Here is a 119,453-nt window from a genome sequence, read left to right as displayed (position 1 = left end):
TTGAGCTGAGCAGGGGTATAGTTCTCATCTGCTCGGATCATTTAACTGGCCTAAGACCAAAATATACATTTAATATTCAACAGCCACCTACACCCAGTAATGGCAGGGTCCTCCAGTGATGTGTTAACTATGTCAATAAAATATTAGCCAAATTATAGCTGGGTTTTTCTGGTCAAAAGAAAGCTAAACCTTCATTAAATTCTAAAACAAGGTTAACAAAGAAAAAGAATTACTTCTTTCGTTATGTAATCTGATTATCTGCCATGTTAACTTGGTGACTGGATCATTAGAACCTGCTAATTTATTGGCTTAACTGAAATTGCAGCCTTAAATCTTGTAAAAATTAGAGCATTGCTTTGTTTTTAATGTTTGGTGAAATTGTAAGTAAATTAGGTAAGCAATGTGCTTTGTGAGATTGTTCCTGCCTTCACCCTGTTTATGCAAGCTGTAGATGGGACACAAGGTGTGTTTACTTCATCAGCCCGCAACCTGGGTCACAAACTCTGAAGGCACACAGAAGCTCTAGGGGGAAATCACCAGCCCCTTGTGTCTGTCTCCAAAGCGACTACCTAGATCCTTTACACCACACAGGCTGTAACTGCCCCCCCCCCCCCAAATGACCATGACAGATATCTGTCTTACAATACTGAGAACGTAGCCGTCTGTAGATTACAAATATGCTTATGGGCTATGGATTTGTGAGTGTGCCCTCATTTACCTGCAGAAGTCAATACAAGACACAAAATTGCCAGATATGTTTACCTATAATGAACACCACCCTGGATACCCAGCTGGTTTGAAGCAGGACAAAGTAGGGAATCAGGCAGAGCATCTAAGCGACCGCTGCAGGGCAAAACAGCCCCAGCCATCGGGTTGCCTTTTCCAGCCTACAGGGGCTTTTACCGTTTCGCTTCGGTTTTACCGTATATCATGTTCACTGGAATATGGTATATAATAAAATCCACAGCGTGTTGTTTTGGCACTGGGGGAGAAGGCTGCCTCAGTCTTGTCTTGGATGCCGCAGCCATGGTTAGACCCATGGAAAGGGGCCGAGGTCCTTTTCTTTGGTGCAGTTAAGCACACTGAGTTGGGGGAACCGTCTTAAGAGCAGGATGGGACAGAAAGAAGCATTTGAAAAAAAGACCCTGCCTTACAAAGAGTTAATTCAGAAACTTTCTGTTTCTTTCCTGCCTTACTTTAATTATTTTTATTTTTTTTTAAGTATTTGTTTACATTTTAACAAACTCTGATTGCTGAAGTTAAGAGCTTTGTGTTTTGGGACATTAGTATCAAGGGAAAACTGGAGGTAGGTCCACCCCAAAGATCTGCTGACTCTACCAGAGTGCTAATATCATTATATATGTTTATTACCTCCAAAATGAGGAGGTGCTGCCTTTAGATGTCTTGCAGGATTATAATGTGAATTCCTTAGTTAATTACCAAAAACAGTGTTCCCCTGACCTGTGCTTACTGTATTGATTTGCATACTTGCAAGACAAGAGTAAACTGCAGAACACAGTGATTTGAATTTAAACCCATTGCTAAACTTTGGCCTGGAAGCATCAAGTTGCTCTCTTGATCATTTGCATTTACACAAGCCGAGGACAGGGGTAAAGAGCAATAAAAAGGCAAGGCAAAGGACAACAACTCATAAAGCACCTCAGCAGTGCTAACTTGTTGGGTTATATTAATCAGTCTGATTTTTGCCCTTTTCAAATGGTTGTGTCTTTGCACAGTTTGCCGCACCGGCCCTTTATAACAGATGCAGAGCTTGAACAAAGCGTTTGCTGCCCCTCTACTTGTTTATGTGTGGGTGTGTCCTTTTTGCCCTGTTTCACATACTGAAACAGCTGGTACCTGTGTGCTCCCTTATTCCTGCGATGGAAGCAGCGAGGGGGGAAAGGGCAAAAGAAGCCAGAATTTCTGCTAATGGGAAGAAAAAGTACAGATTCACAGAATGGTCAGGGCTGGAAGGGACGTCTGGAGGTCACCTAGCCCCACCCCCTGCTCAAGCAGGTTCCCCTGGAGCAGGGTGCGCAGAGTCACATCAGGTGGGTTCTGAATGTCTCCGGAGAAGGAGACTCCCCAGCCTCTCTGGGCAGCCTGTGCCAGGGCTCCGTCACCCTCACAGTAAAGAAGCTTTTCCTCATATTCAGATGGAACTTGTTGTGTTTCTCTTTGTGCCTGTGTCCCTTGTCCTGTCGCTGGGCATCACTGAAAAGAGCCTGGCCCCGTCCTCCTGACACTCACCCTTAAGATATTTGCAGACATTGATGAGATCCCCCCTCAGCCATCTCTCCTCCAGGCTGAACAGGCCCAGCTCCCTCAGCCTTCCCTCACCAGGGAGATGCTCCAGTCCCCCCATCATCTCTGTAGCCTCCGCTGGTGCCTCCCCAGTAGCTCCCAGTCTCTGTGGAGCTGGGGAGCCCAGCACTGGACCCAGCACTCCAGGTGCGGCCCCACCAGGGCAGAGCAGAGGGGGAGGACCCCCTCCCTCGACCTGCTGGCCACCACGCTCCTCCTGGTGCCCCCCAGGGTCCCACTGGCCCCTTGGCCACAGGGCACACCGCTGGCCCACGGGCACCTTGCTGCCCACCAGCACTCCTGGGCCCTTCCCCGCAGAGCTGCCCCCCAGCAGGTCACCCCCAGCCCCTGCTGGTGCCTGGGGCTGGTGCTCAATACATTTGATTTCTTGTAATTACTAACGATAAATGGAGGGTTAGGAAATAAAGGAAGCACTAAGGCCATCGTGCTCAGCACCCAGCCCGTAAAGCACTGAAAGCAGTGTGTGAACATTGTACAGCCACCCGCCGCAGCAGGGACCCCAAGTACAGTGGGCCAGCAGCTAGAGCAGCCTCTCCGATTTCAAAGCCAGCACAGATCAACACTTCTCTGATGTGCATTTTGCAGCTCCCTGTGGTATTTGGCTACACTGAAGACCTCAGAGGTGCGACCCGAGACAGAGGGACCGAGACCCTCCCCCGCTGTTAGCATTACAGGGTGCCGGGGGCTCTGCAGCGGGGGGCTCTGCCGTCCCCTCGCTCCCCTTACAGCTGCATCCAGCCCAGGTTTAAACTTACAGCCACATCCCCAGGAGAGTCTGTGACGGTGGCGAAGATATGAAGAGAAGGGTTTATGCCTGCTAACATGGCCAGTGTTCTCTTTGCCGCTCCGTAGGCAAAACACACGGGCTAGGAAACCACAGACCCCATCTAAGCGCTGACTGTATAAGCACGTGCATGCCTGAATTTTATTTAAATAAAAGCCATACCAAACATTTGTGTTTTGAAAATCAGGGCTCCTTTTATGATTTCAGCTGTTTTCTAAAGAAATAGTACAAAGCCACTTCATGTCTTGGACTTGGAAATGTGAACATACCCAACGATGCCACAAACCAGCTGTGGAAATGGAGGAGTCGTTAGAAGTCTTTCAAGGTTCAAGAAGTTACGTTGTGTCTAGATAGCTTCCAATATCCTCTTTATTAATGCCGGAGAGGTACTTGGCTACATTTATGAGTGCATTAAAATGGGGAGAACCCTGGGAAGGTATTTGATTCTCCTCTTTACCATGTTGTCAACTACTTTTCCAAGGGATAATGGGTTTTAGACAGAATGCTGTAGGCATAACATTGTAAGAAGGGCTGGGTTTGCTCAGCCTCCTGACGAGTTTTTGCACTACCATATTTTAGTGGTGACTGGTTGGTTCCCAGCAGTACCGTGGTTCTGCATCTTTACTGGGTATCTGTGCAAAACGGCACTTCTGCCTCTGAGGCATTTCAGGCAGTTGGCTGTAGAGATCTACTTAGCCTCAGGTGTCACCCGTTTAAGAAATGGAAGGGGCTACTTTAAAAAATGCAAAGGTTAAAAATATGAAACTCAGCACATGGACAGCACTTTTCATCTACCTTTTAAGTGTTATTAGATCTCTTTCCACCCACACAGAGATTCAATGGGAACCAGATTTCATCCCAGAGGTAAGAGATGCTGAAGTAGCAGCAGCCAGACAGTCACACAGATGTCCTCCAGTGCAAAACATGGTCCTGAGGTATAAATTATTCGCCCACTGAATGTACCAGGAAAGGATCCAGGTCCTCTGAAGTTTGAACTCAGCAACTCTTGTGGTTTATGACCCATTTTAACATTTGTTATTCAAATATTCCTGACTTACCTGATGTGGATACATGCAGCTGTAATACACAACATGAAAGGAATGCCTACTAAGAAATGCCATTTATATGCCTTTGCATAAAAATGGCCGTATTGGAGAAAATGGAGAAAATTAATTGATTGTAAGTTACATGGAATATGCAGGGATTCTTGGGGCTGAAACATCTATTAAAAAAAAATAATGGAAATGGGTCAAACTGTTCTTCCCATTAACACATTCTTTGAAGGACCCTTGGAAACAGTGTAGAGCCACCTTCACACTGTGGGCTCATCAGGGCCTCCTTACTTGGCAGATCTCAAAACTCTAATGCAAGATTACCACGATAGAGTCATGGAAGAAGACCTGATGACAGTGCCACTAAAGAGAAGACCAAGTCACATAAGGCTTTTTCAAATTTAGCAGACGTCACACATGCCTCTACAAAAGTATTTCTTGGACCTTGCCCACACTAATATCCCCTTTGTTACAAACTACCTAAAGACCTGAAAAAGTTCATCTGATGGCATGCCAAGATGCACCCCGGCCTGCTGTATCTAAAGACTGCTTGTGCTAAAGGGCTGTATCAGAGCAGGTGTTTTCCAAAAAAAATGGCAATGAGTTTCAGGGAAAGGGACATAGAAGCCACGGGGACAGAGTGACAAAGGTAGAAGACAGCAGCTCTTGAGATGGATGGCCCCTGGCCTCCTCCACCCTAGGGTGCTGCTGTCCCACCACCCAGGGCAGGGGATGGATGGAGGTCAGCATCCCATCAGACCCCTGCACCAGCTCTGGGGCTGCTCGGCACATCCCAACAGACAAGAAGGAAAGGAGGGCTCTTTCCTCCAAGCTTTCATTTGTCTTCTTTAGAACGATGGGATGCAATAGCCAGAATTTTGGAGCCACTGGAATCACCAGCTCCACACAGCTGAATAAACAGGGAATTATCCTAGGGCTACTCACACCTATCAGGGCATAACCTACAGACTGAACACGAGTGTGATGTGCTATGTTTGGGTGACAGAGAGATACTACAGAAAAGGGAAAAATCCAAAGTTTGGAAAACCTGTGTGTTGGCACAAAGCCTCCCTTAACACCTTTGTTTTAGCCAGAAACAAAATGGTGACGAAAAAATAAATGCCAGTTGAGGGTGGTGGACTTGAGCAAAATAATGCCTTGCACTCCCTGCTATGTCACGGGGTGCTGAGCAGTAAATTCAGGGATGACTGGGGTAGCCATCCCTTGGCATCCCACAGAGGTGACCACTGCCTGGAGGCTGTGCACATAGCACAGGGAAAGCCCAGGACGCACGTATCCTTTGGGAGAAATAAGACGGGTAAATCGGCCATACCCAAGAGGCAGATCCATCCCCACCAGACAGCATGACTGAATATTACAGGGAAGCAGGCGTCTTCCAAACCCAGGATCTTGGCAGTCGTGAGCATTTCTATCTAAATTCACCTTCAGGTAATGGAGAGCGGACTATAGCGAAAGGCTGGGATGCCTGAGATACCGTGAAACCCACGTGAATGAGGCTGCAATGCCACTCAGAGTGAATGGCAGCAACATTACCCATTCTGGAGAGCCACTGCACTTAAGCGTTGACAAACTTGTGAAAGAGCCCACACATACCTGCCTCCATGGCCAAGCATGTCACATGCCTCGGTACTCATGGCAAGGTTAATCCACGGCCAAATAACCTTCTCAAAGAGCAAAGTTTAAAAGACAGACATGATTAGGAACTTTAACAAAATGAGAGGATTCACACAAACCATATTTGTTGGGGACCAGGCTGCTGTGTTTGATCCGCTCTTAAGAGGGAACAGCTACTCCATGCCAGCAATCTGTTGGCAACAAACAGCTCCAGTATTTTTCCATGATTCCCTGGCTTATTAATTTATAATTGTTACTTCATAAATTATTAACATAGACAACATAGATGTATTTAAACATACATTTTATATAGGTATATGCCTTACTTCTGGTATTCACATTTACATGACAAAAATATAAATTATTGTTTAAATTAAATCTATTTAATAATTTAAAAGTAAGCAAATTTACTTATTCTCATTGGACCTACTAAAATAAACTCTCTTTCCTCACCTGTTTGCAGGAGGTAGCATCGGGACACCGGTTGCTCCAGTCACAACTGACCCTGGAGACGAGAGGAGCTTTCAGTGGGCAGGGATCTGCAGGAGGCTACACAGACCTCACAAGCACGACTGCCCTCCGTCCCTGGTGAGACATAGCACCCCCCTCCTGCCAATTCACGTGAGGATTCTATCTGCCTCTACTTCTCATTTGTTTTTTTCCAGAAAGATTAACAGCAGCAATAATCTAACTCTTAGGGGATGCAATTATTATTTTAGCCGACATCGGCTACAGCAGAGCAAGTACAGCCAAGCCACCGCATGTCACTCCGAAACACCTGCCACTACATCATCCTCATCAGAGGACAGCATTCACCGTTACCAGAACGAAGGCAGTAGATCATATTTGCGTGGCAGGAGTTCACAGTAGAGAAGCTAACTTGGCTAGTATCAGGAGCACTGCCAAAATGTTGACACGGAAAACTGGGATCAGGTTTTTATCTATCACGTGTGGAAGATTTTAGTACCTCAGTCTCGTTACTGTAGAACTGTTCTGCCATGAAATATAAAAGGGATATTTAGTTAAGTGTGCAGGGGTTACATGCAACTCCCTAAATGTAAGAAATTAGTTCCATCATAAGAAAACGTGTTTGTACTCCGTTAAGAGTCAACCCCCCGCCCACATTTAGGGGAAAACTGCTCCGCATCTTACTCCAGCTCTCCTCTCCCACTGGGATTTGTTTGGACTACACCTAGCAATCACAGCGCTGCTTACAGACATCAGGGTTTCTTGAGCTGCCACTGCCTGGTCAGAGGGCTACAGGCAGCAGAACATCTGGCTGGGTCATGAGCCCTAAAGCAGCAAAACATGATTAACAAGAGCATCCATGTGCACAAGCGACACTGCACTACTGCTGCTGTTCCTCCCCCACAAAATAAACTGAATCCTTATGCGCATGACTTAATGAGACAGAGGCTTCAGCACCAAGCCCGACCGCTGCTGTACACCTGGCCACTTCTTTTTAGTGCCATGTTGCAAATGCTCCAAACCAGCTCACTAACCCGATCCAGGTTTTAGAAAGCTGCAAACTACAAACCTCCTCTGCTTCTGCCCCGAGCCACAGAAAAGCATACAGAGGGCAGGGAGTGTGCATTAACACCCTGATCAAGACACTGATAGCTCACTATGCCACTCCAAAGAGTTGTGCTGGCACAAAAGGGAGTGGTGTAACATGGCACGGGAAAGAAAAGGTAGAAAGGTAACACCAAATACCTTAAACAAGCAATGCCACCACAGCCTCTGCATCATGCAGCTGTATTTTCTGAGAGCTCAAAGCAGGGAGCTCAGGTAATACACCTCCTGGGAACACATACCCAGAAAGGCTCTGCTGGATACAAACCAACTTGGACATGCATCAACTCAGAACCCAAGGACAAGACTCTGAGCACGGTAGCTTAGTCAGCTTCACACCTCAACGCTAGCTTTGGAAAACCTCTCCTGCAGTGCAGCATGTCAGACCTATTAAGACATGAGAAATAATCCTTCTCACCTAGGCCTCATGTATGCAGAAGGGCAAGGTTCAGAAGAGATTCTGGGTCATGCAGCTCAGTAGGTGAAGCAATCAGTCCTAGCATGTCCATTTTTAAATCTGCAACAGCAGAACACTATCTTTGTCATAAAGCTGTGCAAAAGGAAACCAAGGGCTGTAAGAGAGGCCACTGAATTTATTGTGAGGCAGCAGGCTTGTGTAAACCTGACCTATGCAGACTGGGGCCAAGACATAAAGGTTAGCTGCTTGCTGCTAGCCGTCCACTAAATTATATCCTTAGGACACTACATGTAAATAACTTGACAGAAGGGAGCAAGTGAAACCACGAGTGGAAACTTGGCCAGGAACCTGAGATACTTACTGTCATTCCCAGGTTTCCAGGAAGAGGTATTTGCAGAGAAACGGCAAAAAAAACCAAACAAAAAATAATCAGGTGATGGAAAAGAGCCGACCAGAGATAATGCGCAGAAAGGCTCAAAGTTTGGGTAAACAGCAGAGTCCAAGGCAAGGAAGAGAACAAGCCCAGGGAATTCTGGCACAGGAGACACTATGAAATGAAGCTCGCCCTAGAGTTGTGTGCTTTTCCACAGTGCAGCGTTACTTACCTAAAAGGAAATGGTTTGTCTACAGTAAGGAATGTTCTGACTGCACTACTGTTTAGGTACTCACACTGCCAAAGATTGTATTCTAAGCTGAAACATATAGGAAGCAACATAAAGCTTTGCACCACTGCATCCAAATAGCTGGAGACCCTGAGACCACTAGCATGCATGATCAGGGACTCCAGCATTACTGGTTTAGATAAAGGACCTTCTTAGAAAATAACGGTGTGTAATTTCACTCAAAATTCTGGTTGCTAGAATTAAATTTTTACTTCTGGTTACGGTTTTCACACTCTGTGTCCAGCACTTCTCCCCTACAAATCTCAGAAAAACACAGAGAAGGAACGGAATCGGAAAATTGTTGTAAATCACGCTACTTTTTGTCACAGCACTCATCATTTCCCAAAATGTATTCTTTCCACCAAGATTTTTAGTGGGCTTTTACTTGCAGTAGAGTTTATGTGACCCTTCAAAAAAAGTCCTTGCTGCCTCCCCCTTTTTTTTTTTTTTTTGTAAAGGAGTAAAGCCTAGTCCCCATGCTTGAGGAGGTCAGCTCATGGACTACTTGTCTGGCAGACACACACACTGGCTGAACGGTATCAGTTACTAACTCAGGTTTACCACTACACAACAAAAATAGACCTTTCCAGGATTTGTGGCAACCGAGGTCCACACCTAGTGTAACCTCAGCACGATGCCCCCGCCTGTCGTACGCACTACTACAGGGTTTTATCAAGTTTTGCGCTGAAGAGGGCAGTGCACACACAGAATACATCCCAACTGGCCCTGCCCGAGTGTTTTCCTGTTCCACGTGGAAGCTCCCAAGCGTGCTGCCTGTATATATTAAAGCTACAACACAGGCAGCCAAAGGATTTACACTCGGCCTGGAGCCCATCCGAGTCATGTCTGTGTGCCAGTCTCCAGCGACCCAAGGGCGGGGAAGGCTTATCTTCAGAGCAGTGCTGCACTCAGCCAGCTAACTCCTGCAGGAGTTCAGTGGAGCAAGCACAACTGTTTTTAAATCTGGTAATATTCTTTGACGAAAAATGGAACTGTTTAGGTGGTTCTGAACTGCACAGTTGTATCTATGCCCTCAAGGGAAATGTGGTCTGCCTACAAACCTATGGTCTTCTGTAGTCACCTTAGGCCATCCCACCTTAAGAGATACATCCCTATGTAACTAAAAAACAGCTGCAGAACATACTCAACTGGAGTCTCCTCTGCTCAAGCGGCATCCCCCCAGTGCTACAGTGCCTTCCCAAAGGGGAGCTTCCCCACAGCTGGTCTCTTGTATGGGAACTACCTGCAGGTTTTCCAAGGCCCACTACAGAGCCCTGACTAGCACTTTTAAGTCCCCTATTCTGATGATCTCCTGTACCTACAATAAAAGTAATTTCCTGTTTCAGTATTAGATGTTCTCATTTAAATTCAAGGGAGTTATAAGTTGTGGAAGAAGTTTTCCTCTCTACTAAACCCGGTTCCTTCCAATACTGGTTGTTATGAACCCAGGGACTTGCAGTAGCCTGCATGCCCCTTCCTGTTGTGTAACTGCTGCCTCGATTCAGTCGAACACATTCATGCCACCTGAAGAGGTTCCTGACTGCTCTTGGAAGATTCTTCTTGTGCTGAAAGATAAAAAAAATAAAGACTTCATAATTAGTCACTAGAATTATTTTCTGAGAAGCTTTACAAACTTTTTTGGCTCTGCAGGAGGATTAGGTTCTTCCAGAAATTGGTTTAACAGCTGCCACCTCAAATTTCCTTGAGAACACTTAAAAAGGCACAGAAGCCTTCCAACTCTTACCTGTTTTTCCAAACTCTCCTGTTGAAGAATGAAGTAGACAACACAACCTATTTTTCTGTATTAAGATACTATGAAACAACAACATGATATAGAAGTACTTGCCTGTTCCACCCAGCTGAACTCACCCTCTCACCTTTCACCTTGCAGCTCTGGCTAGTCCTTGGGAAATTGCTCCACAGGAGACGCAAACAAAATACCTTTGTAGCGGTTTCTTCGGCCTCCAAAATCCGAGCAGTAATTTTGAGTGTTTATACCCTTTCCCCATAGGTCTTGAAGAAAGCAGTTCCTCTGTGACACTTTCAACTCTCCTTCCTCCAAGGGGACTGTGGACAACTTGTGACAAAAAAGTTTTATAGCTGGGATAACTAAGAAAATGGGAGTTAAAACCAAATCTTATGTACCAAGGCTAGCACAGATAGCATCAATCACCCTCAGAAACCATATCCCACTCCCTGTTTGAGTGCACATGAAAATATTTTCATTTAGCTAATTTGCACACTAAGAATTATGTATGGCTTGGCAATTAATTTTCAAGAACTCAGACAACTCCAACATCCTGCCAGTTCATGCTGCACTGACATAGATGTTGACACTGTGACAGCAGAGTATCAGACACCTTAAAAATTATCTTGGCATGTAACATATTTGTACACTCTTAAAATTCAGGTAATTCTCATATAGACTGTAGAGCTGGTTTCGGTATACTATCCACTGAAGGCTCAATTTAGGGCACCCAAATCCTTTAAGTTTTCATTAAAACGTGTCAGAATGAAAGCTGAGATATGAGGCCAGGTTGCTACACATGAAATTACGTCAAACATGTATTAAGCAATTTCTTCTTGAACAAAGGCATCACACATGCCTACTTAATTTCCACATCCCTCCTGCAGGGTCTTCCTACCACATCTCCTGTTCTTCAAGACACTAGGTGGTTGCTTACCTGAGTCCACAGTGACCAAAATCACTTCAGCAACAAGAGAACAGAGTTTCTGTAGTGCAGCATGCCAACATAGTAGTCAAAGCATAGACAATGGATCAGCTTTCACAGGCTCGGGACCATATGGACACTGCAATTTTTATTAGCAGTATTAAACCAGAGTATACCCACGTATTTAAGAAATATCAAAGGCAGGTTTTCAATTCTGTGGTCACCTTATGTGTTTTCATATGAAATGCCGAGACACCACTTATTTCTGCAATAGGACTGTAAGCTTCTTGTGCATCTTGCATTTCAGACCCGTTGGGTCAGAAAAGACTTGGACATCAGCGCTTTCAGGTGAACAGAGTATCCAAGTTTGAGACATGTAACACGAGTTTCATTATTATGATCTCTGACTAGTCATCATCAATGAGTAAGATCCACACACCGGCAACTATCAGATACTCCCGAACTGGTGAAAGTGAGCTATAGATACATAGAAAACTATTTTACTTGTTTCTTGCGTCAGGCATTCATTTGGGTAGATTGCAAAGCCAGTTCCTTTTTTCTACATTTCAATATGCAACTATTAGTTGAGACATCAGTGGTGTCTACAGCTTCAGAAAGAGAAACATGGTATAAACAATGAAATAAAAAGATCTGTAAAGCAGGAGGCATCCTTGTCTTCTCCCAAGGGCAGCAGCACAGACACAAGGGGGAAGGGGAAGAAGAGAGGGAAATTAATGCAGGTGAAATGCGTTGTTTCTAAACCAGTTTAAATAACAAAGCATACCGTCATTAGATCAGCAGACTATCTTGGATGAAGGTTTCACATACATGTTTTCTGACAGTTACAGAAAAGACAACCAAGCTCCCCCCTGCGAGCTATCTCACTGCAATACTTACCATCATTACTTGGGTTCAGCTGCACAGACAGAAGCTTAGGCTTAAAGCCTACAGTGGGCAACTGTTGTGACATAAGTCATCACGCCACTGCCCCTTTTTTCCACCCACAGCACACCTGATCTAAAGGTATCTGTGTAGAGAAGTAGATAAGAAATAAAAGAGGCTGTACTTGCGATTCAGAATTCTTCAGATATATGCAACTATTACTGAAAGTTATAGCAACAGCAGAGGATTATGCTCCCTCCACTCCTTTTCTTCAGTGATGAATATGGCAAAACTGGCCACCCTGGAGGTGGGGAGAAGCATGTCCCCTCCCAGGACACTGGACATTTTACAGGAATGCAACTGGTTCAGATTCTTTAACTAGAGGGAGCTGGATTTAAAGAGATAGAAGAAAGGCACACAATGCTGTAGTATCAACAAACCCTGAAAGGCTGCAAGGTTCAAGTTAAGTAACTGTACCACAGAACATCTCATGACATCCTCCCTACACTGTTCCAAGTATATCCTGGGGCAAACAGACCACTGTATCTGTGTAGTTATTGCGAGATGATATCCTGAGCAAATGCACTGTACTTACCTCCAGGAGGAGCCAAAGTATTTAACAAAACTTGTAACTCCATTTTTCCTGAGCTATACTACTGCTGGACTTTTTTAACAAAGACTTCCAGTGAGCCTGTGAAACTCTTCACAACTCTTTTAAATGGAGTATCTTCTTGAAGTAATAAAGTACTTTATTTCACAGGAATCAGCTGTAACTAGAAACAGTGTTATTTCACAAACCATGCACAAGTTTTGAGCAACGATCTTTCACATGTTATTTCATGGAACTCAAGTTCTTTAAGACTAACAGGGATTTAATTAATCTTTCATATGGTGAACGGATCATTTCACATTCCTCAACACAGGGCCTAGCACATGCAGGGGTGATGTTCAGCACAGGAAAGTCTACAACCCATTGCTGAAAATCTGGCCTAACTGCTATACGCCAGGCAGAAGGTATGCTGAAATTCTGACAGCACCCAGTCAGCTGGCTAAGCTAAGACAGCAAGCTCAGGTAAGAAAACCGGGAAGCAAGTTAGCTTTGCTGCTCCCGTACCATGCTGAGAGGTCTTACACCACCTCATCCATTCTCTCAGCTTTTTCAAGGTTGATTTATGTCTCTATGGACACAGAATCATGGACTGGTTTGGGTTGGAAGTGACTTTAAAGATCATCTCGTTTCAACCACCCTGCCATGGGCAGGGACCTTCCACCAGCCCAGGTCGCTCCCAGCCCCGTCCAGCCTGGCCTTGAGCCCTGCCAGGGATGGGGCACCCACAGCTGCTCTGGGCAGCCTGGGCCAGCGCCTCACCACCCGCACAGTGAAGAATTGCTTCCCACTATCGATTCTAAATCTACCCTCTTTCAGACACGCAGGTAACAGCCCCCTGTGGGAAGGGGCAAAGCTGGACACACTAAGCCACGTACCTGTGACAGCAAAACACTGTCAGTACTGTTATCAGAAAGAAGCCACGACCCTTAAAAAAAATAACAAGAGCCTCCAGCCAGCACGCACAAGCTACCACCCTGTGTGTGACAAGGGACAAGGGCACGTCCCAGCCTGCTCCCTGCCGAGGCCTGCCCCACCAAGGCCAGGCCATGAGCCCAGCCCTGCTCTTTAACCCAGCCTGCATTCATCCCAGGCCGGGGCCCAACACCTCGGCAGCTACAGCCCCGCACCGGACCCCTCTCCCCACAGGGCGCCAGGGGCACAACCCCGGGAGCCACGGAGCCCCCTCCCCCCCTCCCAAACCAGCGCCCCCCGGCCCCGCCACGCCCCGCAGCCCCCACAACCCGGCCCGCGGCCCCGTCCGAGCGCCCCCCAGCTCCTTCCACAGACCCACCTCAGCGGCCGCCGCTCCCGCACCGCCGAGGCCCGCCCGCCTCAGGGCCCCGCCGCCAGGACCGCAGGGGCCCCGCTCCGGCCCACAAGGGGGGGGGCGAACCCCGGGAACGCACTCCCACCCCTCACCTCGCTCCCCCCACAGAGAGGCACTGCCCTTCCCAGAGCCGGCGGGCACCGAGGGACAGCGGGCCGCTGCGTAACGCCCTTCAGAGCCCTCCGCTACCCGCCGCATCCCCTCAACCGCCCCCCTCCTCTCTCGCTCTCTCGAACAAGCTCTTTCCACCCCCTAAACCAAAACCTGGCTCCCACCCTCCCCCTTTTCCGACATCTTAACCCGGTTCCCCGGCCGCTCCTCCTAAGTTACGAGCATCCCACGCCATCAACATGGCGGCTGCCACCACCTCCTTCCCCGGCCCCCGCTCGCGCCCCATCGCCACCGCGCGGCGCGGGGCCTGTCGGGAAATCGAGTCCTCGCCCTGCGCGCTTCCGCGCAGCGCGTCCTTCGTTAAACTACAATCCCCAGAAGCCACCGCTGCCGGTGGGCGCCAGCCAATGGGGAGGCGGCAGCGCGGCCGCTGGCCCCGCCCCGGCGGGCGAGAGGGGTGATGTCATTGCCCAGCGGGCGGCCGAGGGGGCGCGCCGCCGTTCATTGTGCTTCGCCGGTGCCGCCTCCCGCTGCCGCTGCCGGCCACGGCGGGGGGGGAGCCCGCTCCTGCTCCCGTTCCGCTCCGGCCCCCTAGCATTGGCCCGGGGCGGCCCTGCTCCTGCATCAGCTTGGGGGGCTGCCCTGCAGCCGGGGGCGGCCCTGCGCCTATTCCTGAAGAGCGCTACTGTGCACCGAACCCTGCTGCACCCGTCCCGGTGGGGGGGGGTCTGTCCTGGCCCGAGGGTGGCTCAGCACCCGTTCCGAGTGGGCTGCGCTGCACGGGGAGGAGCGGCGTGGCTCGGCACCTATCCCTGAGCGTGGCCGCTTTGCGTCCGACCGCGCTGCACCCATTCCGGGGAGCTGCCCCGCACCGGGTGGGCGGCCGGCACCCATCTCTGGAGGGAGGGGGCTGCCCTGCACCCATCCCTTGGGGTGCTGCACCGCGCCGGGGGCGGCCCAGCACCTCCCCCCGGGTGTGCGGGGGCTGCACCCTACCCAGCCCCGCTATCCCCGTCGTGGGGCGGCCGGGAGCTGCCGGCTTTCTACCATCGCCGGTGACCGGCTCCTGGTTCCCGCCTCGTTTCATGATCGTGGAGAGGGAGGAAAAATCCCAAACCAGGTGAGTTCTGCGCATCTCTTCTCGCTTCCTGTGGTTTTCCTCCCCCTTTTACCACCACCCCCCCCGCTCCCCGCCAATCCCCCCATCTCCCCGTGCGCTCCCCCGCGCCTGGCATTCCCCAGCGGGGAGAAGCGCTGCCGAGCAGGGCAGCGTCTCCTTTCCCTGGCATTGCTGAGCAAGGGGTGGGGGGGGGAACCCCCCAAAACCCCTACGTCGGAGAAATACCGCGGCCAGGGGTCCCCCCCCGCCCCTGGGGTCCGGCGGGCAGGTGCGGCCGCGCTGTGCGTCCCGCTGCCGTCGGGAAACTCCCGCAACTTCGGGATGCTTCGGGCAGAGCACCGTCCCGTTTGTCGTCCGTTTAACAGCGGAAAAAATAAAATGGATTGTTAATTGCTGTCGTTAAGTGCTGCTGAGCTCCTGTGAGACCTGGGGTTCCTGGGGAGGGGGAGGGCGGGGAACACGACCATCTTTTAGTAAGTCGAACAGGGAAAGTCTGTTTTGGGATGGTTTTGGGGATGCTGGTGAGCTGCGTCGTGCGGCTTCTGTGTTTTGATCCCCCCGTTCTTCCCCTCTTTCAGGGAAACGGGGGAGATTTGAATCGAACTGGCTTTCCATTCTGGCTATGTGCAGTGGGTCCAGGTTTCTTTTCCAAGTCATTTCATGAGTATGCATTGTCAGTTGTCAGCCGGACAGCCGGGTGGTTCATTTCAGCTTCCAAACTATCGTTCTGGTCTCTTTCCCTTTTATCGTAAATAAGAGAAGTGTGTATATTTTAAATTTTGTTAAAAGTTTGTGGTCTGGCAGCACTTTATTTTAGTGTGGCTTCCTTACTTGTTTCCCTTGCTGTTTCTGAGGTGCAGTTCAGATCTTTACTTCAATGGTGATGTGATATTAATGCAAGATATTAGATATTTTTTTTCCTTAGTGCCTAACAGCAGAAGGTTTCATCCCCTTCTATAACTCCATTATCGCTGCAATCGCTCATGGACCCCAGATGTATAATCTGGTGCTGGTGGTGGTGAAATGCGTGCACACAGAGAGATCCTGCTCACCTCAAATCTGTCAGCATCTTTCAGTGCCCTTTAAAGTTAATCCACTCCAAAGCCCGACTTGGAGGCTGCTCTGAGAGCAGGAAGAGAGTGTGCAGCTTGGCTGATATATATATTTTTTTTTCTTTCCTTTCCCTCTGCTGCGTATTTGCTTCTGCGCTTCTCTTGTGTAACTGGCACTGTGTGTCCTCTGGCAGGCTCTCCCTGGAATCGCAGCACTGGGGGACGGGTGACATGAGTGCAGTGGGGACAATGAAACTCCCTGTTTGGTTTGATCAAAGTGTTTGTAAACACCAAGGCGGTGGTTGGGGTGTCCGTATGCAATGTGTGGCATTTAACCACCCTCCCCTCTTCAAGCAGGATAAACAGGCTGCATCCACACCTTCTCCTTACATTTATTTTATCTGTGTGTTTTCCTTCCTTCCTCTGTTACTGACTCAAAGGGGAAGAAAAACAGTGCATGCAGGAGTTGCTTTTGTTTGTTTGGTATTTTTTTTTAACATTTTTATTTCCTGGAATGGCATTTTCCCCTTTCTTTTACAAGGGAGGGAATGGGTAATCTAATAGAGGGTTTCCCATCTTGGCTATAGAAGCAGAAGTTTTATAGCAGTGATTTTGTTATCTATGGAGAGAAGACACTGGAAATGAAGTGATAATTTGAAAACATAGCCTGGGAGCTGTTCTGAGAGGTATTGATACAGGAGTTGGGGAGAATAAGCAAGGAATCCATGGCCAGGGATTTTGTATTTATGCAGTTTTTGTGATGTCCCTTTTTTTGGTTCTGCTTTCATCTTTATATGGTATATATCTTTACAAACATGTATTGGTGTTTATGCTTGTTTTGTTATTTTTTCCGAATTTGTGACATTTCTTGAATTAGCCTTGTGACAGCACAAACATTTTCAAGCTATGCTATACCACCGCAAGAAGTGGATTAAAAATGTACCTCAAATCTACACTATTAATATAATAAGATTAAATTTTGCCTTGCAGCAACTGAAATATAGACACAGAAAAATGGACTGAAAGCTGAAAATCACTCAATAGCCAAGTGATTGCTGTGAAAAAGCACAGATGAGCTAAGGGGCCCTTCCTCTTGAGTCATTTGATTACTGATTCTGCGAAGACCTAAATGCAATGTATGCATTTGCTGTGATTCAAAGGGTCCTCAAGATGCCAATTGCTGGAAGCAAAGAGAATATCCCAGCAAAGCAGCACTAAATATGTCCTCTGGTCTTTTACTTTTCCCCCAATTTCTTACTGGTGTCTAGTTTCTGAAAGGGGATTTAGGGGTAGATGGTCTTGTGGTCATACTCTGTACAGTTTTCTTGTGTCTTAGTCCTGCTCTTAGTGGAGTTGTGTCTGATGCCGTTGATTGGCTTCTTAGTGAAGCCAGAAGTTGAGTCTTTGCAAATTGGCTTTATCAGCGTCACCCACATGCCCTGTGCTGTATTAAATTGCCCATCGCAGAACTGTCGCAGAAAGAAGTTCAAGCTGCCCTGAGGTGAACCTCATGTATAGGGAGACCCAAAGACCGGTGAGATGAGAGGAACTGGGAAGTGCCAGAGCTGGGATGGACTTGCTCCCTTTTAAGCTTCACTTTCTTCTCTGCTCCAGAGCTGAGCTATAAGAGGACAGTGGTTTTGTTGTAGCGTGGAGTTGGGGTATGGTGAGGCAACTGAAGTTTCTGAAGGGGAGAGGTGGGTGGATGAAGAAGGCTGTTCAGGGAGGAACTGAGCAGTCGCTTCCCAGACAGGCATGGGGAGGCAAGGTGAGAAGTGGGGAGCGGGCAAAAGGTGTCTGTGAGCAAACTGAACCTCTGCTTGTTGCTTTCTTATGAAAGAGCTTTTCTCTGTTAGTGGATCTATGCTGCGTGCTGCCCGTCTTCCCAGGCCCAGCTGCAGGTGGAAGGTGTTGCTTGCTGCCTGAGCTGAAGTTTTGTGGCTCTCCAATGCAAGCTGTAGAGCTCCTGGCTCTGGCGCTGCCCTCATTTGGTCCTCACTGTATAGCCAAGCCGGCATCCATCCATCAGCACGTTGAGGCGCTTGCTCTAAGTTTTGTGGCATCTCCCAGATAGATGTATCTGCAGGTGGTACTTTTTGTGGCTGAGGTATGGTGGTGTTGGCACTTTCTTATTTTTGCATAAAATGTAGCCAAACAAGAAGAGATAAGAGCTAGGAATTAGGTAAATTTCTGTTCTAATTTTAAAGCATATTGCGCTGCCTTTTTTTTTTTTTTTTTTTTTTAAAGGCAGGGACAACAGTTTGTGCAAGCCTTGCTTTTGGCAAGTATGGGAGGTAGAGTCCAGGGGGAAAGTGATGGGAGCTAGTTCATGTGTATTGCCAAATTACCACCCGGGCAATGCCAAAGTTCAAGAGATTCATTGCAACAGTGTGGCTGGCACGGCAGGAGTGCAGAAAGCAGCACAAGGTGGACATACCTCGCTGTGATGGGGCTCTTTAAACAAGGAGGCTTGTATGGATGCTTGCAAGACTTTGCAGCAGGAGATTTAAGAGCCAATAAAGTCATCTTCTGTATTATGGATGTGTTTTGAACACCAAAAACATCAACCTGGTGGGAGAGAGCTTGGGGCAGAGGTGCTCAGCAGCAGCCCTGCTGTGGCTGGAGGACAGATGAGATGACCTAGAGCAATGTTTTGATTGACTCTAGTTTCTGTAATTTCATTTTGCATCAAGTCATTTAGCTTCCTGCCCCCCCAGTGATTCTGTCAATAACTAACTAAATCCTCATTTTGTTTTTAATGGGTCTCTTACTGCGGCAAAGAACTGATCTGTCATGTTTGTCATGTAATCCTGCTTGGCCTGTGCTTAAATCATGAATTTAAACTGGGAGGGGACTGAGTCAAATATTCCTTAGGTGCTAATATGTTGAAATAATTAGGGCAGAACAAGGATGAATTTGTCCCTTAAAAATCCTTGTCAGTATTTAAACAGAGCCAAGACCATGTTAAAGTCTGTCTGCTGTTACAGTAGTTTCATAACTAATTTGTGCTATTAAACATTGGAACTGCATAAGGTATTAGTGAGACTTGTGTTGTAATGCCATTTGATTTCATCCTGTGTAGATAAAAATCATTAGAGAGCTTTGTTGTATTGAGCTGGGGATAGGTATGTAGGCTGCGAACAGCTGGAGACTGAATTGCTATTTGTCATCTCGCCTCGCCTGGAGTTACCGCTCTCACTACATCGCGCTTCTGTCTGTATGCAGAGGTGCGCTCTCCCTTAATATACTTAAGGCAAAATTTAAACCACCTGTTTAACCTAGCTATTAGTTTCCTGAGATAATTAGGGAATACTTGTACAAAGAGAGGAGAAACAGAGGACACCAAGTAAGGTCTTGCTTTGCTCGGTATAGATAGAGCTCATGGAAATCTGCTGCTGTCCTTTCAAAGATCACAGAATACCCTGTTTATTTTCTTTCCTTTTAGCAGAAACACTTTCTTGTAGCTACTGCTAAACAAAAAATAGCCTTTAACTATCTGAACAGTGTTTTCTTTTAGGCCTGGAAAAGAGTAATGGGAAAGGGAAGAGAAGAAGAAGGGGAGGAAAGGCTGTGGTGGCATGAAAAGAGATGAGCTTGCACATGGTTTCTCAAAAGGCTGTATCCTGCAGGGTGAATTTAAAAGGAGGGGAAAAAAAAAAGGTGTTAGAGATGCCAAAATGTACAGAAGTCAAGCAGTGCTAGGGTAACTCTGTCCTGCTAAAGATGCTGTCCATGGAGAGGGGAATTTACTGCAGCCTGACCCACTGCTGCACTGTGCCGCTCCTCCTCTGTAATGAAGTTACAGAAAACTAAACTCTGCTTTTTTTGTTTAAGCAAGAAGTCAAGTACTCGGAGGGCAGCATGTGTGTCTTTAAACTGGGAGTATTGCTTGGTATAAATCCAGCCAATTACTTGCAGAAAGGGATCACCATGGAACTACCATCCTGTAGGCTGGTGATAACCCTTGGTGCTGATTTGTTGGGAACAGCGAAGAAAATTAATCCAAACGTGTACAAGACTCTTGCACCCTGTGGTAGCAATCATTTGTGTGTGCTTTCCAGAGCGTTTTGGACCAAGTTCCTTACATAAAAAAAAAAAAAAAAAAGGAGCTTTTACTGCTTTGGCAGGATGGATTACTCCTTTACCTGGCTGTGGAAGTATGGGATCCCTCTGCAGGACAATCAAGTGGTTAGGATAGAATATTTTAAGTTGGAAGGGACCTACAAGGATCATCTGGTCCAGCTGATGACACTTCAGGGCTGACCCAAAGGTAAAGCACATTGTTAAGGGCATTGTCCAGATGCCTCTTAAACCTGACAGGCTTGGGGATCAACCACCTCTCTAGGAAGCCTGTTGCAGTGTTTGACCACCCTCTCGGTAAAGAAATGCTTCCAAATGTCCAGTCTAAACCTCCCCCAGTGCAGCTTTGAGCCATTCCCACACATCCTGTCACTGGATACCAGGGAGAAGAGCTCAGCACCTCCCTCTCTGCTTCCCCCCCTCAGGGAGCTGTAGGAGCAATGTCGCCCCTCAGCCCCCTTTTCTCCAAACTAGACAAGCCCGGAGTCCTCAGCCGCCCCTCATAGGACATTCCTCCCAGCCTGGCCACCAGCTTTGTTGCCCTCTGACAAAGCTGTATGGGGCGTTTTGCTTGGAGTGTCACTCCTGAGACAGTACCAGCTTGAGGGGAACCGCTGACAGGCTTGTTCCCATCCTCTTTCTCTGTGCTTGTTTTCTGTCTACACAGGTCTCTCCCTGCTCCAGCACATCCACCCCACCTCCCTGTTCCCCTTTGGTTTTCTTCTCTCTAGCGATGTTCAGCAATAACCTTTGGGAGCTTGGATACTCCCCACTACAAATGAACCTGAGGAATACTGTGAATGGGCATGAATGAAGACTCTCATCTGAAGAAGGTGATATCAATATGGAACGTGTTCCTAAAGATGTTGGCTGGAAAGAAGAATGTGCGTCTGTCTGTCTGAGATCAGTCCACCTAAGCTCTGCCCTGTGGCAAATGAAACTTAAGGCACAGGAACTTGTCAAGCCATCCTGTCTTCCCAGCGGTCACTCTTTCTCCAAATGCCCATTCATCTATAGATACAAAAGTGGTGGCTGTACCAGAAAACATGTGCTCCAGGAAAATCCCAGATCCATGTTCACGATGTAGCTCAACACCTTGAGTTGGGAGGTGAATGCCCATGTTCAGATTTACAGGTGATCAAAGAACAAGTGAGAGGGATTGCCAGGATTAGAAAAGAGATTTTTGGGTTTGCTGTGTTGCAAAGAATGCTTCCAGTAATGAAAAGCTGACTTGAAAAATAATCATTAACGCTTCTGTGTGATTTAAATTTCATTGTGTGATCTCAGAGTAATGGAAAATAGATCAGTCAAGGCTTTTTATCTAACAAGCTTTTAAAGGAAGCCAGCTTCATGTCTCATTAGTGAGAACTTCTCCATGGTGCCATCTCCTATGCTTCCAGGGTCTAATGCATGGTGTTTTCGTGATAGTTGTGACTGCAGCATGGGTATATTTACTTAGAATAACATCCTGTCTTAAAAACATAGTAAGACGAACTTGTACATGAATTTATTTCTTGCACAACCTGGATTCTTGTTAGTGACCTCAAAAAATCCCCTAAGGGGTCTCCATGGTGTGTGGTATTATTTTCCTGTTGCTTGCTGGTGGCAGAAGGGAGGTTTAAATTCCATCTTCTCCTACGCTGGAGATTCAAGCTTTATTATAACGGCTACTGAACTTCATTAACTGAGAGAGGTGACTGCCACTTGAAAAAATAATCCCTCTTTTTTTGGTTTTTCCTTCATAGCTATTAACTCAAATACCTGAAAAACAAATGTAGGGTTGAAAAAGCTTTCCTGACTCATTTGGCATCCCTGTTAGTCCTCTGGAGACGTCAGATTACTCCATTCTGAGACGAGTAATCTTTGGAGGTGAGAATCAGGTAGGCTGAAATTGCAGTGGGGGTATCAGTTCAGGTTTGTGTATCGGGAAATAGATTAAGAAAAATAACATTAGCCTTTTTATTCTTGCATCTCCCCTGAAGTTCATGGTGCAGCGTGTCCTGTGTAGAAAAGGTATTAACTCAGATAAACCTGTGGTAATGAGTTTAATTAAAACCCCAGCGAAGACTGGAGTAATCTGTAGCGTTCACAAGAGCGTGAGGGCAGGGTTGGGATTTCGGTGTGCCTCTGGGATGCGGAGGGCTCTGGAATGGCTGGTACATCAGGTTCCATGTCCTGGTTGACTGGAGATGTAGCAAGTTCAGCTGTGGTGGTGGGTTTGCGCTCTGCTTCTCTTCTCTGTAATCCCCATTTCTGTGGCATAGCTACAGAAAGGTGCTTTCACTCTAAAGGAGTAATTTTAACCATTTGCAGCTATTTCCATGCTTTCTATCAAAAATACCCTCAAGCAAAGTGAATATTTGCACCGTTGCAATTACTCCAGCCCCATGGCAATAGCTGTCTCCTCTCTGTAGCCAATAGAAGACTGTGGTACCCTCTAATTTCTCATGTATCTGATAATATAAAAATCCCCACTGTAAATATTTGCTCTTGAGAGCATTAGGTGGTTATAGGGCGATTCTTGAACAATGTTGGGTCTAGTGAAAAAAAAAAAAAAAAAATCTTGCAAAGACAGTATCCGAGCTGCATGTACCAAAGCTTGAAAAAGCAGAAGCAAAGTCATTGCCTTCTTTTTTCTAGTGCATTTGTCCTTGTTCTGAACAATTTGTTCCTTCTAAAAAGGGAACTGTGCCCATTTTCTTCAAGCCAGCAGCATTCACATTTCTAAAATACGGTAGTAGCATTTTGCTCAGAGAGATAGATGGGGGAGTGTGTGTGCGTGCGTGGAAAGCCCCCGGACAAACCCAGGTTTCTCTAACTCTTTAATTTCAGCAGGCAAGTGGGAAGTCCAAAGTCAGGCTCTGAACTCCAGGCTCAACCTGTTTAGGAGAGGGAGGTGTGAGTGTGTGCTTCGGCTGGGAACTGCTTTGTGGTGTCTGTAGGAATGAGGTCTGCTCTTGTGTTGTGGCCGGCTGTTGGCGTGCCCTGAGCATCTCCTGCAGGGATGTAGTGTGTTTGATGTGGGAACAAACTGTCTCTTTAGCAATCGCTAACCCCAAATTCTGAAGTTTCTTTTGCCTCCCCCACATACCCCAAAACTGGAAAACAAACAAATATATCTGTATCAGAAATATGGAGAAATACCTCAGGATCACATTATGTCTGTAAACCTTGGAAATTACTTCTTTTAATGTAGAGTGTTTCCCTCTACTAGAAAAACCTTTCTTTCCTTTTTTTTTTTTTTAAAGTAGCAGCTCTCCTGTCACAGTTCTGCAGGAAAACTGTGTCTTGGTGCACCCACGCTTAGCTGTGCAGGGAGTTGGTCCCTATATGTCACCAGGAAGCATGGACAGAAGTGTCTTGAAATGCGTGGCCTGGGAGGAGTGTCTGCTGGGTCGCGTTGGACATCCCTGTGCTGGAGATGCTTGAGATTCCCCTGTCCTATGCCATTAAACATGGTTGTTACGGACCATCCCTGAACTTTCCACTGCAAACGTGAATGTAGTACAGGGAATTTTTAAAGCTCCTTCTCAAGCTGCTGTATGGCCAGAGACATATGGGCTTCCATCGTTAGTAACTTCACCTTACTCATCTTAAACCTCCAGTCTTCTGTCAATGGCTACCCCATTTATATCAGTGTTGTCTCTAACCTGTTGTCCCTCTGGATTGGGAAACCGCTTAGTTAAAGCCAATCTTAAAATTAAAGTTTTTTGCTAGGTTATTTTTTTTTTTTTGGGACAGTGTCCCCAGACTGATTGACTTTGCAGCCATGCAGGTGGTTAGCTGGCTTTTAATACTACTACTGGTAAAAGCAGCTTTAAAACAAATCCCCTCTAGTTAGAAATTCAGAACTGAAGAAATTCAAAATAAACTGAGTATTGACTTGCACAATGAAATAACCAAGGAAAACATTCATTGTGTGCTGAGGCTAATTCTGTTAGAATAAAGGAGGCTGATTGTGAAATAAATATTAAATAAAGTGTCTCATGAAGTTCTGCAGTTTTACAAAAGCGGTTGCCACAGGGAGGAAGAACCTGGCGTGAATTATTGTTTGTTTACTGCAGCTGTCAGTCATCACGGTGGTGAGAGTGTTGCATCAATTCATAGAGCAGCTATTAGTAACCAGGCCATCCTGCTTAAATGTCAGGCTCCTTGCTGGAAGATGTGTGAAACTACATAAAAATTCTTTCCATCTTGTTCACATGTCTTTCGCGATGTTCCTCGTTTTGCTTGCTGACTTCAGTTCTTGGAGATACAGAAGAAGGCTTTAAAAATACCTCCCTGGGTCATGCTAGGTGATGCTTAGTTAATGAATTTAGTTCTGTCTGCGTCTGATGCTCTGGAAGGTTGGTCCGCTGCTGGTCCTTCCTCTGATGCAGTTTTTGAGTAATTAATCTTGTTTTTTGACTGTTCCTGTATCTTATGTATGGATTGGGTTTTATTATCCGTGATAAGGTCTTTGGAATAGGGCTTTCATCTGTTAGTCCCTCCTTTGCACAGTGAGAATCTGTGGTTTTCTGCAATCTGTTGGTGTTACTGTAATGTGAGTAACCAGGGCTGTGTAACCTGGGGTGGGTGGGTGTGAATAGCCATCAGTGATTTCGGGGAACGGCAGTCTCCTTAATTTCACTGCAAATCAACCTGTATAATTTGCAGTTTCACCTAGAAAGATGTATTTTGTACTTTAAAAGCAAGACAATTGAATTCTGCATCTGTTTTGTGTTTATAGACAAGTCACTTCTAAACTTTCTATCTCTTGGTTGCCTCCGTCTGTAAAATGGATATAACCTCAGAGGGATGCCCTGAATATTCATCAATGATTTATTGTATATCGCTGAAGAAAAGTGTTACAGGCAATGTTAATGAAGTTTATTACTTGGCCTGTCTACTGCACATTGATCGGTGTTTCAAACATGCACGGTCTCCGCAGTGAGCACTAGCAAATTCTTAACTGGACTTAGCCTGTGGATGACAATAATAACTGCAATTTACGTGGGGCTTTTCCTTTGGAAGAGCTCCAAAGAATTTTATAAACTCGTAATGCAAACCATAGCATAAATATTGCCTTAGCAGCCACCAGCTATCAGTGAGGTGCTGCGAGATGGATATTACAATGCAGCTGGCAGCTTTATGTGAGAGGATAACAAAAAAAGAGAAGTAATACTGCAAGTGGTAGGGGTGACACAGGCAGGGAAATAGGAAAGCAAAATGACACTACCTGAATTGTGATTTTTAGCTTTGATGTGATCAGCACTTCCTAGAGATCAAGTGACTCATGTGAAACATGACATTTTTGTTGCAGTCCCATGGTGCTGTCATATTGGTTCAATTCCAATCAAACAGAAGGAGCCCTGCTAGCTCCCAGGGGTTCTTTTCTTGCAAAATGTGTGTGTTTCTGGACATCTTCATTCAAATACTGTAGTACAACAATGTGATTTCAGTGCTTTCCCAGGCTGGTATGTCTGGCTGTGTAATGCCCTCCTCGGGTTTGCCTTTACGGAGGCAAAAGGTACGGTCACATGGAGTTTGCTCTTGTGCATCCAAAAGGCTTGGAAGTGTAACCCAGATAACTTACCCTCAGACTGAAGTCCCGTTAGCCTTACATACGTTGTGGGGTTAATCCTTTCAGAAAGTGTAAATACCTTTGCAGAGATCTTGGCTAAGAATCAGTTGGGTTTGTTCACTGAATGACGGAGCCATGGCTTCTCCCCTGCACCATAGGCACCTAAGTTGGATTGTCTAAAGTCAAATGTTATTGTTGTAGGTCCCAGACACTGTCAGTGGAGAGAGATGGCAGATTGAGAAGTGCTCAGAGATGCTTGTCTTGCAGTTTCATAGGGACGCCAGACCTTGTATAAGACTAACTTGGATGTTTTGGTTGGCTTACCTGCCTTTGAGGAGCTAAAACAGTGCCACCATGTACAATGTCATCTGCCAGACCAGTCAGTGCTTTAATAGACTAGATACAGAGCTCGGGTTATCAAATAATTTATTAACAAGAGGTTCACCAGCTTTTGTGTGTCATGGGGGAACATGTGTTTTGGAGAGGTTTTGAGCACTTTCAACTCCAGTGGCTGAGTGCTGAAGCTTCAAGGGCTCAGAACCACTAAAAACCAAGACAGAGGTCCAAGAATGGGGTAACATGAATGAGTAGCTACAATTGGAAGTTCTGACAGGAACATCTGAAGAAGAAATGCGTGACTGCTACGTGTGCTCTTGGTTGACATGCGTTAGAGACCTGAGCAACCAGCCAGCTGCAGCCAGACAAGAGGAGGCAAGGGCAGAGGGCACCAACATTTACGGTGCAGGTGCTGATCTGGGGCTCATCCCAGCTGCCTGTTGGTCACAAAAAAATGTAGACACTGTATTGTCATTGCAATTTTGCTAAAGCAGTCTTTCTTTCAGTAACTTTTGAGCCTGGTGGCCAGGCTAGATAATTGCAAAAGCTTGTTTTCCTTAGAAAATGCGTGTGTGTGTATCTATATTTATATATATTTTTAATATATATGCATATATAAAGTGTTTATAACGCTTTAAGGAGAGGGAGGCCTGTTGGATTTAATTGCTTGTTTGGCGATGCTCATCCAAAGCTTGTCTGGTGTGGAGAAGAGGTTGCACTGTATCATCATTAGGCTTAGTCTGGGCAAACCATTATTTCTGTTAGGAGCACCCTGGGCTGATGGAGACCTCAGCAGTCAATAGAGCATGCTTTGAGGCTTGGCTTCTTGCTTGGCTATATGCTTACACCAATCGTTACGATGAAAACAAACCACACAGTATAATTACAACCTGGTGGATAAACTTATATTTTTGGTATGTTGTGTTGCCTGGGCTATTTAAAGCCTCTGTGTCCAGGATTCAGGTCTTTCTAGATATTTAAAACGCCATCAATTCTGTATTTTGCTAGGCCCCACCCTTCATTAAATATATATCGATAACAGTCAATGACTGCATTAATGTTTAATCCGGTACATTTTTCAGTTTTAGGATCCCATTCATCCATATTGCTGTAATCAATTCCTCCTGGAAATACCGTGGTAATTAGAGGAGAGGCTGATTTGCAAGCATTACTGTGACATGTGTAACCAACCTGTCTTGTTTTGATCCTTTCATTACCTTCGCTTATGACTGTAATTGTGTACAGCCTCGAGTAGGGCTGTGGAAGGAGTGTGAACTTTTCATTTGCATGTTAATGGCACTTTGTTATGGAAGGTGTTATGGGGATTCAAGCAGTGCTATGCAGGAGAAAATAACACGTCCAGTATGCAAACAACTTTGATGGCCAGCGGATCAGACGTTGGTTATAACGAGGGTATTTTTATTTTTTTTTCTGATAGAGCAAAAGCACCTTTCAAATGGACAAGGCAATTGCTATGATTTAGGAAGAGAATTGTTACAGTGAATGCTTTCCTGTAATCAGCACCTATCTCCTCCTAGGAAGCTTGTAACTTGTGCATCCTTTTCAAAGGGAGGATGTATTAATTAAATATTAGTATGTGTTGTGATACATAGGGATAGATTGGAAAAAGGTGTACACTGAAACTACCTGGATTTATGATGCACGAGATATGTGTTGCTGGGAGTGTGGGCTGTTCTCAGGAGCTCAAAGACAGGTTATTTTGTGAAGCTTGCTTGGCATTTGAGGGCTTTGTCCAAGGCTCTGACATTTTACTCTCCGACTTCTGGTTTTAAAAAGGAGCATCTGTCATTTTATCCTAACCCTGAAGTGGGTCCCAGTGTGCCTCAGTGTGTGATTGGGGTTGTTTGTCTTCTTGCAAAGGACAAGCTCACAATGGCTATTTTGGCTGTTCCTAGGAAAGTAAAGATACCCTCCATCATGCTTCTGATTCTGCGTGGGAAGGGCTTACTCTAAACAGTCGCAGAAATCCCTGTAAATATCAAAAATGTTTCTTGTGACACTGTTCTCGTAATTCCGAGCTCTCCTGTTTGCAAGAAACCCGAGCCGCATGCTTTCAGCTCACCATCAGCATCTGACGGAGCCGGGAGGGACTGCCATTCTCTGTGGATCAGACGTGGAGGAAAATGAGTGGCATGGGAGTAACAGCCTGGCACTTCCATTTAGGAACAGTTGGGTAAGCCTCAAGAAGGGGAGACTTGCTGCTTTAAGTTAAGGGTGGCCCACTGAGCAGGATCCCTTCTTCTGCCTCTTGCTGCTGTGCCTTGCTGCAGCATCCCGTGGCCTCTTGTTGTGTCCCAAATAACTGCACATGTAAGACAGTTCCCACCAAGCAGAGTCAGCGCTTTGTGGTAGGTCACAACAGGTCATGGCCACAAACAGGCAGGGAGAGGCAAGGTAACAGCAGTATTTTTCAGCAGGAGAAAGCTCAGTGGGTGTGGGCAGGGAGATGTGACCATGGATGAGGGACAGCATGGTTGACACGGCTGTTTGTGTTGAGGATAACTAATGGGGTGCAGGCTAGGCTGTAAAATAAATGTGAAAAGTAATCACAAGGAGCTGGGGAGCCATGGAAGAACAACAGGAAACCCTGTGAACGTGCAAATCAGGAAAACTGTCCTTTTCTTCTTCTTTTTTTTTTTTTTTTTTTTTTTTTAATGGTGATGCCAGGGATCCAAGATGAGATTGTCAAGGCCAGAGAAGAGCAGTGGCAATAACTGAGATGTGTGAGTATGCTAGGTTAGATTAACCTTGAAGGACCTTTCTGTTTTTTAGGAGGTTTCACTGATGTACTTCTGCAGGAAAGGGCTCTCTTGCCAACAGAGATTACGCCAGTTCTTCCCATGGATGATCTGTGTGGACAGTGAAGCTGCTAGTTGGGGAGGGGAGGGCTGTTTGGAGCCAAGGGAGGAGGGGGTTTAAGAAGAGGTGGATGCTGTCTGTTTAAAGGTGGCGATCTTCCTAGATAAGTGTCAGCTACTGAAGCTTCAGAGCTGCTGTTGCTGTCCAGGCATCTTCCAACCTGCAGCACAAGTTAAAGTAGTATTTTCTTCCCGTTCACAGCTTTACTGGTTTGACTGCTGCCTGTAGAATGTTAAATTAGGATGGAAAGCATTTCTGCTCTAGTCTGGGGACAGAGGTGGCACTAAGGCTAGGAGAGAATTTGGGCAGTTGCCTGTGTGCTTGTGCCACGTGGAGACAGTGAAGTCCCCAAGGGAAGGCTGTGCCATCATGGGTGACCTGTTCCCCAGCACCTAGGAGTGGGTAGGAGAAGTTGGAAGAAAGAATTACCTTCTTTATTTTGGCAGCTTTAACTTTCACGCAAAACTTACTAGTTAAAAGGAGAATTTTCCTGAATATGGCCCAGAAACAGTTCCCAGAGAAAAATACTGGCCCTGTTACACCTTTCTTGGCAAAGACAAAGCCCAATATGCGTGTAGAGGGCGTGATACCGGGGCAGAGGAAGGCAGGTAGCAAGACTGCAGAATGACAAGGATAAGAGATCAGGGATAGTAAAGCAGGGGGTGGCAGGAGAGAAGGAGGCTGGAGAGGTAAAATAGTCCAACAAAGACAGCGTGAGGCTTGGGGCTGGTTACCTGAGGGCTACTCCCAAACTTCTGACCTTGGGCAAATCACCTGAGCTGTTACTTTTTCTGCATCTTGCCTTGTGTATGGAGCATTCAGAGATGGACGATAATGCTTATAAAGTGATTTTTGTGTGACACAGAGTACAGTGAGGCCAACAGCCTGGCTTGGATGTAAGTGTTACCATGACGCAGATTCCAAGTTACTTTTAATGATGAGGAAAGGGGAAAAATGTACATACTGCTTATGCGCAACTTGCTCTCCCTTTAAAATTTAAAGGTTATACATGTAGGCGTGTGTGTGGTGGAAAGTGTGCTTGGGCACTCCCTCCATGCAATAGTTAAATGCTGAGCGAAGCTTTTGGAGTTGTAACTCTGACCTTTTAAAAATGCCACAGGCCTTTTCAATGTGATAGACCAAAAAAAAAAAAAATACTGTAATGTTCTCGCTAAGCACAGCTCTTGTGTTGTTGGAATCTGTGCAACCTTCTGTACAAACAGGTATAAAGAAAGCTCATATGTTGTGCACCAAGATACCAGCAAGTGACAAATAACGGAAGGGAGAGGAACAGTCAGAAGTGGGCAAAGCAGAGAAGCCGCATGTACAGGGTCTGTAGTGCTCCTCTTGTGCTTTTAAATAACCCAGTTGATGTTTGAATTAGTTTCACGTTTGAGTTGTTGGTTGTCGTAATGGCATGATGAATAAATAATTTAATTTGATGCAATATTACATGTTTAATTGTGGCTTCCTAATCCCCAGGTGCCCATCACAGCCAGGCTCTGGATGTGTTCCAGTAGTGAGTTTGTGTTGAGGGTGAAGGGGGTGGTGGTGTTTGTGACCATGCTTGGACCTTATATTGCTGGCTTTGGGCAGACGTGAGGACACAGACCTGCTCCAAAGAACACACACAGTCTTCATTGACGGTTTACATGTAATAAGTGTATTACACAGAAAGCACCATGTTTGCGTTTGAGCTTCGTTATCTGCAGCTCTTGTATTGTACCTCGAAGTCTCGCCTGGTGCTTCACCTCTTCCCCTTCACATGAAACTGGGTATTAGTTGTCAGAAAAGGAACTCAAACCACTTTAAGTGTTGTTTGTTTTGTTGTTTTTTTTTTTAAACTTTTTTTTTATTTAAGAGTTGTGAGAACTGGGAGCTGCCAGCTGTAACCCTGGGCAGTATGTGAGGCTACTGCAGAGCGGCAGGAATAGGGCTGGGAACCAAAGCAGGGGATTAGCTAGCCCACAGTGAAAACTTGGCTTTCTCCCCTGAAGGTGAAGTTCTTCACACCAAAGGCTCCAAAGACTTTTTGATGTGGAGCACTTGTCTTTGTCACAAGCCAACCTACATTTCTATGCCAAAACAATACTCAAACCTGTCCCCTTGTGTTGCACCACAAATGGGATACTTGACACTTAATGCCTAATTTTCCCTGATTGTCTTGGATTGTTTTGTGCTTTTGGCGGCGAACCAAAAGCCTGCTTGTGACTTACAAATGCATGTTTTATTACAGATGGATGTGTTAGCTGGGGCTGTAGTGACTGTAGTTCAGGCTGGCACTGAGATTTGTATTCAAACCCAACTTCTGCTCAGTGTTTGAATTCAGATTCCCGGAGCCAATGCACTGCCTCACCAGAATGCGCATCTTCACAATTTTAAAACCGGAGTGTTTTTTAACTTTTGTTAGAGGTAGCCCTAAAACGTTTGAGTTTGTAGGTAGCTGGTGGGTGTCCTTCCAGGGTTTGGGGTTGGCTTTTTGCCAGTTTCTTCTTCCCCTTGTCCCCTCTGGGCTGCATTTCTCCTGCCTGTGTTTTGCAGCGCCAGGCACAGATACTTCTCTCAGCGGTGCTGCTGGCTGGGCTCACGCCTTGGTGCTCCAGCAGCATCTGCCTAGCTATCCTTATCCCAGATTCATCCTGTATCCTTCTGTCCTTATAAAAGGAAGAAATAGAAGTTATAGGGTGTTTTCCCTGGCTTTTCGTCCTAGAACTTCTATTTCTTCCTCTTAATATCCTAACCCAAAACTGCCTCAGAGTTTCCTTAAACCACTTTTTTTCCTGTAAACCTAGATTTTTACAGCTGTAATGTGTTTCCTCTCACCATCAACTGTAGCAATTCAGAGGACTGCCAGCTAAGCAAATACCCCAGCCCAGATGAAGCCAGTTTGGCAAGCCTTGTTACCCTGCTGGGATTATTTACCACTGCAGCAGCTTCTTTTTTGCTTCTTGTCATACCTGTATGCAGTTGTTCAAGTTGGCTCAGTTTAAGTTGTTCTGCGTGTGAGTATTGAAGAGACACTGAGGTGCTTGTGCTACAAGGTAGCAGCAGTGCACACTAAGGGTGAAGATTTCCTTAGGAGAAAAACTAAACAGATTGGAGAACAGACTAGTTTGAAAAGGTGGTTCAAAGCTTGAATTTGCTTGTTCTTGCTGGAGTTACCTCACTGTAATAAAATTGCGTAAGTCGTTGCAAACCCTGTTTTCAGAGAGAAAACCCCAGTGACTGTAAACCTGCTTTCAAAATTAAGTCTCAATGTAATGCTTCTGCAAAACGTCCTTGCATGGAATTTTGCAGGATGGGTGGGTTTGGTCTTGCAGTGCCACTTCAGGGCAATGCATATTATGACTGTTGTGTAGGGAAGAAGAAAATCGGCAGTGCCACATACGACCTGTCCTGCAAGCTGTCGTCAGCAGAGCCAATGTGTCGTCTTATTTTCTGACCTCTGTTCCTGGTCTTTACCTTTTTTTTTTTTTTCTCCTGCTGTGAGGATAAATATACACAAAAGATTCATCTGTTTGTTCTCTGATTTGTAGTATAGTTCTGGATATCCAATTTCACTCATGTGTAGTATAGAAATACATATAGAATGGACTAGAAATAAATATAGAACTTCTCTAGAAGTGCTTTCTTTGCTGTAGATGGGCTCCGTTAGACATGAAATCTTTGTAATTAATGACAGTTTGCTGTGTGATAGGAGCTGGTGGTTGTGTGTTGCTTTATATTTGATGGGGGCATGTTGTGCTGGGGGCCGGCAAGGCTGCGCTTGTGTTTGGAATAAATGGCAAACAAACATGAAGAGGGAATTCTGCATTTTACTCAATGAAAATGCCTTATGTTGAGTTTTGAATTACAAGTAGTGTTTTTGGGTAGACTGCCCATTTGTCAAAGAACAAATGGTGGCAGTCCAAATAGTTTTGTGTAAACCCAGGGAAATGCAAGGAAGGAACAAATGTGAGATGTTCCTTATCCTCACAGCACAGTCTGTCAGGCTCATGCCATCTCCTTTGCTAAGCTGTATCCTAAAGAAAAATGTCCAAGTATATATGTATTTAAGAAGCTGCTAACCCGGTGGGGGTTTTTCGTTTGTGTGTTGGGTTTTTTTGTTTTGTTTTTTTGTTGGTTGGTTGTTTTTGTGACTGAAACATGCTTTTTCAGGATTGTGTGTCAAGATCTTGAACACCTGAGGGTAACCAGCTGGTGTTAGCTTTTGGACAGAATCTCCTAGCTGGGATGAAGAACACTTGCTCTGTCACATCCCTTCAAATTAAAGGAGTAAAAACTGTGTGGTACCAGTGTCAGCCTGCTTTGGGGTAATACATTAAAGAGAATTATTCTTGCTTGGTTTCAGTTTTCCTTCTATTTTCGCTTTTTCCTTCTGAGCCTGTCTTTTAATTCCCCTTGGGCCCATGCTTTCTCCCTTGCCTTTCATCCCTCCCCTCATCCACCCACGTGCACAGAAATCCAGAAATGCTCTGGCCCTCGAACTGCTGGAGGACTCGGCGTGTGAGCCAGCAACCCTTGCAGGGAAGGGATGCTGCAGGACCAGCATGCTGAGGTGTACGCTGGCTGGAGTCCTGCATGGAAAGTTCCTGTTTTCTGTGGTTTTGGCTTATGTCTTGGGTGAAAGAGCAGAGTTCCCTTGTCCCCTGGGCTGCGATCGCATTTCCAGTAACTTCAGCAGCCTCAACGTTTCAGCTCTGCGGTGTGGGTAAGGGTTAACGTATGAGGTTTGTGATACAATTAATACTGTCTGAGCTGAAAAGTTATTGTGGAAATCTATTTATCTCATGCTGGGTACAAAGTGACCTCCTTTTGGTAGGTACAGACTGTAAATGAGAAGGTGGGTGTTTCGCCTGCAGTCCTGCAGGCACAGCCCGGCCAAGGATAATAATGGATCTCCTTCCTTCTGCCTCATATCCAAAAGATAAAGGATCCAAACTAGTTAGGTTTGTTATATCCTGTTGCCTTTAGCTAATTTGCATGGGCATCCCTGATTGTGGCTCGGTTTTGTGGATGAAGTTTAGAGAGGAGCCTGGTTTGGTTTGTGGTGGTGACGAAAGCTCTGCAGCGTGAATACGCACTGAAGCTTCTGACTTGGTAGGACACAGCCCTCTGCATACATACACAGGTGGCCAGCGTCGGAGAGTGATGGCACAGTTTCATATACAGCTGCTTTTTGAGGAGTTTAAGGGAAGGAGGTTGTGGCTTTTGTTAGAGAAGGGGCTGCTTTCCAGCCAGCTGCAAGCGTGTGGTTGTGCAACTTCTGGTCCCTGCTGTGCAATCACAGCAGATGGGATGGCAGAAAAAAACCTAACCCACAGAGGAGCATTGCTTACAACACTGTATAATAAACATTAATCCTTAGGATCCTGTTACTCCTTCTAGACAAAAGGCCGTGCGTTGGAACCTGAGAGTGAAGAGAAAGCTTTGCAGGAGGGGAAGAGCTGGAGACAAAACCAACCACGTGTGACCTAGTGGTGGAATGAGTGATGTAAATCTGCTGGGTGGATATCTGTTAACTTCCCAGATTTTTAGCATGCAGCCAAAACCAAAAAGCACTGTGGCTGGAAGGAGCAGGCTCTCTGGGGACCTACTCCCGAAATTACAACCAAATTATCTCCAGCCTATTTTCAGGAAATCTACTGTAACGAAGGGGTTGTGGTGCTGGTTGTGCAAGTGGCATGCAAGGTGCTTTGGTTAGCCTGTGTTGGCACAAACGCTGGGGTGTCTTTGCTGCTGTTACCTGTCTGGCAGTTTAAAATACCCGTGGTTTTGGCTTGTTTTGGGAACACGTGAAGAAACTTCTGCTATCGGACATGTGGCAAGAAATGTGGTGATGCTGAGTGTGGGAGCAGGGGAAGGGGACCTGTGTCACTGCCGGGTTCCCCTGACCATGCTGTGCCAGCAGCCTCCCCGGGAAGCTGGTGGTGGAGCTGTTATGGGGCTGAGAATGCGCCCCCCCCCAGCTGGTTTAGGCTCCCTTCGGCTGGCAAGAAGTCACCGCATGTAAAAGCACATGATTCTCATTACCCGCGCCTGAATGTCTGCTGGGGCTGAATTGCCTGGATCCCTCCGAGTTGCTCAGTAAGAAACAGCAAACACTTTCCCTGGGAAGGAGCAGCTGTTTATATATAGTGTGCAGTGGGTTCATGAGCGATTATTAGGAAAACACTCCTTTCTAGTCATAAAAAAAGGGCATTTTTGTTGTCTCTTTTCCTCTAAAACACACAAGTTGAAGAGTCAGGGATTTTCATTTGCCATGACAACCAATGAAACCGCTGAGCCATGTGATTTCTCTAGCCTTCCTATGATTAAATCTTTTTTTTTTTTTTTTTTTGTAAAGGCCATATTGCTAACAGAGTTGGGAAATATCAGGTGTTATTTGTTTTTCTCAGGATTTAGGCAGGATTTAATTTGCATGTTTGCTTGGGAGCTGTAGAGAGATGGGGGATATTGATATTTCCATGATTTATGGTAAGAACAGTGTCTTAGTTCAGAATTACTGTATTGTGTTGGGTTTTTTTTTTTTCCCCCCACTCTCTGAGACACTGCTATAACTGAGGGGTCCTGGCTCCCACAGGACAAAAACCATCATGGGACCCATCGGTGCTGCTGAATAGTGATGAATTTCAGAGCCTTGGAGATGTTGGTTTACACATGATACACAAATGGCTTAGACTTTTTATGAGCCGGTAAATCTTCTCCTATTCTTATGCCAGGGCAAAGTTTTGCAAAGGCAGAAAGTGTGATGGACGTGACTTTGATGCCTGGTCCGTGTGAGGACCCTGTTGGCTCCAGGTCTGAGCACTTCACATTGAACAAAAGCCTGAGGGGAGGTGTTACTATCAGCAAAGCTTGAGTGCCAGCATTTATTCTGTCTTTTAAAAATTGCTATTTTCTGCTCAGAAACTTCCCCAGGATGCCAAATATAGATGCAACATACACACAAAAACCCAACCAAACCAAAAACAAACACCAAAACCCAAAACCCAACCCCAAGAGCTGCTCTGTTGCTAAGAAATAAAAATAAACGGTCACAAACGTGGTGCTGACGTGCTGTGTTGTGTCCCCATGACCACGCAGCTGTGTGTGAAGGTCCCTAGTTGGGCAGTGACAGCACTGCCCAGGCTGCGCACGTCATGTTGGCATCGGTGTCTACAAAGGACTGGCTACTGTTTGCTTTAAGTAACCAAAAGGAAATAACTTTTCTGTTTCCTAGTATTAGCCCCCGAGAGGTCTTAGTAAGCTGCTGCCAGATCAGTAGTAGTAAAGGACAATCTCTGTATTTTTATGTGGTGTTATATATTACACAGCAATGTCTATATTGTAAAAGCCCTGAGAGATCATGTTTGTGATGGGAACATATTTTTTGAGCAGAAGTACCATGCTTTGGGAGGTCTTGGGCTATTCCAGAGGGCTGTCGAACACTGACAACATCCAAAGGGTGAATATTGGTGCTGCAAGCTGCAGTTATGCCTTCATCTCTCCAAATGCAAACCTCTATCTGCAAATCTCTGCAATAATTTATTAACCTGGATGGAGACAGAGAGTAGCTGAGCTGGGAGTAGAGGTGTGCAGAGGTGAAGACATGATTTATCTGGGCTAGAGAGCTGCTGTGACCATGCGATCTTTTAATCTCTGTGTGTGGATGCACATGTGGTGCTTGGTTTTGGGGGGGCCTGCCCACTTTAGTCCTTAACGTACCACTTGCTGCATCAGCTCTAAATAATAAATCTCAAAGATCCTGCCCCTGGAACACATTTTTTAATTATTTTTTTTTTTCAGATTTCAGGCTTTTAGGTAAGCTGTTTGAGTAATCTCCCTGCAGTGCTGGGAGACCTAGAGCAGAAAGCTTCCACTAAAGAGCTGAGTTTTTTGCTTTTGGGGATTTTTTTTAGTGTTGAGTTTAACCCATGTGGTCTTGAATTGCAGCTGACCCAAAGCTGAAATGAGGATTTAACAGCAGATAGCTGCCCTAAATGAGTAACTGTACTTTTGTGGTGGTTTAGGACAAATGAAAAGTACTGTAACCACCTGAAACTGTAAGGGGAACTGAAATCGGGCTGCATGTGAGCTAAAATTTAAGGAGAACATGAATACTGTTCCTTATTCTATGAAGAGACTTGTGATAGCCTTATAAAAAAATCTTACTCGGGAGCAATGATATGAAATTACCATTACAGAGATACTAGTTACAGTAAAGATATTTTTTAACAAAAATGAATTTCTGGGACCAGGGCTGTAGGATCTAATTCTGTTGTCCCACCCCCAGATTGTTCCCTGTCCGTACTGGGTCCCTCCTGCAGCCGGCAGGGTGCTGGGTGCAGGCAGGACTGGGAGCCTTCCCTTTGGACGCAGCAGGGCTTACATCAGCTTCAACCAGCCCTGAAGCTACACCCAAGTCTCTATTATTTCCACTTTCTTTCCTCTCTGAACAATTTGTTTTCATGAAACATCTGCTTCTCTGGCAGATACTCACAGTTAAAACTGTACTGCAGTGTTTCTCTGCAGAAATGCAAAGAATATCCCCCATCAGCTCAGCCGCTTGCCAGGCGGGTTGGCTGATCCCGGCTGAGGGGCTTCCATCAAACGAGAGCATTTTTAGAGGGGAAGATTTCTTAGAGAGGGCAACGCCTGCACTGGCAGTGCAGTTTTGTTAGGAAGCAGAAGCATAGATGCTTGGGTGCACGAGTGTGTATGTGGTGTTACAGGTAAAATGTGCTTCCCACCTGGAAACAGGCGATGAATTGGGAAGAGCTGGGGCAATCATCAGCCTAGGAATAGCCTAGACCCACCACTCCAGACTTGACTGTAGTGGCAGAGAGGGCCCTCTGGTTTGGGATTTCAAGCTCATCTTTGGAGGGAATGGGGACCTGGGAGAGTAGCTTTCCTGGGCTGTCCTCAGCTGCTCCAGCACCTTTTCCATCTCCCACCCTGTAAGGATTTAAATAGCTGATGCTATGGCATTGCTTCTGCTATCTTAACAGGAGCCTGTAACACTCTAACTCATTTTATTCCTCCATTTCATGCTCAAAAAAGCGCTATTATTTCTGGAGGAGAAACCTTCCTTTAAAATGCTTAACAGAGGCAGAAGTTCTTCCTAAATGCAAACTTGCTATTGCAAGTTGCCACCTTTCCTATCAGGGTGGCACAGGGGCGTGATGCACAGTTCCATTGTAGCTGGCTGATGTTACCTGTATGGTTGTAGTAAGGGAGCTCCTAGCTGAAACACAGGTTCGCTTCTGAAAAAAAAAACCAAAACCACAACAAACCCCCCTTTTCTTGTAATGATCCTACTCAGTAGTAGCAGGCTGTACTCTTGAATTGGGAGGCACACCTGAAGGTCTTGCTTGGGGATGCCAGCCTTCCTGTTGAGTCACGAGAAGGATGCTGCCCCACAGAATCCAAATGCAAACGACTGATTGAAAGTGGGTTACCTGCACCGTGTGAATCATTGGCCTAATAATTTTGTGCTCACTCCTGGAAAAAGCTCCTTCGAGCAGTTGTTTTGGGGAGGTTTCTTTGCTGCGCTTCAAACTGTGACATTAAATGTATGAGGGTTGCTAGTTTGGGGTTGAGCTTCTCTCAATGAAATATTATCATAGACTGGTTTGGGTTAGAAAGGACATTAAAGATCACCTAGTCCCAACTCCCTGCCATGGGCAGGGACCTTCCACCAGCCCAGGCTGCTCCCAGCCCCGTCCAGCCTGGCCTTGAGCCCTGCCAGGGATGGGGCACCCACAGCTGCCCTGGGCAGCCTGGGCCAGTGTCTTGTCACCCTCACGGGGAAGAATTTCTTCCTAATAGCTAATCTAAATCTCCCCTCTTTCAGTCTAAAGCCATTCCCCCTTGTCCTGTCACTGCCTGCCCTTGTAGAAAGCCCCTCTCCAGCGTCCTTGTCGGCCCCTTTAGGCACTGGCAGCTGCTCTAAGGTCTCCCCGGAGCCTTCTCTGCTCCAGGCTGAACAACCCCAGCTCTCCCAGCCTGTCTCCACAGCAGAGGGGCTCCAGCCCCTGATCATCTTCACAGCCTCTTCTGCACTCGCTCCAACAGGTCCGTGTCCTTGTCATGCTGGGGGCCCAGAGCTGGATGCAGCACTGCAGGTGGGGTCTCACCAGAGCAGAGCAGAGGGGCAGAATCCCCTCCCTCGACCTGCCGGCCACGCTGCTTTTGAAGCAGCCCAGGATACAGTTGGCTTTCTGGGCTGCAAGTGCACATTGCCAGGCCATGTTGAGCTTGTTGTCCACCAATACCCCCAAATCCTTCTCCTCAGGGCTGCTCTGAATTCATTGTCTGCCCAGCCTGTGGCTGTGCTTGGGGCTGCCCTCACCCGTGTACATGACCTTGCACACAGCCTCCTTGAACTTCTTGAGGTTCTTATGGGCTTACCTGTGAAGGTCTTTGTGGATGGGATGGGAGGTCAAATGTTCAGGGAAACATAATTTGGGGGTTTTCCTCCCCCCCCCCCCCCCTTTTTTTTGTTGTTGTTGTTTTACAGTTTCTGTAGTACATATACAATTCTCACAGCTGTAGTGTCTTGGCTTTTGCAGGTTTGGCTTTGATTTGTGTTATTTTAAGAGAACCAGTGCAAGCAGCTGTAGTAAGAGAGCATCCATCTCCTCTTTGGAGTTCTGGTGATACTGGACAGATTGAATCTAATATAGAGGAATGTTAGGCACTGTGTCTGCTTCTGAGGAGGGCTAGCTCTCTGGATATTGGTAAGATCAGTTCAATGGATGATGAAATATGTGTCAAGAACAGTGTTTAAGATAGTTTTTTGGGTTTGTTTTTTTTTTTTGTTTTATGATGAGGGTGGTGAGACACTGGCCCAGGCTGCCCAGAGCAGCTGTGGGTGCCCCATCCCTGGCAGGGCTCAAGGCCAGGTTGGATGGGGCTGGGAGCAGCCTGGGCTGGTGGAAGGTCCCTGCCCATGGCAGGGGGGTGGGACTGGATGACCTTTAGAGCCATAGAATCGTTTTGAGACCTTTATGATTTTTATCTTGCTTATTACCTCTTCCCTTAACTGCTGGTAATGCTAATTTATTATTACATTTCAGGGAAGTTACCTTTAGGTCTGATATTGCAAGCCACAGAACCAAGAGCCAAAAGTTGAGGGGTTTTGTTGATCCTGTTGTCCATTCTGAAAAAAAACTTTCATCTTAAAATAGCAGTTAGCAATCAAAAAGTTTAAAACTACTGCAGGACACTGTTGAGTTGGCCCAGTGTGGCCTCCCCAGTGGCATGGCATAGCGCAGGATCATCGTGCATGGTGACGTATGGCCCCGCAGCCCAAGCTGCAGGGTGCCAAGCACAGCCCTCTGGACACTGATCTCAGCCATGTGAAAGCAAGATTAGATGAGGTTTAATTACTTATTACTTCTCCTAGGTTTTATGGAGAAGTGATGTAAATCCCAGTAAATCAAAATCTTACTTAAGCAGAAATCGAGAGGTGGAAATAACTGCTCATTTTTCCTTAATTAAAAAGCTTTCTTACAAAACAAAGCCTTATTAGCAAAATTTTTTAAACTTGTTCATACCGCAGTCTCTGGCACAATCAAAACAAGATAGTTGACAGCAATAAGACACGTAACCGTAGTTAAAACTCAACAAAATTTTCTCAGACATAGTTTGGGTTATAAAAGCATCTGATGTACACATTCATATTTCACAATACGTTTATGGACTTATGTAATTTGGCTAATGACATACTTACGCTACTTTACGCTTGCAGCCTCATTTGAGTCGCGATGTTCTTGTAAATATTTTATTGAAATTCTTTAGTTATGATAGCTTTTCTTGTGTCTTTTCAAAAATGGAGGTGTCAAACTGTCTAATCCTGCAAATGTTTTATCAGAGCTCTGTCACCCAGCGTCAGAACTTGTCCGTGTATGACCATGACGCCACTCAAACCCCATGCCAGTCCAGCAAACTGGTGCATCGGACTTCTTGTGCCTTCTACCTGGCTGACACGCACAAACCTTTCTTCTAGACCAAGGGTGAATTGTTTCCCCCCGGCCTTTGCCTCCCTGCAGGCTGTGCAGCCAGCACTTCCCTGCCTGTAGGCATGCTGTCCCCCAAAACTTCTCCCAGATCGTGGGAGACACGTGGGGTTCAGCCTGATCCTGCACCTGATTTCTGAAGGCAGAGAAAACCTTACCTAAGGTCCTGATGGGTTTCTCCATTTCAGTGGGTCAGGTCTTGGTGCAGGATTTATTTCTCATTGTAGAAGACTGTACTTGGGAAGCTTTCCTGGCTTTTCCATGCAAGACACATTCCAATTAATGCTTGGCTGTAGTTTTAAAAAATAACTTTGTGGTTTGTTTTTTTTTTTCCTTTGGGAAGAGGCTTTTGTTTTTGAGTGGATAAAACAGCATTTTTGGCTGGATTTCTGGCAATGCAGTTTTCCACACTTGGAAGACAGCCTGTCTGCTGTGCTGGCTGAGTCTTTAACTGCTTCCATGCAAAAATGTGTTGCTGCAGAGCCCACAGCTTGGTGGTCACATAATTTGCTAAAACGTGGCCAAAACCAGCAGGGTGTTGTTTTGAGCATGCACTATTGGGTCTCCATGTCCAGGCATGTCTTAAAAGATGTTTGTAAAAGCATGTGTTAAGGTTGCACTGACTTTTTTTGGCAGCCAGGACCCAGATTCGGTGGGTTAATGGAGTGCTGGCCTGTTCTCGTGCTTGGAAATGGTTTTCTGAAGATGGTGTGTTATCTGGGCGTGCTGCTGGTGGTGCGTGGTTTGGTCAGCCACTGTCGTGACATTGTGGATGTATGTGTCAGCATTTGTTTTATCAGTCCTAAAGAAATTAATTTTCTACGTTTTATTTTGCAAGTACTGTATGTATCTCATTTTTCCTAAGTAATGCAGAAATTGGATGAGTTTGTTTATCTGTGTGAGGAGAATCATCACTGATTAACAGTTCAATCCTCAGATTTATGTGATGGAATATAACTTGCTGTTTGCAAGTGATCTTTTGCATTTCCATGGCTGTTGCCAGCGCTGAAGTGTGTTACAAATGTCACTGGGTCTCTCCTCCCTCCAAGAGGTGGGAAAGTTAAATGAGGACACTAGATTGCAGAAGCTGTGACTTGCCTGGTCTTTCCTGAAGAGCCTTTGGTGGCGCCGAGATCCTCAGGGATGTGTCCAACCCAAACACCGCCCAGTAAAACAGAGATCCTGTTCCAGGCTCTTCCTTGGGATGATACTGGTGCTGGATTTACCAGCTTGTTTCATGGTGAAGCGCCTGTAACTGCTGGTCAGTAGGTTCCTCCATAGCACTTGCACAAGCTCCTGGCAGCCAAGTAACCTATGAGCCATGACCTGATCCAAGTAGCCCAGCGAGCTGCAATTTTTTCCCTGGTGGCAAAAGAGGTAAGGGGAAGGGCTGTGTACTCTGTGTGGTCATGGATGCAAAACCCCTTAGCTTTAGCTTTCCTGTTCTTTGTAGAAATCTATCTATGGGATAAACCACATCTGTGGTACATGAGAACTTGTACCTACTTGGCTTACTTGGTTTTTGTAGCTGAAATATTCTGAGCAAAGGGTTGAGGAGCAGAAATCACCCCAAATGGGGTTAGGGCTGAGGTTTTCATAATATACTGCTTTTTCCAGCTGGAAAGTTTGGATGCAATTTGCTTTTTTAAATGAGTCTACCCTTCTGAAAGACTGGCAGCTGGGCAGCCGGTGCTGACAGGGCTGCCGTGCACGGGGAAGCCCCACGCTTCCCTGCACTGCGTGTGTGGCTGCTTGATGCCTCCTGGAAGCGTTGAATAGACTCATGGAGTCTGGATTTCTCAGTGGTAGCATGGACACACTGAAAGCCCAGTACACCACGGAGGTGTCTGCCCTAATTGTAGGTGATGTGTGTGCGGGATAAAAGCTGCTATGCCTGGGAAATTATGCTTAGAGGTGTGGTGTTTCTGTACTCAGGACCTTCTCCCTTCCTATGAGGGACCATCCTTGATAAAGACCCATATTTTGGATTGCCAGTGCACAGGCAACTGGATATGGCTCACCTGGAGTGGCAAGTGTGATGGGAAATGCTGGACTCTGCAATCCCAGGTGCCTGCAATAGATCTTTTCTCCCTTGAATTAGGGAAAGACATCCTCAGAGTGTTAATGTCACACCAAGCTGATGGCATGGATCCCAAGTGCTGGTGGCTTTGGCACCAGCAGCACAGAGGCACGGGTGATCCAGGCTTTCACGGGGATGAAGTCTCTCCATCTTTCCAGTATAAATGGAAGTGAAATTAAACCTTGTAGAGATGAGGAGTGAGAGGAAGGTGGAAAAGGCAGCAGAAGGAAGTCACCCAGGCTGCTTGTTTGCAGAAGGGCATGAGCTGGGCTTGTGCTTGCCAAGTGCAGGAGCCTGCTTGGGTTGGCAGGTGCTTTGGAAATTAAAATATTTTATCCTGAGTTACGTAATGCAGCAGCATGTCCAGACATGAGTTCCCTGCAATTTTTCTGGCCCACAAGGAATAATTTTCTGCTTGAAATATTAGCCTTAGCTTTGAATTTCCTGGCTCATATGGCATGTGCAATTAATGTAATATCTGTACACATAACTGCTGCTGTTTGAACTTGAGATATTTAGGTAAATTTATTTTTGTTTATAGCTGTTGGATGATGAAGAACAGAGAATACTTGTTCATTAAGAACTGTATAAATACATCAAAACCCACCCTGACCTACTGGTTAGGATCCAGCAGGTAGAAGAGACTGCAGCTCCTTCTCCGTACCTAATTGAAGCAGTAGGTTGTAAATGAGGATTTGAGGTGGGATAGAACTGAGGTGCAAATTATCAGTGTTCCTGGCTTAATATAATTTCAGTCTTTATCCCTAAATGTGGAGAAGCCTTTGCAGCTGCGGATAGTGCAGTTAGGTTTTGGGTTTTTGATGTTGTCTGGTGGTTTCTGTTGTGTGTGGTGTGTTGTTGTGGGTTTTTTTTGTTTTTTTTTTTTAACTCGTCTCTTTTCTGGGTAAAAACATGGCTGGATGGTCAGATCCAAAGAGGGGTGGTGAATGAAGATAAATCCAGTTGGTGGCCAGTCACAAGTGGGGTCCCTCAGGGCTCAGTACTGGGGCCAGTTCTGTTCAGTATCTTCATCGATGACCTGGACGAGGGGCTGGAGCGCACCCGCAGTGGGTTTGCAGAGGACACGAGCTGGGGGCAGTGTGACCTGCTGGGGGGCAGGGGGCTCTGCAGGGGGTCTGGGCAGGCCGGGCCGAGGGGCCGAGGCCAGTTGTATGAGGCCCAACAGGGCTGAGTGCCGGGCCCTGCCCGTGGGTCACACCAGCCCCCCACAGCGCTGCGGGCTGGGGGCAGGGGGCTGGGAACTGCCCGGCGGGGAAGGGCCTGGGGGGGCTGGTCGGCAGCCGGCTGGGCATGAGCCCCCAGTGTGCCCAGGTGGCCACGGCGGCCAGCAGCGCCCTGGCCGGTGTCAGCAGCAGCGTGGCCAGCAGGGCCAGGCAGTGCCCGTCCCCCTGTGCCGGGCCCTGGTGCGGCCGCCCCTCGAGCCCTGGGCTCAGCGTTGGGCCCCTCACCCCCAGACAGACCCGGAGGGGCTGGAGCGTGTCCAGAGCCGGGCAGGGGCTGGGGAAGGGGCTGCGGCACAGCTCGGGGGGGGCAGCTGATGGAACTGGGGGCGTTTAACCCAGAGAAAAGGAGGCTCAGGGGGGACCTTATCGCTCTCTACAGCTGCCTGGAAGGACGTTGTAGCGAGGTGGGTGTTGGTCCCTTCCCCAAGGAACAAGCGATAGGATGAGAGGAGACGGCCTCAAGTTGCACCAGGCGAGGTTTAGACTGGGTACTGGGAAAAATTTCTTCACTGAAAGGCTGTCAAGCATTGGAACAGGCTGCCCAGGGAAGCAGTTGAGCCCCCATCCCTGGAGGTATTTAAAAGCTGTGCAGATGTGGTGCTTAGGGACATGGTTCAGTGGTGGGCTTGGCAGTATTAGGTTAATGGTTGGACCTGATCTTGAAGGTTTTTTCCAACCTAAGTGATTCTATGATTCTATATCTATACATGGGTCTGCATCACCTGGCTGTGCTAAGCCTGCTCTGATTTGACCCGTTCTGATTTGGGAACGGTGGTCCCCTGGCCATGGCTCGTAAGCAAGACATGCTCGTGAAGTCTTCTGGTGCCTCTTCAGGCTACAGAAAATGAAACTCTATGAGAGACTAGTGGGGAGAGAAGGTGGTGCCATGATGTGCCCCAATACTCCCTTCTTCGGTTGTCACCTGGCCATGAGGAGGTAGGAACTGTTGCTCCATGGTTCCTGTGCCTCTGACTCAGAAGAGGACTGAGATGTCATGAAGGTTTAGAAACAGGTTGTTTCTGTTTTGTTCTAAAATGAGGGCATCAAAACATTCTTTTAGACATGAAAGGTTTTTGACCTCAGATGAAGGCTGTCCATTGTGTTTCTTGAGCATGTGTTATCTTGTGATCTCCAGGGAGGGCAAAAGACAGGCAGAGGATGCCAGCCCTTGCAGTTGCCTGAGACAGGCTCGCTCTTTTGAAGTATCCTACTCTGGTTTTGGCTCCGTGAGCCAAAACAACTGGGGCAAAATCATCATCATAGAGCCTGCTCTGTTCATGCCTAGAGGTGGAAATCTCCATTGAGCAGAGGAGTTCAGAGAAATGCCAGAGATTTCTTTATCAGCTAAAAACCTCTCTCATACTTGCTGGTTGTTTTGTGCAAAGGCTGGTGGTGCAGCTGTAAAAGCCGATGAGGGACAGGCAGAATAGTGGTTTTATCCCTTTGAAGGAGAACTTGATCGCTCCACAGTCATTCCTGTTTCCCAGGTAGTATTTGAACCTTTGCACTGTGCTTCTGCCGCTTAGTTGGTATCCAAAGAGGCTGAGCCTGGCATGGTCGGAGATGACGAGGGAATCCTCTGTGCCCATCCAAACTAATGGGGTGAAAAAACACCGCAAAAAGATAAAACAACTGGTTTGGATGATGATGATAAACACTGTCAGGTAAACTAAAGTGGATCAAGGAAAACTAAGAGGTGAATGGAGCAAATTCAGGGAGAGGACATCATGTAGGGGAATAAATGAATACCCGGATATTCTCTGAAGCGTCTATTTATTGTGAATCAACTCCTTGCCTTGTGGCTTGTGGTAAACAGGAGAAGCAGGTGGGGGTGGGTCTTCGTCCTCCATCAGCTGTGCTGCTGTCCCACATCTAGCAGCGAAGAGCCCATGGCAGGCTGAAAGAGAGGACCCAGTCCTGCTGACCACGCTATGGGAGAGTTCCTAGCAATCAAGACACTGGGAGAAGCAGGAAGGACTGGTGCATGTCTACCTTTGCAGCAGTGCTTGCTGCATGGGGAAGGCAGCCCATGGCTTCTGTGCCTCCTTTTTCAGGTGTCTCCATGGGAGGTGGAGCTTCCTTGTATGAGCTTGTTTGGGGGGGGAAGGAGAGGTGAAAGCCTCTAGTTCCTGTGCTTTTGGTTGGGCTGGATCTTACCAGTTTTTTGGTTGAATTGGAATTAATAATCAAAAAATACCAGGAGTGTTTACTGCACTGTCTTGCCCAAGTAAAGAAAACCAGCTAAGCCTAAAACATGTCCTGCTGTCCTTCAGCTGCGCGCCTGCTGATGGACCACCTCTCCAGGTGGTCACCCTGCTTTGATTTATCCCTCCTGGCCCCTCTTCCTGCCCACGGTGACTGTGCATGGAGCCGTGTGATGGAGTGCGGCAGAGCAGTGATGTAAATGAATTAAAACCTTGCAAAACTGATACCCTGTGAGGCTGGCGGGAGCAGCCCAGCAGGGTCATGAGCCACTGGGGCTGGTTGGGGTGGGAGCTGTATAAACTGCCTCTAGGAAAAACTGCTATGAAACCCAGTTTTCTGCCCTGCTACCAGTCTTGGGCGCTGCTTCTGATTCATGTCATGATAGGGCATGTATCTGTGCTGTAGCCAGCCCTGTTTGTGATTTAAATGGATGTGGTGAGGGGTGGCTGAGGCATGGACAGGCATCCTGTCCCCTGCCCTTGCTGCAGAGCCTTGTCTCTGCCAAAGGGTGGGACAGGCAGCTGTGGCCTTAACGCTGTAAACCACTGCAGGGATGCAAGGCAGAGCCCTGTGCCTGCAAACACAAAAAGACAGAAAGGAAAAAAAAATGCAAAAAAAAATCCCCCGAGAAAACAAAACCAGTTGCATTCTGCATTATTTTTTTTTTTCTAAACATAATTCAAAGTGTGATGTATTGCTGAGATGCACATTCCCCAGCCGTGGCAAGCTGGGCAGAGGTTGAGACACATCTTCCCTGGGGAGCGGGAGGGTTGCGTGAGCCTGAGTCAGCAGCAAAGGTCACTTGGCTGAAAGGCTGTGCTTGCAGGAGGAGAAGATTTCGTAATGATAACTGATGCAATGTTTGTGTTCGGCACTGACGGCGTGGCAGGCTCCATGTGTGCACATCAGAGGGAGAAACACCAGTTTGGACCAACATGAGTGGCAGGGCAGCGACAACCAACCTCACCTGCCCACTCCACCTCCCAAATGACTCCTCTCTCTCTCTCCCTTGCTGCTTCCTTTGCTTTCTCCCTGCTTTTTGTGTCTCTTCAGTCCTGGCATTTAATCTCATTGTCGCGTTGTTTGTCTTACGGCCTTGGCTCATCTTTCAGTTCCCCTTTGGGGTCATTATCACATATGATTAGTCTTGAAGGCTAATGAAGGGGATCAGACATAACTCTAGGGTATGTCTGAGCCATTTAGCATTTCTGAGCTCAAAGATCTGCAGAGGAAGTTTATTTTTAAACTTCCTGAGAAGATAAATTTGAATGTTGGATTGTTTAGGGTACAAGTAATAGAACTGAAATCCCTCCAGGGGGGAGCAGTGCCCTCTGGGATTTGAAACATCCCAGGGATAATTATCCAGTGCTGAGTAAGTCTCGTTAGTCTTGAAATAGCTTTTAGTGGATGATCACATTTTTCTTCACATTGGCTCGTGTGAAAGCTTGAAACCATATATTAACATTTAGCCTTCATTGTAAGAGCACCGTCAACATGTTCTTAATGTTGGTGTTATCCAGTCCCATTCTGGGAAAGCCAGTCACGGAATGATTACAGAAAATAACACCAGGAAATAAAAAAGGGCTGCTTTTTTTTGTTCGTTTTTTGGTTTTTTGTTTTTTGTTTGTTTGTTTGTTTTTGAGGCTACTCTTTAAGGTCCCATTCTTTCACTGTGTTAAGAGTAAGGAGGGAGCTGCAAGGTCTTGCGTGTTGGAGCAGGGTGAGGTTAGAGCATCCTCAGGACAGCTCCAGTTGCCGCCGTTTGGTAGCACTTTGCAGGGGACCGTAGCTCCAGCCCAGAGATGCAGCAGCAGGGCAAGTGCTGTGCTGTGTCACTAGCCGGGGTGAAGTGACACGTCTGCGTAGTGACTCAGCCATGTCCCTACTAACCATCTGCTGATGTGATGCAGATCATTAGTCATTAATTGGTGTGGTTATCTTTTTTTAGGCTGCTGGAAAGGGCAAAGATCATCTAGATGTGAAGCAGCTGAGTCAGTCTTCCACTTCTTTTGCCTTCAGGTCCCCCAGACCGTTTGGAGAGACATTTCCACGTGCCCTGCCGGGAAGACCCAGACCATCACAGTTTTATCTTGTACTCTGGCTGTGTGACCATAAGCCTATCACAGCTATATGGTGGGATTGGGGTCAGTAGCTGGGGCCTTCTGGCAATGAACCCTCCCAAGAAAGGACCTTTGGAGGCAGCGGGAGAGGGCACTCTGCTTTTGGGCTGCATGTGAGAGGCTTGTTTCACCCATGCTGCATTTGCTGCCTTTGTCAGCTCTGTAGAAACTCTTTAAGCAATCTGGGTCTTTACTGGGTATAGCAATTTCATAGTACTCCTTCCCCCCGCACACCCCATCTTCTATGCTTCCCGTCTTTGGCTCAATCTCCCCACCCAGTGCCTAATCTATAGGTACTGGTGGGTTAGGTACCAATGCTTAGGTGTCGCCTTACCTGGTATCTCAACTGATGGCTTGTAAATCTGTCTCTTTACTGATGTCTTTTATGTCATTACCCCAGACCAGACTTGAGGACACGTTTCTGATGCCACATATAATACCTGGATCCTCCCTGATGCAGCTGGGTTTGGACACTGCCCTTCTGCTCCCTTGTCTAGGTTTTTCTGTCTGCCTGAAATCTCCACCTGAATCTCTTCTGGTTGTTGTTTTTCTCGAAGGTTACAGACCCCTTCTCTGGTAATGGTGTCAGTGGTACCCTTGGAGATGGGGGTGTGGATATTCATCCCTCGTGCCTTGCTGAGCCACAGCAAACTCTACGTTTATCTGTTCAGTCCTCCCCACACTTGAAGCCCTATAGACCTTCCCCCATGTAGGCAATCCTGCTCATCTCCTGCAAGGTTGCTGAAACTTCAGTCTCTGCATCCTGCTAAGGAGGTTGGACTTGGTGAGGGATGTGTGCTGGGGACCCCCCAGGCTCCTCTGTGTTCACTTCCATTTGAGCTTTACACCAAGCAAGTTGTCTTCACAAAAATTAAGAAAATTATCGTAGTAGTAGTAATATTCCTAATAGTATCTATTATTTCTTCTTTTTTAGAAATGTCTCTTAGTGTACTTCAGCTGAACTCTTACACTACTTACCACTATCATTTTAGCAAATAAGCTTTTTCTGTCTTCTAAGCAAATGCTGCTGCTTTTATCATTATTTTAATTTCCCCATCTGTTCTGCCCTCATGTGCACCTCAGCCCTGCTCTGTGGGTACCCAGTGCCCTCCTGGAGGACCTCATGGGAAGCTTCTGGTGTTGCCCTAACATGTTGCCCTAACAGAAATAAATTGCATGATCCCCTCAGACAATGTGGCAAAGTCCATGCTGTCCTTTGGAACTCACATAGTTAAAAGTGAAACAAATGCTTTGGGAAATCTAGAAAACAGTGGCTTGGGCTTGTGGAGCATTGCTTGGAAAGCTGAACAGTGGCATCTCTAATTTGTGGGCAGCCAGGTGAGACAGCAGGGAAGCCAAAACGTGGCCAAGGTTTCACAGCAGCTGATGCTGGACTACGTGGATGCCCCAACTTGGAGTGGGAAGGACTCTTCTCTGTTATCTGAGGAGCCTTACACATGCCAGGAGACCTTTGTTCTGAGTATTTGGAGGAGTAAAGTTCAGCAGGAATAAAAAGGCATTTCCCCACTGCCTTGGTTCATGTCGTGTTGCACTCTCTGTCTCTCTTGCAGCTGCGTAAATGAGTATGGAAGATTATGATTTCCTCTTCAAAATTGTTTTAATCGGCAACGCCGGTGTGGGGAAGACCTGCTTAGTCCGTCGCTTCACTCAGGTAAGGTTGGCTGCTTCTTGGATGTGGGATGTCGAGGTAGCACTGGGATGGGAGCCTGTGGCTTTGTGCAGAGGGCGCTGCTGGCATCGTGGCTCCAGAATATTTTGTTGTCCACCCTGTTCGTGCATGCATCACCTATAGCAACATACTGGCACAAGCAGCACATTGTACCTAGTGCTGTACTTGGCCCAGTTGGGGATCTTGCGCTGGAGAAAGTTCATCCCTCTCCGAAGATGGAAGGTCCCCTCTGAAATCCGCTGGGTCAACGCTGATTTAGGGGTGCTCTGGGTCGGTTACAAGGACCAGCATGTCTCCTAGTGTGTTCCTGTGTGCCTTCTCCCCCCCATCCCTTGCTGCACAAAGCTCTCCCTGTTACTTGCCATTAGTAGATAAGTAAATAACCTGGGTCCTGGGCTGTCAGTCCAGTGTCTTCTGTTAAACACCAGACCTTTTTTCTGTGGCAGAATAACAGGGAAAGGGCCAAGCTTCTGGGATCCATCCAGGGCAAGAGGTTTTGCATGATGCACTGTAAAACATAAGATGTGGGTTTCTTGTTGCGCTGTCCACTAGGAATTGTCAGCAATTTCCACCCCCCCTCACTGTCAATTGTAGTTTTAAAGCTGTGGTGATGTTACACTCTCTTAACTGCATGTGACAGCCAGTGGCAATAACACTAGTCAACCCCAAAGGGTTAACCACAAAAATCTGTGGTCACTTCTGCTGCTTGTGCTTTGGCAGTGCAGCTGCTGTAAGGGATGGATGTGCCCCAAAATCAACGTGGTGGAGGGGAAAGGAAACGCATGAGCAAAAGCGTCTTATCCCACATGGGTGTTCACACCTCTTTCAAGATGCTGGGAAGTATGATGGAGGGTCCTCATTTACCCTTGCCTTGCCTCTTCCAACTGCACAGAAGAAGGGCTTTTCCCCTCTATTTTTGCCTGCCTGAATCCTTTGCTTCTCCCATTTTCCTGCCTCTGAGGTCAATGACTTGCTACGCTACTAGGGACACGTAGGCAGGGAAAACACTATGGGGTTGAATTATGGTAACCTTTGTGCTGGGGAAATGTCACATTTTCCTCTCTAAATGTGATGGAAATAAGTTCCTGGGGAAGGGGACAAGGGAGGAATAACTGAGGATGGAAAAGGGGTGAGGATTGGCTCCCAGAGCGAGTTTTGTCTTGCTACAGAAAGGTGCTTAACGAGACTCTTGGTTTTTTTCAGGGGCTTTTCCCACCAGGTCAAGGAGCCACGATTGGGGTTGATTTCATGATCAAAACTGTGGAGATAAATGGTGAAAAAGTAAAGGTAGGAGCCTGTTGTTTTAAGCATAAACTGGGGTGGCAGTACCATAGCTGAGGTTTCCTGCTGTAGCCCTCCTGCCGCTGGAAGGCATGTGGGGAGGTGCAGGGCTTTCTGGTATGGCTCAGGCAATGCTGGCTCCGACAGGCTTTGTGCCCCTTTCCACAACTACCATCAGGGTCCTAACAGTAGAACCTACTCTAAAGGAGAAAATGGAAAGGGAAGATCTTGCAAAACTCCGTCCTTGCCTAGGAGACGCTAAGGTTGTGCCTGGCTGGGGTTGAGGAAGCGCAAAGAAGTGCTTCAGTGCAGCCTCTGCTCATGGCATTTCTGGTAAGCAGAAATCTGTTGCATTCCCACTGGGATGTGCTTGATGAAGATCACCTCCTGTGAGCTCCCAAGACAGCTGTTGGGGAGAGCAGGCTTCTGGACTTTTGCAGCTCTATACAACAAAGGCTTGTCTTCCACTTCTGCTGAGCTACGAATTCGGAAGAAGCGGAGATAGTCACAATATTGGTGCTTCAGTCAACAGGTTGAATTGAGAAGGGTAATGTCCTCTATTTCAACTCTTTCATCCTCCAAAAATAGGGTGGTGGGAACCAAACTGCTTCTGGGAAACCATCCTTGTTCCTGTGCTAACTCCCGAACCAAGCCTGAGCATCACTTGGCAGAGATCTACTTTGCCTGGGCCAAAACACAGGGGGGACCAATCTCATGGTTTAATGGGATCCATGGTTGGGTTCCAGCATCCAGAGATGTTGGTTGATGCAGTTTTGTTCATTAGAGATTTCACTAGAGATACTGTAGTAGTGTCTAAGAGATGGGAGAAGAGTATGGTTATCTGAGCCTGTAATGTCAAGGTGCCCAGGGTCCCTGAGCTGCTCCTGGAATTACTCTGCCTGCATGAAATCCAGGGGTATAGAAGTGAAAACCAGCAGTTTTCCCCTTGCTGCCTTCATCAAATCTAGTAGTGAGCAGATAGGAGAGCAGCGGCAGTGTGGCAGTGGCTGCATGTGACATTGACACCCATTTTTAAGCTTGTGTAAGTGGTGGGATGGAAACAGTGGACTGTGTTGGTTTTTTTTCATCTTTGGGTTTTTTTTTAACCTGTATTTCAGCACAGAGGGTTTTTAAGAAGAAAATCAGGTGGTGTATTCCTAAGTTCAGGACAGATTTGAGAAGTCATGATCATATCAGCAGGCTGAGGAGCTGTGCAAACCTATGGCCAGTGATGGTCCTTGACCAGAAGACCTTCCAGCCTGAGCAGGTGAAGGACAAGAGGGGTCAGTACACTCCACCTGGTAAAGACAGAGTTAATATTCAGCACATTGCTGTGCAAGTGGGACAGAGCTGCAGGCAGGAAAGCAGTGAGGATCACACGTAGCCCCTGTGGTGTTGGTGCTTAGCTCAGTGGTTGTGATGGTCATTAGCAGGTGTCTAGTGTAGCAGGGTTGCCCAGGACATGGATGCTGCTTGTCCAGGCTCCTCAGACAGCAGAGAGGCTTCTTTCAGCCAAAACCAGCTCCAGTGGAGCAGCTCAGAGGATCTAACCTGGTAAACAGATTAAGTACTGCACTGAAGGTGGAGTTCATTTTGTCCCTTGTATACCTGGCTTAAACCGGCTGGCCAGTCTCAAGATTGTCGTGATCAATGGAGGGAGAAAAACAATCTCGGGGAAAAACAAATTCCATCCATTTAAGACAGCTGTCTTTTCCAAGCATCTGGTTCCTTGTCCAAGTACAGCTGAAGCCTTAAGAACATAATTTATATTTGAGGTCTGGATTTTGGACAGGTGAGCTCACCTGAAGGATCTGTCTGTGTGTGACTTGTTGCTCCCATGGCATAATCCTGTCATAAGACTACCTTGGACTGAGGATGCAAACTCCTTAAGAGAATATTGGGAGCAGTTGTGCCAACATGGGCTATCTCAGGGACAAGGATGGTTCAGGGAAGCTTTACAATCTAAACGAAAACTCATCAGTGTGGTAAGCCCCTGCTGCCTTGCAAATGTCAAGTGTCCACCCAAGTGGCTCACGTAATCACTTTGGGGCTGGCTTGTGTTTCACAGCGCCTTAGCCAGCAGTAGCTGGTATACCAGCTACGTTTCACATAACAAATACTGAGTTGTTAATCAAAGTCCCTCTCCCTACCTCACCAGTGCAATAAAGTGGAGTTGCTGGAGCTCAGCCACAATGACCAGTTCGGGAGGAAGCTTGGTATGATATATTTGGGTATCTGAGTGAGCCTTCTGGAGTCGGAAAGAGAAACTGAATTCTTTCAGGAAGTGATCTTGTAGCTGAAACTTTTTGAGTAAGCGGTCCTGGTGAGAATAAACACTTAACAAGCAGGAAAAGCAGGAATGAGTCGGAGCACAGAGCAATAAAAATAGTATCTCGGTCAAACAAGGTGCTTCTCTGACTGTTAGCCCATCTAACAGTGCCCAAGCCATGACTCTGCTTCTGTGTCTGGTAGCATCTCCTGCATGTCTGCTGGGATCCAGGATGAGAGAGGAGACCTGTTTACCGAAAAGGTTTTCAGACTTGAAAATAAATGATGGATTTCTGGGGAAAAATACTTTCTAGCTTTCAAGACTGCAGTTGGAAGTCAGTGAAGAGGGACTTGCTAGCATGAAAGCTCTGTGCAAGCCATATCAGATGCGAGTGGCTACTAAAGCTCACTGACAGGTGAGCCGAGACAGCACTGTGCAGTTGGGGGAGTTTTGATCTGCCTGGGCTTCTCTAATAAAACCAAAAAGATGTGTGACACCTATACTAAAGAGGCCACACAAATCTGAGCCAAGTAGATAGCAGTTATCATGCTGGTCAAAGCTAACCATTGTCAATGCTGCAGGGGGCTGTGCTATACGGACCTGTGATCTTATTGTACTTGGTGGAAATGTTCATATCCGTAAAGCTAAATGTGTGTGCAGATGTTGGGAGAGTGGGAAGCATCAGCTGGCTCCAAGAAAATAAACTTCTAGGTTTTCTGCTGGCTAAATCAGGCACTGTCCTTTGGTTCCTCTGAAAAAATGATAGGTGTAAACCAGCTGTTGTGAAATGTTTTGTTTGGGAGAAATAATCGCTGGGGTGAAGTGTGAGATGTGCATTTTGTGTGCAGCAAGTTTATCAGTGGCTGTAAGGTCCAGGGCTCTTCCCTGCCTTCTGCACCCAGCTCCCAGGTGAAGTCATGACTGCAGCCTCTAAGAAACCCTCTCCCCCAGGGCAATCCCTTTTGCTTTCAATGTCTGTAATATTAAAGTGGTGGAAGAACATACACCAAGTTTTTATCTGCTTGGAGATCTTCTCAATAAATGCAAAACACATATAAGCTGGAGTTAACCAGTAGACCAATCAGTAAATGTTCTTCCTGGGAAAACAGCTGAGCAATGACAAAATTATCTGTATTTTTCCATCTGCCAGAGTTTGGAGGATGTTTTTTTTTTAATGGAGACTCGTTCATTATCTGAATTTCATGTACAAGTAATTTCACTTATGGGTTTGTGTGTCACTTAACTGCGGGTGCCACGTTCAGCTGTTTAAGTACAACTGTGCCAAGAGATTAAGCACAAAGGTGCCCAGGAGCTGTAAGCCAGCCACAGATTACTTTCTCTGAAAAAAATGTACTTTTTCAAAATCATACTCCACATCTGAAAGCTGCTACTGGAAGCTCTTATTTCAAACTAACACATTTATGATGAGTAGCTGGCATAGTTCGACTTTGGAACTGGGCAAGAATGAAGTTTTCTCTGTTATGGGTTGTTGAATATATGGAAAAAATCTCAAATACTTTACCTTTTTCTTCCCAAAGTACACAGGATTCTGGCTGGAAATCAACATCTCACATATTTAATTGCAGGGAGGGGTGCTTTGACAAAATAAAAGCAGAAGCACAGAAGTACTCTTTTATGTTGAAATGTTTTAATTTTGGATGTTTGTTTCTTTTGACTGCCTTTTTGAGGAATTGAGGTTTTGATGACCCACCAAAAACTATCAGATGGTCAAATTATAAAACCAGTATGAGTTTAGTTTGTATTGGGAAATGTATGTTGTCTTCCTGGACCAAGGGGGTTTGGCAAATGCTCGTGACCTCTTTGATGGTAATAAGGCGCTGGCCCAGGCTGCCCAGAGCAGCTGTGGGTGCCCCATCCCTGGCAGGGCTCAAGGCCAGGCTGGACGGGGCTGGGAGCAGCCTGGGCTGGTGGAAGGTCCCTGCCCATGGCAGGGGGGTGGGGACTGGATGACCTTTAAAGGTTCCTTCCAACCCAAACCAGTTTGTGATATAGTTAAGGACATGTCAACTAGCTCTACGTGTTGGAAAGCCAGGCAGTGAGCAACTGGGTGAGATGGGTGAAGCTGTAGAGAGCAAATGTGTTAGAGTCCTTGGATCAGCCTTAAGCTGAGCTCCTTTTTCGATCCTATGGTTCCCACCCATCAGTGCATCATCTCAGGATAATTATAACTAGCTTTGGGAGCTAGAGGAGAGGCTTTCCTATTTCTTCTGAGATGGATGCTGCTGTTGGTTTGACTTCAGGGTCAGGAGAAATTACTTTCTTCCTCCAGTGCCGGCATTGTAACCCCAGGCCAGCAGCGTCCACAGCAGAGGGAGATGCCAGAAGTCGCGTGAAAGCCTGCAGACCTGCAGCTTCCAGGGGCTGTTGGCTGCAGTGCCAGCTGACTTTGTGCCTTGTGCTTCAATCTACAAGTGCAGGAAAGGAAACAAAAAATGCTGGGGAAGGGGAGCCAAAGGGAAGAAGAGCTAAATGCTTTCCCAGCATTGGTTTTACCCTGAAGGGTTGGAGTTTTTTTTTTTTTAGGTCAAAAAAAGTGCTGCTATGAAATAAAATTTTTTTTTCCTTTTATCACCCTTCCTTATTGTGCCAAAAGCTGCAGATCTGGGACACAGCAGGACAAGAACGATTCCGATCCATCACACAGAGTTACTATCGCAGTGCTAACGCGTTAATCTTGACCTACGACATCACCTGCGAGGAATCATTCCGGTGCCTCCCTGAGTGGCTGCGAGAAATTGAGCAGTATGCCAGCAATAAGGTCATAACCGTGCTAGTGGGTAAGTGATGACTGTCCCTGGTGGGGGGTAGTGTGATGAGGGGGTGAGCTGTGCCTGTGGAGGGGTTGGTGGCAGATGGAGATGATAGGAGGAGGGAGGAAAACGTGGCATCTGTGTGAACTGGTGGCGTGGGATGCTCGAACTGGTGCGGCAGATCTTGTTGCCCACCAGTTGTAGCAGCAGGTGGGCACGGGGTACAGCTGATGCCTTAAATGTAGTGCTTGGAGCATTCCTTCTGTAAATAACCCCATGATGCTGACAGTGATGTTCAGGACAGATATGGTCCCATCTCAAGTCAGTGGCTATTGCATGCAGAGGTGGATGTTTCCCACCACTCGGTCCCATATGGGACCAAAGTGTTGATGGTGCAGCTACTAGCTGAGCTAAGGATACAGCAGTTTCCCTTGTGACTCCCGGCTTGGATCTCTACCAATATATGAGGATCTGCTCAAGCTGGTGATCCCTGCAGGTTGCTGTACCTTTAACTGTGGGACAACCAGAGCCTCATCTTGAGCAGCTCAGGACCTGGGAACCACATCAGGATGTGATGGTTGTATGGATCATAGCATTCATAGTGGGGGCAGAGCTGGGAAACTGGAGACGTTTGAATGGCTTTTAGGGAAACTAAAAATAAATAACTGAATGCTGTGTTAATCTGTAGAGCTTCAATTCAAGCTAAAGCAGACCTCAGTCTGCTACAAGCAAGGTGAAGGTTATTTTGCCTGCCCGTGCTTTTCCATGCTCTGCTTTCAGCATCTGACACTTAGGACTTGGCTTTTAAAGGCCCAAGAATATATAAAGAACTATGGAAAAATAACTTGGGGAAAGCCCAAAAGTTTTATGCTGCAGTGTTGATTTCACCTTTAATAGTTTGCTGTTCAAAAGAAAAAAAAATCTCAATGATTGTAAAATATGTTTAAGATTTAAGAAATCTCTTGACTTTTATGTCCCTCAGTGGTATTGCAAACGAGCTGTGGGATTTACAGAGCTTCTAAACAAACTCATTATATACTCCACGAGAAGGGTATGGCCCGTGTACAAATGGTGCAGAAATAATTAATAAATGACTAAGAAATGTACACATGAATTTTTTAGGGAACATTAAGGTAATTATCAGCATCTACAGCACAAAACATAAACGATAACAGTTATAACACACGTTGAAGATGGTGATGCCCATAAACCACTTGTGTCGAGTGATAATCTAGTTAGAAAGGTAACGTCAGTGTATGCGGCGTGTCCAAGCAACTGCTTTATCAGGAAAGAAGGGAGATCACGGATGAGAGGAGGGCAGTGAGGCATGGCTTGCCAGTGGAAGCACAGTCTCTCCCTCCCACTAGTTCTCACTAAATTGCTCGTAGAAGTGAGGCCAGGAGATGTTTGCTCCTGAATCTGCTGAGTCCGTGGACTCAGCCCCCTGTTATTGCAGATCCTAGGCTTTCATCTTCATGGTAAGAACAGTTTATGGCAAAAACATTGTTTGAAGCAAAGTGGCCAGTAATAGGGTATAATCATATCAGATGCTTGCCTGAGGCTTTGATCAACGCTCTGCCAAACTGAGCTCTCCAAAGGAAGGGGCTGGTCTCTCGCCCCACCTCGCTCTGCGGGTGCCCTCCAAGCCCGTCCCTCTTCCAGCCACAACAGTCAAATCCTGCATGGGAATATTGAAATAGGAAAGCTGCCTTCCCTGCCAGGCTTCTTTTAAAGCTTGTAATGACATGAGAAATACCACGTTTAGTGTCTCATATGCTGTAATTGACATTTTAAGCGCTCCTCAGAGCAAGAACAGGAGAATTTTCAATGGATATTAAAATGGAAATCCTTTAATGTCAACTGATAGCAGCAGACATGCACTGGTGCTAAATTAAAGCTGGATGACTTGGATGTTCACAGGGCATATTCCATTAAATGAGCTGATATTAAACGAACATGGCTGCATGTATCAGGGAATCCATTATTTGGAGGGGAGAGCAAGCACTAAGAGTTTCACATCAAAGCCACTGTCCATACATCCATACAACACCAAACTTTTCTTTATCCCCTTATCAACTTCTGTTTCTCTTGTTTTGGAAGTCAAATTAATGCCTCTTCTAAAATATTTTATCAATGCAGGTAATAAGATTGATTTAGCTGATAAGAGAGAAGTCTCCCAGCAAAGAGCTGCAGAATTTTCCGAAGCACAGGACATGTACTATCTGGAAACCTCGGCAAAAGAGTCAGATAATGTGGAAAAACTCTTCCTGGACTTGGCCTGCCGGTTGATCAGTGAGGCACGACAGAACACCCTTGTGAACAATGTCTCATCCCCCTTACCAGGAGAGGGGAAAAGTATCAGCTATTTGACTTGCTGTAATTTTAATTAAAGAGCTGGCACGTGATTTCCCTTCCACCATGGGCCAAGAGGATTCTTTTTTTTTTTTTTTTTTTTTTTTTTCTTCTTCTGTCTTCTGGGATATACCTACATGAAGGGAATTGCTGCCACTTTGCCCCATCTGACTTACCCTGAGGTTGCAGACCTGAAAGCATGGGAGGCTGACAGCTCCAGCTGCATGGCAACATAGCAGAAAGTAACATGGTTTAAATTTCATTTTTCTTGCAGTCTCTGGAATGCATTAGGAAAAGAAGAGTAGCACAAGTGCTTCATGTAATGCAGAACCTGAGCTATTACATTTCTTTCTATGGGAGACTAGAGCCATCTCTCTCGAAGATAATTGAAGAAATCAGAATCTGTCTTACAAAACAATGTTCTTGGTCCTTTTTAAAATAAAAAATAAGAAACCCCCCAACAATAAACACTGACCCTGGACTACACTGGCAATCCTCTGGGCTGCCAGCAAGTGAGCTCTTAGGACATGTACATAGCGGCTTCATGGAGGACTCTGGTGTTTGAAATAGTGTTATGTCTCTCATCTACAGGCACTTTCATGAACCTGGAATTGAAAAAAGTTACATATATCAACATTTTCAAGATTTAAGAAGACATGGATACAGCTCAGTTGCTCCCTTTGGTGCTAGCAGTTCAGCAAATATTCCATAGACCAAACGCAGTCTTACTACATTACTGTCCTTTGAATGTGTAACTTAAACTGGTTAGGAAAAAACACTAATAAGCACTGTTCATAAAAATAAATAAATCTTGTTACCTCTTTTTCTAGGCCTGAGTGTAGTGGGAAAGAAAGGACTGTGCTGCTTTGATATCTAACACAGGATGAAAAGACTTTCCAGAAATTAAAAAAAAAAAAAAAAAAAAAAAAAGAAGGAAATTAACCATTTCTCTTCTAATTGGTAATGCCCTAACGTGAAAAATTAGCTGTGGGAAAGGTTTTTGGTGGAGTTGGAAAAAGCGCACCTGATGTGACCAAAATCTCGTGCGTGAATGGATTGTGCATAAGGAATTCAAAGAGGGGCACAGTTTGAAGTGGCAGTCTGCAGTATGTCTGGCTTAAAAAATGAAGTTCGTAGATACAGTTCTCATTGAAAGGCAGGCATACAATTTGCAGAGGGGCTTTTTATGCTAATTGGAAATAGTGACGGGTTGCAAGGTGGTATCGTTCTGTGTCTGACCCATCTAGCACTCACCTTGTGGAACTGCTCTCCAAGACGCTCTTGAAGGTATCTTCCTGGCATCCAGTCTCTTTGCTAGAGTAGCTTTCAGTAGGTTCAGGGCTTAGAGTCATCTAATTTACTTGATGCTTTGTACTCTTAATCCCAGACTCCAGTGTATGTGTTCAGGCAATTTCTTTTGTGACAAAGGCCTCTGAAGTGGAAGCACTATGGAGTTTGCAATGTTATCCCACCTGTAGTGCCATATGCAAATAATGCATTGCAAATTAACACATTGGTGTTAAAGGGAAATTGGAAGATAGGGAATATGCACATGAGAAATGATATTTAGAAGTTTGAGCTCCGTTTAGCTAATCCAGATAAATCTCTCCTGGCAATTACATGGCTGTGAAATGCTGTAATTTAATCAACTTAAAATTATTTGGCTTTGACTGAAGATTATAACAGAGTCTTTGTATTGACGTAAAAAGCTGCCAGTAAGTACTTCTTGAAAAGAATAACAATTAAAAAAAAAAAGCGCAAGCATTTTAAAATGCATTTTCATATTTTCCTGGAAAGACTTCTTTGGGCTGTATCATGTTGTGCCTTTGATCTGTAATGGGGAGACAACTCTGCGTTAAAGAGAGGAGGGGATCAGTCTGTCATGGCCATTTTTAATATTTTCTTGCTATTTTTTAGGTCACTTTCTTCTTTTATGACTAGTGGTAAAAAGGAAGATGTGGAAGGTGTGGTAGGAGGCTTGTTTGTCATTTAGGCAACATTGAGCAAAGAGGTTCTCTTAGATGACATGTACCCCAACATCTCACACTTATCTGCTGTGCTGGCCTGGTCCTTTTCAGTCTCTGCTCCTGGTGTCATCCAGGGATTTAGAAATGTGTGGGACTCGGTGGCTTCTGCTGTGCCGGACTGTGGGGTACAGCCTGTGCTGAAGGGCAGCATCTTGCTTGAGCGTTCCTCGGCTTCCTTGAGCATTCCTTGTCTTTCTTGAGCATTCCCCAGATTGCCAAATGCAGCCTCACTTGAGCTTGTGAAGACCACCCAACTCTGGGACTGCTGGTTCTGCACAGCTTTTAGATCGTTGTTTAGAGCAAAGCTCAGCGTGTTACGTATAAGGTGACACTCAAGTTAAATCAATGCTATGTATATTTAATCTGTAAAAGCTCTTACTCTCCAGATGCTGGACTTGTCAGTATATAATTGATAATGAATAGGGCAGGGCTGTTTGAGCAAATTAGTCAAGGAGGAGAGAGACTAAAACACCGGTGGGTTCCTCAGCCTGATTTCCAAAAGCATCAAAGCTGAGCAGGCACTTTTCATTCCTGCTGAGTACAACTATAAAGTCATTTTAAAGTGCTCCTTGCATCACTTCTGGAGATTGAGCTCTAATGCATTGTCACGACTGAACAAGCTGAACCGGTCGAATAGCCGAAACTACCAAGTTTTTATTTTCTTGGGTATTCATTTTGAGGTTTCTAGAAGGCTAAGTTTCTTCTCCCAGTGTTTTCCTAACATGTAGGTGACTATTTTGGAGACTAGCTGCCTTCCTTGAAGTATTGCTTCTTTTTATTGCTGGCAGATCTTCTCCCTGTAAGGACTCCACCTCGAGGCAGTGGGGTGGCGTGCTGCAGCTGGGCTGGTGTTCAAGTAAAGTGTCTGACTTCTCCAGGGACAAATCTGAAGTGATTCCTCTCAAGGTTGATTCTTGTGGACTTAAAGTTGAAAAGAACAACGGTGGTAGGTGCAACGTTTTTTACGGTCATAAGCCAAAGCTGTAGTTTTGAAACTAGCCTCTTTTTCTGCAGTTAACACACACACTACCTGTTAAAGAAGTAATATTTTGCTGTTGTAATTCATTACAGGATTTATTTTTGTACAACTTTGAATATCTCTCTAGTGCATGCAACCCACCTTTCCTTGTAGCACTGAGGGCTTACCTTCTCTTCTACAGTCTGGTCCACTGCTGAAGGCTTCCCATCTAGAAGAGGGGCTTTATCAGCTGCTGATAACAACTCAATGCTGTGGAATAGGTTTCAAAGTCCTGAAAAATAAAAGGAGATAAAATACAAATCTCCATTACCTGACAATCAGCACTCCAACTATGGCCAGCACCTTGCTAGATGAGTGGATTTTGAGAGAACTGTCAGTAAAAGCCTTGTGATTCTTGCTGGCTCAAGTGTCCAAAAGCCATGCAGAATTGACTATAATGGGGCCAAACTTGACTGGACATGTTCTCTACTATCAAGAGAGCAAAGCATTGCTTTTAGTGCGATTGCTAGATTTGGGTGTGTTTTCAGGGTGATATATTCACAGCCATGGACTAGCTCCAAGCAGAAGGCAATATTGCATGGTCGACAGATGTTGGCTTTATATAACAAACCTGTTTGCAGAGGTAAGTAAAAGCATCTCCTGCAAACTGAGTGATCTACACTCTGTTTTCTGGTTCAGCCACTGACTCATGCTGATTTTGGGTAAACCACCAAATGTTCTGTACTTCAGATGTGAAGTACTTGCTGGTATTTTGCATTGGGTATTTACACTGCGGGTTTGCTGGGACAAGCCGTGACTTTGTTCTGTTCCTATTTGTGTTCCCCGTGAGAGACCGAGTGCTAGGGGGGGAAGAGCAGCCCTTCAGGTCAAAGAGTTATGATGGGGAAAATGAAATCGGGGACACTGTGTGCCTCTTCCTACCTCTAATACTGAAGTCCTGATTTGATCTACCGGTAAGTTGTTTGAGTGTGCAGTCAGATACCTGTTTGTGCTGGAATGCTAACTGGCTTTGCCATCATTGCTTAATGAAAACCGCACGTGACAAGTTGTCAGGCAAGATCCTTTGTTCTCTGCCGTAGAACACATGGAAACAGCCCTTAAAATCTGTCAGCCTGATGGTGCTGTTTGTCTTTGGAAATAGCTATATTGGTAACAGTTGGCTCCCGCTAGTCTAGGTTTAGCGGTTTAATGGCTATTGAATTCCTTCAGCATCGGTAATAGCAGCAGGCTGAGGCTGACACAGGAGACAGTGATTTGAAGAGAGAGAAAGTTGAAAGCAGTGATGCAGAAGCATGGTGGGTGCGCGCACATGGGACGTCAGGCTTCCCCGACCTTTTGCTGACAAGGGATGCAATTAGCTATAGTCAAACCCACTGGGGTTTGCCTCATTCGTTGTCCCAGAGGACTGCTGTTTGTTCAGCTGCTTTTCCACTTGTCTTCTCCGTGCAGTATGAAGACCTGTCTATAAATTAGGCTGAGATGTTGAGCTGGCATGATTTCTGTAGTCAGAGGCTGAATTCAGCTGGAAAATAGGTGAAATTCTCCAGCTATTAAAACAGCCTGAGCAAACATGCAGGACACGCGTGTTTGGGGACCTGTGGTGCCATTGGGGTCGGAGGTGGCTGGAGACAGCGTCACAGAAACTCTCTCCTGGTTGTGGGGCAGACAGAGTGCTAACAGCCCTTCGTGCCATGGGAGAGATGGCTGTGCTGGGGGAGAGATGGCTGTGTGGGGCAGAAAGTGCAAAAGAAAGAGATGGTTTTACTCAGGATTTTCTCAGTCCCATCGTCTTTAAAAACTGCATCTATGATTTTGGTTTTGTTTGCTCTGGACTTTAAGGGATGCTTTGAATTTGTTTCATCTGAAATCGTTCTGTATTCTTTTGCTTTCAATATCAAAGCACCTGATTTCCTCATACAGGGTGCTTCCACCAACAGACCTTTTTGAGTTAATTCTGCTAGTGTCTTCTAGAAATACCTTTTTCTTTGTGAATTCCTAGTGAGCAAACATGGAAGCTCTCTGAAACGTTGATGTATGTAAGGGCTCACCAGAAAACCCGCTGGAGCTGAAGGAAATACTCTAATCAATCCTGGTAGTGAAAAACCTGTGAAAGGTGTTATATCAAAATGTGTTTTTCCTCTGTTCACAAACTTAATTTGCTTCTCTGAACAAATTTGGCTCTGGACACCATCCTTTATCTTTGCATTGAGTCTGTCCTCTTGTTGTTGTGGGTAATAATTGTTGCAGTTACTGTTCACAAGGAGCAGAGGATCATCATTTTGAAGGACAGTCTTGTCTTGTGATGATGAGTGGTGGGGGAACACTTACCTGATTTCCTACAAGCGACTAGCGCATCCTAAGCAAAGCAACTGGAGCTTACCATGTCTTTGAAATGGGATCATCCACCCGAGCTGTAGTTAAATGTACCGTAAAGGTTACAGCTCTCACATCGGCCTCAGTTCAGGATTTATCTTGGCTAGAGCAATAGACAACAGGGTAATCACCCTGACCGTGATGTCAGGCTCCCAAAGTAGCCCACGGCGTTGCTCTGACTTACCTCGCTAATTACCACCGCGCTGAACTGGCCCAAAGTTTCCTTTTGCGGGATTGTACGATCTCCAGCCAAGACAGATTGCCAGCTGTCATCACCCCTGGATTCCATCACACCCTTTCCCCTCATGCAAATGAGCTGTAACTTAAACCAGAAGTAAAAACTATGCCATGTGTGTTGAGGGTGTTGGTTTTTTCCCCAAGTGGGAGCCACAGATCCAGCAAAACACCCCTCACCTCTAATGCTTACCCCTCCAAATACAGTCAGCAGGGTAACTGGGGAAAGCCAACTCGGGTATAGCAGAAACTGAGATGGAGTGTGATTTAGGCTGAAAATACTGTCAGTGAAAGATTAGACTGGTTTTAAGACTATAGCCGGTGTTAACAGCTCAGCTTGCCTGTCTGGATAAGCAGGAGCTGGCTGTGCTGTGCTCGGAGATGGTCTCTGTTTTCACATTAATAACTACCTGTTGGCACATCCTGGATATGATCACATTTGCTTTGCTGTACCAGTTATCCTTTTCCAGCAAGCTCACGGGATAATTTTAGCTCTGGTTAGTGCTCCAGTTAAACTCGAGAGGCAGATGCCACCTTTACGTGTGCACCTTTGCTTTTTCTGCTGCTGCTTCTCTTCGGCCTCTTCCCAAGGCCGTGCGCGCTGGTGAGTGCCCTGTGGTGATGTTCCTGCTGAGCATCTCCTGGCGTCCAGCCCTGGTTCACAGGCACCTGACACAGCCAAAACCTGTGTCAGTCGTGGCTTTGGCTTTGCGTGGCTCCCTGGGGGAGAGGCAGTGCTAAAAGCAGGCTTTTGCATTCATGGGCCGTGATCCAGGGCTCCAGTGTGTCTGGTGTCACGTGAATGCAAACCTCGGAGCTTTTGAAAGCCTGATTCCTCTGGTACTTTTCATCCATGAATCTGCTTCTTCTGAGTGCTGCTCGTGCCTCAGGCACTGTGGAGGTCTCAGACTGGAAACTATCCTGGTTGTGCAATCCCAGTGGTTCTGGCTCCTGCTTTAGCTGGGAGGAAGAGCATCCGTGGCTCATCTCCCCTGCCACGTCGAGTTTCTTGCTATGAACATAAACCTAACTAATTCCATGAGCCTGTTCTCAGCCAGGGCATCCTATAAGGAATGCTTCCCTTCATTCAGATGTTAAGAAATGGTGGGGATTTGGTGCAAGTGAGTAAATCCCCAGTGAGCAGGTGGATGCTGCTCTCCATCCCGGGAGACTTGTGGCTGTGTGGAGGAGAGTCATTCCGAGCTCTCACCTGGGGGGTGGTGGGAGTATCTCTGAGGGTCTGGGTCACATCACTGGCACAAGCTTTAGCAAATGTAATGGCTACAGTGTCCCCAGCAGCCAAGCCTTTGTGGAGAGGGAAGAGGAGCTGGTTTTGACATTTTAATGGAGTAAGAATAAAATGTTTGGTCTCTCGTGGGGAGAGCTGCTGCCGTTTCAGGTGCTGCCATTGCCTCAGCTGCTCTTGCAGGCTGGAAGGAAGCCTTGCTGCTGGCCCCCATGTACAGGGGAAAACCTGGCTCCTTAAGCCAGTGTTTTGGGTGGGACAAGGCCATCTCAGGAAAGTATGGAGGAAGCCCAGCGCTTGTTGCTATGCCGATTTGGAGTGACAAGTATATCTGGATATTAGAGAAGTGGTTTAAAATGCGCCATGGTTTTTAGTATAATAAGATATACTGCCGAGATGTCACATCCATTTTACTCTCCACAGCTGTTTACAAAAGAAAAAAAAAAAAACCAACAAACACCCAACCCTGAGATTGGAGCAGCTGCAGTCACTCAGCTGTCAATATGGGACAAGGCTTTTTCTGCTCCTCTTTTATTTCCACTTCACTCTGTTCTGCTGCACATATTTGGCTGTTCTGTGAATTTGCAGATCATGAGATTATTTTTTTCCCCCCAAACTGCCTTTGATCTATACAGAAAGACTCACCCAGCTCTCATTTGAATTCATTAATACTTTGAGTAAGCATTTTAATTTTATGTTTACTGGCTTGTTTCCCTTTGTAATACTATCTAACTGACAAGCTCATCGTGCTCTGCATTACCTTTAGGTTTTTGAGTCTAAAACACTTCCTCTTTCCTGAAAGCTCTGATCATTTTCAGAGATGTTACAAAGGCATCTTCATTTCCTCAGGAGAAAACCTGAATTACTCTCAGCCTTGATTACTAGCAAATCAATATTGAAGCACGTAAATTTTTTTTACAGCATGAACAAAGTAGGTTTTATGCCATCAACTGTAGTTCGAATTGTAGTTTTAAAACCTGCTTAAACACTAAAAGCAGCATTTTGTTTGCAACTTCTGTGCCGGGGAAGTCGCAGCATTGAAGGAATTTCCTGGGTTGGAGTTTATCTCGCAAAGGTCTGCTGTTTTTTCCCCAACAATTGTGAATTTAGCACAATGTACAGAGTATTAGCAAGACCCCTGATTCCTAAACATGTGGCTAGAAGGATGAAGAGAGGATGTGTTTCTTGTTGATCAAGCACAACCATTTCAGTGGAGAAAATGCACTACAGCTGGTCAGACCATTGATCTTGAGTTGCTGGGGTAATGCTGTCTTTGGGAAGAGTATAGGTGTTAGCAAATTGTCAAACTGTGAATCATTGACTGTCAGAAGCATTTGGCTTGTCTGTTTTTTAAGTTCTTGTGGTCGTGTGCTACAATGGGATTGAGAAAGGAATGTACTTTGGGTAACCAGGATGATGAATGTATGATGCTTCATGTTTGTTTGTAACGTCCTTTTTATACTTAGAAATTGCTTACATATGTATCTGTATGTAAATAAATGTTTAATCCTTTCCACTTGGTCTGTGAAGTGGTTGATTTGTTTGGTTTTTGTTTGAATGGCAGAGCAAAGTTGCCTTAAAAATATGTACAAGGCAGATTCACTTGATGTGATTTAATATCAGACTAACAAATGAATGACTGCTAAAGGGTTTCTGCTTGGGTTGAGCAGGCCGAGGCTCTCATGGCATTGGGACCTCACAAGAAGAGCAAAAATAGAGCTGCTGTCCACCGGAGCAATACCCCTTTGCACCAGAAGAGAAGGAAAATGTTATTGGGAACGAGACATCATAGCAAAATTGGAAATGCCAAAGAAATGCTGGCATCAGTCACTGGAGGGTGGTCTTTGATGGAGGTACCGTCTTCACACACCATCATTGCAAACCTGTAGCTGGTTAAACTTTTGTCCTAGCAAGATGCTGGGTTTGTGTTGGACGAAGATGGTGGTTGGATGCTTCTGTTGTCTTTTATTCTTTGTCTTGGTGCCTTTTTTCTTTTTTTTTTTTTCTTGTTTGTTTTGTTGTCGTTATTTGTTTAATGCTAGTTCTTCAGCCTTCACCACTTGCTCTTTTCATGCTCATAGAATGCTGCTGGAGTTCCCCAATGACCTGCTTTTTTCTGGGCCTGGAATCTTTTGGACAAGATCTCCTGTTTTAAGCCTTTAGTCTTTTGGTCAGTATATGCAGTTTGTGCTCTGAGTCGTTCTGGGGATCAGGTTTCTTCCCTGTGCTCTGCTCCACATCAAAGATGACTTCTGCTAACACTTACAGTGAGAAAGGAGCTGTGAAGCTTGAAGATGCCATGTGTCTCATATTGCTTCCTCTACTGACCTTGAAGCTCCTTCCGTGGTAAGTCTGACATGAGGGCTGGACCATCTGCTCTGTGTTCCCCAGGAAGCTGGCAATTTGAGCCAGTAATAAAACAGAGAGGTGTTTGGAGAGGGAAAAGGCCCTGCATGCTTCTGGGTAGGAACTGGGCAAAGGGAGGGGGAGAAAACATCCTTAAAGCTCAGACAGCTTGGGAACTGAGCTTTTACTGCAGGAGAGGGGGGCTGGAATGTGTTGCCTGTGGGGGTGATGGCTGGAGAAGCCAGATCAAGCTCTTCCTGGGGAAAGGAAAGGGGCAGGTGAAGAGTGGTAGCTCTTCCTTGCAAAGAGCATGTAACCAGTGAGATGTGCTACCTTCTCCTTTTTCAGCGGGTGTAACCGCAAGGGCACAGCCTGTGCCAGGCTTTGCTGTGGGTAGAAGGATTGTCAGAGCATGAAGGTTCCCTGCAAGAAGGGAACAAACTGCCCAGGAGAAGAAATAAAAGGCTGACGGACCACAGGAGCAAAACCAACGTAGCTCACTGCCTCTCCTCCATGTACGAAGTCTTCCTACCGAGCACCTGGGGAGCTCTGCCCGGAAGATGTCACCTCACTGACAAAGGTCAGTCACAAAACAGCACTTTTTGGTCTCACAGTGTCTGCAGCGCTCTCGTGCAAAGCACAGGAGAGCTGGCTGCCCTGCATCGATTCTAATGGTATCATACAGACAGTCCTACCTGATTTAAAACCTAGTCTTGATTTATGGATTTCTATGCGTAGGGAATCAACCACAAACCCGGTATGCATTTTCAGCAGTTTTATTACCTTCAGAATTAAACATGCTGAGCTTTATTCTTTTTGTGCAAGCTTATAATTGCATCAGCTTGCAGCAAAGCTGTCGCTGTAGTATGTGGATTAATTGCTGACTAAAATCACTCATTCTGGACAAAACCTTTCATGTCAAGATGCTGTCAAGTACGACGTAGAAGTTCTGGCAGTGTTTCATACCTAGCTGCATCAAGGCTCTGGTGTATCACTTGGATTGGGTCAACCCCCCGTGATAAAGTGGGTGTTTGTCCAGTTCATCACAAAGGAGTGCTTAAAGAGCCAGTGATACTGTAGTCTCATGTTATGTGGGAAGTTGTAGTAGAAACAACTCGTTTCAAGTGTTATTTGTTTGAGCACTGATGTTTTAAAACCCCTTTGATACTGTGCTCAGTGATTTGGGTATAAGTAATGCTGTCTTTCCCTTTGTTTCTTCTACAGGAGCTATAAACGCAGACTTACCATTTCCAGGCAGGCTACATTTTTTTTTTTTTTAACTCCTTTTCCACCTGCCCCTAACATAGATTCATCAAGTAGGATTTTATTTGCAATAACTAAAATCTCTTGAAGCAGCATAGCATTGCTAAATGCAGGCGCACACACAGGCTTTTTCACTTGGGCTCACCCTAGAGCCTGGCGCTATCCTGACTGAAGCAACCCTGGTGCAGTGCTGCTGCTCTGATTTGCTCAGGTGCAGGGCTAAAGCTCAGCTGGGCAAGTCATCAACAGATTATAAAGTCTGTATGTTTTGGGTTTTTTTTTTTTTTCTATTGCCATCACATCCCTTTGGCTGTGCCAAGAGGCTCTGTGTATCCCTTACAGCGCAGCGTTGCCACAAGTGACTCCACTCACAGGTACAACGCTTGAAGTTACTTTGGTCATCATATTATTGTTTAATTCTACTTCTCCCCACTCCCCCCCTTCCCCCCCCCCTTTTTTTTTTTTTTTTTTTTTTTTTGCTATAACTGGATGTTCCTTTTTTCCTTCTGTTTATGTCTAGGATCCAGGGACCACAGAGATCAAGGCTTGGGTCTGTGAGAAGAAACCTTGAGGCTCTTGCCACCTCCACCTGCTGTTGCAGCATCCTTAAACACCAGGAAGAAATTTTGGCTTGTGCTGGAGTATCTTGCTGGTCAGGACAGCAAGGAGGAAAGGTGCTTTGCTGGTTAATCTTTCATCTATCTATCATCCTTCGGTGATATACGGTTTGGCTCCACGACCTCTTAATGCTGGGCAAGTCTTTGACCCTGTGCCTCAACTGTAAGCAGTGAAAAAAACCCCACGAACAAATGCTGACTGCTACGGAAAACTTCTTTGTAAATTCACCTGTGAATTTACACGTGCGTTTACATGTGCAGCCTTGCTGTGTAGCCACGAGGAACTGTTTTCTTTGGTCAGCCTGCAGGAATGCCTGCAGCCTCGGCACACTTGTACCCTTGGTAGGAGAGGCTGTATCTCATCAATATCCTACTCGGCTGCAGAAGTTTGTTTGATTTCAAATGCTCTTTGCCCTCCCAGCCCTCCCTGAGAAATGCATTTCATTAGGAAGTGCAGAACTTAGGGTAGAGACCAAGAAACTGAAAAGGTTTTACCTGTATGTTCTGTAAGGGTGATCCATGCTAAAAATAGCAGAGAAGGGACAAGGTGGTGAGAGTAAATGCCCTCATACTTCCCTGAGTGTCCTGAGAATCATGAGCAGGTACATAATAACTATTTTATAGACAAGATATGAAGGCACACAAAGAGCACAGCTCAAATGCCAAAACTAAAAGTGGCTTCCATTCCTAGCTAGACCCTGCCTTCCCACGCTGGTTTGTGTGCGCGCCCCACTGAGGTACCCACCGCCTGACCATGAGAACGTAAGGTTGGAGAGGCCTAAAGAGTCACACAAGAAGCCCTTGTAGCCCTGTCTCCCAACAGCGACCAACAACATATACTAAGGAAAATACATAGGAACAAGAGAAGCACGAAAGCATACGTTCCCACAATACTCTTCTAACTTCCAGCAACCTCTGCCTCTGAGATTACCAAAGGCAGAGAGGGTGTCTTTGTAACCTGGAAGTGCTTTAGTTGTCAGTATGGATACCAGTTGTTCTTGCATGCAGAGACACCAAACTCTTCTGAACACCGAGTCTGGGGCTTAAGCAGGTGCGTTAGACATCACTGCAGTTCTGTGTTTGAGGCCTCGCTTCATTTCTATCTCATAGCAGAGAATGAATGAAGTAAACTCTCCTTGTCACCAGTCATGATGTACATGGTGCATATGCATCCTATGACTCAGAAAAAAAATAAATATCACAGCAGACAATTTTAGGACCGCTTCTGGTTTTACAAGTCAGCATTTTCAGGCTGATGAGATCCTGAGCCATCAGGTTCCCACATCCTTCTGCAGGACCTGAGCTACAAGCCTGCAGCAGCAGCTCCAATTCTCTCGTCAATGATCCCAAATGCAGCGGTTCTGCATGGGGGATATGGAAGACCTCAAAGAAAGGATGAGCAGAGACACTGCCAGGCATCTGCCACTAGCAACCTTGAAAAAACCCACTGGAAAACTGGGAGCTGCTGCCAACCGCTCAGGATGGTCCTCTCTACCCACCTCAGTGCTTCATAGGATCCCAAGTGGGCTCAAATACGAGGCGCCCATACGGTAATTGAAATTATTTGATGAAAACTTGGCCCTTCTCCCCAGAAAGTCAGCAGGCAAGAATCTGGAGTGGGCACAGACTCCAGGCCTTCTTGTGATGAAAAGGCAACACCGAATGCTAAAACACTTCACCTACCTGTACTTGATAAAGTGAGATCTACTAAAAACTCCCACTTCTGTAAAAGTCTTTATTGCACGTTCCAGAGTTAATTTACAATAAAATACAGTAACTGCAAATTCTGTTTTCCCCCGTTGGTGTGGTACAAAGATCTGCAAATAAACATAGCTCATCTGAGGAAGGCATATGCCAACAGGTCTATAAACAATTTAATTGTTAAATAGCTCTTTTCTTCTACTGGCTCCTTCCCAAAAGTCTTAAAAATAATTAAAAAAACACAGCACAGAAATACCTTTGTTTAGTATTTTGGCTTATTGGAAAAAGGAGCCTGCGCTTGGAAGAACAACTCAGGAGACCAGCCAGTTGCCCCTTCCAATATACCTCCTGAATAATTTGCCCAGGAGAGGGGATTCTTGCCTTCCGAAGGGGAACAAGTTCCCAGGACTGCATTGTTTAAAAACAAGGCCTTGGTGACACCTGCAGATACAGGAGTTGTCAGAATCCTGGCTGTGTCCCCAGGGTTTAATCTCTCATTCTGGAAGCATGCATCATTTTCACTATTCCCTTTGCTTTCAGAAGTCTGGTTGCTGCCGCTGTGCTCACAGGTCGATTGCAAGTCAGCAGTCCAGCTAACAGCTTCTAAGTTTAAAGATGTAGTTGCTTTCCACCTTTTCTTTGCAGATGGAGGGATCCACTCCTCAGAGCTGCCAGGTGGCTGGCTGTTGCGGAACTGCTGTGAAACAGAGCTAGTACTTTCTTCATCTTCCCCGTTACTCAGCCTTGGATGTTTCACTAACCTGCCAGTAAGCTGCTGCAACAGAGTGTTTTGAAAGGAGGACCTGGATCGCTTGGAATGAATTTTGGTGGGATTTTTAGGGGTGAAGATAGTCGTAAAAGAGCTTCTTTCCCCAAGAGGCCACAGTTTTGGGAAATGTTTTGTTACAGGAGTTGATTGTGAATAAGGAACGAAGTCTTGAGAGCTGACCGAATTGCATTCTGAATCACAGAAGGAGTAAGTTACTGGTGTACTGTGCTTACTAAAAGCAGGAGAGGACCGGTGCAGGGATGAGCTCAGGTTTGAACTGTTACAGGGAACAACTCCAGGATAAAGCACCCATTCAGGAGCTGCGACCTTTTCTGTCAAAATATCTTCTTGTATTAAAGAATTACATGATTTATTTAAGAATTCCACAGGTTTTGCTACCTCTTTTGCACTTGCATCAAAGAGATCAGCAGAAGCATTGTAGCTGCCTTCAGGGAAGATCCTGTTCCACAGCATCTCTCTCCTATTAACGCTTTTGAAGGTATTTTCTGGCAGTTCTGTCAATGGTTTTAATTCTCTTTCATACATCCTTCTCGTATTGTTGGGAGTTGCTGGATCACAGTCCCATCCCCCTGAGAATGTAAGATCTGTTCTTTGGCTTGGCGCAGAAGAATAATTTTCTTTATTTTCACAACCAGCTGAACAGCTATCATGTGCAGAATGCACGCAGGTAGCCGCCTTGCTCCTTTTTAAAGAGGAGGTTTCTCCATGTTCAGCAGTACACTGCAGACTAATAAAAGACCAAGCTGACTTTGAAATGCCAGTATTTGCATCCCTGGATTGCACATATTTGCTCTCAGAAACAGAAAGCTCTGATGTAACTGGCAAGGGCTGCGACAGAACAGGTAGATGAGGGTTAGGTATAAAGCAAGATGCTCCACATTCCTTGTCAGCCGAAGATAAAACTTTAGAGGAAGACTCACATTGTGACACTTCATCACTCGGAGGATTTGCATTTGACTGAAGACAAGCAAACAATATGTTCTCCCAACTATCATTCTCTGCTGGTGGCAAGAACCTCCCTGAGATACTTGCTTCATGCAAATCACCAGCTACTAGGGTTTGCCTAGGATATGATTTGCTATGATTTACCCCCAACTTGTGACTTTCAAGAAGGGCATGTTTGCCTGCATCAAGGCTGGGTGATGTTGCAAAACTCTTACCATCTTCTATTTTGTCTAAAAATTCATTTAGGCTTTCTGAGAATGGGAACTCATCCCAAAGCATAGAGTCCATCTGAGACACTTCAGCGACATTTATGTGATTAGAAGCTGAGACATCTCTCTTGTAAAAAAGGGAGTTGTGGGATTTTTCTGGGTAAGAATAATTTCTGCTATTAGCCTTTGGGTAAACGCTTTTTACCCCAAGTTCCAAGGGATGTTGTAACAACCTGGAACTGTTCCCATGTGAACACTCAGCCTTTGAAGAGCATGCTCTCTCTAATTTATCAGTTGCAGAGGTACTGTCAGTCCGACTAGGCTGTGAACTCAATTCATTATCCTCCTCTTTATCCCCTTCCTTCACAAAAGACCTGCAAAACTGTGAATCCCAAAGAGTTTGACTGTTGAGACTTACGCTGCACGATTCTGCAGAGACAGGTCTCCCCTCTTGTTCATGCTGTTCGCTCACTAGCTTTCCCACTTCTAGAGTGGGAAAGTCTTCCACTGTTACCCAAGCAACAGATGAATTCAGGCTGAAGGACTGCTGCCAGAACCCTAAAAAACTTTCTCTGCCACTAGACTGAACAAAACAGGAGCTTCTGCTCAGGCTAGACAAGTTGCTGAGCTCACTGACAGGTTCATCTATTGGAGCCGATGATGCATCAGGTAAATATGAGCTGTTATTACAGTTCTTGAATTTTGCCGACTGCAGGAGCCGATGGAAGTAGGTGATAACAGTAAAGCCAGTAACAGCAGCATTTGGCAAGAAGATCTGGCAAGCTGTAAGGTTTTTTGTACTTCTATTAATCCTGGAACGGTTTTGCAAGATGCTGCTGGCAGCAGAATGCCCTCCATCTTCCCTTGCACAATGCTGGGGGGAAAAAGAAAAAAACCAACAACTTAGTACAATGCTTTGTTTTGTAATAGGAAAAAAAATTAACACATGTCTTTTAAGTCAGGCTTAAATTTAGTTCTCACTTTTTGGTGGGATCTGCAGGGAAGAGAATACAAAACAGTCTGTCACAAAGCAGTACTCCCTGGGAAATAAGCACTGGCAAGGGCTACAAAGGGCATCACAGTGAGAGGTTCTTTGCTTGTTGCAATTATGCAGAGTTCTGGAGCTGGAAAAACAACCAAGAATTCCAAGAAAGGACTTCACAGAAAATCCTCTCTTTAGGGCACTGGGTGCTTCCGGGCTTCCTCCAGTGCAATTCTGTGCAATTGGCTAGTTGCCTAAGGCCAATGCTTTTATCTAGGAGGAACTGGGCAGTACTTGAAGGAAAGTACTCTGGTACCAGGTATCTACCTGACTTGGCAGCTCAGTTATCAAGCCAGCATATTTTCTATGCCTTACCTCTGTGAGAGAGAAATAAGCTACAACCTTTATCTTCTCAGATTTATTTGGAGAGTAGTGTTTCAAAGAAGCTTCAGCTCAAATTCTTTATAAAACCTGCTTCCCTCAAGTTAGAGATAAAAAAAATGACATTAAAAGCAGAGGGAATTATCTAATGTTTTGAGAAGTGGATAAAAACCTTCTTCACCTCCTCCTCAAGGTGTGGCAATGCCAGAGAGGCCAAAAAGCGAACACAGCCATCTTGAAATTCAACTACCCTCCTACTCCCTGAGCCTATGCAAAGGCTGAGGTTGAAGGCTGTGAGCCAAGGACAATACCCTTCTATGTAGGTCTTAAAACCTATGTTGATTCTGAGTTTTAAGTGAGAGAGTGCAACCGTAAGCATAGCTGCAGCCGAAGGCTGAACAAATGCTCTTCGAATGTGTGTTCAGTCCTTGTGCGTGCAGGAACAGCCACAAGGCTGTTGATATGTAAGATTACTTGTATTTGTAAAGGTATCAGACCTGGAGACCTGGTGAATGGTTCCAGCTCAGTAAAGTTAATGCATGAAGTCCTCTAATTTTCATTACTTAAGATGCTGTGCATCAGGAAAACCTGAGCTCAGACACAAACCTCATGGTGCCCATGGGAGAGGAAAACCACCTGCCAGGTAGGATTTAGTTCACAGACTTCATAACATGATTGACTCACACAAGCGCCAGGTGAAGAGAACTCAGAAGGCTGTTTCTATGGAAATATTACTAAGAACTAATATTCCAAAGTCTGTTAAACACATAAAAGAGCTGCAGATGCATATGCTAAACAGCTGTACTGTATCAACATTTTTAAACATGCTCTTAAATCCAGAAATATCAAAATGCTGCAAGGAGATGTGTTTCTCCTGACATTTCAGGCACCAGGAGACTATGCAGCATAGGCAAGGTAGGGCAGTGCTTGAAGAGACAGTCTGTTTCTTGCTTGAACTGTACATGGTTTTTTAACAGACTCCAAGCTGTTACTGATATGCACAAGAGCTGGCACTGCTCAAGCTCTCTGAAAAGCAGCCCTGACAAGCTGTCAAGCTGACTACTGCCACTCAAGATGACTTTTGGATGTGACTCATTTAAAATAACACAGGTGTCTGGGGCAAGAGGAGCAGAATCCTTCCCATGTCCTAGCCCTAAATTTTCTCAAATTCCCAAAAGATACTGTACCTGATGCTTTGATAACTCAGTCTATGCCCCCAACTGGCTACAAGCTAATGAAAAAACTCATTATAAGAGAGTAATGTGCATTAGAAATTACCTTCACTCCAAATATAAACCTTTTTCCAATGAAACAAGTTTCCACTGCTTGAACTAACGCTCCTGGAGATGCATCTGTGTTTGTTTCTCCTGACAGCTGATGGAAGTCTTGAATATACCTTGAGGAAAACATATAGAAGCATTGGACCAACAGAGGAAGCCTTACATAGCTTTTTAGCTGTCATACAGGTAGGACACATGCTAAAGAGAAGATATTGTGGTAGCTTAAACTAAACGTAAAATGAAAACAGGAAACCATGAACCTACAAATTCAATTGTTTAGTTCACTTCATTCGTTAGTGAAACAGAAGTAAACAAAACAATCGCTCTGAACAAGGTTAATATACACACAACTTTCAGTTCCATGCATGGCTGTCGTTTTTGTATCAACATGATGACTATATAATGCTGTCAATATGGTGCTATTGCTTACATATCCTTTCTGCCCGCACCTTTACAGCGACAGCGGTATCCATATTAAGACATGCAAATAACTCTGTCACAGTGGACAGTAGTATGCAGTCCAGTGTAGAATGCCTGCCATGAAGTGTGTTATTAATACTGCTAATACGGGATTTTAAAAGTGTTCATCTTTGACCCAGTGACAACACAAGGTATTGGAAAATAACAGAATAGAGAAAGAAGTGGATGTATCTGAATATCCCATCCTAGCAGTTTCACATATAAGAAAGTCTGAAGCTTACAGTGTGGGTAGTCAGGCTCTGAGGACCAACAGGCTTTCTTAGAAATCCCTCCTTTCTAAAGGAAAATCTGATCATATTGATGAAAAGTCATAAGGTGCAAGTTTTTTAAAAAAGCAAACCGTTAAAAAAAACCCAAACAATGCAAAGGCTCCAGCTTTTGCTTAAGAGTCTTCTTCTAAATCTTGAGGAAAAAATATGTCTAAATCTCTGAAAAGCTAACTTACTAATCTGACATTAGATAAAGGAAATTCAATCATCTTAAAGGAGGAAGAATACAACAAAGACACCCAACCAACCACACTGTGAAGCTCACTTAGCAGGTAGTAGCTGCCTCAAATGGACAAGTGAAGGATCTCTTCTACTACATAGAAGTAATTAATCTTAAAATTTCAAGATTCCAGGAAGAAACCAAACTTCAGCATTTTCTCAAGGTAATGGGTACCAAGGAAATGCTGGAAGGGAGCACTCTGGCAGCTTCTTCCCAATCATCTCACTTTTTTTTAGGCTGAAGAAAAAGCAACAGTTAAATAGTTAGAAAGAATCCATTCCTTACCTTTGTAGAGTTTTTGCGGTGACCCCAAAGAATGGATCTAAGCAACTTCCAAACACAGTAATGTCAAACAAATCATTAGTGTCAGCAATCTTTAGGGACAATCTATACCTGTAGCTTGCATCTTTAGCTTCACCTGTGCAGCCACATTTTACACAGTGAAACCTGACAAAAGACAGTAAAAGGATAAAAAAAGATTGTATATGCAAACTTCTGTTAATCACTGCTGAGGTAAGAACTTATCTGCAGCTGTAAGTATTATTACAATAACATATCAAATATTCCATTCCATTCCAACTATAAGGTTCTTTCTTGTTCTTTATTCCTTGAGGCATTAATCTTACCACAGACTCAGCAAGGTGTCTGTATCATGACAGAATCCCTCTGGCTTCTTTTACTGACTTATTAAATGCTAGCCTGTTGTGAAGTTGGAGAGCGACAGTGGGCTTTGACTGGCCTGTTGGGGAGTAATTTTGAATTCCCTACACCCCCATTTTTCACGTTTCATTCTGGTTTGGGATTTTGTTTCCTGCAGCTTTAGTATAATACCTAAATTTAAAAAATCATCAGGAAACAGCACTGTTATCTTCTACTTCAGCATTTGAAGCAACAGATATTCTTGCTTTACAAAGTCAGCTCCTTCTGTTTAGTGCTGACATTCATTGATTTACTGTTCTTCTGTGTCACAGATTTCACCTAACAGTGGGATTAAAAAGGAAAGCCCATGTGTTTCTGGACACACAGTAAGTGGAAGAATCATATAAGACTACCTGATGCATTTCACATACAGAATGAGAAAAAATGGAGAAAATAAAAGATTCTATTTGGATGGCCTTTCAGTCAATGCTTTTCACTTTAGAAACAGCACTGAAGAACTGGATAGACTGCAAGGGATACACTTGGAAGCTATTACACAAATCATTTATTGTCCTAAACTGCCCTTCAACATTGCATGGCACGGAACGAAACAGAACTCTTGATCCATGATGACCTCCAAGCTGCTACTGGAATATAAAGAGATCTAAATAGTAATAAGTAATATAAATATCTGAAATTAGCACTTATTTCTACAATGGCCAGATTTTCACTAATTTGTTTTAACTTGTGTTCAGCTAACGGAGACTCCCAAGGCCTCTGAGAGCTACAATTAATGATCCCCAAAACAGGGCATACCTCCTGGAATTCAGTATCAGCCTAGAAAAGCAGTTTTGACAGGCAGGATAGATGAAGCTGGAGTTGTAGACAGAAATTACAGAGGCAGCCAAGAGTCCTCTCACACTATTCATGTGTTCACAGCATCACCTGAAACAAGTAAGTCAAAATGGTTCAAAGAGTTCTCATTTCATGAGACGTTAACATTAACTGCTTTTAGTTGGGTTGTTTAAACATTTTGAAAGGCAGCCCTCTGGAAACGATGATCTCTGTTTGAAAATGGTAGCCCAACTGTGGCAACATCCCATCCATTATTACCCTTAATTAACTCTTTAAAAAGAAAAAAAGACGAAGATATGTAATAAGGAAGTGCTCGTGATATCTGCACACCACTGCAGATAAATCATGCACATTCCCACTTGTATTTAGGGAGTCTTTATTAGAAATATCCTTAAAACACAGTACTGCAGCAAATGAGGTTTTGATTTTTGTCCTTAACTTAGAATGATGTCACAACATGGCGTTAAAAACTGAAATGATTTTACATGTGTAATTCTGCAAAAGCCTTCAATACCAATGACTTTGAAAGGACAGGATGCCCAGAAAATCTCAAAAGGGCTCGCAATAGCAACTATATTCTCTTGCCTTTCTTATCACTATACTGTCCAAAACATCAGGTTTTGGGAAACTTCCCCTATTTTAGAAAGTTAACTTTTTTCTCAGCAGATGCTAGAAACATGTAGAAAAAAATACCCTAAAATACCTAAAATAATAGATTTCCAACTTAAATAACAAATGTTCTCTACAGCTGAATTAAAGGACACCTTATAAATCCTTCTTTGCAAAAGCACTTTCATCACAGTAATAGCTAAATATACATCTCTTTTCAATGTATGCTGCAGAATAAACTCAGAATAGGAAGTGAATTTCACATCTTCATCTCAGAAGACCCTTGGGGAGGCAAAAGGCCAAAGACCTAAAGGAGACTCAAGTATGGCTTTTACATGTTAAAAAACATTCAACAATAATGTTTTGTTCATATTTTGCTACCAAAAAAACCCCTTCAACTTACAGGTTATCTGGTTGACCTTAGGTGCACTGCTCTCAGCATTCTGGTAAAAACAAGATCCATAACGTGAGTACTAGAAACATGTGAGTAACTAAACTTACTACTCTGAGTAGTTAAGTGTTAAAAAAAAAAAACCAACAAAAACCAAACCACCAGAAAAAACCCACCCAGATATCCCAGTATTCACTATGGCAGAAAGGCCAGGAAACCAGAGGCAGGAAAAGGTAAAGGCTTTACTGGGGAGCTAACCAAAATGAAAAAATAAATAAGTAAATAATTATCCTTTCAAAACACTTATTGACACTCATTAGACCGAATATATTAAATGCTGCATGCCTTCAATTTGTGCCAAAACAACTATTTTTTTTTTAGTTACAGTACAAGATATCATTAAAAAGTACATGGAAAACATACTAATATACAGAAGTAATAAAATTAAGCCTGATTTTGTTATTGCCCAAGAAGGTGGACTTGGAGAAACCGGCACGTGCTTCACATTCCAGTTGGTTTTCAACTCAGACTGTTAGTTACACTTTTTAAAGACATTTGAAGAAACCTCAAACCCCAGAAAACACAGCGAACACTTCCAAGTATTCCCTTGGGAAATAAAGCATAGCATGTATGTATTACCACAGGTTTGGGGAAGAGCTTGCTTTAGAGCAGGCTGAAGATCTACACCTGTTTCTCCTTGGTAGAAACACACTACTCGTTATCTGGGCACAAGTTGAAAAAAAAATGCTGTACAAGTAGATCTGTTTTACTTTATTTTTCTAATTAACAACCCAAACCTCTGCGATCACACAGCCCCCCCCCCAGGAGCGCCGCCTTGCAGCAGCCCCGCAGCCTCACCCAGATTTCTGTCGGTGCCTGCTGCCCTCTCGCGGGAGCTCAGCGCCTTAAACCCGATTTTATTAGCAATCCCCCCAAACTTCACCCAAGAAGAGTTATTAAGAGCTCTCACGCTGCAATCTGAGCCCCTTAACCCCCCCGCCGCCCCCGCAGGCCCACGCCGGCACCGGCCGCGGGCACCGCACAGGGCGGCTGAGGGCCGGTATGAGCTGCCCCGTTTCACCCCCGCCCCCCTCACTCGTCCCGGCCGCTTCAAGCTTTACTCAACACCCAAAAAACGCTTCAGTTACCGAATTACGATCATTCTTACCGTTGCAGCGCCGTTATCCGCCACCAACTCGAGCTTCTGCCTGCTGGCCCCAAGGACCGCGCTGAAGCGCGGTCCCCCAGGCACGGGAAGAGGCAGCTGGCAGCGGCGCCGCCGCCCCTCGGTGCCCTCAGGCCAGCACGGGAGGGCAACGCCGCAGGGTGGTTACGGGGGCCGTGCCGCCATCGCCTCAGCACCGGCCCCGGGGAAGAGCCGCCCGGCACGGTTCTGGCCCTGAGAAGGAGACAGTGCGTGACGCTGAGGGCCGCTGCCGGGGGCGGGGACGAGACGGCGCTCCGCCAATCGTGACGCGGCCCGGAGGCAGGCCCGCCCCACTTGCCCAATAACAAAGCGAGGATGCCAGCCTCGTTCTCACGCTCCCCTCCTGCGGAGCGTAGACGCGAGAGGGGCGGATCACGTGCTTCAAGTAGCCAGTCGCTGTCGCTTTACAAGACGCCGCGCGCCCCAAACCCGTATCCAGAGTCGCCGCAGCCAACCGCGGAAGCGTGCGCGAGCTACCCTCCCCTCCACAGCCAATCGCAAAGCCCCACTGCTTAATGCCCGCCCCTCCACGCCTGCGGGTAGCCCCGCCCCGGTGGAATGAGTCGCCCGGCGGCCGTGCGGTAGTGCGCAGGCGCGGCACCGCCCCCGCCGCTGGGTCCCGCCGCCCGCCGCTCCCCGCGGGGCCGGCTCGGGGCAGCCCCCGGGCCGGGGGCGCGGGGACGCTATAAAGCGGCGGGGCGGCGGGTGGACTCCGTTCCTTTCGGCCATGCTGCGGCTCCTCCTGGTTCTCCTGCTCCTCCGGGCGCCCGGCGCCCTGCCCGTCTCTCCCTGCCGCCGGGGCGCCGCGCCGCCAGTCGCTCCCTACCTCACACGCTACCTCACGCAGCAGGTAGGAGCCCGCCGCGGCCGGGGGCAGCGCTCCCGCCCGCCGAGCCGTTTGAGGGGGGGTGCTCCCCTCCGGGCGGTGCTGGGCAGGGGGCTACTGCTGCCAGCCGGGGCGAGGGGAAGCCCGCCCGGGGGCCCCGCCGGCGCGGGGGCTGGCACTAGGCAGCGTGCCCGCAGCGCGGCCGGCTCTGGGGGGCCGGGGGCCCGAGCCTGGCTCGGGCAGGGAGCTTCCGTGGGGCTTCATGGAGCTTTTTTCCTGTGATAAGCCTTATTCAGCTGCAGCCTGTATGCTTTTGTAGATTTACGGGTGTTCCGATGCTCGGTCTCTTCGGTAAAATGTTCCAAGTCTTGAATATTCCGCTTATTTGAGTATTATTGACTACTGCGGCTATGTAAGGTAACAAGCAGCCTGCTCAGTCACACCTATACACCATATTCTAGTACTAAAATCTGTTCGAAACCAGACTGCACAGCATGTTGGCCGCGAGGGGACTCAGCTGTACCCTGAAGGTATTTGCAAATAGCGGTTCTGTGACTTTGTTTTAAATATGGAATAGATTTCTGTTGCTATCCTGGGCTTCGTTTTCCTGACTGCTCCAACAATTCCCCGTGCAACTTGTTGGCAAAATCCATAGCCCGTGGGCAGAACAGAGACCTCAGCAATATTGGCTGCAATATGTTCACAAAAACAGTGAACAGTTCCTTTGTAGGTGTCAGGGAGCGTCTGCATCTTCACCTGTGCTGGGGGAGGTAATGGTACCTCTTGCTGGGAGGTGTAATAAGGGGAGAGGAAGCTTTACTAGTATTCCTTTGGTTTGATTAGAATCAGGCTTGTAGCCTGCATCTGAATTTCATGCCCTTGTCCACACAGGGAGTGGGGAAGGAGCAGCTCTTTAATTCACAGGTGTCTTGGATGATATGTGGATTGAACATTTCCTGTTTCAAATTTGTAGGTGAATTTACAATGGAATGAGCAAAATGGGAAGATTATGCTTTTAGAGAGAACAGACATGAAGATGACAGATAACCCTTGCAAGATTATCCTGAATAGCTAAGGAATAATTTTAAAGTCAAGATTTGTGTCATTAGAGGTGTAAGAGATGGGTTGGGAACAATTTTAGTGAGAAACCCGTGCACTGAGATTATATTTTTCTGCAAACAGTGTTGGTGGTTTGGGAGTGCTCCTCTTCCAGTGGTCTCCCTGCATAAATTATGGAATTCCTGTGTCTTGAAAGCATCTTTGGGTAATGCTTTTCAATCACTCCGGTAGTGATTGGAGATTTGGGTCCCTCCATTAACTCTTTTAATAGCCCTAAACCTTATTTTGGTAACACATTGCAGATACCTTCAGCAATGTGTGGTCAGTGTTGACCGGGATATCAATCCTGCGGTAGTGTTGTAACTCTTAAGTGTGTCACCTAATTGTTCTGGCTCATCAGTTGTTACACATTGCTATCATAGTATCAGTGATACTAATTCTGTGCTGTGGTCTGAACCACCTTTTGTCACTGTGCTGTTACACCTCTGTCCTCATCCCCTCTCTGGGCTGTGATATTAACTAGTTAATCTCAGCTATCATAGAGACAACCTGTGTACCCTCCAGCTGCCAGCAAAACAGCAGAGCTGCTGTGTACCTGAGATCTGTGGATTTGTGGAGGTAGGCAGATGTTGCAAGAAGGAAGGGGAGAGTTGCCGTAACATCCTGTTGTAACATTGACACATCTCGCTCCCTTCAGTCTTCTGCATTCTCTTCCCCTCATACTTTAAGCAAAATCATGTTGGCTGAGTGGCTGCTGCGGGAAAGAGGAGTCCTGTTCACAGACCTTGAAAATCCTTGCTTTCCCTGTCCAAAGACTTACGACTATTATTGAATGTGGTAGGAGATGTGTGTGTAATTCGTTTATTTTTTGTATTCATTAAAGATCTGAATGCTGCTGCCTGGCACTTGAAAGGCACAGGGTTAGCATGAGAGGTCTAATCACATGGAAGGCGTAAGACTGCTTTTTATCAAGTAGCATAGCATCCAGAACTGATAGGCAAACTCTTAAGCCCTTGTCTGGGCTTGTCTGTGTTGTCTGGGAACTTGAAATTATATTATGATTCTGTAGTGGAACATAAATACAATGATTACATATTAAATAAGGGCGGTGATACTTTGCCACCTCTCAGGATCGTTGAAGTTTAATTACATTATAGTTACTTATGGCATGGATCATCTGCTTCAGTTCATGCTGCTGAGTCTTACTTAGCTAAAGTTCCTGGTTTAATTATTGTTTCTCCCTTTGGTTTTCATCATAAGTTGAAACAATTTTACATAAACCCATACAATACAAAAATTATTTTATAATATGGCAAAATATTATGTTGCCACAAAGAAAAAATATCTTATCTGTTTATATTATAAATATCTTCAAAAACAGTCTTTAAATATTTAATACTTCCACAAAAGAAGACTTTGAAAAGGCTAAATAGATTCCTTGCATAAATTCTGTGCTTAATGAATTGCTTACAGTGTTCAAGAGGTAACTTTAATGTTGCACGTTGGAGAACTGAATTTCAGAGGCTGAGAATTTTCATGTGCAATCACAATGTCTAAATGGAGCCTCTTGGCACGAGGGCCTATAAACCTGTAGTGTTGCTTGAGGGCTTAGTGTCAGCCTTTACTATGATATTGCAAGGATATGTAAGACTGCTTTCATAAAAAATGGAGAAATAACAGGGTCAGAGTTCAGCTCAATGCTCGTTTACATTGAACTTCCTCCTGTTTACCAGACATCCCTGTGACAGGGCTGGAGTTTAGATTGCTGAGAAATAAGTCGTGCAATGCCTGTGTGAGCGTGACTAGGATCTTAGCTTCCATACTGGCCTCTGTGTGTCCTTAACTCCTATTTTAGCTTTGGGGTGTGATTTATTTCATTTTTTCCTCCTTTCCCCTTCAAAAGTAACTGATCCCTCTCAGCCCTCTACTCCTCCAGCGTGTAAATGAAATTACCCTGGTATAAGGGTACCTCATGCTGGCACAGCTTAGCAGATGGCCCTTGAAGGAGAAACTGCCATCACCCACATCTTTATATCAGTAAATTTTATCTGTATTGGGGAAGCTGGTCTCCTTTTCAACTCTTCTGATATACTAGCATGACTTTTGTATGCAAGATTATTCTCACTTCTGCTTTGGTAGCTTGCTTGCTCAAAGGATGTTTGTGATTTGTGTAAATTAATCCCTCCAAAACTGAACTCGACAGAGAGAATGATGTGTAGGATGAATAGGGCTGCAGGAAGACCACCACTATCTGAATAGCTTCTTTGTAGGTAGCTGTGTCCATGACCACAATTCAAATCCATTGGAAGGACTTTGGGCATTTAAGAGCCATCTTACTTCTCTGCCCAAGTAGAAATAATCTTGTAGTATAGCGGGGAGGGTCTGGAGTCAGGCAGCTTTTCTGAGCTTTGGGAAGCCTTGTCTTGCACCTCTGCTTTCCTGTCTTCAACACACATACCAGCATTACAAAAAATGTAGCCTGAGAACTTGTGGTGCATTAAGTGCAGTACTGCTGAGGGGATGCCTTAAATTTCCTAATATTTGAAGGATACTTGGTGATAAACTGTCTTGGAAAAGAGAATGTATGTGGTATCTTCTAATTAAATTTGATAACTGATGGCTGTGTGAGACTTAATGTGCTGGTGGACCCAATGATGCTGAACAAAAGTTAGTTTGTACTTTAAGTTACTGAGTTAAAGAATCCTTCCATCAGATTCTTTTGAACTAATACATGCCAGTGTTGTTACAGTTTCCAGAAGATGGGTTCTGATTGCATTTAACTTCCTAGATTTCATAGGTGTGTCAGTATTTCATAGCTTAGTAAATTCATATGCAAGACTTTGCTCTAAGTCATGTAGAAACATTTAGGTTGGACAAGACCTTCAAGATCAGCAGGTCTTTTTTAAGGTAAAACTGGTAAATTTAACACTGCCAAGCCCACCACTGAACCATGTCCCTAAGCACCACATCTGCACAGCTTTTAAATACCTCCAGGGATGGGGGCTCAACCGCTTCCCTGGGCAGCCTGTTCCAATGCTTGATCACCCGTTTGGCAAATACCGTTTTTCCTAATCTCCAATCTAAACCTCCCCTGGTAAAACTTGAAGCTGTTTCCTCTTGTCCTGTCGCTTCTTACTCAGGAGAAGACAGACAGCCACCTCACTGCAGCCTCCTTCCAGGCAGCTGTAGAGAGCGATAAGGTCCCCCCGAGCCTCCTTTTCTCTGGGTTAAACGCCCCCAGTTCCATCAGCTGCCCCCCCCGAGCTGTGCCGCAGCCCCTTCCCCAGCCCCTGCCCGGCTCTGGACACGCTCCAGCCCCTCCGGGTCTGTCTGGGGGTGAGGGGCCCAACGCTGAGCCCAGGGCTCGAGGTGCGGCCGCACCAGGGCCCGGCACAGGGGGACGGGCACTGCCTGGCCCTGCTGGCCACGCTGCTGCTGACACCGGCCAGGGCGCTGCTGGCCGCCGTGGCCACCTGGGCACACTGGGGGCTCATGCCCAGCCGGCTGCCGACCAGCCCCCCCAGGCCCTTCCCCGCCGGGCAGTTCCCAGCCCCCTGCCCCCAGCCCGCAGCGCTGTGGGGGGCTGGTGTGACCCACGGGCAGGGCCCGGCACTCAGCCCCGTTGGGCCTCATACAACTGGCCTCGGCCCCTCGGCCCGGCCTGCCCAGACCCCCTGCAGAGCCCCCTGCCCCCCAGCAGGTCACACTGCCCCCAGCTCGTGTCCTCTGCAAACCCACTGCGGGTGCGCTCCAGCCCCTCGTCCAGGTCATCGATGAAGATACTGAACAGAACTGGCCCCAGTACTGAGCCCTGGGGGACCCCACTGGCGACTGGCTGCAAACTGGATTTCTCTCCGTTCACCATCACTCTCTGGACTCGGCCATCCGGCCAGTTTTTTACCCATCTGCACTTCATGCTGTGTCTACGTTAAAGGAAGCTATGCTGAAGCTTCAAAGTAACGAAGTTTAAAAAGTAATACGGTTTGATCTTCTCTGGCTGTACCGGGTGTCTTTAATACCCTATTTTGTGTTACAGACTGAAGTTCTTAGGCATAGAAAATGAAAGCCTTCATTGAAAGTGTGCATAATAGAATGTAGATTTCAAGCCAGAAAAGAGTTTTTTGAGAGGGATTGCAAAGAAGGTGCAAAGATAGATTATTTTTTTTTAGATATGGTTCTTTCTGTTTTACAGGAAGGGCCAATCTAGAGGAAGCCAGTGAATCCCAGAATTTTCTTGCTGTAACTGAAAATCAGTACTACATCAAAAACCAGTTTGACTTCAGTCATGTCAGTACATGAATGTGTAGAGTAAAGGAAAGCACAGTGGAGAGACTGAATCACCTTTTTGATGACAATGCTGTCTTAATGTATCAAGTTAATCAGACTTGCTTTTAAACAAATGTTACATCTATTGTTCTCACAAGAAGGAAGTTTACAATTACAGAACAAGATATTTTTAATTAATTTGAGCATTTTTCACCATTTGAAACTTTCACTGTTGAACGTAAATGAGTATCACTAAAAATGTATATATAACAGTTATGTATAAGCTCTCTCAATGTTTTCAATATGGACTTAAACTCACTTATAAGGATATTAAGATGGATTGAGATCACTTTTAATTCTGGTTAGCAGCTTTTTCAGCATCCTATTGTGACTCAGGTTGGTGTGTTGGAATAGTAACAGATGCTGGGAATGGTGAAGATGGGTTTGTTTTTCATGCCCGGCACTGTAATACAATAGTACTTTTAACTTCTGGTGAAGGGAAAAAACAAAGGCTTTTTGCAGAGCCCCTTGGTACCAATTAAAAGTTATGCCAGTAGTTAGAGAAGAAGTGATGCTGATGTTTGTCTCTGAGGTGAATTACTTGGAATATATGTTTTACTCATCAAGTAGTACAGGAGTACTTGGCAGCTCTTACTCTGTGATTTCATAGTGTGATTTAAAACAGGAGCTGTAAGCTATAAACCAGGTCTATACACAGAAACAATAGCTCTTATTCAGCAGGCAGGAAACCAGGGAAGTACTTGTTTAAAGCTTGTCAGTGAATTTTTATTTTTATGCACTACTTATCTGTGGGTCACAATACAGACATCAGCTTCTCAAATTAAGCAGGAAACACTTAATTTCCTCGCAACTTGCAGCTTTTTCCTTCAAGTGAGTAGTTAATACTAGAGACTACAAAAAGCATCAATGATCACTGCTCTGTCTGAAAACAGGCATTTCTTTATCTCACTAGCTTTAATCATTAAAAGCTGTAGTAGGCCACTGAAAGATTTCTGATAGACTGGCTTGATTAAAGAAAGTCTGAAGGACTAAACAATAAACAAAACTGCATATGGCTGAAGTAACAAGCTGTTTACAAGCCAGACATGCATGAGATAAATCCTGTTAACTTCATTTAAGTTATTTTGACATGTACCAATTGCCCATGAGCTTCTAGCTGTTGAATCGGTCTTGGATCTGAATTTCTTGCCCTTTTTTCTTTTTTTTTGGGGGGGGGGGATGACATGATAGCTGGATGGGGAGATGAGGAAAATGAAGTTCAACATGGGATTTGATGCTAATGTGTTTTGTATTGATTTCTTCATCTGCCTTCGAAGAAATCAAGATCAGCCAACAGCATAAGAACTTGTAGACTGTGCAGATAATTTGTAACGTTACGCAAAGTCGGTGTGACACTAGAGATTCTGGAATATTTAGCTTTTATATCTAAAGCAATGAAACCTATATGAAACTTAATGGGGAAAACTAGGCTGTACTCAGTCATCTTCATATACTTGCAAAATGGTTCATTTCTTTGTTTTCCAGGCATGTGAATTCAGAGAATAAAATATGGACAGAACAGTAGGAGTTGCATTTCTTTTAAGCACAGTCAGCAGAGGCTGTTGTCCTTACCTGTGGTGTAAGGGGATAATTATCTTTTTTTATTTTAACTTTTTAGTTACTGTCTCCTAAGCTTTAGCTGAGCCCTAGCATGGATGGAGTATTTTCTGATACTCAGCGCTGTTATAGTGCCACTGCCAAGCATCATTCAGTTGTGTTGTGGTGTGGCTGCAGTTCTCTAAAAACATACAGTGAGTAAAGAAAAAAACCTGATCTTTTTGGACTGTTGTTTCTATCTTTAAATTGACATAACACCTTTTTCCATTATACCCTTCTATAGCCAAGATACAAAGTTTACATATGAGCTTACCCTCATGTCAGGCTTAGAGATGAAGATTAGCTGGGAAAGGTGTTTGTAGAGTAAGATCAGAGAAGTGTGTGTCTTTCCTGAAGAGGAGAGGGTATGCTAAAAGGCCTGCCTGCATGGGATGTGAGTATGCAGGGAGCTCTGATACTGTGTGCTAGCTTCTCCCTCGGACTGCTGATAAGGACACCCTTGGTGGCGCGTCTCCTTCCATTCCTAGTTAATTTATTCTGCTTCCAAAGGGAGTAAGTTTTCTTGCATTGTGAAGCAAGAAACCTTTCTAAAAAAGCATCCATGAAGGGACCTAATGTGTAAAAACTAGTCAGAGGTAGGCTTACATGGTAGTTTCCATGCAGGAACTTCCTTTTAAGACAATGGGAACTGAAAGTGATGGGCATCAGGCCCTTTGACTTGGACTGAGGCCAGGCTGAACTAGAGGAAGTGGGTGAAAGCAAAACTAGCATTAACAAACAGTTTGATTTATGCCTTAAAGCAGCAGCTTGCTTTGCCCTGCTGTGTGATTCCCTGAAAATGGTGTCTTCCACAAAAGCTGTTCAGAAGCACATGCAGCTCTGGAAGTGCTGGCATTTCTGTAGTGTTTCCTATACGGTGATAAATATCTGGCCACCTACAAGCGTACAGCTTTCAGTCCTGCAAGTTGCTGCCACTTGGAGGGGGCGGGTGGAATGTAGAGTTCCCTTGACTCGTAAGCAGGAGCTCCTACAAGTTGATGGCAAATTGCTTTTACCAATGTCTGTGGAGTTACTCAAAGCCTGTTCCAAACAGCGTGGTTCATAACAAAATGTTCTTGCCTACTTTTAAGTGGAAAAAGGAAATGAAAATAGAAAAATAATGGATAAAATAAATGGATAGAAGTCTGAGAGCCTCTAGATGAGAAAAATGTTGCTTTGCTGTAAGAAAGGCATCTGTGGCCCAGCTCATTTCTGGGTGCTAACTGCACTGATATAAAGACCCATCATTTAACCATATGTTTGCTAGAACTTTTCATCCACTGGAGAACTTTTGTCATGGCTGTGACAAAAGACTTTGATGTTTCTGTTGTAAAGTAGGGCAATCTGCAGGGAGCAGATTGCAAATCACTTGCTGGGAGCCATGGATGTTATTTCCATGAATGCTGCTGCTCTCCATATCATCCCATCTACCAATGTCTGAGGCCTGCAAGCAGACAGTTGTTCTTCAGTGTTCAGATACGCTGCAAGCTTACCAAAGTAGCAGTTGCTATGTGGTACTTTTGCTGTTGCATAAGGGCTGTATGACTAATTAATTGCTGCTTTGATGCTTTGTTTCCTGAAATTTTCCCCCCTCACCCCCTTAAATGCTCATCAGAATTGGTGACTATTAAATAAATGATCCACAGTGGCATGTGTAAAATCCCTAGCACTGGACCTTATGGAGGTATTTGGTGCCTTTTAGTACAAATAAACTGCCATCCCTGCACTAAGCTTTTGCCGTTTTGCCTGTGCTTTGTCTAATTAGAAGAATATCTGGATGGATGACAGGACAGTTTTCCTGTTTGCTTTCACAATGTCTGTCTCTTCTTCCTTGGATCCCATCTTGTGTGGGATTAGTTAGTAGAAAATAAAATACAAATAATAGTGGTTGAACTAAGTCTGGGAGAACGATGCAACAGAGCAAATTTCTTTGTAGCTCTGAAAATCTGGGAAGTAAAAGTTGCAACTTTGAACCTTTAAAGGTATTTGGCAAACTAGAAAGTTTTAGCCTTTTTTGGGGGAGGGGTAGAGGTTTTTAAAATATTTGACTAAATCAAAATACTGTCTTGAATCTGAAATATTGCTCTTCCCTGTGTCTCAATTTAAAAAAAGCTGAGGAAATCTTCCAAATGAAAGCTGTTTTGATCAGAGGTGATCAAACTTATTTTACAAAATATTTTGTTTAAATGATTAGTCCTGCTCAAAATGTTAGGACACTCTCAGCAGAACTGGAATGTTTTTATATTGTTTAATCTGTGACATATTGAAGGTTCAAGTCCAATTTTTCCCTGTCCTCTGAAGTTAATCCTCCAACTGTGATGTATTTGTAATTCAATCTGGAAGGCAGATGGAAAAAATTAAAGGGCTTTGCCTGTTAAAGGTCTGCGAGACCTTTCACAAGGGTAACTTTTGTTTTTGTTGTAGTGCATCTTCTTTGAGCTTACTTCAGCCTTATATTTGGGTAATACAGCTCTGACCTGGTTGTTCCATATGCCTTGTCCCTTGGAAGAATTTCACCAGGATAATAATGCCTTGAATGGGAGCATCAATTATGGGGATATTGGGCAGTGTGAGTAGCAGTTTGTTATAAATTTATGTAGCTGATTGATTCTCAGCAGCACAAGCCTCTTGATTGCTTGGAGAAGGGCAGTGGCAGGGAAGTGGTGGGTATGGTTAGGGAGAGTCAGCAGTAAAGTTGATAGAAGTAATTCCTGCCATCTCCTGCCTTGGTCACCCATTATCCCCTGTCCTGGAGCTTTGTAGCCCTTGAGCCTGGGACAGAAAACGTTGGGAAGGTCTGTAGGACCTCTCAGACTGTCCTTCCAACTGGAGAAGTTTTAACTAGGAATTGCATCTTCACTGTGACTGCTGGAGGATTTTACGCGTAAGTAATGAAAGCCTAAATGTGTTCATGGGCTTCATCTTTACATGGTAAGCAGAATCTGGAGTTTCAATTGCAGCACAAAACTACTAATGGTTTGTGGAAGTTGAAACCAGTTTGTTTGTGTTCTTGTTAGCTGCTTAAGTTTCCAACATAAAAGTAATGCTTCATCATATACTGTTCGTTTCTAACAAGGGCTGACCTGAGTAACCTGGTGCTTTCCTACAGCATATCCTGTAGCTGTTTAAATGTTCTTTGGTCTTGTCAAGTGGCTTGTCCCAACTCTGATTCAGGGCAGGGGTAGAGTTCCTGTTTGAGGCTTTCCTTTTCAGTGCTTTTTTAATCACTGAAGTGATAAATGAGTGCTAAAAGCAGACTTCCTTGAACAGTTGCAGCCTCCCAAGAGCAGGTGACATGGTTTCTGCCGCATAGAAGAAGAACCTTCAGTAAAAATACATGAAGCATGATTCTAGTCAAAGGTCAGTGTACTCACAAGGACATAGTTGCAATGGAAGAGATCCTTTTGTTACAAGGATCTTAAGCCTGTATTTGTTTTGGGGACAGTGTTTGGCTGAAAGCTAATTCCAGCCAAGGAAAAATTGCTAACAGTCGCTCTAGACCATTGCTGGTAGAATAGGAGCTGGAATCAATTAACAGACAAAAAAGCACATGTGCTACATCTTTTGTTAAATGTGACAGATCTATTAATCTAGGAACAAAACCTCTGAATTATGGGAAGTGTGGAAGATTACAATGACATGGAGTCCATCTCTTCCAGTTTACTTATATGTTTTTGTGGAGGACCTTCAAGTTAATGGGTTAGCAAGGCCTGATGCAAGAAGGTGCAGTTTACATCTCCCTGCTCTTCCACTGAGCATCACATGATTGTGTGTTTCAAGTGGTGCAAATCTTCAGTCTCTGCTGTCTCTTGCACAAGTGTCAGGCTAGAAAGCAAGGAAACTCCTCATTCCTTGCATTTAAAATTGAAAAGATAAAAAAAATCAAGGTTAGCTTTGTTTTGATCTTTTTTTTCTTCTGCACTAAATGAGCAGGGACAAACTGAGAGAACCTTACCAGCTGTTGGTGAGATGAAGCCTCAGTCCTGCCAGGCTACAATGCACGTAAATGTGCAATAGGAAGAAACAAAACAACAATACTGTCAGGGAGGGAGGTCTTTTTTTAAGCATTATTTTTTTAGCTTTCACTTCTGGTTCTGTCTGCCCTGCTTTGAAGACTTAAGTGGTGTGTGAGTGTTGGGTTTTTTAGTGGTACTCTACTGCTGCAATGGTTTTTATGGCTTGACTATTTAATTATTTGTAGTAGTACTTGTGACAAAGTTTGGGCCCCCCTTGAATATGATGCTGTACAAAGATGACAAGGCCGACCCTACCATCGTGGGTCTGCAACTTAAATGGCAGAAGCAAAGATTATAAAAGGAAATAAAACTAACTGGACCAGAGCCCCAACAGCTCATCAAGAGCAAAACCAAGAATAGAAACACATCAGTGTAATCCCGAAGAGGCTAGTGCCCACGCTGCTGTTCATGCAGGAGGATATCCTCAGCCTGTCCTGTATCTGCCTGTCTTCAGGAAATAATTCAGACAGGATGAGCACTCAAAAGAACTCCATGAACGTGTGGAGGGTGGAGTGTGACTCTTTAAATCCCCTGGCTTCTCACCAGTAAAACAACTGACTTGATTTCGCATGGAATATCCAAGTTTGTGAAAATAAAGCTACTGCACAGAGGATCAAAACGCAAGCCATGACAAAAGCTTGCAGGCACAATCTTGCCAGAAACTCAAAAGTACAAAACTACCAGGTGCTGATCTACCTCCTTGAATGATATTAAATGCTTTTGGTTAGAAGCTACTCTATGAATTAAAGTTTTGTTTTGGGTTTGGGTTTTTTTGGGGTGGGCTTTTTTGTTGTTGTTGGGGTTTTTTTATTTTTTGGTAAAAAGCTTGGGTTTGCTGTCCTCTCTCTGTAATCACTATTGACCTTAAGGTGCTGCTGAGAAGGAAGTGGGTTTTAGCCCACATGTCCTGTTTTGTCTTTGTACTTTACTCATTGCCATAGTTCCTGAATACTTCCAGGAGTATATTAAGCAGACTAACATCTGTAGAACAGCTAACTAACATCTGCTGTGCTTTTTTTGTACCCTCCCCAGGGAAGATGTGTGGCAGAGTGGCTTGTTTTGTTTTAAATGGGCTTCCAAAACAACAAAAAAACACATTAAAAAACCTCATCCTGAGAGAAGTCATCTTTGAGAGCTCAACAAAAGCATGCGATACATGTGCACATATAACGTAAAGTCAAAGAAACGTGCCATGTATTTCAGGTAGAAGGCAGCAAGGTGGGTTTTGGCCCTTTCTTCCAACCTGAATTTGTTCAGTGGACCAGCCTGGGGAAGGCTCCTTGTCCTGAGCCAGTGAGCTGCACTTCACTGTAGAAAGTTTCTCTGAGCTAAAGAATCAAAACTGACTTGAGCCTTCAGCCTCTTGGGCACAGTATCTCGTGCTGCCTACTGCTGGTTTTAATCAAACTCACGGAGTGCAGTTATCAGCAGCCGTGCTTTGGGTAGTGGCTGCAGTCTTCCATCTGGAGCTGGCTGCTTCTTCAGCAGTCTGTTGTGTGTTATGTATGTGTCTTCCTCAAATGCTTTGTGAATCTTTGAACTCGGAGTTCTGCAGGAAGATAAAAGGTCGTTCCTGTTTGTAATCAAGTGAGGATCACAGGTTTTTGTACAGGGAACTGAAGTTTTGTTGCTTGCTTTCTTTGCCTCACAGCTGCAGCTCTTCAAAGTATTCTCATCCTGCCTACATCAGGTGACAAAAGTTTAAGGGAAACTTACTCATAACATATTAGTTTCAGTAGTCTTTCTATTTTTATCTGTCATTTTACTACTATCAGGATGACTGTTTCTATGCAGTGTTTTATGCATGTTGTACTTTCATTTGTAATAAAACATTGCTGTTGTATTGCTGATGATGACTATATTCTTATTTCTAACCAAACTTGCTAGGTAGTCCTCTTTACTGAAGCTTAACATTTTAGGCTGTATAACTGCTTTGGATTAATCCTGGAACAGTTTTGTTTTGGAAGGGGACTTTGCCTATCATCTGGTCTAACCTCCCACTCAAAGCAGGGCCAACTTCAAGGATGTGTTAGGTTGCTCAAGACCTTGTACTTACTGATGACATCCTGGCATTAATTGTAATGATGAAAATTGTAATGGGAAAACCCCTCGTACATGCTAGTATACCTTGACCGTTGTTACTTTTAACCAACAGTTTAGTACATTCACAATACGTAAACTGCTTTTTTCTTTTGCTGTTGTAGTGTAAGTCTGGTTGCAAAAGCCACTGCTCATTTTGCGTAAGTGTGGAAAATTTTGTTTAACTTTTGAATGGAATCTGACTTAAGAAAAAATGCTACAAAAAATATACCTAGGTAATGTCTGTTGTAAAGTATACTTCCGACAGTTTGTGGGGTTTATTCCTTGTTTGCATACGTGTTCTGTAAAGGATGGTGAAAGGACAGGGCTTGTTGAAGGAGGAGCAGGGCTCCCACGTGCAGCCCTGCAGGTTCCTGCAGCAGTTTGACTACACGACAGCTCCATCTGCTGTTCTTCAGCACAATTTTATATTAATTCTTGTGCTTCTTCCCTCTGATTTAATACATTTTCAAACTGTTTTTACTCTTGTGAGGACACCTCCAAACTGCGTGTTGATGTTCTGGATTCAGAATTTCTTTGAATTCTCGGCAATAACCAGCAGTTGTGACATCTCTCTCTTCCTCTGCCTGTGTTAGAAGCATTAGCTTTTTTTAGTCATTATGTGTCTCAGCCTTGCAAAAGCAAGTTACTACAAGGTATTGAAGCCCCATCATCTAGCAATAAAGGAATTCCTGCTCTTCAATTGAGTAATATGTACTTGTGATTTTAATTTTTTTTTTTCTGGAGAAGTCTGGACTTGTGTCCAGGCTGGGATCTTACACATGTCCATGGTGTGTGTCATGAGTATGATGAACAGAGGCAGTTTAGCTGCTGTGAGGCTATCAAAATTTTACAGAATGAGGAAAGAACAACGTGACTGCTGGCAGTGAGTGAGTCTACAGTGTGGCTCAGTCAAGATGGAGAACCATGACGCTTTGATCAATGCGGTTACTAAAACGGGCAAAAGAGAACTTAAATTCCTGTGCTTTTCTCCTTCTTGGTATTGAGAGGCAGACTCACTAGAGCATGGGGATTTGGGGGTTTGTTTTGTGGGAGTAGACTGAGAGATCACATAAGGAAACCTTCTTATAGTAGAATATATCTCTAAAGAAAATTAACTGTCATTCAGGAAAATATATTCATGTTGGGCTAATTATATCCTGGTTTGCTAGCTTGTCATGGTTTAACCCTGGCCGGCAACCAAGCACCACGCAGCCGCTCGGTCACTGCCCCACACCCAGAGGGATGGGGAGGAGGATTGGAAAGGAATATAAAACTCTAGGGTTGAGATAAGAACAATTTAATAGGGAAAGCAAAAGCTGCGCATGCAAGCAAAGCAAGGGACTCATTCACCGCTTCCCCTGGGCAGGCAGGTGTCCGGCCATCCCCAGGGCAGCAGGGTTCAGTCACATGTAATGGTTACTCAGGAAGACAAATGCCATAATGCCAAATGTGTGTCCCCTTCCTCTTTTTCCCCCCCAGTTTATATACTCAGCAGGATGCCATATGGTAGGGAATATCCCTTTGGCTAGCTTGGGTCACCTGTCCTGGCTGTGTCCCCTCCAAGTTTCCCATGCGCCCCCCTCCCCCCAGCTCTCTGGCTGTCAGGGCCTGAGGAACTGAAAAGTCCTTGACTTAGTACAAACATCACCCAGCAACAACTACAAACCTCTGCACATTATCAACAGTGTTCTCTCATCAGAGCCAAAACACAGCACTGTACTAACTAAGAAGAAAATTAACACTATCCCAGCTGAAACCAGGACACAGCCTGTGGAATAGGAACAGTAAGATGGGCTTTAGAATCTGTTCTGCAGGAATAGTCTCAGCCTGGTGCCGAAAGGATGCTTATCCATTAAACTATTCTGATTTTGGAGTGTGGGGTTTTTTTCCCCCTTCACTGTGTCTTTTTTTTTTCTGTTTCATGTTAAGCTGCCTGCACGGAGAAAATTTTTGTACTTATGTTTGTAGTTCAGGGAAGCTGAATACTTTTTGTGGTGTAGTTTTGTAGGTGCTGTGGCTTCAGGCAGAAAGGATGCAGAATCAAGTTAAAGTGAAATGTTTAATTTCAGATGATTCTATGAAAGGCAGACAGAACACATGAGCCTATTTTTTTTCTTATCACTGGCTAGCAGCCTAACCAGAAAAGTTAAATAGAAAAATACTTCTCCCTTTTACAAACAGTCCTGGAACAAAAGACGTATTAGTTGTACTTTCTAACAGTGTTGGAGTTTATTAAACTATACTAGGATTTTTTTATTAGAATGTGCCTTAGCTAATCCTTTTCTAATTGTCCCAAGGTCTTATGGCCAATAACTTTTTCAGTTGCTGACCTTGTTTTGCCTTTTTACGTCTAATCACTATATCTAATGACTCTTGATTATGCTTGATGTAGGAAGTTAAAATGAAATTAGTAACTGTGCAAACAAAAAAGGGAGCATGTGAGTTGTCAGTGTAAAATAAGCCCAGCGTATGTTATCAGCACTTGAGTTCAGTGAAAAAGCCCTTAAATACATACATAACATCACCACATACTTATTTATAAGTAGTAAATGGTCCCGCTGAGCAAAACTGTAGAACATACATAAATTAGTTTTATTTGGGTCTGGAAGCAGTTCCTGAAGTTAACTTATTCAGAGGACCTTGTCTCATATCTGACAAGACCACACACAGACCTTCAGCTGTTCCTGCTGTTGTGCTAGCAGTGAGCTGCAGCACAACTGTCCTTTCACTTCAGTCCAAGAGTGAGAAACTTTTGAGAGTGTTTGGAGAAGGCACTTTGCAACAGATTGTGTATCTTAAATAAGTTCCTGCACTCTTTGACCCAAAGCAAATATAAGTACGTGGTGTGGAATAGCTGGATCCTGCAGGTCAACAGTTAGGCTTTCCTTAACTGCCTGGAGGAACCTGCCTAGTGCTTAGGTCACTGCAGTAGCAGCAAGTGTTTGGGTTTGTGTGTGATTTGGTGCTTTTTCACGTTTCCTATTTTCAGAACATCTGAAAGTTAACGTTAAAGTTTGGTTCTTGGAGCATCTGAGAGATTTGGCAAAGTTCTTGGTGTAAAGGCAGATGGGTGAGCTGAGATCTTGAAGCCAGCAGATGTCAGGCTGTTACCACCAGCAAGAAACTATGAAAAGATGATGCTTTGTGCTGATGAAGGCAAATTGGGAAGCTACGGGTCATCTTCAACTGATGAATAAAAGTAGTGATGATTTGTGAGTACAGGATGATTAAGCAGGATAACTCCTCTTGGAGTAGTTCGGGGGTGGGGTGGGTGGGGTGTTGGTTTTGTTTTGGAGGGGTTCTTTTGTTTGTTATAGTAAAAGCCTGCACAGGTATTCCAGAATAAAATTATGCCCATGCAGGGAGTTACCTTGTAAAAGGAACTGATAAACCTTCCCGGACAGATGAATGTTTGGGGAAGGGTCAAGGGGGATAGTGCATACAAAATAGTGTGAACAAGCTGAGAAATTGACCTTAGGAATTGAAATTGTATTTTGAAGGGAATAAAGCTGACTCTGTGGGGTCTGTGTTAAATGGTGTATGTATAGGCTTGCAATGTTTGTAGGGCAGTGGAAAAAATTGAGGAGGGTATAGGAATTAATGAAAATTGCAAGGAGAGGAGGAGAAGCATTCCACAAAACTATCTGAAAAATCTCAGTAGCACAAGAACTACAGAAAATTATTATTTTCTAAGAATTAAGAAAAATCTACCACTTTGTGACAAGAATCTGTTTAAATGTCAATCTTATTTCAAAAGGGGGAAGAGAAGGAAGTGGGAGGTTTTTGTTGGCTTGAGTTTGTTTGGGTTTTTTTTAATAAGTAAGGCCAGTAAGGATTTTCCCTAAGACTCAAAACACTGTGTAACAATGACTTTTTGCTTGATACAGTCTTATTGCATCATAGACCTTGTGACCCCTCAGCAGATTTGTCCGACTTCCTAAATATACTTATATCTCATGTTAAGTATGATACTATAAAAAGGGCATGTGTTTTTTTATGGCTGAAAAAACATTTATCCTTCAGCATATACACCTGTAGTTTGGGCTGGTTTCATTGATAATGCAGAAGAATTCTGGTGCATTATGAATATAAATTACTTCAATGTCATTTTTTTTATCTTGGTAAAACGTTTTTTCCTTTTCTTTATTTTTCATCTGCAGAGTGACTGTCAGCGCTTCCAGGGGACTCCAGAATTAATTTTAGTTTTCTGAAAATGTTGTTTCCTTGTTCTTACAGATTGATCACTTTGGATTTGATGAAAACCTTACATTCCAGCAACGGTATCTAGTAGCAGATCAGCACTGGAAGAAAAACAATGGACCAATACTGTTTTATACAGGCAACGAAGGAGACATCACATGGTTCTGCAACAATACAGTATGTAGAAAATAGATGCTTGATCTTGAATTACAGGCCTTCTTTCCAGTAGTGGCATACTGAAAAAATAAGAACAAGGAGACAGGGTCAGAATATCATTTCAAGAGAAGTTTGTAGTGATTGTTATGGTTGTTACAGGAGGAAGAGGAAGCTGAACGGAAGTGCAGAAAAAGTTTTAGGGGGGTCAGGGTCCCATTTGAAGCCCATAGAAATCAAAGGGATGTGCTTGTATTGACTTCCTGGAGCAGTGAAGAAGATTTCTAGAGGAAACATAAGGTGCCTCGAGCTAAGAATGCAAGATTTTGGACCAAAATACACCTATCCTAGTACTTTAGATTCCCCAAGTAAAATGGGAAGTTTTGATGTTTTTTCCCCTAAGAAAAATGTGAAGTGGAAGACGTGGAAGTTTTTACTTCCCTGAGCAAAACAAATGCAGAACGAAGTGTGTGGCTATTTTTTCAGCCACTTCAATACAAAGTCCAGTAACGCAACAGGAGGTGGCATATGCTGAGCTCAAAGCAACCAAGGACCGCTTACCCACTTTGTTCTGTCAGCAGGCAATCTCTGTCTGCCTGTTTCCATAACTGGTGGTAACAAGTTGCTGTCAACAAGTTGTAGTTACACTTATTTTCAACTAATAAATTATTGCAATGTTCTAGGTTATTGCTTATTGCCAAACAAATCTTGTGCTTTCTGTAACTAATGTAGTCTTAACTCAATGTTGAGCATATGTTTATTTCCTATGGATTAAGCTTGTGCGTAGGAGTTTTGGCAAGATTGCCTGTGTGTACTCACAAAACAATACTGCTTAATATTTTGCAGCATTAAAATACGTCTATTTTCTTTGTATGTGTCCCTTTCTATGGGTGGATATCTGGGTTTGTGTGTTTTCTCATTTCAGTCATACTTGAAAACCAGATTGCACTTTGGCTTTCTAGTTGTATTTTGATAGTGATAGCTTTCTCATCAGAGAATAAGAGTTGGAATACACTAGATTGAAAGTAGACTTTGAAAATAATTGATCCAAGTTATTTAAATGTCTGTTTTCCTCTAACTAGGGTTTTATGTGGGATGTGGCTGAAGAACTTAAAGCCATGTTGGTATTTGCTGAACACAGATATTATGGAGAATCTTTGCCCTTTGGGAATGAGTCTTTTAGTGTAAGTGTTGTCATTTGTCTTCCTTAGATGTGTTCTATAGAAACATAATTCTGCCTATTGTAATTCCTGCCACTGCAGTGACTGTTAGCCTGAGTAAGACTTAAATGTGCTAGAAGCACACAACTGTCCTATTTTTGTAACTATCAATTCTAGGATATAAAAAAAATCAAGGGACACGCCTGCAAAGAATATTTCATTAGCACAGATCTAGAACTACAGCTGCTGTGGGGAATAGAAAGACTGCTGGGGGAAATCACTCCTGTGCTGTACATAACCTGTTTTCTTTGTCTCAGGATTCCAAGCATCTGAATTACCTGACCTCAGAACAAGCTCTGGCAGACTTTGCAGTACTGATTGAGTACTTAAAGGCAACCATTGCAGGAGCCCGTTACAGTCCTGTCATAGCTATAGGAGGATCTTATGGAGGAATGCTTGCAGCCTGGTTTAGGATGAAGTACCCCCATGTGGTAGCTGGGTGAGTGTACTCACCCTGCTCAAACAGAGCAGGCACCTGTTGCTTCCGAGCTATAAATATTGTGATACTGGGAGAAGTATCATAATTCAAGCTGGCTTGATTTTTTTTCACTACTGGGAGGAGGAGTTGTTACCTTGAATTTGGGAAGAGACACTGTTTGCCTAATAAAGATAACTCTAGGTCAGCAGGTACTGAGTGGTGTATATTTTGAGAGCTGTCTGTTAGTTTTGTAAGAACAATTATGAATGCTGACTTTGCACCTACATTTTTTTTATGATCACCAGATCATAAAAACCCTACAAAACCAGTAATTCCCCCACCTTTGCTAGAGAGTAGACTTTTGTGGGCAGGGGCTCTCTTCGGTTGAGTTTGCACAGCTGCCAGTGAGAAAGACCTAGCTGCGAGATGAGAATGAAAAATAATAAAGCAAGCAAGTCTGAAATTCTTCTTCATGGGTTTTTTGATATCTTTGTACTTGTGTCCAAGACTTAACCTTCAACAGCCTTTGCATGTGGAGTTATGGAATAGTTTTGCAATTTATGGTTAGTCTGCCTGGGGCTCAGTGTTCAAGTTGAATTCTAAATTCTACTTAGTGGCTGTAGGGAGGGTATTGACCAGAGGACAGAATTTCACTTTGCAGGAGTTCAGCATCTTATGTCCCTTTGCAGAGCTCTGGCAGCCTCTGCCCCAATCTGGCAGTTTGGTGATTTGGTTCCCTGTGGCGCTTACTTCAGCATAGTGACCAATGATTTCAAAAAGAGTGGGACGGGCTGTTCAGAAAGCATCCGGAATTCCTGGAAGGCCATTAACCACCTTTCTTCAACAGGTAAGACCTCACCAATACTTTTTTGAAGGGTTGTAGTGTTTGGGGTTGTGTTAAAATTTCATAAAATCAGCAAGTTTGTGTTATGGCTTTCACCTGTGTATGTATTGGGTTTTTTGAAACTATACTTTCAGTACTGAAAACTTCCAAATAAGTTTAGCATTATTTTTTTAAATATACTTTGTTCAGACCTGGTGTGATTCAGAATCCAGGTCCAATCATCCCTAAGGTCAGACAAGGAGCTACCTCCAGATCAGAACCTCAAGGCTTGTATTCCTTTCTGACAAAGTAGGCCAGATAGTTGTTACTTAAAAAAAAATAAATATTTAAATACCAACTGAGGGAATTGGATATAGAAGATCACTGCAATCTTTATGGATTCAGTGCTAGGGATTCAGTTGGACTCTATCTTAAGGGTCTTCTCCAACCAAAATGCTTCCATGAATCCACAGCTGCCTGAAAGGATGTTGTAGTGAGGTGGGGGTCAGTCTCTTCTCCCAGCAACAAGCAATAGGACAAGAGGAAACAGCCTCAAGTTGTGCTGGGGGAGGTTTAGATTGGATAGTAGGAAAAAATTCTTCACTGAAAGAGTGGTCAAGCATTGGAACAGGCTGCCCAAGGAAGTGGTTCAGTCCCCATCCCTGGAGGTATTTAAAAGCTGTGTAGGTGTGGTGCTTGCGGACATGGTTTAGTGGTAGATTTGGCAGTGTTAGGTTAGTGGTTGGACTTGATGATCTTAAAGGTTTTTTTTCCAATCTGAATGATTCTATGATTCTATATCAGGTGAGGTCACTGTACAGCAAAGGAGTTAAATTTAAAAAATAATCTTGCTACTTTGGTGTCCTAAAGAGAAAGCCTGGTATGATGAATTAGGTAATTTAAATCAAGGAAGCTGAATTGGATGAGTTCTAGACCAGATAAAATAAAGGCCAGGAGAGTACCAAGAGAACTATCTATTAATAGTCCTTGTACTGTGCAGTATCTGGTTTGAAGTTTTCCTCTCATTGGAAGAAGCTTGCCCTGATGTTTATCTAAAAAACCAGACAGATTTAAAAGACATTTGGCATCTTTCTGATAAGAATAATGTTACCTTAATTGTGACATACCCATATGCTGAAGTAGCAGATTGCATTTCCCTCCACTTAGAGGTGCTGACTAAAATTTGATCTGCTATGCCTGTATGTGGAATTTCACCAGATTAGTTATGCTAAGTGAAGATTTTTTTTAGCAGAAGCGCAGCTGACCTACGTGTTAATGGTACAATAGTCTAAATATTATTTTGTTTAATTTTTTTTTATTAAAGATGCAGGTTTACAGTGGCTTTCCAACACATTTCATTTGTGCAGCCCATTAAAAAATCTTCAGGATGCTGCTATGTTGAAAAATTGGCTGAGTGAAACATGGGTAAACTTGGCTATGGTGAACTATCCCTATAAAGCTGACTTCCTGCAGCCTCTGCCAGCTTGGCCTATACAGGTAACGAGAATCATTGTCTTGTAGAGTTGATCATTTGGCTTAACCAATTCACTTCTCTCCTAGCCTTGTACCTTTTCCTTTATTTTTGTCTCTGTAGAGCCCATATGGCTGAAAAAAAGAGAACCAGGGCAATATCTTCTTGTGCATTGACTGGTTTGTTGCCTAACTGCCATTTGTGGGGCTAATAGGTTGCATCAAGAGCCCAGCAGAAGAAGAGTGCCAGGAATGACTGAAAAACCTCAGCTGTCCTCGGGTTGTTCTCGAGGAGCAGAAATGCTGCAGAAAAAGCACATGCCCTTAAAACTTCTGATGCCAGGCTTAGCTGACAGTGCTTGCAATTGAAGAGAAAGTTTTGAGCCAATGTCCTTTTTGATGTGGGAAATGTAGTGACAAAGGAAATGCAGATCCCCACAAATGTATTCCTTGCAGGGTCACTTCTCAAAGCAGAACCACTTTTTCACACTTGCAAACCTTCCTTTGTGCAGTTCTATTTATTGGCATTGCTTTCTCCAAGATTTCTGTTTTCTTGGAGTGTTTTTGGTCTTTTAAGACTCCGGCTGAATTTCCCTACGTGGCTTTGGGTTACTGTATATGGAAGGTGAGGCAGATAAGACACTAGTATTTTTGGCTAGTAGATAAAGTTTCTTCCCTTGTGTAGAGCTAGCTGTCTGATGGAAGTAGGGAGGGACATTCACCTGTCCTGTGTGGGTGGCTGCAAAGGGCAGTATGAACACCTTGAAAAATATTTCTGCTTTCTTATCAATCTGACACAACCTAAGAAATGTGCTCACCTTCACCTGTGTCCACACTATCTCTGACTGAAGTGTAAACTAAAATGGAAGAGGCTGCTGCTCGACTGGACAGTGCTAATTAATGTATGAAATGGGAATTAAGCTCTTCAGATACTTAGTTCTGAAACAGAAGCTCTAATCTGACTCTGAGGCTGGGAAAGGGGAGAAAAAATGTGTTGGGTATCTGGGTATATATGCATGTTTAACCTGTTTTCTTTTGCGGGCTGCCAGTACTATCTCTGAAATACTGTTTTCTGTCTTACTACATGATCTGAGCTTCAGATACAGGGCTGTAGCCCTCTGCTGTGCAACCTCTAATTGTGGAGTTAAGAACTGATGGCTGAGCTAGCCAGACCATAAAACCTATTTGGAATGACAAAATGTGGAAGCTGGGCTCTGATGTTGTCTATAGGGAACAAGGGAGGGATCAGTTTCCTAGCTTCCATAATGAAAACAAGGGAAAAGATTATACAGGGGAGGGAAGGATAGTAAGTCCACTTCTGAGACAGGGTTGTTCAGCCTGGAGAGGAGAAGCTTCCAGGGAGACCTTGTAACAGCCTGCAGTTCCTAAAAGGAAGCTGGAGAGGGGCTTTTTACAAGGGCCTGTAGCGATAGGACAGTGGGGAGTGGCTTTAAACTGAAGTAGGGTAGATTTACATTAGATACTGGGAAGAAATTCTTTACTGTGAGAGTGGTGAGGTGCTGGAACAGGTTGCCCAGAGCAGCTGTGGATGCCCCATCCCTGGAAGCATTCAGGGACAGGTTGGATGGGACTTTTGATCAGGTGTTACCTGCCCATGGTAGGGGGTTGCAACTAAATGATCTTTAAGGTCTCTTCAAACCCAAACCATTCTATGACTCTTGGAAGATGCATGGTTAGCATTGGCCTTGAGCTGTGCCTGTGCTGCTGTCCTTGGAGCAGTACTGGAGTTGTAGTGCATCCTTTGCTCCCTGCAGAAAGAAACTGGGTTCTTCCAGTTGGCTGGGAGCTCAGATTCACAGCTTTTTGCCCTTCACCGTTCTTGTATTAGTCCTAACTCCATGGGAGCAGGGGTAAGGAGAAAGCCTTGTCAAAGAGAATATTTTCACATTTGTTTTTTTTAATGTTTTAACATTAAAAAACTTCCTGGGGCAGTAGTTTTTCTGGTTTTGGTTGGTCTTGTTTTTTCCACTACTTGTATCCTCAGTTAAGGTTTTGAATTCAACTTTACCTGAGATTGCTCTTAATTTTTCACAGGTGAAACAGTGCCTTGTTCTACCACCTCATTTTCTGAACACAAAGTAGTAAGAATTTTGCAATGCAGTACTACTGTATAAAAGAAATTTGAAATATTAGAGCTTTCCTTACATGGATTTTTCCATTTGTACTACAGCAAACTGCAGGGAACTCCAACCTGTACCTGGAGCTTCTTTGTTATATATATATATATATATATTTGCATGTGTTACCTTTTATTACAGAAAAGCTAAATATTCTTTAAGTATCATCTATTTTATTGCATGTGGAATGGACTGAAAAGCTTGGTGAATGAAATATTAAGGTTGTACTAATTTTTAAAGTTTTTTTTAATGAGGAAATGTAAAGTTTCAGGTTCCATTTACATAGTGCATGCTACTATGATGAATATGGCTTTTTATGATAATGCTCAGGGTATATCATTGCATAGAAAGATGCTTTCTGGAAGTGGTCTGACTAATTTGAGAATTGGGTAACTTGAGAAGAAATGTATATCCTATCAAGTGTAACATTAATCTTTATTTCTTATAGATTTAGACTCTTCTTTCTGTGTTGCAGGAAGTCTGCAAGTTCTTGAAGGATCCCACTCTCTCTGACAAACTGTTGCTGCAGAATGTTTTCCAGGCAGTAAATCTATACTACAATTACTCAGGAGAAGCCTCATGCTTAGACATGTCTGAGACTGCAACAAAGAATCTGGGCCAGTTGGGTTGGTACTATCAGGTGTGCACTCTATTCTTTATAAATTGCAGCTTGATGAGATTTTTGAGCTAGAGGTGGTGAGAATTGTCAAGTAATTTAGCTGTCAATATATTGTCAGATGTAACTGATGTATGGATGACAAATGTAATCATGAAGCAAGTATGATTGTAGTGGGGAGGGCAAGGCAGAAGAGAAGCAACTTTCTCAGGTTTAGGTTCAGTCTTCATTATCTAGGTAATTGTTGAGTTTCAGCTGTTTATATAGACTGGTAAATGATGTGCAGCAGCATCCTGGTCTTCTAATTTCCTTCCTCATCCCAGGCATCCACCCCAATTTGTGCATGCAAATATGTCAGGATACTGATGTTGGTACTGATTTCTTTTAGCTAAAACTGTTTATCCTGTAGCTTGCCGAGACCCAGCCTTTCCCATTAAGTAGGTAACAGAACTACACATCCCTGTGGTAAGTGGTCCAGGGCATTCTGCACTCCCCGTCCCATTTACTAAGCACATGCAACACTTCCATACAGTCTCTCTTCTGAGGAGCAGGGCAGCTGCTTCCAGAAGCAAGGTGTTAAGGATTTAATGTTCAGGTAGTAACTGTGTGCTGTTGACTACTGCCTCCTATGTATTTTTTCTGCACAGCCCTAGATGTGTGGGCTTTATAAGTTGTCCTCTGTGACAGGGAGGGAAACACCATATGGGTAACAAAGAATATGGCAACTGGGCTCATCAAAACAACATATCCACTCTGCAGCTTGTTCCCTGCCTGCTTCTGAGGGTACGTGGGGAAGGGGGCAAGGAGGAACAGACTGTGAGTTAGGTTAGTTGGCATGGTGAGGGCTGTGTTGCTTCCAGGATATAATTTTTCTTTTTTAGCTAGTGTCACTAAGGTGTCAGAGTATAGTTCCTGTGAAAGGTGAAACTTTTCCTTGGTGTCGATGAGAAGGGCCATAAGGAGGATCTGGGGAACTACAGGCCTGCCAGTCTGACCTCAGTGCCGTCATACAGCACATACAGGACAACCAGGCAGTCGGGACCAGTAGGTGTGGATTTATGAAAGGCAGGTCCTGCTTGACTAACCTGAATCTCCTATGGCAAGGTGACCTGCTTAGTAAATGAGGGAAAGGCTGTGGATGTTATTTACCTGAGCTTTAGTAAAGTCTTCGACACTGTTTCCCACCACATTCTCCTGGAGAAATTGGCTGCTCATGGCCTGGGTGGGTGTACTGACGGCTGGGTAGAAAACTGGCTGGATGGCTGGGCCTAAAGAGTGATGGTGAACGGAGAGAAATCCAGTTTGCAGCCAGTTGCCAGTGGGGTCCCTCAGGGCTCAGTACTGGGGCCAGTTCTGTTCAGTATCTTCATCGATGACCTGGACGAGGGGCTGGAGCGCACCCGCAGTGGGTTTGCAGAGGACACGAGCTGGGGGCAGTGTGACCTGCTGGGGGGCAGGGGGCTCTGCAGGGGGTCTGGGCAGGCCGGGCCGAGGGGCCGAGGCCAGTTGTATGAGGCCCAACAGGGCTGAGTGCCGGGCCCTGCCCGTGGGTCACACCAGCCCCCCACAGCGCTGCGGGCTGGGGGCAGGGGGCTGGGAACTGCCCGGCGGGGAAGGGCCTGGGGGGGCTGGTCGGCAGCCGGCTGGGCAGGAGCCCCCAGTGTGCCCAGGTGGCCACGGTGGCCAGCAGCGCCCTGGCCGGTGTCAGCAGCAGCGTGGCCAGCAGGGCCAGGCAGTGCCCGTCCCCCTGTGCCGGGCCCTGGTGCGGCCGCCCCTCGAGCCCTGGGCTCAGCGTTGGGCCCCTCACCCCCAGACAGACCCGGAGGGGCTGGAGCGTGTCCAGAGCCGGGCAGGGGCTGGGGAAGGGGCTGCGGCACCGCTCGGGGGGGGCAGCTGATGGAACTGGGGGCGTTTAACCCAGAGAAAAGGAGGCTCAGGGGGGACCTTATCGCTCTCTACAGCTGCCTGGAAGGAGGCTGCAGTGAGGTGGCTGTCTGTCTTCTCCTGAGTAAGAAGCGACAGGACAAGAGGAAACAGCTTCAAGTTTTACCAGGGGAGGTTTAGATTGGAGATTAGGAAAAATGGTATTCGCCAAACGGGTGATCAAGCATTGGAACAGGCTGCCCAGGGAAGCGGTTGAGCCCCCATCCCTGGAGGTATTTAAAAGCTGTGCAGATGTGGTGCTTAGGGACATGGTTCAGTGGTGGGCTTGGCAGTGTTAGGTTAATGGTTGGGCTCGATGATCTTAAAGGTCTTTTCCAAAGTGAACGTTTCTATGATGTTTTGACAGTAATTACTTATCAACTGGTGTTTGACCTTTTTTATTTAAATACTGCACTAACAGCTATTGGACAGTCTCCTGGGAATACATCTTGTTTACCCTGCTCTTTTTCAGGCTTGCACTGAGATGGTGATGCCCATGTGCACAGATGGTGTCAATGACATGTTTGAGCCTCAGAAATGGGACTTTGATGCATTTTCAGACCAGTGTTACAGGTTCTGGGGGGTGGAGGCCACGCCCCTCTTGGATTCTTTCTATGTATTGGAGGGAAAAAACATCAGTTCATACAGCAATATTGTTTTCAGGTGAGCCTTATTTCATCTTATAGAGTGGAATCTTCTACCAGTTAGGTTGTCAGTGCAGAGAGCCTGTCTTATAAGTATCTAACAGGTCTGTCTCCAGCACTTCAACTGATTAAATGGTTGGCTTGCTTTGTGTTGCTCTTTAGAGTAAAATGGTCAATCTGCAGTGGCCAAAGAAGTCAACTGTTCCGTTGCTGCCTGTGTGACTCTTAACAGAAGAATCTGGTTTGGGATTCTGCCAAACGTAATCTTCCCACATGGATTCCTTATCTTGTGGCCAAAGTCAAAGTTTCTCATGCTGGTAAATCAGTCTAGCTTTTATGAAGCCAAAGCACTGTCTCTTCCATGTAAAAGAAAGCCTAAACAAGCTCTAGCTATAACACAGGATCTTGGTCACAAAAATTATTGCTCTGAGTGATAGCCTTGTAGAAGGGCTGGAGTGACCTTCATTTTTCCCTTTGCAGAAAAGAGGGAAATAACTTGGAGTTTTCCTATTATTGGCAATTAGACAAGTTTCAACAAACTTGCTTAAGTTCCAAATACAAATAGATGTTTCTGTTCTAGCAAGGTGTACTGGTAATACAACAGAAGTTTGTCTGAAACATCTTTGTATGTGGACTAAAGGTGAAAGAAATGTTTCAGTCTAGTGTAAAAACTAGTGCATGCTGCTTGCTCTCTACTCAGCCTTCACTTTCCTTATTTTTTAGGTTAAACTCTGCTTTCTTTAAAGGGAAGTTTGTGTAGCTGTAATTTTGCAGTGTGGCGATAGAAAGTTTTGAGCAGTTAAGTACTGGCTGATCATAAAGTTTTGATGTGGTAGGGAGGCATTTAATAAACCCATTGAAGCCTGTGCTTCAGGAGTTCTGACTTGTACTGATTGCGCACTCTAGGCAGCTCCTGGATATATGTTCCTCTGTGCTCTGGTTAAAATTGTGTGAGGGACTTCAAAAAAACAAAAAAAAGCAAGCCCTACCACTTTTTAAACAAAAACACAACTCTGAATTAGTCTGTTGGACTTGGTGAATAGGTGTGTATTTTAAAAATAGGAAGCCATCACTTGAATTGGGGATTATTCTCCAGATTTCAGCTGTTAACGTTGGTCTGTTTGGCTCCAAAGGCCTGTTGCCTCCCTCTTGTTTGCCTCTTGCTGTTTCTGTCCCAGCAGGGTATCTAGTCTAGTGAGAAATTCCATCCTTTTTTGGAAAACTTTTTAATAAAAAAAAAAAATTGTTGGTTTAACTTAATTTCTGCTGCAGTGTTGCTCATTTCCAAGGCTTCACAGCTCTGTACAGTAGAAATCTACTTTGTAAGCGATAGACAAGCAAACAAATCTAAAGTGTTTTAAGAATTTATGCCAGCTGAAGGAGCTTGAAATGAGAAAAGCTTGAAAGCAACCAAATGAATGAAGAAGTGCTGTACACACAAAGCTCTGGATCTCAAGCTGGGTTGTTTCTCTTCAAACAAATACATTGTCAACACTGTACATTTTATATAAGAGCCTTTTATCCCTGAGCACTGTGGAGTACTTTACAAAAAATATCCCTATGTTTACCAGGGGATGTGGCTCCCTGTGGGGTGAAAAGGACTGTGTTTCAAGTGTCAGGCAACTTGCACAACAGTGTAGCACAGGAAGGGAAAAATACTCAATCTGAAAAGGACCACTGTAGGGTGGATTTATCCAGCCGCAGTGGGATTTGGCCACGATGCTTAAACTGGTGTGGCTGCTTCTCCCTCTATGAACAGCGCATCACTCTGCAGATTGACACTGTTGTATGTATCGCATGGTATCAACACAAGAATCTCCATTGCTACTTTGGTACCTTCTTGGAGGTACGTAGTGTGTGAGTGGGTACTTAGGCTGTAGGCAGATACTGCTTGCCTGTCCTGAGCAGCGCATCTTTATTAAAAAAATAGTTTGAGGAAAATGGGGTTTTCAGAACCCTGTTTGCCCATTCTCTTGCAGCAGTTTCCACTCCTGATACTCTTGCTGGAACATGCTGTGTACTTGGTGTAGAAGTGTCGCACGGTGGTGGAAATGGCATTTAACACTGTTCATGCATGGGGTGGCAGAGAGCTTGTAGCAGCTGGTAATGTCTTGTCACCAACATACTACGATAGTCAAAATCAGCCCAGGTTATTTCAGACAGTATGCAATTTGATGTGCAGTCTAAAAATTTGTATTTTTTTAATCTGGATGGATCACACCTAGGTTGTATGCTTCTAACTTAGGGCACCCACCTATCCAGTTCTGCTCTGGCAGGGAAGAGGCAGAAAGTGTAGGCTCTGTTTTGAGATACTGGATCTATGTGCAGAAGCAGGGATTGTTAGCATAAAGGAGAATGGAGGAAAAGAAGAGATGGCAGAAAAATGCCTGGCTGAAGAGAAAAGGTGAGAGATAAAAGTTAATAAAAGGAAACTTATTTTGTTTCAGCAACTGTGAAGAGTGGGCCTATTAAAGGATGTACAGACTGTGCTGCTAAGATTGTGTAAAACTTGTTCTGAGAAGGACTAGAGGGCTGAGTAGGCTCTGAAGAGATGATAGGAAAGGGAACTGTTTGCTGTGGGATAGGCAGGACCTTATTTATGCTGTCAAGGAAATACGATGGATTGAAAACAGGACCAGCATGCTGATATTTTGCTTTTTTTTTTTCTGAAGCCTTATTTGCCTGGCTACTGCTAGAAAGGAATGACAGACTTCTTTATTCTTTCTTTTCTTTTACTTCTGTTTACATTGGGGAAACTTCTGTCCTGCAAGATGGGCAACTGAGTACTTACATGCGCACTTAGCTTTAACACGTAAAGAATCCATGCCATTGGTACTGATTTACCTTATTCTCTAAAACTATGAAAACTTAAAATTATTTTGTGATGAGCTCTCGATCCCCCCCCTTCTCCTTTCAGCAAGTGTCACTTCCCAGACTGCGTCAGTGCCTCTGGTGCCATCATTTGGCAGGAGCACAGAGGACGCAGCCAGAAGCTCCCAAAAAAGCCAGTGTGTGTTGTTTTCTTGTGGCATGCTTAGCTTCCACATGACTGGGACCAGAAAGATCCAAGTTCATGTACATCTTGGGTCTCTCAGCAACTCATCCCTCTGTTGCCAAGGTGCTCTGCTGATTCAGGTGACCTTTTAAATCCAGTGCTTTTTGCATATTGGGCAGCTCTGTATGCTTTTTGTTTTACAGATACACAATGTTTCTCTTCTCCTAAGTCATCTTTAGAATCACAGAAAGTAAAAAACCAGAGATTCATACTGCTTGTTTGGTGGTTGGTTTTTTTTTTTCAATGGAGAAACAAACAAAGTATCAGTTCAGACCCCATCAGGTTTTTACTCTTAATTATTTCTACAAAACTCATATTTACTCATTATTTCTTTCTGGTATTTTCTGGTGCTGCCACAGTGGTGTTTTTCTAGCTGCATAGCCGTTAATGTCCAAGGATGTTTTAATTTCTTAGATCCTCCTAGAAGTTTACACTCACATACTCTAGCGTTTCCTTTTGTGGGCAGGTCCAGTGTTTTAAGTGAGGAACAGATCTAGATTTGCATAGTTCCAAAAGTATACAGATGTTGATTTCTTTGTGCAAAAAGATGGATCACACATGGGAAGAACACTGCGGTAAAGAAAATAAGATGTAGTAGAGATTATGGGGTCAGTTCATTCCCAGCTCTGGAGAGATGCAAAACTCTCACCCCAGCTCAGCCATTGGCATGCTCCATAGACCAGGCATTATCTGGAGCCAGATCTATAGCACAAGGAATCCTTTCAGTGATTTTGGGATAAGGGGGGGGGGGGGGGGGGGGGGGGGGGCCGCAGGAAATTGCATGAAATTATTCTGTCACAGAGGAAGAGTCATTTTAGAGTTTCTTGAGGGATAAAAGCTTTATTTTAATATTGCTGTTGCTAGAAATAAAGGGACTAACAGAAGGTCCAAGAATTTCTTTGCAAAACCAGGTTGGCACCCAGCAGAGACAGCAAAAGGTAGAACTTCCTGAAAATTAAACTCTAAAGGGTCTACTTGGTTATTAGTTTATGGCAGACTGAAGAAGGAAAGCAAAGTGCCTTGATTTGGGAATTTGGACGTGTCTTGGTACAGGGCAACCTGACCCTCTTATGGCAGTGACAAGTGGTAGCAGATCTAGTTCCAGAGGCTGTGGCACTACTATAGGTTATCATCTGAGTTGGCAGATCATTAATGACAGAAGCATAGCCTTGTTTAAGCTGCTAGTAGCTCCATACCTCTGTCAAGAGGGCTGCTCTTAACAGGGGTGGGCACAAGCCATTGAGCCAGGGCTGAGGCCTGTTTCTGTTGGTACCTGTGCAAAGCTAGTTGCAAGTGAGCGTGGCTATGTTGATGTGAGCTGCCCCGCCACTGCTGACGGCTGTGCAGGTGTACCCTAATGAGGTATTCTTTCCTTACAGCAACGGTGGCCTGGACCCCTGGTCTGCAGGTGGGGTGACCCAGAACATCACAGATTCCCTTGTGGCAATTGTCATACCAGATGGAGCCCATCACCTGGACCTACGCAGCCGCAACCCTTTGGACCCCAAATCTGTGCAGCAAGCTCGAGCCTTGGAAATCTGCTACATGAAGCAGTGGATTGAAAAGGCCAGGTACAGCCACTGAAGTGGTACTGCACCAGCTGTGGCCCGTATATCTCCACTCGCTTTGCTGGGAGTAGGGCCAGGCCTTATCACATGGTAATTTGAACATTTCACTCCTGTTTCCTCACCTGTGTTGCAATGCTAACTGTTGCTTGTGCCTGTGAGAAAAGGAGGCAGCAGATGGATGGAGAGGGTTCTCAGATAATAAACTTTAGTCAAAGTGTGTGGATTGAGCTGCCTGCTCTGGCTTTCTTTCCTCTTTTGCTCTTCTCAAATGCTGTACTATACCATAAAGACTCCCTGTTCTAGGCTTGATGCCTTCCTTGCTGTGCTAAGTGATTGCCCTGACTGCTGGTATATACAGTGGATTAAATGGCAGTGCTGTTGATGATGAAACTCCTGCTGCCTTCAGCGGGATTGAATTTCAGACATCCTCGGCTGGTGTAAACTGCCATGTCAGGGGCATGGAGATAATGGGGGAACAGAAATCACATCTTACTGTGATATTTGATAGAAAGTAGGGAGGGCATGGGGAAACTGGCTGTGCCATTTGTACAGAAACTGAACAGCCCTTACCCTTTGGAATCAATGCTGGAAAAGAAGTAAATATTTTTCTTAGTTTTCTGGCAGTTTATTAATCAAAGCTGCGTCAGGTGGCTTTTCCATTCTGCACTGTGTTGAATGGTCAGGGCTGGGCCCAGACTTGCTGTGTTGATAACTGGCTGAGCATGCGCAGTCTGCCTCAGGGTTTCATTTCTTCTTTGCCGTTTGTCCTAATTCTGAGATATCTGCTGCTGGGATGATAGTTGCCAAAGAAAACGCTGGGTATTTTATGTGTGTGTGTATGCCCCACAAACACTTAGCTCTTTCAAATCGGGAAGCTTTCAAAGCTGTTCTCTTGAAGAGCAAATGTGACACTTGTGCTGGCTAGATCTTATGAAGTGACAAATAATCAGGGCTGTGCCTTGTGTGAGTTCCCCCCCCCCCATCCTGTGTATTGTTCGAATTCTGCATGATCTGTTTGCTGATGGCTTTTCAATAAAAGCCTTTTAAAAAAAAAAATTGTTTGCGGGACAAACTATTCAAAACACAGAATGCAGCTATCCTCTTGGATCAGCCTACAGACTGATGCTGAGCTCAACAAGCCAGGTGCACTGGGCTTTCTGTAAGGCTTCCAAAACAGACAAACTGCCCTGATTCATGAGACAGCATATCTGACATTAATAAATGGCTGGGGCAGTCCCCTCATTTTCCAGCTTTGGCTTCATTCACACTGAAGCCCTTCTTCAGAAAGGATTCTTTGCAATTTAAAGGAAAACTCCGTTTCAGAAAGACTTGGTTAAGGCTTCTTGTCCCCAGACTCTTAAAACTCCAGTTCTGTTGAAAAGTTTTTCTCAGCTTTGATGTGCTTGATAGTTGAGTATTTTCCTAAGACACCAGGTGGCCTTTTCTGTTTCCAGTCTCCTCCCATCCTCTGGGAACAAAGCAAACCCAAAACTGAAATTTTATCTTTTAAAACACTCTGCATCTTCTTTCCAATGGAGTTCCTGTCATTCCCTTGTGTTAAACACGGCATTTATGTTCAGACTCTGCAATCTGAACCTTTCATACTCTTGAGCAAGGTAATTATCTAAGAGACTGTAAAGAACAAGACTCGAAGAACCATGGGGAAAAAGAAGAGCTATGTAGAATTTGCCTGAAACCTGTTGACTGAAAGCTGTTGGTAATCCGATAGTTCCAATTTTTGGTTCTCTGCTGTAAATAAACTCTAGTCTCTCACTTGTGTACTTTATTATAACATGGTGGGCTTGATTTTTTTTGAAACAAAATAGTTATTGTTTTCTTAATCAGCTGGGTTACAGTCAAGTTTTTAGAAATACTGTTGTATCTTCTTGATGTGTTAATCAAGGTATGGTAATGTCTGGGTTTGCTGCAAGGCAAGGAATGGGATCTACAGGAGTAAATACAGATTTGTGGATCACAAGTGGTTTAACTAAGCAAGAGGCTGTTCCAGTTGCTCCCACTGATTGCTCAGAATGCTATTCCTAGTGCAGATTCTGGGAGAAACATTTCCACGTTGTGTGAGGACGTGGGGACATTCCTGCACTGGGCTGTGAACCATCCAAATTAACAGCTACTGTATATTGTTAATCAGGTTGTTCCTCTCTCTCCCCCTGCTAGTGAACCTACTGTCTCAGGAAATAGCTTCTTTGTTGTTTAGAAAAAAACTTGTTAGCTTCAATCTGCGTAAGTGACTTAAACTTTCATTCCTCTCTTCAATCCTTTCATAATCAGAAAAAATGCCTTTAATAAACCTTAAAACCATGCAATTTTAAGTTTTGAGAATGCATTTAAAACAAAATTGCTCAGTGTGATTTTGTTTGTGGGTTTTTTATTTATTTGGTTTTTAATCTTACTATTCCGTTTGTTTCTGTCTGTGAGACTAACTGAAGTGCATTTTGTATCAAGTTCTTAATGCTTGACTTATGAATTAGGTGACTGGTTTTCTGTTATTTTTAATTGTTTTTCCTTGTTACTTTTCCCATCAAATTTAGTTGAAACCTTAGGTCTTACATACCTTAAAAATTCAGAATTCAGCTTAAAATCTATGTACACGTCTGTCTGCTACTGAGAAACTCTGTGGTGTTTGGCTACCTCATCTAAATGGTGGCTCTCCTGCTTGTTTCATGCAGGTGAGAACAGAATAGGCCATGGGAAATGGTTGATTTCTCTTTCCAGGCATATGATGATGGACTATACTTCATCTCTGGCGTATGCATGGTCCTTGGCATGCGTCATAAATGACGGGAATTTAAAAGTGTATGTTTCCTACTCATTGGGGGATGCAGAAGGAAAAAGAATGAATGATTTCCCCAAAGCATGAATTTTTACTGGTGCAACTGCTATTTCTATCAATAAAAGTGCATTGAAATAATGAAACATGAGTTTCTGGAGCTGGATTTTTTTTGTTTTTGTTTTGCAAGGACATGGATTTTTATCCCTTGCCAGATTTGGAGTTCTGTAAATGTCTTGTTTCTGATTGACTCTGGAGTAGGAGAAAAACTAGTTGAGGATTAACTTTAGTTACACACACAGCAGTCACGATGTCAGATGGTGAGCCTCTGCACTCATTCGGTAGTTTCTCATTCCGGAGGTTTAGCTGTGTGGTGAGGAGCAGTGGTATGAGCTTGTTCTCCATAGGTGACCATGTTGAATGCTGTCAGGTTGGCTATACTGGGAAAAAAAATCCATTTTGATTTTTGAAAGCTTATTCCAGTCCCAAGCAAACACACGCTTCCTACATGCGAGTGATGAAGGTTGTGTGGATGGATCTGTAACACTCCCTGACCTGCCGAGTCAAGGTTTTGACAAGGTTTGGGCTGTGTAGCCCAAAACTATTAATCAGGCAGGGCTAAGGCTGCAGAGTGCTGGGAGGGAGCTAAATAGCTTCTGCAACTTGATTGTAGGTAACTTTAACTTTGTGGTATTTGATCTTCAAAGGAGACTATAGAAAGGAAAAACCCTCCAGGAACCTGGAACCCAGTTTCTAAATCGCAGAAAAATTGCATGCAATTGCAATTGCATTCTCACATTGCAAAAGTGAGAATCAAGTTCTGTCTCCCATACTGTCAGTGCACTAAGTTGCAGGCAAATGTCAGTATGCTTCAAAGGGATAATTTTTTTTCCTACCTCTGCTCATCTAACTCTGAGATGTGAAAGACCTAAAGAGCTTTCTGTATGTTGAAGACTTTGCACATAGACACTCGGATACCTTCCAGGACTAGTGGTGGATTCATTGTCTCTTTCTGACGGTCAGAAGAATGCTGTGAAACCCGTAAACGTGGGGTTGAAAAAGCACAGGGGACTCTGTACTCCAAGCCTACATTTTTTGCTCTCTCCTGTTGGTTTAGAACACCGGTGCTACAGCTGAGGGACTGCATTCATGAAACTGTGTTTAGAGGAAAAACAAAAGATGTTTATGGTAGTTTAAGTTAAAATTACTATGTCTGAAACTACTCGGACCTGATGCTACTTGCACTCACAGCCATAGCCAGCTGAAAGGAATGCACTAAAAGACCACCATGGGGACAGATTTGTGCTGTTGGAATAATAAAATGAGTCCTCACGGAGCTGAGCGAGCAACACATTTGTCTCATCTTTCTGAAGCAGGCTGCTGCTCCTTAAAATAGAAATCTTTCTGAAGTTGAAAGTGTGCATATGTTATTTTTATTCTGTAGGAATAATTTATAAATGATCCATTGGAGAGGGTTTTTTTGAATCCAGTTAGTTCTGTGGCTGTCACTTGCCGTGATAATGTCACTGGTGCTGATGTTTAGTGTATTACTAGGTGTTACTTCTGGAGCCTCTAGATTTTTTTTATAATCTAGTCTCTTTGTGTGTTCTTAAACCAAAGCCTTGGTCTTACAAAAATGAGTTTATAAATTCAGCTTCTTTAAGACTGTCCATGGTAAAAAATGAAAATGGTCTGTTTTGGCAGTGCAGGTTAGCAGAACATGTGTCCTACCTTGTGCTACCTGAGCAGTGAAGCAATGGCAAAAGCTCTGAGGATATCTGGGATAAATTCACAGTGCTTAAGTGCTTCTCAAATTTCCCTTTCTCTTGTTAAAAAAAAACAACCCCCATCCTGATGTTATCATTTTAAAGATGCTGGACAACTGCTTGCAGATTCTGCTGATATGAATAGACTTGTGTTCCTATATTATTTTGATTCCTTGATTTTTACAGCACTGCCTCCACGTGCAGAGACACAAGTGTTAAAGCCCCAAGTCAGCTTTTTTTTTTTTTTTTTTTCCCCCTCCCAGCCCAACTAATTTTCATCAGCAAATCTGAAACTATTTGATCCACATGCTTTAGGGCAGTTTCCTTCTCTGTTGTCCTTTCAATAATACAAGCCCAATGAAGAAATTGCTTTATAGCATTAATTATATTGCTAACAGCTAATTGCATTGCAGTTCTGAGCCTTGCTGAGGTGGGGACCCTCTCTGCAGCCCCACTATCGAGGTCCCCCTGGTCCAGGGGTGCGATGCAGAGACAGCAAATGTCCACAGCAGTGAAGAGTGAGAACGTGGTCCTTGAGCGTGGAGTGCCCGGTATTTGTGCTCTCCAAGGCAGTAGTAAACTACATCACCTGCTGTTTATCTTGCAGTTGAATCGAGTGCTGGATATTCAGCCCAAGAAAATCAGCTGGCTGCCGGGTTCTTCGGGTGTAACATGTGGGCATCTCCATATGGAAAATGTATTTTCCACAGTTCTATATCCGAGCGTTTCCTCGATGGGGAGTGAGAGCCCCTTGGGGCGGGCAGGGGTGGCTGCCGCCCAGCTCTCAGGGCTTTCCCTTCCACTGGTGATTTGCAAAATCTTTTAGTTCAATCACCCAGTTTAGAAAGTAGGGGCAGTGAAACACTGAGACCGGGAATAGCAAATCCCTTCCGTTTGTCTTGTTGTTTTCTAATGTATGCGACCTCTCTGGGTGGTTTAAGCGGTTTAGGTACTTTCTATAAAAGGGATCTTTTAATGACAAAACTAATGTGATTATCTTACCAAGTGTGAGAGGCGTATTCAAGGTTTAAAGAAAATCTGTTAGAATAGCTGAATGTATCTGCTTAATCCTTTCTCTAATGTGGGTGGACAATGCTCTGGGAAGCAATTGGTCTTTCTTTCTTAGAGTAAATGCCTGGTCTCCAGAGGTAGGAACTTGTTTGCAGCTTTTTATACCCTTACGCTTCACCTTCTAGAGAATACAAAGGCACAGGAGAGAGGCAGAGAGCTTTGAGAGGCCAAGTTTTTCTTTAAATAGCTGGGGGTGTAACCAATACGGGGCCAATTCCGGCAGGCGGCCAAGCACCCTCTGCTCCCTTTGACTGCTACCTGAATAGAGGGTCCTCCCTTTGCCCTCCTGCAAAACCACGTTCCCCACAGCGTGAAATACAGAAACGCTTTCTCTTTTCTGAGTGTGCGGGGAAGCTGTTCACAGTTCCTGGAATGACAAGGCCCTGTCTGGTTTTGTGTCTTGGGTGAACAGCCCTTCCCAGGTGGATTCACAGTTTTGGGGAACTCTCCAGAGATCTTGTTTTCCACATCAACCCTTTGGAAAGGTTTGAATCTGCTGACAAGTTATCACTGGGTGGTGCCTGAGCAGGGGTGAACACGGCCATGCTCAGGCAGGG

General features: G+C 44.8%; 3 protein-coding genes and 1 long non-coding RNA gene across 5 annotated transcripts; 2 read left to right on the top strand and 2 right to left on the bottom strand.

The window, feature by feature from the left end:
* Window positions 1-3,220: 3,220 nt before the first annotated feature.
* LOC106112142 (uncharacterized) lies at window positions 3,221-14,314 on the bottom strand. Its single transcript, XR_003552306.2, has 2 exons — window positions 6,250-14,314; window positions 3,221-5,843 (listed from the first exon to the last, which is right to left on the bottom strand). It is a non-coding gene; the product is annotated as an uncharacterized LOC106112142 (long non-coding RNA).
* Window positions 14,315-14,546: 232 nt separating this feature from the next.
* On the top strand, window positions 14,547-67,470 carry RAB30 (RAB30, member RAS oncogene family). The gene is made up of 5 exons (XM_005232209.4): window positions 14,547-15,170; window positions 50,304-50,404; window positions 51,626-51,709; window positions 56,587-56,770; window positions 58,883-67,470. The coding sequence occupies exons 2-5, from the start codon at window positions 50,312-50,314 to the stop codon at window positions 59,131-59,133; spliced, it is 612 nt and encodes a 203-aa protein (XP_005232266.1). The 5' UTR covers window positions 14,547-15,170; window positions 50,304-50,311; the 3' UTR covers window positions 59,134-67,470.
* Window positions 67,471-71,895: 4,425 nt separating this feature from the next.
* On the bottom strand, window positions 71,896-81,485 carry DDIAS (DNA damage induced apoptosis suppressor). 2 transcript variants are annotated; one of them, XM_013295078.3, is made up of 7 exons: window positions 81,100-81,485; window positions 80,571-80,653; window positions 79,944-79,983; window positions 78,893-79,021; window positions 77,723-77,884; window positions 76,467-76,584; window positions 71,896-74,699 (listed from the first exon to the last, which is right to left on the bottom strand). In XM_013295078.3, the coding sequence occupies exons 4-7, from the start codon at window positions 79,003-79,005 to the stop codon at window positions 72,144-72,146; spliced, it is 2,949 nt and encodes a 982-aa protein (XP_013150532.2). In that variant the 5' UTR covers window positions 79,006-79,021; window positions 79,944-79,983; window positions 80,571-80,653; window positions 81,100-81,485; the 3' UTR covers window positions 71,896-72,143. The 2 variants fall into 2 exon arrangements, with proteins under 2 accessions (XP_013150532.2, XP_013150531.2); XM_013295077.3 differs by lacking the exon at window positions 80,571-80,653 and having other exon boundaries at window positions 81,100-81,483.
* A 240-nt stretch (window positions 81,486-81,725) lies between these two features.
* On the top strand, window positions 81,726-116,210 carry PRCP (prolylcarboxypeptidase). The gene is given in 11 exon segments (XM_055801461.1): window positions 81,726-81,988; window positions 99,280-99,420; window positions 100,479-100,580; window positions 100,874-101,055; window positions 101,724-101,881; window positions 103,182-103,354; window positions 105,941-106,105; window positions 108,477-108,590; window positions 108,592-108,624; window positions 108,627-108,667; window positions 113,083-116,210. Coding segments are annotated over 11 exon segments (1,437 nt in total). The 5' UTR covers window positions 81,726-81,865; the 3' UTR covers window positions 113,288-116,210.
* The last annotated feature ends 3,243 nt before the right edge of the window (window positions 116,211-119,453 follow it).

Source organism: Falco peregrinus, chromosome 4 (assembly GCF_023634155.1).
Source record: "Falco peregrinus isolate bFalPer1 chromosome 4, bFalPer1.pri, whole genome shotgun sequence".
Classification (NCBI taxonomy): Eukaryota; Metazoa; Chordata; class Aves; order Falconiformes; family Falconidae; genus Falco; species Falco peregrinus.
This window is presented reverse-complemented; position numbering and strand designations above follow the sequence as displayed.

Coding starts and splice junctions, on each gene's coding strand:
- RAB30 (XM_005232209.4), top strand. CDS start 50,312: ATGAGTATGGAAGATTATGATTTCCTCTTCAAAATTGTTTTAATCGGC. Junction 51,710..56,586: donor TAAATGGTGAAAAAGTAAAG/GTAGGAGCCTGT, acceptor TTGTGCCAAAAG/CTGCAGATCTGGGACACAGC. Junction 56,771..58,882: donor GGTCATAACCGTGCTAGTGG/GTAAGTGATGAC, acceptor TTATCAATGCAG/GTAATAAGATTGATTTAGCT.
- DDIAS (XM_013295078.3), bottom strand. CDS start 79,005: ATGAATAGTGTGAGAGGACTCTTGGCTGCCTCTGTAATTTCTGTCTAC. Junction 77,885..78,892: donor CTGATACTGAATTCCAGGAG/GTATGCCCTGTT, acceptor GTCTTTTGTCAG/GTTTCACTGTGTAAAATGTG. Junction 74,700..76,466: donor GGTTTATATTTGGAGTGAAG/GTAATTTCTAAT, acceptor TTTTCCCCCCAG/CATTGTGCAAGGGAAGATGG.